The sequence below is a fragment of the Amblyomma americanum genome, chromosome 7 (genome assembly GCF_052857255.1).
Source record: "Amblyomma americanum isolate KBUSLIRL-KWMA chromosome 7, ASM5285725v1, whole genome shotgun sequence".
Taxonomy (NCBI): domain Eukaryota; kingdom Metazoa; phylum Arthropoda; class Arachnida; order Ixodida; family Ixodidae; genus Amblyomma; species Amblyomma americanum.
The window spans coordinates 9,323,047-9,465,419 of record NC_135503.1 but is presented as its reverse complement, the minus strand read 5'-3'; the positions used below and the strand labels follow the sequence as shown (position 1 = coordinate 9,465,419).

Here is a 142,373-nt window from a genome sequence, read left to right as displayed (position 1 = left end):
TTACATCCGCTTAAAATGGTCCCATACGCCTGGTGCGTCGCAAGCGAATATTAAAACACTTTTTGTGAAATTAAAGGTTCTGCATAATCTTGTCTCCCGGTCCCAAAAGGGAATTTCCGTTAGTGGCCGCGCGCGTTAGCTGCGTCGCGTCACCACCGCCGTTGCAGAAAACAAGGTTGACGTAAACGCTACGCTGGCTGCAACAACCGTCAGTCTCCTATACAAAGCTCGAATCACTCTTGTTTTTTTATGCGCGGAGCATAAAACAACGCGTGTGCCTTCTTAAAGGGGAATTTATGGCGCCCAATTAAGCTAATCGAGTTAACTGCGCTTTGTCGCAGCGCACCACTGTCTGGCAATATTTCAGCACGTGCCTGAGCGTATTTATTTTCCCGTCTACCCTCTAATCATCACCCGTTAAGCCGACATTTCTCTGCTGCTCTTTCTCAGTGTCTCTCAACTGCTACTTTTCTACGTACACGGGGGCACAAAGCCAACAAAGCCAGCATGGATTGTAGGGCTGAAGCGGCAATCTAAGGAGGCAAATAATCTGTTAAACGCAGGCGAGAGGATCTCGTTTTTTTTTTTCATATTGCCGTCTTAAGAGAAAAAAAAAGTATCGAGCAATTTCAATTCACTGGTAATGTGTCGAACGACTTGCGCGAAACTTTGAAAACAACCGCATGTATGACCATCTATAGCCTGCGAAAAGGTTTTAAAAGAAAAGTGTGAAAATTAATGAGAAAAATGATGACACAACGGTTTAATTTACTGGCTGTCACCCCCTCTTCGAGAACTTGTCAGCAAAGATCGTATCGCCTTTAATACAGGCAAAATGGCGCAGTCGGCACACATCTAATTAAGATTGTGGATCGAGACTAGAAACGCCAGGTTATCAATTATCGCAAGCCCCGAAAGCCCTCCACCTTTCGATCTATGCGCCTTCGCATCCACGCAAATGAAGACAGATATTCCAGAAGCGGGCGGCGCGAATTCTCTCTCGGGAAATTATCGGGCTGGTTTTAATCCCGTCTAGATTCTCTCGGAAAAAGAATAATGATAACTGTCATCAGTTTCAAGCTGGCAATAATGGGAATTTCTCGCGGCATTTCTACCTTAAAAATGACAAGTATAAAAAAAGAATGTAGCGAAGTATCAAAATTTCGAAAATCGAACCACGATGTCACGAAGCGTCACATCCTAACTGAATTACCACAGTTAGCTATTTGAGAGAGCGCGTTAGCAGGAAATATATACCATCTCCTATGCTTCTTTGAAATATATATATATATATATATATTCAGATGAAGGCTGCTCGCCGGCAGAAACGTCAAGAAAAGTTCCCTGTTTCTTCACCGCATCCGTTTTTTCTCAAGTGTGTATATATTATTGACGCGTTCGCAAAATTTTCGTGAGCTACTCCAAAAGAAGTGAGATGAGAGTGAAAAAGGAAGGAAAGGAAAGAAATGAAATAAAGCAAATAATCGAAGTGTTCTGAAGATGCGAAGCGAAGTCGCGCAGAAGTTCAAAAGTATAAACTGCAGCGGTGTGCGCCTGTACCTCGCGCCATCTTGCGACATTTTATCAAACTCTACTGCCGCTTGCTGCAACGCTGCACAATCTGTTTCTTGAAAAACGCCGTCACCGTCTTGGCTGTAAGCTACTTCCTCCTTATAATTTTCTGACAGCCGCATCCGTATGAAAAAAAACGGTCGGGTAGCAAATATGGCGTGTGCTGCTACGTGTAGCCGCGGCAGTATGTTAGCCTGCCCTGCACCTATTTAGGTCCTGCAGTAATTTACGCTTCTTACACGTATCATCAAAGCAAGTAACAGCACCGTGTACTTTTTTATTCTAGTGCACATACTTTAGTTACGGCTTCTTTTTTTCTAAGAAGCAGTGTTGAGCAGCGAAAGGTATTTCTTTTTCAAATCCCATCTTTTCAAATTTAAATTTCGTTTAAGCAAGCATAAGTAATTTTGACAGGGGAGAGGGAACTTTTAATAATTTGCGCTGCCGTCTATGTTATTTCTTTCATTACATGCTGACAGGAATGCGTGGGTGACTCGAGGTGAGCCGGTACTTTATTAAAATGCGTCTGTTTTAATAATAATAATAATTAGTTTTGGGGGGAAAGGAAATGGCGCACTATCTGTCTCATATATCGTTGGACACCTGAACCGCGCCGTAAGGGAAGGGTAAAGGAGGGAGTGAAAGAAGGAAGGAAGAGAGAGGTACCGTAGTGGAGGGCTCCGGAATAATTTCGACCACCTGGGGATCTTTAACGTGCACTGACATCGCACAGCACACGGGCGCCTTAGCGTTTTTATGGAGGAAAAACGCAGCCTCCGCGGTCGGGTTCGAACCCGGGAACTTCAGATCAGTAGTCGAGCGCCCTAACCACTGAGCCACCGCGGCGGGGCGCGTCTGTTTTCCCCGTTCAGATTTCAGTCGGGACTGAGTTGCGCACCTGTGAGCCGAGCGGTGTTTGCCTAGCGCACCGTTCACGACCGCAAACAGCGGAAACCGCGAGACTAGAAGGCTACGCTCAGACGGGAGGTGCTTCAGAGGCGAGGTTCGCGGTGCCTCGGAGTTTACGACCCTTGCAGAGTGTACGGGCTGTGCGGCACATCTTTTCTTTTCAATTAAATGAGTGGTAAGATATTTGACACTCAAAAAAGCGCCGGTTAAAACTACTGTTTGTCGCTTTGCGTAAATACAAGCTTCTAAAAGGGCATTTAAAACTATCTAAATTCTCACTTTGTATTTTGTGCACCACGGACGGTTCTTTTCATTTTTAATTTGTCTGCGTTTTGCGATGCTTTATAACACTCTCTACAGCCGAGAATATAGGTTCCTGAAAAAAAAAAGCTACATTGCTAAGTTCGAAGCGTTTGTGCCCTTTCCGTGGGCTTTCCACTTTTCCTTCAATCACTGCAACGCTGTATGCCCGCCAGTAATTTCCCTGGGCACGTTCGCTGAATTGGGCCTCCCAGGCACAATCAACTAAGCAGCCTCAATCAGATCTGAAAGACACAAAAGTGCAAAGAGATGAAAAAACGCTCTCCCAAGAGGCATTTTTTTAGTACTCAAAGAATGTTAGCAGTCTTTCAATACTTTTATTTCACTTTCACTTCAGTTCATTTTCACGTGAATTAATAGGTTTTGGGGGGAAGGAAATGGCGCAGTATCTGTCTCATATATCGATAGATTCGAGCGAATTCACGTTTGCTAACGCGTGTAGACAAGAGCTTCTCCAAAGATGTCTGTTCTTGCCAGTGCTTGCCCTGTCAGTTCGTTTCGCCACTTTTTGGTGTGGATTCAGCTTATGCGCAGTCGCCGTAACATTCGCACTGTGAAAAATGCGGATTCGCCCGGTGATCCTCCTGCACGAACTCAAACAACTACAATTTCTGCCCGCATGGAGTGCTCGCAAGGAAGCAGTGCATGGAGGTGAACAGCGATTGAAGCAGCGGATGTCAAGGCGTGTGCGTGCAAGGAGCCGAGCATCTTGATCCTTCGCTCGCGAAAGTTACGGGAATGTATACGAATACTCTGTACTACATGTTTCACGCTCCTTTGCGCCGAGGATTCGGCCCACTGCGAGTCGCCAGCGAAGTCCTATAAGAGTGGAAAGACGTGCTTTTCGGACTGTGGAGAAATTATGCACCACGCTGCTTCTTGATCCGTGCTTGCCGTTACTGGCACAAAAGACGCAAATAGACGCTTAAGTCTCTATTTGCGTACCGCTGTTTAGCGTGGAATTCATACCAGGTGTTTCAGGGGATTATTAAGAATGAACCAAATTTATTGGTCTTTTCATTACATATAATGGAGGAGATAAGGCAAAAAGCTGCGTACGCAGCTTGACTAAGGCCTTATCCCCTCAAAGGCAAAACAGTAGTGAACACAGACCGAACACCGATCAGAAACTAGTAACAAAGAATAATGAAGACAATAGTTACAAATGCACAATAGATCCAAGTATCTGCTCAAAAGAAAAACAAATTTCGGTTAGGAGCAAACACAAAATGCAGTGATAGGCCAAGTCGACAATGTACACAATGAAGAAATTATGGGTACGGAAGGATCATGAGTAGCACAGCATATTATGACATGAAGCAATGAAGGCACATAAAAATGTCTAGCACATCATTTGACATAGGAAAACAGAGAAAAAAACGGTTAGGTTCTTACTCGCTGAGCATTAAAAATAGCGATAAGGACACAAAACTATGGTACAGCTGCACATTGCTTAAGATATAAAACTAATAAGGACATTACAAAAATAGTGTCGTGAACTATCATGAAGGAAAAAAAAGTTGTTCTAAATGTTTGAGGTGAATGTTAAGAATGTCTATACTTTCTTGAAGAAAATTGTTGAGAAGAGTTGGTATCTGATATTTTAGAGATTGTGTTGCATAATTAGTTCGATAATGCTCTACTTTCCAGTATAAGGGATTTCGCGTATTATAACCCGATGGCTCTTTGATTTCCAACTCACCAAGGTTAATAAGATAATTATTGTGCTGTTGTTTGCCACGAATCAAACATTTACAAAGCTGGCATGTATGTATATCATTAACGCTTAACAAATTCAGGTTATGGAGCAAGGGTGCAATCGGATGATCATAGGCAGACCGGGTCATAACACGGATTGCCTTATTTTGGAGCCGGGACAGTTTTAACTTGTTGCTTAGTGTGGTAGTACCCCATACAAGAATGCAATAATTTATGTGCAACATGAAAAGAGAATTGTATAGGATTAATGCTATTTTCTGAGGAAGGTAGTCTCTATGGCGATGAAAAATACCTACCATGTTTCCTAACTTGGAAGCTATGTGGTCCACATGGGCGTCCCAAGACAAGGTTTCTGTAAATAATACGCCTAGCGTTTTAAAACTAGGTACTATCTCTACTGTGCAATTATTGAGGGTAAGTGTTGTGTTTTGCGGAACAGATCGAGACTTTGCGCGATAAATGATAGCTTTAGTTTTTGTTTCATTAATTACTAGACCATTTGCCCTTGCCCAGTTACTAACTTTATGTAGAATTAAGTTAGTTATCAAGTAATTATCAAAAATAGCCTTTTTTGGCTAAAAATATGGGTTTTGAGTCACAATGTTACCACTGTTGGGGGACACCGGCAATCCGGTCAATTCTCTTAGTTACTGAGCTGGTTAACTAATTCCTGATAATTAACTTTTAATTATCACAGATTTGTAGCCGGCCGTTAGTAACTAAACTTATCTAGAGCGTTGTTCGACATATTAGATTACATTTTCTCTGTAACGCGGTTCAATTTAAGTGGAACCTTACCTAAAGAAAAATTGCCACTCCTGCTACTGGCAGTATTGAATAAATAAATTAAATAAATAAAAAATGGCTGCCGGTTTAGCGTAGCTAAGTATGAAGTATTGTGTGAAAGCACGATTTTTTGCAGGCGGCCACCATCGTCACGTTCCTCAAAGCGCGACTGGAGTCTCCCCTGACCCGGGGAGCCAGTTATGCGCGTTTGCTTTCCTCAGAATTGAGAAAGTCTAAGCATTCTGCTGGTTTTGAGAAAATAACAGGCTCATAACAGCCTCAATTGGTAGTTGACGCCACCGCCTACTCACAGCGCGATTTAGGCGTCCACTGACCCAATGACCCAGTTACACATGGTACTCAGAGGCTTCACACTGACGGACACCACCGTAACCCGGAAAATGCGGCTAGGAGTGGTGTTTTCGCACTTTAAGTCCATCCTAAATTCCAGTCACTGTGTGGAACCTAAGTGGAACCCGTTTAAGAGTTTCGTGAGAAGGCTGGAGAGAATTCGAAGACAGCTGTGTGGAAAATGTACTTTTCCATCGTTCTAGTGGGGGATAAGCTATTGAAACTGGCGCCTCCAGGCCAGCAGCGCCATATTTGAACCAAGTATTCCTTGTATTAAGCATTATTTTCCAGCTGCTCCACCTGCGTCGTCGTTTGCTCCTAAACTCCATCTGCTCCACTCTTCGCGCGTAGCTATTTTTAGCTTTCTGCTCCGGTCGCGCTTTCGAAACGCTTCTGAGCGCCAAGAAAAACTGCGAATGATATATATGAACGCAAACACATTCATTGGAGAGACACGGGGTAAATTTCAACTAAAGTTGCGGGAATGTATTCAAGAAAATAACTGCGGTTCAACTGCTGCTAAACCTGGTTAGAGAGCAAAGGCTGTGCCGTATCGGGCAAGTAGACGCGGCTTCGCGTCTGTAACGTTGAGTGCGTTCCGCGCACTGGATATGCAGCGCGCCCACCCTGCCATCCTGGCAGGAAGCAGTTCATGGTTGATCGCGAGAGTTTGGTCACCCCATGGAGGATATTCCATGGGTCACCCAATGAATGCTGCGGCCATTTGCTGCAGTGCCTCGCGTCAGCCGCAACGTTGTGAGCGCTAATGCATGCAGCCCATATCTCTCTCTCTCTCTCTCTCTCACCACCGCCAGGTACCACAAAGCGCAATTGAGGCGCCCGTGTGCTGTGCGATGTCAGTGCACGTTAAAGATCCCCAGTTGGTCGAAATTATTCCGGAGCCCTCCATTACGGCACCTCTCTCTTCCTTTCTTCTTTCACTCCCACCTTTACCCTTCCCTTACGGCGCGGTTCAGGTGTCCAACGATATATGAGACAGATACTGCGCCATTTCCTTTCCCGCCAAAACCAATTATTATTATTACTTTGCTTCCGAATAAAATTGAAGATTGGTTTTGAAAATTGAATTTGAGGAAAGGAAATGGAACTGTCTGACATATATCGGTGGACACCCGAACCACGCCGTAAGGAAGGGATAAACGTGGTTGGTCTGAAGGTCGTTCAATGTCATTCTCCGGCCTACCCGAAGATTGCTTTACCAAGCGTAGTGAAGCTTTGTGCTTCAAAAATTAGTTGATGTGTAACTACTGCTGAACCTGGTTAGAGAGCGGAAGCTGTGGTGCATCGGGCAAGGAGATGCGGCTTGGCTTCTGTAACGCTGAGTGCGTTCCACACACTGGACAGGCAGCGCGCCCACCCTGGCAGGTGGCAGTTAAATTAATGGTTGATCGCGAGAGGTTGGTCACCCAATCACCTCAGTGGCCTATTCTACCACCCTCTGCCGGCAAATCGAAAGATCAAAGGTCAAAGGTGAAGTGGTGCGACACCAAGGTTGAACACATATGGTAAGGCCTATAGCCACACTTGACCTCTGGATCACTTGAAGGTCAACCGGCAACGCCCGGCGAAATCAGCTTTCCCTAGCATAGCAAACCTTTAGCTTCAAAAATGTCAGCTTGAAAGCAAAGCGATAAGAAAACGAGCGAAGAGGCATAAATGTCAGGAAAGTTTGCTCGAAATGAGAAGTCTATAAAATAAAATGCGGAGTGAGTGCCATATGCCCGAAGCGAATCATGAAGCTGAACTGCAAGAATGTGCGATTTCAAACTTTTATTCTGAGAACTAGAGCCAGAGGAAGCAGTCGATGCAAAAGGTTGTCTCGCATGCATAATGAGCCAAGTACTAGCGCTTTCTGAAGTTTTGTGTACAAATTAATTCTGGACTCGATTTCTATTTGTAATCAGCAGGTGTTAGGAAGAAGCTTTCTGTACTTGCGGGCAGACATTGTGAATAGGAATTGCCCTTAATGTACATTTCAGGTTTGTTTAATAAAAAACGAAATAATTTCATTTCATTCCTGCTGCAAAATGACCTTCTTAGCTCCCACGTGTGAAGAGACCTTCGTGTAATGAATTTTCATGAACAGCGGTCAGTGAAGCTTCAGTCTTCTTTAGCTTCTGCGGTGATAAGTCTTAAAACTGCTAATTTCGCACGAGGAACGTCACTCATTTCAGCATCTAATGTTTCGTCACTGTGATGTTCTTTCATACCGCGTATAGTTCGGCCTAATAAACTTCATACGCAGTACTAAAATGCACTGTAACATATGCACACCTTTAAACAGCAGAGAGAAAGAGAAAGAGAGAGACTAAACATCATTGTTTGCAGACTGCACACACACGAGAAGCATTACCACGAATTCCGGACAGCGCTCTGTCACTAATGTTCAGTCACAACGCCACGAGTATTGTCAACGAGCTACTTTTGAATATTGAAAGCGACACGCCGTGTGGTGGCAGACAAGGAAACTAGAAGCGCTTGTAACTAATTTGCAGAAATTGTCGGCTCTGAGTTTATTCCAGCAAGTATAGCGCAGCAAGGACGACACTCGAGAATCACCAGCCGGTGTGCATGCGGGCAATGCGCTCAAGGAGTCAGGAAGCATGTGGAGATAATGTGACGCACAAATGCAAAGAAAAAACTGAGGGGCACTTATACTCCGCCTTAAGGGTATGACGGGATAAGTCCATATATGCGGAATTCGTCATTCTTTACATTCATAGATCGCTGGGAGCCTTCATACACTCTTCGCGCAGTGGTGCAGCGAAGGGCGACTGTGCAGGTTCTTTAAATCGACGACCTTAGAGGAGTCGAGTGTGTGAAACGTGCAGGTAAAGCATGCGAAGTCTTTTGGGGCTAGGATTGGAAATGGTGACGTAATATCCGATAAGAATCTCGATAATCTTAAAGCTACTCTGCAGCACACAGCGCCGGGGGGGGGGGGGGGGGCATGATGACGTCATCGTAGGTACCGGTATATTTCCAACGCGTAAATGCTTGCATTGAAGGAAAAAAAAACCAACGCCACTGAAGGCAGAGCCCACCAAGATTTGTTTGGCAGCATCAAACGAGGCACAGCAGGGTGTGGTTGACGGCAGCGCTAATTTCAAATCTTACCTTCCGTGACGTCACACCGAACTTGCCCGCGCTTTTCCGCTGCTTTGAGGGGAACGCTAAACTTCAATCGTCGATTACGTCACTTTTTTTAAGGGCTAGCGCAAGAACACTTGGCATGCATTACCTACTGCCTATGCAGATTTAAATGCTTGAATATCACGGAATTCTCAAAAAGTGGTGCAGTTGCCCTTTAAACGATGCGAACTGCCCCGGCAGGTGGCTGTTTCAAACACAGTCATTTTTAGGGCTTGTGATCAACCGCCCGCGGCCAGTCATTAATTTAACTGCCACCTCCCATGGTGAGCAGGCTGTGATGACGTCACAAGGCCACGTGACTTATAGTGGCATGTGTGTCCCCTGCTTCTATGCGGATTTTTTGCTCACTCTGCCGACGGCAAACAAGACGACGCCAGGTTCATAGCTGAACGAGACTATTAACGCTGTGGCGTTAAAATGTGGACTTATAAATTCTTTATTCTCTTTCTTTATTCCTCTTGGTTGTCGCTTCCGCCACTGGGTCCTCGAGTCAGATAACTGTTCCCCGAAAGAAAAGCTTACCCGGGTAAAACGCTGCACCAGTCTGCCTCTTGACATGCAGAGCGGTGCTTGTTTCTTTCTGTCTGCACTGCCTGACCAACCTCAGCCCAAATTTTTCTTTTCGTTCAAGAAGCATTTCGCTGAATGAGTCGCAACAGATGTCGACTAAACACCACTAGAAAGGAGTGCGGAATGATAAATCACAACATTTTATGCAACTCAAGTTTTTTTATTATTTTGTGCCCAGCACAGCAGCAGGTGCACAAGAACAAGTGATTTGAGCTGAAAGGTGCCCGGCCAATAGACATCTGGACAACCTAAGCTAGGCTGGCGAGGCTACAATGGCAGAGTTAAAGAGAGCATACTAGACAACACACTCTGAACGAAGAGCAATAAAAGTTGACGCTAAGAGCGGTGTGCGCTGCCAGTCACTTATGCACGTTTCCCGTACGGTGGGTGGAACAGGCATGGCCTCCCAAAGAGGTACCTGTCAGGCCAGTGCGCTGGCGGGAGTGGCATTCGAGTGCACCTCTCTGCCCCCGGGTGGTTCGCTAGATTTTCCCCGGGAACAGTTCCCTTGACGGTATTCGCTCCTGAGAGCCCGCCGTGCTCATTGTAGCAAGATTACTTTGTGCCGGGTGGCGTTCCACTTGATCAAGAAGACGGTACGGAAAGGACGGGACGCAAACCTCACGCTACTTTTAATTGAAGTTTATTGAGGCATTAATGCCGTATACATGAGCACGTGGCACATGCATTAAAAAGCAAAGCAAGACATACAACCACACAAACAAAAAGATAAAGCATGCTTATCTAGGTTAGTAAATCCATTCATGTTAAGATACACTAGTTCCTACGGTAATAAAAGCACCGGCAGCCTGTTGACCGCCTAGTGCAGCATTTTCGGCCATAACCTGAACCAGTCAATGCGAGCGCACGATTGTCGTTGCAGAGACATTTCCTTTCGAAATAGAGCACGTCGTCACCGTACCGTCCGGGATTTTATCGCCGAAGGAATGGCTGTTTTCAGATATCTGCGCAGTCACTACTAAGCAGCAGATGCACCGAATCCACGTTGTTTTCGTGTCTCATTGAGTTGCTTTCTCTCTTTTGAAGTGATCATCTTTTTCCGTGTTACTCGGACTTCGGTGAGTTTCATTTTCAAGTAGCGGCATTTGCGTCAGTGTCTCCGTTTGTGCCCCGCCCTTTTCGTGCCAGCTAACTTGAAAAGAAAGAGTCTATCGTGCTCGAAAACTGAAGGAAAAAGTATAATATAAAGGTGAACGACGCAGTTCAGACGAGACGAGTACAAACTAGATGGTTTGGTTGATGGGGGTTTAACGTCCCAAAGCGACTCAGGCTATGAGAGACGACGTAGTGAAGGGCTCCGGGAATTTCGACCACCTGGGGTTCTTTAACGTGCACTGACAATGCAGAGCACACGGGCCTCTAGAATTTCGCCTCCATCGAAATTCGACCGCCGCGGCCGGGATCGAACCCGCGTCTTTCGGACCAGCAGCCGAGCGCCATAACCAATGAGCCACCGCGCCGGCTTAGAGTACAAACTAGAACACCGACATTTATTCCTCCGTGTTCTTTTTACCTGCATGCATTTATTTCTTACACGGATCGAAAATATAAAGCTATAAACCTGGAGTTACAGAAACCGGGGATTAATCTATAAAAATTATTCATGTTCCTTCAATAGCACAGCGCCCTTATGCAAGCAAGCAACTCTACGCAGAGACACGGCTGTAAAACATGCAGGCAGTGTCATGCATTAGAATCTGAAGACGCATACATTGTCAACGTGTATCACATCTTTAGTCGAACATAGTATGGAAAAAAATTCTTTTTTGACACCAGAATGTGGCGAAGCAACGAAGATAACACAAAGTAAACGCCTTTATTGAGTAAATAAAATTAAAGAAGTTTTAAATTTTAGTCTACTTCTCCTTAAATATTTAATAATCTTGATGGGACACGTGGATTCTGGCGGCAGTAGTGCGTATATTTCAGGAACTGGTGTTGGGGTTTCGGCTGTTGTAAACTCCAGAGGTGGCTTGTTTAGTGTTATATCTGCTGTGCTACACTGTGAAAAAGCAGGCGATCTATAGATGTGTCTCCCTCGCGCGAGTCTATTCCTCGAATTCAATTTCCGGCGCTATCGAGTATCCGCAGCCGAGAAGTGCTTTCCGAGTAGCGTGCCCGTGTTCTGGTCTGCGTGCGAGCGAGAACTGGCGAGCGACTTCGGTACTCCGTGCCGGCCGGTAGAAAAGCCAGCTGCAGGCCGAGTCGTGGGAGGCGGTAAACATCTCGCGGAATAGTTTGGCCCCCTTCCGAATCGAAAGACAAATATCCTCTTCTGTTCCAGCGCCAACAGCTGGCAGAAGGTGCGCGCGGCAGTGACTGTTTCTTCTTTTCTCATTGCTTCTTCCTCTCTGCCGCCTTGAATCCAACGGGGCTTCTGCGGCCACCACGCAAGGCAGAATAGAGCTCTTGGGAAATCTAAGAGGACTTTCTCGAGAGATTTTTGCGGGAGGCCGGCGTTGGTTTGTGTACAAAAGCCAACCAGCGTGCCCTTAGGTTTCTTTCCAGCAACCGCGACGACTAGGGCCAATCCAAATAGCGTCGAAGACGAGCTGGAGTAGGAAAAAAAAACGACGAATGGACGTACATTGAACACCAAAAGCATGGCCGAACCTGAAAAAAACATGAAACGAAAACCAGGCTGAGTCTGAGCGATAGACATGCAACGCGGCTTTGGCCTTGATGTAGTGCCCCGGTGTTACTTGTTCAGTTGCAAAGCATAGGCAGTGTGCAGTGAAGTTCGATAGCACTGTGGCAAGCTGGGTTTTCTATAATTTTTATTTGCTCTCATTACGGCTGAAGCGTCCACGCCATGATTTCTCTTTCTTTTTATTTCTTTTTATTTCATTCCATTCTGCTTATGGCTTTCCTCAAATATTAATTCGCTTCGTTCGTTTTTTGCTAGAACTGACACCAGACATAGATACAGCAGCGTGGCGTATGTTTGCTGTTTTCAAGATAGGTCCTGAAAGAACATAATTTATTATCGATCCTAGCAATGCCCAAGTGACTTTGATGTGACTTGTCTTGATGTGACTTAGGATCTTGAGTTTAAATCGGAGGACTTATTTTATCAATTCAAGTATTGGAAGACTGTCAAACGTTTAGCAAAGCAGGACGTGCTACACGCATCCAATTCTCGGCGCCGGTATTAATATGCGCTCGACAAGTAATGTTTAGCTGCCTTCATCATCCCGGTTCAATGGCCTTTTTAATACGATTGCGTTAAACGTCACGTCGCCAAATAAGCAAAAACGTGTCGTCATTCAAAAAACTTGCCCACTGGCCGCAGGGAAATGACATAACCAACCGATAGTGACCTCACCTCCGTCAAAGCATCGACAGCTTCTATTACTATCTCAACATATTAAATAATTAAATGATCCTGTGCATTTTTTAAGCAGCAACCCAAACATATATAGGGCGAATAACAGATGTACTGCAGAGACAAGGCACGGGATGGAATTATAGAAAACATAAAACAAAATTAGCAAGTGTCGGGGTGGGGGTACCATGAGTCTGCTAGCCAACATGGCAACAAGACTTCTCTTCGTCTTGCCCCGACAAAAGCAAGTCCGCTTGTAGGCACGTACGCTAGCAGACTGAGGCTCCTGACCTCCAACCCTTGGGCATTTTATCAAAAAACGAGAAGTGATCAAGTACGCCGAAAATAGCTCAGTGGTTCGCAATCCCCTCGCTTCGTAGTTCAAATGATAACAATATAAAGTGGAGAGACGTGACGGGAATAAGACTTTCTTGGCCAGTCTTGAGCATATTAAGAGCGAGAACTCCACTCCTTTTCAAAGCTAGCAAAGTGTACATTCCGCCACGCTGACACATCCGGTTTCCAATAACGTACGTCTCTACTCTATGTTTGGGGAGTTTCGTACCTGCGTACAGACTGCTTGCTGTGTGCACTCAGTATCATGGTAAGCACGTCTAGCACCATCTAGAAGAGCGTCAGGTGGCATTTTATTCTTTTTTTTTCGGTTTCCCAGTGATAAATATAGCCAACCTCGCAGTGTAAGTATGAAAGCTCTAACGAATGAAAAAGAAATTTAAAACGAAAGGTCAAAGGTAAATCTTGGTCAAACGCTTGTGCTTGCGCTCATGTTGTTGCCTCGCATTTATCGTCGCCGCAGTTTCCCTCGATCCCTCCTTTTTGCCCTTATCCTTTTCGACAGCAGCCAAGCAAACGTGACAAAGCGATGTTAACGACGACAGCTGTCCGCATAAGGGAGTTTACATTTTTTCATTCGCTGATACTGAGCCGACTTGACCATCGCACGAAATGCTCCCGAGAAGTTTTATTCAATATTATCTGGCATAGAGGTTATCCTCAATGCCAATGCGGCGGCCTTTAAAATAAGTGAAGCCTATTGTGCTGCGCGCGTACCGATCGGGAATCATGCACATTTAATATGCGGCCAAGACAGTCCACCTTTACTCAACGTAAGAATTTCAGCTCAACTTTCTTTAGGGCCTTATAGTCGGAGTTATCATGACGGGCCCTTGCAAAGCAGATGAGCAGAAACGTTGAGTTTGGGGTCGTTGCATGCGCTACAAATTAATTCATGCTTGCATAATTAAGCTGGCTATCGCTTCACTGCATCGCCGCGTCAATAGTGACTAGGAAGGGAATTTGTGGCATATTTCACTGGTCTGACAGTCATCTGCCACCACTTGCCCAAGCACCCAGAACATTCCCCAGACGCCACTGGCGACACCCCCCCCCCCCCCTTCTACAGATCATTTTAGCAACTTAAAAGTATTTTATGAGAAGTCGGGGAGCTCCCCTACAAATAGCCCTATTCCCTTGCAGGGAAACGATGCCTTGCAGAGAACTGCGTTGCACCCCTGCCCTCTTGAGAGAAGAGAGAAGGACCGCGTCCTCGCATTGCGACATGGGCAGATAGTGGTGCATATCGCCTCAAATGCTACTTGAGAAGCACGTCGGAAACAACTTCAGTCCTGTTTAATGGAACAACGCTGGAGTCCGATCAGAACCTGTGTGAATGCGGTGTAGTAGAGTGGCTTCAGCCAATGAGATGAGCACTTTGGTCATTTCAGTGTTATGTACACTGGGTAGTTACTTCTCTTAAGAATGTTTTGCAGCAGGTGGGGGTAGCAACAACATGAAGATGGCCGTTATTATGGGACATAAAAACAAAACTGATGATGAGAAGACCAATGCGGGCGCAAGAACGAATGGCTTTCATCGAATGGCCCGGGGATGAAGTGCGTGATGATAAAGCAATTTTATATTTCACTATCACATTATTTGTAGCTACCCTGCCTTCTGCCTACCTGTCTCAGTGCTTTTTGCTTGAGCCCGTTGTGACGCTATTGATCACTGGAGGGCGCCACCACGTCAGTATATAAAAAGGCACGCATGACTGGGCTAGTCAGTGCGTGATATGCCATCGACTGGCGTGTTGTCTTTTACTCGTGGCCAGGAAATGTTCCCAGCCCGGATTATCACAACTGGCGACGAGCGATAAACCACGGTCACGTCTGCGTTATCCGCCCCACTGTATCGGCCATGTCTGTTGTCCGGAAGGTGGAACCATTCGACGCGGGTACGTCGGATTGGACCGAGTATCGTGAATGGGTGGAACTGTACTTCTCAGCGAACGACACCGCTGAGACGAAGAAGACTGCTGTGTTTCTGACGTGCTGTGGATCAGAAACGTACTCGCTGCTGCGGAGACTGCTAGCCCCTACGAAGCCTGCCGGCACCACCTTGCTTCAATTTTCGACGCTCTGAACAAGCACTACTCGCCAAAGGTATCTGAAGCTGTCACTGACCACAAGCCACTACTAGTTTTGCTCGCAGCAGACAGACCTGTCCCAGAGTCCTGCTCTCCCAGAGTGCTACGGTGGGCCATGCTGTAGTCTGGGTACCGACATGCACTAAGCTACAGGTCTGGTAGCCACATAGCACATGCGGACGGACTGAGTCGCCTGCCACTTCCCACAGCAGAGTTTCCCGTGGACTGCCCTGCTGACGTCTTCATGCTGGCGGGAATATACCCGCAAACGCTGTCGTCAGCTGCTGTTGCTGACGCCAATGCCCGGGATCCAGTGGTTTCGCGAGTGAGGGAAGCCTTGTGGACTGGCCGCCAGCTGGACATGGGACCTGAGGGGAACATTATGAAACACAGTTCTCTGAGATGAGTGTGCAAGGGCACTGCGGGCTCTAGGGCAACCGTGTGTTGGTCCCTGCGTCACTCCAGGGGGACGTCTTCAGGCGGCTTCATGAGGGCCATCCAGTGATATATTCAACATGAAAGCTGTAACGCGGAGCCACGTATGGTGACCTGCAGTGGATAAGGATATCGTTGCTGCCGTCCAGGGGTGCCCCACGTGCTAGTAGCAGCAGCGAGCGTCACGACCAATGCCCGTAATGCCCTGGTTGTTCCCGGACATGGTCAAGACTTTATGTGGACTATGCTGGGCCATACCGGAACACTTATTTGTTTATTGCACTGGATGCATTTTCTAAATGGATTGAGGTGGTCCCAGTTTCTTCGCCATCTGCAGAAGCTACCATTACGTGCTTGAGAGCCATGTTCGCGAACCAGGGGTTACCCGACAATGTGACGTCTGACAATGGTCCAGCGTTTATTAGTGGCGTGTATGCAACATTCTTGAAGAAGAATGGGCTGAGACGGATGCTGGCACCGCCGTGCCATCCAGCGTCTAATGGCGCTGCAGAACGTGCTGTTCAGGCCGTAAAGCGGAAGTTGCAGAAGGCTGGTCCTGGGGACCTACGGGCACAAATTGCCCGCTTCTTGCTGACTTATCGATCGACACCACATGAAGCCACGGGATGCAGTCCCGCAGAGCTACTGCTGGGGCGAAAAATGAAGACTGCAATGGACCTGCTCCGACCGGATCCAAGGACCACCGTACAGCAAAAAAAGCTTAAGCAGAAGATCAGATGCGACCAGCGAACAAAACCGCGGTTCCAGGGACTCCCTGGGGATCAGCTATTCGCCAGAAACTTTCGGCCAGGGCCTGCATGTGTGCCGGCTGTAGTCACAGCTCATGGAGCGTTTTCATCCGACCTCCAACTGGCAGACGGACGACGTTGGACGCGCCATCATGATCATCTCCGGCAGGCAAACCCGCCACCCCAGGTTGAGCATAACCAACCGTCCAGCACAGTCACGGACCTTGACGCTCCTGGGCCCAGTCCTGACATATCCAAGCCGGCAGGGCAGGTTGTGGCACCTGACTTGTCATCTCCGAGTTCTGAAATTTCCTGTCCAGGGGTATCAACTGAGTAACCAAGGCAGCCAAGGGATGCAGAAGGTACAGCGTCCCCTCGTCAAACACCTGTCCCCACGTCTCCCCGACGGGGCACCAGGGTTCATCGGCCTGTACAGCGCTACTACCCGTAACCCAAGTGCTGCCATTGTTACACTTAATCACCTTATAATTGTTTGGGCTCTTTATTAACTTAGGGTGGGAAGTATATGACGTTATTGATCACTGGAGGGCGCCACCGCGTCGGTAAGAAGAAAGCACGCAATACTGGGCTAGTCAGTGCGTGGTATGTCCTCGACTGGCGTGTTGTCCTTGACTCGTGGCCGGGAAATGTTTCCAGCCCGGATTATCACGCCCGCTTTCTTAGGTCATGCAGTTCTGTCAACTCGTCCAGCGATGTTTCATGCCGTAATCGAAAATCCCTCAATTATACCCAAAAATTCCTATTTCAGGCGCTTTTCTCTGTAGCAGTTTGAAAGCCCTGCCTGTTTGGAAAATGTTAGTCAGCTTCGGTTTCAAAATTCTCTAAAAGTCGGTAGAAACTCCCTGTTCGCCAAATTGTACCCCTAGAACTTCCCGAAAAGAGGAGAAATTTTTCGAGTGGAACGTCCCGACCTTGACGAATTCTCTTCATCGGGAGAAAGAGGGGAAGGAAAGAAAGGCGAGACGGTCAACCAGGAGAAGGTAGCGGTTTGTTAACCTGCACTGGGGAAAGAGATGGAAGAACATAGACGGGAAGGGTAAAAATAGAGCTCATTATAAAAAATAAGCGAGGGCTTTGCCCTCTTTAAAATCTTTGACTATCCCGCAGGCGACACGCACTCGACGAGAATGTATTGGCTATTATTCTCTGCATGTTTACAAAGTGTTTCTAAGTCGTTGGATTGAGGATGCCTAGTCATAAGAATTGAGAGACACCTTATAAAAATAGCTTAAAGTATCTGATGACATCCTGCTAAGCAAGTTAGGGGATGAGAAGAACTGTATGACTGGCGGCCTCAGCAGTCAAAAAACAAGGACGGGATCAGTAACCGATTTGATGAAAACAAAAGCAATGTTCAATAACCTGGGCAGAAATCGACAGTCTAAGAGAGGCAGCTAGGTAGCAGAATAATGATGTAGCACATCTATGTTGCCCAAGTATACTGACCACGGACTCGGACCATGAGAAAGAAATCGCAAGGAGAATAACAGTGGGTTGGAGTGCATTCGAGAGCTGCTCTCAAGTTATAGAAACAGCAGCTTACCGACACTTCTAAAATGGAAGCTACAGTCTGTGTCGCAAACATACAGCCGAGGGGGTTTTCTTCTAAGCCACGCAGAGAAAAGCTCTCTAGAACACATGGAAGGTCTATTCTTTGCAGGGCTGACGACGACAGGTACTCTTGCTCTCTAGAGAATCAGAATGCTGGCGATGCAAAAGGAGCCACACTTCATGATCCGGAATCAATGCCCGCGGGCAGCACATCTCTGAAAAAAAAAAAACGATGCGCACGAGTTGTATCATGCGACTACTCGCGTGTGGCGTGAAAACTTAGAAGCTAACGAAAGGGCTTACGATTTGAATTGAGGACAACGCAGCGATATTCGGAAAGGAAAATGTCGGAGGTAACGTTACGGAACAGAAAGAGGGGGGAGCATTGTTAGAAAACAAAGTGGAAGAAAATGGCACTGCATGGGGGAAATTGACAGGAGGAAATGTACGTGGCCAGGATAAGTGACGCGAAAAAAATGATAACCGTTGATCCGTTGGGGCAACACAGGGAGTCGGACGCGAAGGGAAGCCTATAGCAGAGGTTGGCATAGCGGACGGGGCATGAATGCAAATGTGCTGTGTGACATTCCGTGTGTGCTACGAGGATCCACGTTCGACGGCGCGGCGTAGACGGAGACCCGTGACAGCGGCATCATCAATTACCCAGCCATGCTCTTTGAGTGACGACCAGAAAAACCGGACCCGCCGCCGCCCCGGGGAAACAGGCTTTATCCTCCCAATTTCCGGTTACATTCCAGGACAAGGGAGCTGGCAGCGGGCCAGAGCGCGCCGTACCACAGCCGACGCTATGCGCTACCGCGAAGACGACATTCTTTCCCTCCCCCCCCCTTTGTCGTGGGCTATCGCCGGGAAGGCACCCACAGCTTCCCAGAAGGGCCGCGACGGACACCTGTCATGGCGGACAGGCATGCAGTACTCGCCAAGAATGTGGAAAGACAGGCGCTAGGGAATTAGCTCCGAAGAGAGAGCCTGTGTATACTCTCACTTGAGAGAGAGTGGTGGCGTTTTTGTCGTTTATTTAGTTTGTATTGTTAACAGACTCTGGGTTCGAGGCTAAGCCCAACCCAAAGGGGTGGTCCCCATCTCGCATGTTATTTTGGATTGGAGAATTGATGCTTTGGGCGGGCCACTGGAAATGACCGCCCTTAGTCCTTTGTTAATCAAGTGCTTAAAAGCACATTAAACGGATGCAGTCCAGTCTGAGCTGGGGATCCATGCTTAGCATGTAATGTGATGCTACTTAGGCACTAACCTGCCCGGTCGATGAGTAAAGTAGTGCAAAGTTTGTTCTGTTGTAAAATTATGCTCTGCTGTCATCATCTACAAGCTCGCCTCCTGTTCATCTTCCAAGCCGAACGACACTAGAGGAAGGGTTTGTGAACCATCCTCGAAGAAACGGACGACTATTGAAATTCCACTGCAACGCACGCTCAGGACGACATCGTTCGCCAAGAGGGCCTTCAGCGCCGAAGCCCGACGGCGTGCAGCTTCTGCCAGCAACCGCTCGAGCCCAACTCCGGAGCCACTCCATCGCCCCCATGAAGTCGTCGGCACGTAAGCTCGGACGCCCCAGCCTCTGATGTATAATCTTCATCATGTGTAATTATTGAATATACCTGTTTGTTTAAACTGAGCCATACGGTGTCTCTTTGCCTCTCCGTCCCGTGTGGACCTGCGCATTATGGGGGTCATCACAGCTGGGATATATTCGATGTGGCTTGAACAGGACAGAGGTTACTGAAGGTCATTGGGAGATGACTCTGTACTGCACTAGGCATAACCTGAATGATGATGATGACGGCGACCACAACGACGACATCAGCCGTTCTTACTAATTACCAAATTCACGCTCGGAACCTCCGATATCTCAGCTTCGTCCCCGATAAAGTGCAATGAAAACCGAGCGTATTACATTCCGTCTTGTCCAATGCTTTCTCAACAATCTTGCCACACCGCGTTCGTTGAGTAATGTCGCAGAAGTGACGTTATGCGCTTGGTCAAGAAGGAGCAATCAGCTCCCTTGTTTCGCGTTAGGAGAGCAATCCGCTGTTTTATCTCTTATTCTATAGGTTTGTCTCCCTTTTTATAAAACTTTTTCGCGGACCCTCATTAAGTCAGGCTGTGCATTTTTTCGAGTGGCTAGTTTGGCGATTCTCTTTAAAGGAGACGCCGCGTCGCAAACTACAAAAGCATTTGCGAGCGCGGCGGCGACCGGACGAAGCGTTACGGCGATGTCGAAACGGCGCGCGCGTTTGATGACGGCAATCAAGCGCTGCTCGACTCGTACGACAGTGGAGAGTGCGCGAGGCTCTTCGGGATTTGCTCTGACGTAACAGCAGCGACGCAGGGCTCATTTGTGGACAGCGGTGAGCAGAGAAAGGGCGGACGAAAAGCCTTGTCCTTCTTGCGCCGTCTTCCTACTTTATATCTACTTGGCAAATAGTCATTGTGCTTATTCTTGATGGCGTACCGTAGCAGGTTTGATTAATTAAAAGGAACTGCCATGGATCATGATTTACGGTCATTTTCGGTCCACCTTAGGCCTTTAGGCCATCATCCCAGTTCCTTCATCCTGTCCCTAGCAGCTCCTCCCCGCACTGAAGTGCATGGCTGCCGTCGGTGCTTTTGCACCTGCAAGGCCAGCTAGTTTTGGTCGACCAAGTGCAAAATCTGATTTTTTTCTCGCGCTCCTATAAAGATGACTTTTCCTTTCTCTCTTAGCTCCGCAGACTGTTTTTTTTTTAGTGCGCCAGTACTGAGGCTTCCAATCTCGAAAAAAAACCTTGTCTGTTTGAGTGTATGAAGCCAGCTAGACCTGCAGAAATAAAATAAATATGGACGCGACTGCGCCACGCCAAGGTTTCGAACCGGCAGCTGCCTGAACAGATGAGCTTGGTTAATCACTGCACGAGAGCGTCATGCTATCGCCCCCCCCCCCCCCCACCCCAGTCTTTTCAACATGGTATTTATTAAATTGATGCAATGTGCTATATGTAGTACATGAAATATGTAGAAACCATGAGGAAAACAGTGGCAAATAAATACAATGTACAATTAAGCAACCCAGCGCTAGAATAAAGGCAATGAGGAGCACAGCACTAAGAGTGAGTACCACTCCGGTCCAAACTCGGTCTGGGCATACAATTGATGAAAACCATTCTACCGAAGTAGTCTTTTCCTGAAACAACGGATTCATAATGTCCGTCTATCGCACGTGTTTTTCAGAGGCTGTGTAGTCCAATTAGAAAGAAAATACCTCAGGGCTCATCAGCAAATGGCAGTGCAGTGAGACATGTCACAGAATGCAGTGTCAAGTTCAGACTTTTTTTTTTTCACTGCCCGTTGCAAGATGTCCCAGAATAGCATTGTATCTTTGCAACTGATGAAACATTGCTCAATCGTTTCTGGAGCATCCCAAAGGCGGCATTTTACCGTAGATGCGAAAATGCCCTTTTTCTCTAACCATGCTTTAACGAACAACGTCTCGCAATGTAGCTTATAGAGAAATGTGTGTACACTGCGACAGAGGTATTTTACGTACTCCCTTGAGTACGCCATGTCCCGGTAAGCCAAAATACGCAGAACGGTACATGGGTTGAGGAAAGAACATACAGATTAAGTCCTTGTACAACCGTTTCCTCGGCACTGAAAACAGGAGCTCACGGGAGAAAAGAAAAAGTAGGAAATAACAGCCACATACGCTTCATGCAGTTAAGCTCCACAAACACGGGCGCATAGAAACATTAGAAGACACAGTGAGGATCGGTAAAACATGAACTAAATTGACTTGCCAGAATGCACGATCTATTGGGTGTGTAGTATCACGAAAGAACACGAAACGTGAAACTATCTGCCCGACACACAGGTGGACCAAACCAAGGCCGCCAGTGCTTACAGGCCGGAAAATGTTATCACGCTTACCCCGCACCAAAGTCGCAAAAACTCTGTGAAAACGCTGGATATAAAGTCTTGTGCAACGAATAATTTTGAATAGATAGTAAATTTTAATGGCGAAAAAGAGATTACATGCGGTCGCCCAGGCAACAATTGAGAAACCGGGAGGGGGGACAGATGTCTGAGCGTAGCGCTGAAGAGTTGGCCCGCGGCCTTTCCAGTAATGTGCACTCTGTTTATAGGCACTCAAAGGGACGCCAGGGTACTTGGGTGGCCTACGTGTCCATCGCATACCTGCATATTCAGCAGGTGTCGATCGCCACATTCCAAACCAGAGAGGGCAACTCTCAGAACGATTAATCCGAGCTCCCGGCACTGAACCAAAGTCGTCCGTTAAACGAATGTCGACCACAGTCCGCTCTACTTTTTCTAACACTTACGCAAAGTGACAGGAGCGGAGACAGTGGGAAACCTTGTTCCACAGAGTACTGAATTGAAAACTAAACATTTTGACAGATTTGCCTGTCTGGTTGGGTTTGAAGACTACAGCGCAATCCAGTAGCCGAACATTCCGAGGACTCCGACCATAGAATCAACTTTGAAGAAACCCACATCCTCGGAACCGAAACAAATTACCACAAGAGGCTCCGTCTGGATTCCTGGCATATCCAAACCAGCCCGAACAATATCAACCGCACAAAAGGAAACCTGCCCCCAGTATGTGCCCAGGGACTTCGCTCTTCAACGCAACGAAAAAAAGTCGCCATTCAGCACCTCCCTGCAGTGCGCCAGCGTGACTAACAACCTAAACCCCCTCCCCCGCGCCTTTCACGACACAGCTGTCGTTCTTTTCACCCCCCCCCTCCCCTCCATACTTAAAAGACGCTAGCTACTGCCCTCAGTCACCCCTGATGAAGGAGCCGAGTCGGCTTCGAAACGTTGGGTTATAAAATTAAAGTTTTGATTGGAGATGTGCAGTTTATTATAAGGGTAGTGAATGCAGAATGGTTGTGAGAGACAGTCATTTACAATCGCTAATGCTATCGCCGCAACCGAACACCCCTCGTTTTTAACTGTTATTGTTGTTAGCCTTTCAAAAGATGGAACACACCCGCACTGGGGGATCGGCCAAGAAATAGAACTCTCACGCGCTGTGCAATCCATGTTCTCGTCTTCATCAACTTCCATCCATCCGTGCGCAATGCGTCCAGAGCACACCGCTGTCGCAGCCCAAAAATTGTATAGTGCGCTACCCCTGAGGTATTCAATCACCAATTTCACCGGTATTTGTATGAAGCCTGACGTTGAAACCTTAGTTTCCAACCGAAAGCGAAATGAAACGCCACGTGATAACGCACATCACATTTGGCCAAGTAAGCGAAATCGGCTGCAATTTTTATCTTTGTGCGCAACCGGGGCAATGCTCGGCGCGTTAAGCGTGCCTCGCGTACCCGGTGGGCTCAAAATCCAGTCAGGTTTTGCTTGTCATTATACCAAGGTGCCTCATGACGTCTACTATGACGTTCCTCTTGAAAAGGAGGGCAAAAAGAGAGAGCACAAACCAAAAGTATCTTCTTCATAATGCCGAAAAAGCTACCTAGCCTCGGCGCCTGCTTGTACAGGATGGTCGAATATCCTGTTTCCTTCCTGGAAACGATGCGCTTTCCAGGGTATCCGGTTGGAGTTGTGCAAATTACTCTTCCTTGTTAATTTCCTTGCTGTATTTTTTCTCCTCAAGCCCGTCTCGCCCTACAAAATAAACATTGAGATATTTTATCTCAAAAGCCCAAAAAGCCCAAAAAGCTGCAGTGCTTCTAAAATTGTCACCCCCGAGCCTGGTTTCGGTCAAAATAAGCAGCGATATGCTTACTGCGGACGTTGTCAATTTTTCTTTTTTCTTCTCCTCACTTTTCTTCTCAGCTACTGACGTCGATACATGCCACATTTAGGACAGCGTTTCTTGCATAGTAACAAAATTTCTTTTCCCCCAAGTTGCATCCCTATTCCCCGCCATTCCAGCACGCACTGTTCCGAAGAAACTTAACAGTCCACGAAAAAAGACACGGACGGAAGAATGGACACGGATGGAGCGCTGTAGTTTATTTGTTACATATCACCAACTTGCCCAAAACGTAAGCCCTTCAAAACTATACGAAACATGCGCCTTCGTTGCCAGTTTGAAAATCTTTCAGCAAGTCCTTTTTTTCTAGCGAGTTCTTCATTTTCATTAATCAGTGAGACACCTCGTATTTCGTTTCAAGAGTGTCTTCAGGTCTATGCAAGATGGGATTGCGGGTAGTAATTAAAACTAAGCAAGTATGTGCGTGGTGAAACAAATGAGCTTCAGATGAAATATGGACAAGGGCGAGGACGTCTTGTCTTGACTGCTCTTTCCCGTAAATGTTAATGTGAAAGATGATGTCCCCTAATTGCCGGCTACGTTTTACGAAGGATTCTACCCTCCCATTTTCAGCCACGCAGGTTTGATATTGAGCTGACATCCTCTGCGGTACAAGTACTCTTTTTGTCAGCTTTTGTTGACAGTAGAGTGAAAGCTGCAAGTACGAGGCGACGGCGTCCAAACACGAGATCTGCACACTAGCGCGTTGTGGAAGCCGTCACCTCGCGCTCGTAGATTCTACTCCGCTGCGTAAGAACCATGTCCCCGTGACGTCACCAGCCTCGTTGAGCACCATATTTTACAGCGACAGCTGTTAATGGCTCAAACGGTGAGACCTCGGTGGCGGCAATGTCCGTACCACGTGACGCTGCGAGCGGAGTCATGTACATGAGGTGGTCTGTGAGCGTAAGCCTTCCACAGCGGGACACGCGCAGACTCGCAAAGTAACCATTACAACCATCTCACTGCAGAACGTAGGCGCTTGTGAGAAAATCGGGCATTCACCTGGTGTTGCACACGAGCTTAAGTGGAGAAAGAGTTAACGAATGCGGAAACCAGCTGCGGCTGGTGTTGGAGAGTGGGGACTGGTCCCTACCCGAATTGCGCGTAGCTGAGCGTACCGCATGCTGGGCGGTGAGAGCACAACTGGCGATGAGCGACGTGCGCTGACCAGGGATTGGCACGAGCGACAACGGCAAGCTGCGCGAGCTTACCTTAGGAAGATGTTCTGAAGTACGGAAACGCGTTGTGACCATCTCACTCTGTGTGGGCACCTGAACGGCGCCGCAAAGTTCGATTAAACCGAAAATTCGCATTAACGAGCTGCCACTGTAACCTTCTCTCACCGCAATAAATACCAAAGAAGAAAAATAAAACAAGAATCCGATGACATAATTATGACGTAATACTGCCATATTCGTCTTCTCGTCCAGAGAAACTCGGGCGAACTGATTCAAAACTGTCTTCTGGCTTAACCATTTTTTTATTTAACTTGCCATTATGCAGCAACGCATTCTCATCGCGACTCCACGAACAGATGAGACTTGAAGTACAGAAGTTATCATTGTGACACTGCCTTCAGAATAAGCTGCAGTAGTTCAGGTTGCTGTTGCACACGAGCATTAGTCTTCCTTCGACATATTAGTCATGAAAGCGGGGAATGTCCGAATAATGAAGGTCAGTTTTTTACCCTTTCGTCTGAATACAGGTTGAAAGAGTTTGCATGCATGCTTGGAAATGAAGACAGTCATATGTCGCTTGGCGCAATCTCCAAAGTCCAGCCATTTCAGCGTGGTTCAACGTCTAACTCAGGCAAACGAATCAAACGCAGACGCTGCACGCGCAGAGCTGAAGATCGAAACATTGCATGCGCGAACGTCAGGAAAAGGTAAAGCGGACAAATCAGATGTTCCCAGGAGCCACGCTAGACGAATGAAGAATGCATAGCATTTTCCTATTGACTCAGTTATCTCTGCTTTCAATCGCTACTGGTCATAATTTAAAGCGAGCAACTTACTTGCGAGTGCTAGTCACAGCACACGAAGGCATTTTTGTCCCATGTTTGCCTGATGTTTGCCATGTTTGCCCCGATGGCGCAAACGGCTTTTCGAAATGATGCAAGCCCTCCCACAAAGCACACTGCACAACGTAAGGCGCCCAGTAGGCAGCTCCGACCTGTGTCATCAGGCTCCATCTATTGCGTGTCTGAGCGGCTGGGAGGCATCATCAATTTGCGCGGAAAGCATTTGGCAACGCTCGCTGTGTCCATTCAACGAGGCGGCGCATCGTGATAAGTGGTTGGCGAGATTTGTGTTGACGATGTCAGCTCTGCTGTGTTCTCCTGTAGAATCGACTCCGAAGTATTACGGTAACAGAGGGGGCCCGTGAACGCGCTTAGTTCTCTACCAACTTTAAAATGAGCACTGCTCTGGCCGGGAAAACTGGACAATTCAATTCGAGGCCCGCCAAGAAGTCCAGTTTCTTGGTGTGCATGCGAGCTTAAACGGGATATCCGTTGCCCGCACCGTCAGTGCCTCCGCCATCAAGGTCGCTGTCAACAAAACTGCAGACATGAGAGATGTGGGTCGGCATGGCCAGAAGTAGAAAAACGCAGGGGGAAAATGCGGAGACTGAATTGGCCAAGGGTCAATAAGCCTCGAAAGTGCAGGCGTCTACTAGATGCGGCAGAGACAGGCGTGGGTGGGCGGAGTCCAATAGGCTTCCGATTCTGTGATGCGGCAACGTTACAAGAGCATGCGTACTGCAGATGGCCATTTAGTGTAATTTTGCGCGTTTTTTTGTCCGCTCTGTGCAGTCTGGCAGCTGACTGCGTCGCTCTGAGCAGCAGCGAAGGCGGCTTGCAGGGCCAACTAAATGTGAAAGGCGGCCAAAGAAAAAGCTGAAATTTTCAAAGGCAGCTAATAGGCCATAGGTGAAATAGCCCGTCTTCTTCGGAAAAAGTCAAAACAACAGAAAAAGGCGCGGTTATTCTGTGGAGTTGCGTTAAATGAGTTTATTCGAAAGCGGCAGCTCTTGAGTGGGACTCGGCGTTTCTCATCAGAAAAACTTTATTTTGCCCAGAGCGTCTAAGCGAGCCTCAAGAGAATTGGATTTCTAGCTCAGAGCACCGAAGGTTATATTATTAAGGGCATGTGCGAAATTTAGGACGAATTGTCGCAGTGGTTGCAAACTGCAACATCAAAAATTGGAAGGTACACTTAAGCTTCGCCTTGAGGGTTGGCCGAGATAGCGTTTATAGACAAATGCACACATATGCGGAATCGGTCAGACCCTACGTTCATAGATCGCCAGGTGTCCACATACCACTCCTGGCGCAGTGGTGCAGCGTTTAAGCGATGCCATTGGTGAGGCTTGTGAGCCGCAGGTCGCTCTTCACGAGCACCCTCTCGCGACCAATCATTAATTTAGCTTCCACCTGCCACGGGAAACTAAACTAAACAGGAAACTAAAAGAACAGCATCGAAGAACTCTTTCCTGTATATCGTTTGCAGCGAAGTAAACACGCCCATAGTCTAATGAGGAAAAGTTCGGGCGAGGACCGTGTTAGTGTATAGAGGCGTCACCTGACGGTCGACAGGTGACATGCGGGCGCTTTTAGTGAAACCTTGATTTTAATTAGACTTCACTAGATTTGTTGGCATCCCTTGGCTGCGTTTTGGTTCTCACATAATTTTCGTTACACTCCACCGACTTATGAAGTCGCACTCATCCCGTGAAACTGTGCAGAATGAGGCTAAAAAATTCATCCTCGCAGATTTTTGAAAAACATGGCGTCAGTTATGGCCACAAAGCAAGAAAACTACAGAGGAGCTTAATTGTCATTACATGATTCCAGTGCACTAGCATAATGTCTTTCCCATGATATTAATTTTTATAAATACCTTTGAAACGTCTGATAAGTACAAAAATATGTCAGCCACCTTCTGGCCCCACCCGCCCGCTTCCCCCCTAAAATTAGAGAGGAGGATTTTCCTTACTCCACTCTGCCACCTGGAAAACGTGGTAGGCAGCTAGCTCTTCAGCGCACCATCAGGCGGCAAGTGTACACAACCCTACGGCGCCGGACGCCAGACACTTTCCAAGTTTCTGGCACAACACCGCGTAATGTACACAAAACTACGCCGGGCACACCAGGCACTTTTTCCTCACAGTGGATCTTATAATACTAACGCAATAATAAAACAACACAGCTGCAATCGTTCCGACATCCTGTCGTCATTCGCTGGCTCGTTTTTACAGTCTGATAACACTGGTACTGCGATAGAAAACTTATCGCAGGTTGAAGAACTCAACGTGGTCTAAATTAATCCGGAGCCCTCCATCGTTGGGAAGCTAAACTCCACCAATACGAATAAATTGTATTGTATTGTATTGTATTGTATTGCATTGTATTGTATTGTATTGCATTGTGTTGTATTGTATTGTATTCAGCGGCCGCATGTCCTTTGAAGATTGATGGGTTTTTTTAGGTGCCTTAGCAACGCTCAACTTCGACACTCTTACAGAGCCTCGGTTGTAAGCTGTGTATGTCAAAGCAAATTATGGAATCTTCGAGCTGATTTACTCTCTTTATTCCCCTCCATCTGAAGATTACATGATTTCCTTTCACACACACAGCAGATGTAGCTCTCTGCTCCTTTTTGCGTGGTGTCACCGCATAAGCCACACAGCAAGGGGGAAAAAAAGCGAATACGGCCCCGGTAAAGGCCGAGCTCATACACCAAACGCTGAACCGAAAATGGTTTCCTTCTATACCGGGAAACACTCATCTCAAAAGACGTTTCTTATTATACTCTTAATTTACTCGATAGCGCAATACTCGGCTGCGGGAAGATGCATTGTTTGAAAGGTCAGCCGGCATTAAACGCCCCTGGCGATAGCCATGCTTTTAAATAAAGAAAGGGGTGAGCTGGGGAAAAAAAACGGAAGGCAAGAAAGACCCGCCATTTCACGCTCGCTTGAGGCGCTGAAGAACATCACCATCGTGTCAGAGAATCGCCCGCTTATTTCGATCGACGAATCGGCAGATATGAAATGATTCGTGGCCGCTGAAAAGATCTCACCTGAAGCCCTTTTCAGCTCAATTGAGAGGCCAACAAGAAAAAAAAAATCTGGCAGGGTGGCGGTGCGACCGAGGGTGAGGAGGCTGGGAGAGGGGGGAAGGAACTATATAGGTTATTACAGCGTGTCACAATCGCGTCGACAATCCTCTCCACGCCAGAGCCAGACAGCATTGGCTTACGAGATGAAAGAACAACATGTAAACAGAGAAAACAACTAGTGAAAGTAGTTCACCCGGGATTGCAAAGGATATTTTTTTTTCCTCTCTTTTCTGTATCGACTGCCCGGCTCACCCACACACAGGACCAAACTTGTAGCGGCTCACACTCTGTCTTCTCTTCTACTGCGCCTCGTTCCTTCTTGGCTTTTTCTTGTCGTTTGTGACGTCAGCGCTTTTGTAGCACGCGGGCAGTGCAGCGAGCAGCTTTTGTGCTGGTCGCGGACGTACACTGGGCGAGACCGAGGCCTGTTTTCATTTCGCTAATGCGAGAGTCCCCCCTCAACGCGGAATGAAGAAAACGCCGAAAGCTTTTGTACTGCGCGCACCCGACAACTGTGTTTCTCATTCCCTCCCTCTCTCCTCGAATCCTCGACCCTCGCAGTGGCTGGTGCTGTGTGCACTACGTACTTTAAGCCTCCTACTTCTCTCCGCTCCATTTGCGTTTCCTTTCCCTCTCTCTCTCTCTATCTATCTATTTACTACTGCGGGCGAGAAACGAATCCAAACGAGGAAACGTGGGCGCAACGTCCGCAAATATCTCAGCTAGTTTGACGTTACATATACAGTGCGATGCTCTACTCTGACGGTGCGAGATTTGCAGCGCGGCCCACGCAGCAAGCGCACGATGATTGAGCGTCGCTGCAGCTGAGGCAGCTAAGTGTGCTTCGGCCGCCTTTCTGGGAAAGTGCATGAAACTGCGTTAGTCGCCGAAAGCTGGCCGTCGGAGGAGTCGAGTGTTTCAAAATCGTGTTTGTACCAGCGAATTTTGTCGACAGCGATGAAGACGGAATGGCAGCCCTGTTTATTTGATTGGCGTTAGAGAATGACGTCGCGCGCTTGTCGGCGGCTTCTCTTTGTCAGTACGTACAGGAGGCTTCAGTACAATCGGGTGAAAGATGCGTAGGGGATGGGGCTAACAGAATGCTTTGTTTTGTTGAATACATACTGATTAAGGCACTAAACCTACACAGCTAATTGAAGCACGTTATGCGACTAATCAGTTTCTCTAACTATGTTTGAAGGAGGTATCAGCTTGACGAGATAACCTGGCCTCAAACACACTGTGCTCTGTGACTTTTAAAGCATTTGAATTTTAAAACGTGTGTAAAACAAAATGAAACGCACTGCATATTGAACAATCCGGCGCCTCTTTCCTATTTGTATATTGAAAAATGACACATAGGCGAAGTGACGCTGTCAGTTGCCCAGATAAAGGTATCTGAAGAAATGTTTGCTTGATTAACGAAACGCTGCTTGGTATCGAAGCGCTCTATCACGCCCAGAGGCGAAACCAGCCAAATCCAGAAATCGCTGCTATGCGTTTCACTCCCTCCTTCATCCCTTCCCTTACGGCGCGGTTCAGGTGTCCAACGATATATGAGACAGATACTGCGCCATTTCCATTCCACCAAAAACCAATTATTATTATTATTATTATTATTATTATTAGCCTACTTGAAGAAAGGGCATGTACAAAAACAACACGGACAGGACCCCGATTCTGAACCCTTTAACCACCGACCCCGAGCTGTACTTGTCTTTGGAGATTGTACCAATGTCACCAATGACGAGCCTCACTCGTCTGCCCCGATGTTGCGCGGCTCCCACCGCCAAAGACGAGTTACGGTCGGCAGTTGCGTTGGTTGCAATTTTCGGCACTATATTGTGGGAGCTGACCATGAAAATCGTTTGCGCCTTTAGCGAGTGCTTTAAACCTGACGACAGTCATTATTGGCAATAATGGCCAAAAAAAAACTGACAATTTTGGTAAGTTTATCTGGAATTAATTTCTCGGACAAAGGATTAATGTAGGAGGTTAACTCGAGCGAAATATCGTAAAGAAATCTAAAATTATTGCATTGCGTTATTTAAATACTAAATTACTAAATATTTTTTTCAAAACTTGAAAGAAATAGCGAGATGAGGTGCTCGTAGGTAGCTGATGCCGGTGGTCATTGCAATCAAAGAAAGCAGAAAGCGAAGGAAAGTTCCCTTTTCGCTATAACTTAAAACGTAAAGCAGATTTCCTTATACAGTTTACATTACATTTAGCAACGCAGAAGGCAACGCACTAGTGACTATGTCCAAACCAACGACATTCATGTGCCGCTTGCGACGCTTTCCCAAATAAACTGCGGCTGGGAGTGTCCGCCCACATATTTATATGGGTGTGCAGTCGTGCTGTCACGGTGTGCGGCGCACTAGCGACAGTGGGACCTCATTTCGTGAGGCCATGTGCCTTGGCAGGTGCATTCATCAGGCTGGAAGTTGAAGAGAGAGTTTTCGGCCTGTTTGGCCCCGCCTTGCGCCGAGCATTTGATGACTACAAACGGAACGCGCTTTGCGGCTACTTTCGCGTGTTGGAGGTAATACTGAGTGCTAGTGCATGGGCGTGAATGTGCGCAACCCTGTATTAAAGTATTAAAGCTCTTGACCAGTCGCCACGCATAGCAGCCATCCGCAAAGCTTAGCCAGAAAAGAAAGCGATCAACGCGAAAATTGGCTGCCCTACCGTGGAAATAATGGTAAATATCTTTCCTTTCACAATCCGTCAAAATTTTCATTCATCGGATTATGACAGATGGAAATGTTGATGCGCGAGTTTTTTTTTTCTTCTTTTCCAAAAGTATGGATATGTGCATTTTACGCCGTGGTCAGCGAGGACATTCTTAGGACAAGAGTCTAAATTGGGAGCTGGAGCTATGAGACCGGAAAGGAGTTTTTGTAGTTGGGGTTCAACCCAGCCCTTATCCAGATGCCAGTGCACTTCGCAAATCGCGTTCCAAGTGCTTCGAATGTTGAAAGGGGAAAAAATATATTTTTTGGTGGTTCTGGAAACTGTCTGCCTGACCGTTTGAGGTCAATCGTCGTCAGAGACATCTTCTCTCTGGAAATATTAATTCAAATGTCGAACCAGAATGAATGAATGAATGAAAAACTTTATTGTATTAGGGTTATTTTTCGCAGCGTAGGTGGAGCCCTCAGTCCAGGGCCCCAGCGGCCTTTGCAGTCTTGCGAGCCCTGTCGATCAGCTTGAGCTGCTCTTCAGGCTTCGAGCTGGACAGCGCAGCCTCCCACTGCTCCGGTGTAGGTGTGTTGTTTATCGGCGCTGCCTGCATTTTCTGACAGGCCCATGTAACGTGGTAAAGCGTTGCGTGTTCACCGCATAGCGGGCATTTGTTGTCATAAGTGGATGGATAGATTTTGCTGAGTAAACTCAGATTGGGGTATGTATTAGTCTGTAGTTGTCTCCAGGCAACCGACTGCTGTTTACTAAGGTCTTTGTGGGGAGGCGGGTAGGTCCTCCGGAGGGCTCGTTGGTGTTCTAAGATGGCTCCATACCGTCTAGTGACTGCGTCCAGTTCCCCTTCGGTGCGCGCCTCCCGGTTGGCGTATGCTCGGGCATTGGCGTCCGCACATTGGTTCCCTTTGACAGCCTCATGGCCTGGTGTCCACGTGATGAAGCATCTCGTAAAAGTGATTGTCCTCGCCTTGAGTATGTGAATGGCTGCAGTGGATATGCGTCCACTGCTGTATCTTCTGCACGCCTCTTGCGAGTCTGTAATGATGTGTGCATGGGGCTCGTCACTCTGCTGGGTGATGGCGAGTGCAATTGCTGCTTCCTCAGCCTCGAGTATGTTGTTGGTTTTTATCGAAGCGCAGTTGATTTCCCTGAGCTGGTGATCCACCACGCTGGCTACCGAGCCATATCGGTGTCTGTATGTTGTTGCGTCAACATATAATACGTCTTTTGACCCGGCGAAGCGTCTTGCATGGAATTCAGATCTTGCCTTTCTTCTCGCCTTATGTATATCTGGATGCATGTTTTTTGGAATCGGACTGATCTCAATGATCCTCCTGATTTCATTTGGAACGCTCGCTGTGCTATTGATTTCTTTCAAAGCGTCCCTCATGTCCAGCAACCGCAGCGTGTTTCTGCCTGTTGCGGACAGCATCAGTCTTGTTTTCTGCGCGATAAGGTGGGCCTCGATATGTTCTTGTACTGTGTTGTTTATGCCCAGTTTAAGGAATTTCTCCGTCGAAGTGCTGACCGGCAGTCCGAGAGCACATTTGTATGCTTTTCTAAGAATTGCCTCCAACTGCTCCTTTTCTTGCTCGAGCGGTGTTTGGTAGGGGACGCCGTATAAGATCCTACTGACCACGAGGGCCTGTACTAGCCTACATGTGTCTTCCTCCTTCATACCTCTTCTTCTGTTGGAAATTCTTGCAATCATCCTGGTGATCTGTGCTGTGGTATTTGCTAGCTGTCTGATCGTGTGATCAATACGACGGTTGCTTTGGACCCACATGCCGAGGATCCTAACTTTCGATACTTCTGGAACCTTCGTTGCCCCTATGTAGATATCTATGGAGTTTTGCAGGTCATACCCTTTTCTGTAGACTCTGAGCACCTCGGATTTTTCAGGGGAGCATGCAAGTCCACAGTGTCGGGCGTATGCGTTGACCGTGTCTGCCGCTCGCTGAAGAAGCTCTTGTTTTTCGCCTAAGGATCCCCTTGTCACCCAGATTGTGATATCATCTGCGTAGATGGCATGCCTGATTCCTTCAATTTCTTCGAGCGCCCTTGCTAAACCAATCATTGCAATATTAAAAAGCATAGGTGATAGCACAGAGCCTTGTGGTGTTCCTTTTTCTGGGGTGTTGAAGGTGTCAGTCCTGATGCCTCCTATTCCAATGGTAGCGGTTCGGTTAGTCAGAAAGGCTTTCACATAGTTGAATATTCTCTGCCCACAACCCAGTTTGCTGAGCCCCTCCAGCACAGCCCTGTGACTGACGTTGTCGAAGGCCGCTTGAAGATCGAGAGCGAGCAGGATGTTTTCTCCATATTTTGGAACGGAAGTAAGCACCTCCTCCTTGATCTGCAGGAGAACGTCCTGTGTCGATAGGTATTTTCGAAATCCAAACATAGTGTGCGGCATGAGTTCGTTGTCCTCAAGGTGGGTCTGCAACCTGTGATGCACAACTCTCTCGTACACTTTTCCCAAGCATGATGTTAAGGAAATGGGTCTAAGATTGTCCAGGTGTGGAGTCTTTCCGGACTTTGGAATCATTACTATTTCCGCGTGTCTCCAGTCGTCCGGGAGGGTCCCCTGTTCCCAGTGTTTATTGATGAACTCCGTGAATCTTTTGATTGAATTGTCATCCAGATTCCTTATCATGGCATTGGTGATGCCATCCCTCCCTGGTGTTGTGTTCTTTGTGGCGGACATCACAGCGTGTCTGACTTCTTCTATCGTAAGGGGTTCGTCCAGAGCGGGATTCGTTTCGCCCGTGTATGCCAAGCTGCTGTCGGCGTATGTTGCATTGCCGATGTAACGCTGCTTGATGTACTGTAGCATTTCCTCGTCAGTGCCTTGGAACTGGTGCGCGATCCTTTGGGTCGTCTTACGGGTTTCGGATTTTGTGGTGGTTGAGTCTATGAGAGCCCTTAGCAAGGCCCATGTCTTGGCCCAACCTAGAGTCCCCTGAAGTTCGTTGCACTTTTGGTTCCAGTCGCGCCTCGAGAGCTCCGTCGCATATTCTTCAGCTTGTCTGGTGACCTCAGCGATCTTACGCTTGAGCCGCCTATTATGCTTTTGCCTTTTCCACCTTTTTAGTAGGCCCCGTCTGGCGTCCCAAAGGTGTAAGAGATGTTTGTCCACCTCGGGTGTGTTGGTAGTGAGGGCGACCTTTCGGGTTAGTTTTCGCCAGTCTGTCTTGATTCTTGCGACCCAGCCTTCTATGTCGGTGATCTCAGCGTCTTCATGCTGTGCCCTGGATTTCCTATAGGCTTCCCAGTTTGTCAGTCTAGCCTGGCCAAGTTGTCGCCTGATCGGGAGGGTTTCTATATGGATGCGCAGGATGCAGTGGTCACTGCCTAGAGTTTCGCCGTCGTTTTCCCATCTTGCGTGCCTGACCCCTTTGACAAATGATAAGTCTGGGCACGAATCTCGGTTGATGCTGTTCCCCACTCGCGTGGGTTGGGTGTGGTCAGTGATGAGGGTGAGCCTTCTACGATCAGCTTCCCTGGCTAGATCCCTGCCTTTCGGGGTTTCCCGAACGTAGCCCCAACTTTTATGCCAGGCATTAAAGTCCCCCAGAATAACGATACCGTTCTTGCCTGCTGCTTCTTCTGCTTTGCCTAGCAGGTAGCTGAAATTGGCTTTCCTCTGGCTTGGCGGGCTGTACACGTTAAGTAGGAAGGTGCTTTCTTGGCTTCTCTTTTGGGTAATGATTTCTATAAGGACGTGGTCAATGTCCGTTCCGTCAATGTCGTGTCTGATTGCGGTGACTGCTTTTGCAACCAGCGTGGCGACTTTGCTTTGCCCCTGCCCCTCGTAGATGGAGTACCCCGCGAGAGTGAGTGAGCAGCCGGTTTCCTGTAGGGCGATTATGTCTGGCGGAGAGGTGCAATTTGTGATGTGTTGTTTAAGAAGACCCTGCTTTCGGCGGATCCCACGGCAGTTCCACTGCCATATTTCAAGGGTTTCCAACTTGACCGAGCGTTTACGGTTGCTCGCCATACTGGGACGGCCTGTTATAGGGTTTTCCTCTGGATTTCATGGCTGTGAATTGTACTAGACGCTCTCTATCCCTGCGCGTCTCGTCTTGGATGTTTGAGATGAGGTTGCTAAGATTTGTCAGTGCATTGTTAACAGCAACCATGGCAGTTGTAAATTCCTGGCGCCCTATAGTTGTCGCCTGAGCTTCGTCTGTTTGCGGGTTAGTGCTGTTCTGCCTTGTTCTTTGGGCCTTTAGTTCGTCTATCAGATCGTTTAGTTTCTGTCTCAGCTCGGCGTTTTCTGCCCTGAGCGTCTGAATTATTTGTCTTAGCTCTTGAACGTCCTCGTTAGCTTCCCCATTAGCGGTGTTACCTATCACTGTTTTCTGTGTGTTTGTGTTTTTTGGAGCAGTGGGAGAGGTGGGGAAAAGATGCTCTTTCCAGCTCACCCTGGTTGCTTCCTCCTTTTTTGGTGGGGTCTTCTTCTGCTCCTGCTTCTTTTTGGTTTCTGGATCCTCCCGGGTCCTGGACGCCGATCTCGACTTTGATCCTGATCTCGATGCCGATCTGGACTTGGATCTCGAACTGGAGTCCTCGCTGAACCAGCGTTTCCGGGCCCGGCCGCGTCCGCCGTTGTCTCCGCCGCCTGGTTCCTCTTTTTTTCTCGTCCGTGGTCTCGGTTTCCTGAGGCGTTCCTTGCACTCCTTTGCCCCCGTAGGATGCGCTTCCGTGCATAGCACACACCTGGGCTCGCAGGAGTGTCCGTCCTCGATCACTGGCTCGGTGCATTTAGAGCAGACAACAACGTCAGGTGTCGGGCATACGTCCGCCCTATGTCCGGCCTTTAAGCATGTATAACACACTTGCCGCGATGATCGATAGAGGTAGCAACGTATCTCGCCGCCGTAGTAATAGACGTAGCGCGGAACGATCTTTCCCTCGAAGGTAATGACCGCGCTTTGGGATTTGCCAAGCATTCTTGCATAAAGTATTTTGACTCCTTGGGTACGTACCCGGAGATGCGATAGTAGTTCAGTTGGCGTGGTCCCGGCGTCCACTCCATGAATGACACCTTTGCACGAATTGTCCGGCGCGGCCACGTAAGCTGTCACTGCATAGTTCTTTGCAGCAAAGCGTAGACTTGAAATACACTGCACAGAACTGGCAGTCTCCATGCTTGGCGTGCTGAGTATAGCGATGTTGGATCCGTTGTGCAGCCGTATAAGGAAGCTGCCTTCGTTGCAGATGTCTGGTTTTCCGCATGCTTTGGTTATAGCTCGGGCCATCTGATGCGTGCTCAGTTCGCTGATGTTGAGTCCATTCTTCGGTCTAAGGATGACTTTGAAGTCGTTTTTTGGCAAAGGAGGTAGCTTCTCTCGCCGAACGGGATTCCACTTGAGTTTGGGTTGGCTCAGCGCTGAATTGTCCGCCGCGTCTGTCCCGGCCTCTGGAACGGCAATCAGTCTCGAGTTCTGGTATTTGGCAGTGAACCATCCCCCGTTGTCGATTGTTCTCTTCTGCGAGAGGTCCGTAGCGTTGTCGGTAGCGTGGTCGGTAGCGTTATCGGTAGCGTTGTTGGTAGCGTTGTCGTCGCTGTGAAGATTCTCTTCGAGCGGTGTCGTGGCTCCAGCCGACGCCGCCGCGTCAGCGTCCGCCATCCTCACGGGTGCGGCGTGAGCTGTAGCAGCGTTCCTTCAGGCCGACGGCCCGACGCCGCCTAGGCTTAGCGCGGCGTTCGCTGCCTTGGATTTTCCGACGGGCAGAAAATGGCGAAATCTGGACTCACGGATGTAAATCGGGTATCCACGGATTCCGCTTGATCAGTAGAAAGCGATGGAGTACTCCATTTTCTACTGCGTTGATGTTTGCCGGGTGTAAGGAGGCGTCGAGGCAGGAGCACTTGCGAAGGGCGTTCTCTTCGTCTGGCCCCCTAGCGGCCTTTTCTCGAACCAGAAGAAGATCGCGGAGGTGCAAGGTGCGGTGAATGCGCAAGGTTGTTGCGAAGTTCGAACCGACATTCTTGTGCACCGTCTCGCGCAAAATGACTCGTGCGTGCTGAGACGCGTGTGTGAAAAAACTAATATATTTGCGCTTTTTCTTGGCCCCAATTTTTGATGGATTCATACAACTTAATCCATACTCAGGCGCCCGTGTGCTGTGCGATGTCAGTGCATGTTAAAAATCCCCAGGTGGCCGACATTATTTCGAAGACCTTCACTACGGCTCTTCTTTCTTCTTTCACTCCCATCTTCCTCCCTTCTCTTGCGTCGCAGTTCGGGTGCCCACCGAGATGCGATGCAGTTACTGCGCCATTTTCTTTCCTCAAAAATCAATTTTTCATATTCATTTAATAGACCCTGCTATCGTAGTTTTGAACGTATGTTACTAATCATCAGAAAAACACACCCAAGCCCCCAAAAATGTGCCATGATCTCTCCTGCAGAGACAGACTTGAAACCGAGAAAATTTCCTGTACTTCAATGCCACGCTTTTTTCCTCGGCGTTCAGCTACTGACCCCAAGATTACCTTCAGGTGATCATCTTCGGGTGATCTTGGGATCAAATCCTTGCCGCGGCGTCAGGATTTCGATAGAGACGAGCCCCAACAACGCCTACGTGCTGTGCAAATCAATGCACGTCAAAGAACCCCAGGTGGTAAAGATTAATCTGGTGTTTTCCACTACGGCGTCTCTCGCAGCCTACGAGCAGCTTCGAGACGTTTAACTTCACTTACCACAACTCCCACCACCAAAACCGCCACCACTATCAAGTTGGCTGTCAAAGTTTCACTGGTATATCCTGAAATCATGTCCGGACCCAGACCGTCCCTAAAAAGCAGCTCTTATTATGACGGTAAAATTCCGCTCAATATTTCTTTCTCTGAGGTGCCACGGTTTGAGCACCGAACATGGACAGACCTTGGACAAATGGGGTAGCGTTTTGCATGTACATTTGCACGGCTCATCATTAGCGCCTGATCCCACAGTAACCCAAAGAACCCTCACACAATTATCAGTCCCAAATGCGTCTTCCACTGTGCAGCGCATTTCTTCAGTGGCGATTTCATCACCAGGACAGGCGCATGGGTCGTCTTAAAAAAAAAGAAAAACGTGTCTTACCGTGGCATAGCTGTTAACCTTTTGACTGTCGCATATGATAGCGTACTGCCCAATCATGCCCCTACGAAAGGCTCTCGCTGCTGTTCCCTCTTTGGCCGGAAATTTGATCAGCTACTGCCACCTGGCGTCATTCAGCAGCGGCCAACACGATATCAAATGGATACGGACATAATAATGTTGCTGTGGCCAGGCTTCACGTGGCCAACGAAGAACAAAAATTACGGGACGATCAGACAACTTATGCGGCAATTATTCTGCGAGAGCAGTTTGATTTACCGTTGTAATTACATTGATGTTTTTTTTAATCACATACTTTGTGTTTTTGCTCTAAGCCGAAGCTTCACGCACGCGACAGAATTTTAATGTGTGAACATTAGAGCGGACACGCGAACGAAAACCCAGCGTCCGTCTGTACGTGTACAGTGGAGTGGAGAGAGGAGGAGGTTTCGTGACGTCACGGAAGAGGTAGCGCAGAGAGCATAGGACCGTCGCGACTCGTGGCGCTGATATAGGAAGAGCCAACGAACCGCCAAAGAAGTGAAAAAATTTTAATTCTAATTAGAATTGGAATTAAAATTTCGTGTGAAAAAATTTGAATTCGAACTAAAATTGAAATCTGTAATTGTATACAGAATCGGAAGAATTAGAATTGCACTCATAAAATTGGAAATCATGCACACAGATAATCTGTCAACACGAAGCTTGAATTGGGGTTGGTGTGAATAAGTTAAGCTCTACACAAATCGCTCACGAAATCGGAGCCCACATGCAAACGCATTCCCCTCGGCGTCAATGGCATTGATCGCCTGTGAATTTTTTTGTAAAGGATGGAAATGGGTGAAGGTGGGTGGATCATCTGGAGGGTGGAGGCTTCCCTCTCTCCGAGTCTATAGAGACAGAAAGACGCCTGCATATTCCCATTGTGACACTGGTACTGCTTTTGCAGTTAAAGGGCGCGGGACGTTCAACAACAAGTGGCCCACAAAGAAAAAAGCGGCTAAACGAAACTGAGTAGCAACAGTGACCTTTATACACGGTCTTCATGCATGTCTTCGACGCTCAATAACATGGGGAACCCAACGCGTTGTCACAGCAAACCAGCATTCTGTCAGCCGACGCTACTGTACGCTGGAGGCGGAAAAATAACATTACACAGGACTGAAGAAGGAGACCGAGAACAGCCAGGCGCTGCAAAAAGGAACGAAAAAAGAAGAACAGCGTCGTAGCGTAGGAATAGAACTACAACAAAAAAAACAAGAAACGCCATGGTGACGACAAATATTGCTTTCTCTGAACTCCTCACTCTGGGAAAAAGAAAAAGCGAGAGAGCGGATGATTCGACGTCCGTTAAACAATTCATGCACTTTCTGTTGCGCGCTGACGCCCGTATAAATACAAACAGCGCGCGACACATTAGCATACTTGATGGCGCACCTATGGAGAGATAGATCAATGAAAAGTGCATGTCGCGGCCTCGAGCTGCGCCACCGTCGCCTCCCGGCGCGCCTATATTTCCCGCTGAGCGCTCATGGGTTATTCAACGTGAAAACGTCATTTCCGCTCGCACGCGTTGTACAGAGGCAGCTTTGTCGAAGACCTCGCATACCCTTCCCCCTCACGCTTTCCACCCGCTAACGCAACACCAGCGCCCGGCGTCTAACGTTGGGGGCGCATGCATATGTATGGGCGCAAAGCACATAAAGGCCCCCTCTCTATAGCAACCCCTCAATCCCGTTCGGTTCTTTGTCTCCGCATCGCCCACACCTGTTGTTATGACCCCCTTCGATCTAACGTCAGCGCGTGTTATCCCCAAATGCGATGAAACTTGGTGCAACTTGCCTTTGAATTCAGCTGGGCCTTTCTGGGCTAAGCTGCTTCCGCTTCGTCCCTCTCGAGAACCGTGGTTGTAGCGGACACTTCTTCCGACAGATCCGATCAAGTGCATTCGCGCTTCACGACGAACGCTTGTCGCCGCGGAGATGTTTGGTTTGCTCGTTTGTGATTGAGCGCCGCAGAAAGAAGTGTTTACTGCGAACTGGTGAACGATTCCGCCGAGGCAGAGGGTATACTGGTCAATACCATTGTTCGATGACAGCCGCGAGAAAAACTCGACCAAATATAAAGAAAGAAATATGAATGAATGAATTAATGAATGAATGAATGAATGAATGAATTAATGAATGAATGAATGAATTAAAACGTTTATTGACTCGACTTAAGCCTTCTCTGGTGATTGGGTGATGTCTCTAGTCAAGGGCTCCTACGGAGACTGCAGCAGCTCTCGCCCGGTCCACCAGGCGTCGCTGGTCTTCAAAGTCTGAGGGAAAATATTTAGAGTAAGACGACGCTGTAAACTACATTGCATCAGTTATAGCTGAGTAATTTAGGAGTAACGATAGGGTAATCTCCCCAAATGAGGGAGCAACACGGGATAGCTTTATAGAAAGCCGCCTAAATATGCCAATCTTAACTGGAAAAAGGCGGATGCAAATATTCCTAACGGCGCATCAGCAAGGATAGACGAAATTGCAATGAAGCTGATTAATGAACTTCGTCCAAGAAGCAAGGAAAAGTTGCTAAAAGGGTTGAAAACATTCATAAAAAATAATCAAGTTCCGCACAGCTGACGGCAGAGTATAGCGAATTTGATTTGTAAAGGGAAAGGAGATAGGATGCACATAAAATCCTTCAGACCGATTACGATAGCATCTGTTAGATACAGACTGGCAATGCATGCGGTGAAATTAAAAATTCAGTCATGGGTAGAAAGTAAAATATACTCGCAGAACTTCAGAACGGGTTCAAAAGGGCTAGGCGCTTAGATTATAGCCTGTTCGTGCTAAGGCGGAAAACAGAATTCTGTATTTAGCCTTGACCCGCCGCGGTGGCTCAGTGGTTAGGGCGCTCGACTACTGATCCGGAGTTCCCGGGTTCGAACCCGACCGCGGCGGCTGCGTTTTTACGGAGGAAAAACGCTAAGGCGCCCGTGTGCTGTGCGATGTCAGTGCACGTTAAAGATCCCCAGGTGGTCGAAATTATTCCGGAGCCCTCCACTACGGCACCTCTTCCTTCCTTCTTTCACTCCCTCCTTTATCCCTTCCCATACGGCTCGGTCAGGTGTCCGCCAATATATGAAACAGATACTGCGCCATTTCCTTTCCCCAAAAAAAAGAATTATTATTATTATTTAGCCTTCCTGGACATAAGCGGTGCATACGACAATGTGAATACGCAACTCATGTGGAACATATTAAAAGATGAAGGTGCTGGTCATGAGAGAATTGATTTCTTACAGGAAATATGCCGAGATAATTAAATTGGCATTACATGGAAAGGAATAAGACGTACAACAACTGTCAAGGCACGCAAAAGATTAAGGCAAGGTTGTCTTCTATCACCGCTGCTGTTCATACTTTATGTGATAAACATGGAAAGAAGGCTACAAGGAAGCAATCTCGGTTATAATATGTCGTAAAGATTATGCGGAAAGGTCGTTGAGCAACGGCTCCCCGTTTTAATGTATGCGCACGACATTGTACTGCTAGCAGATAGCCAGGAAGATTTGCAAACTCTGGTTAATTGTTCTGGAGACAAAGGAGATGCCCTAGGCTTCAGGTTTAGCGCAGTAAAGTCAGGTCTGATGATTTTCAACGATTCAGCTGATCAGGTGCCTACAATACAAGGCCGTGGAATACTCAAAGTGGCTGAATGCTAATATATCGGGGTATGGGTAAACGAAGGACAGATCTACACGGAGAAGCGCGGACAGCTTGTTAGGGCAAAAGAGCGAAGAGATGCCGTGATAGTGAAACATAGGATAGTATGGGGGTACAAGTGAGTACTGAGAGATATTTGGAAAGGAATAATGGTGCCAGAGCTTACTTTCGGGTATGGGATTTTGTGCATAAGGGCAGAACAGTCGAGATTAGAAATAAATCGGAGAGCTGTTGGAAGATTAGCACTAGGTTCCCACGGCAAAACCACAAACGAGGCAGTACACGGGTATGTGGGCTGGGCGTTCGAAGCGCTGTGCGTTTGAAGCACGGGAAGCTCAGAGTAAAATATTAAATGAAGAACGCCTGAGGGAATCGGACGGTAACAGGTGGACAGCTAAGGTGTTTAAATACTTATACAGAAAGAGTTGTGACTCATAATGGCGGAAAAGGACTAGGAAAATAACCAGTAAGTATGCAGGACACAAGGACGGAGACGTAAAGAACTTTAAACGACTGGTAAAAAATGTAGAAGGTAAAAATTGGATAAATTCAATGTAAAATAAGCAGAGTGTAGAACTATACCTTAATTGGAAAAGGCAGATCAAGAAGGAATCGTTTTATGATAACTCAAGAGGCAGTGCCCTATTCTTTGAAGCTCGATCAGGGCGTCTTAGAACGCGCAGCTACAAAAAGAAATATAACCAAGAAGATGACAAATGTGCAGTGTATGATAAATCTGTAGGAACAATTAAATATTTTATTCTCGAAGGTGATGGTGTCCACCCGGTTGTCGATGCAGGCACACTCACTCTCACTGAGGCCCGAGGCTTTAGAAATCACTATGGTCATGTGAATGAATCTGCAGTGGAAGTTACGAAAAAGCGATTGAAAGATTGGTAGCTCAAATGTATTTAAAGAAAATGGCGAATATATAGAACGATTTATAGCAGCGATAAAGAAATATGAAGAAACAATGAATGAAAAAAAAGCCCTGCATAATGATAACTGCCACCACTCCGTTTTCAAAGCAGACGCTCCTATCTTCCATCCGTTCATCCATGAGGTACTTATACCGATGTAGTATCGATACTGCATGGGGGTGAAGAACTAGATGGCTTGCTAATCAATACAAATGTCAATGGGAAGAAACCGGTTGTAAGACAACCTCGAAACAAAAATGTAAGATCTTCAGAAAATACTCGCTGGCGAAAGAAAATGCTGGATATGCCGCAGTTGCAGCTTATAGGATGGCTAAACCGAAGATTAAAAGGTAAAATTTTTCTCATAATTTCAAAGGGAGCGGTTTACTTTTCGAGGCCAGGGCTTGTTGCATGTGGACGAAATATTAGCGGCAAAAATTTATCACCACCGATGAAGTTTGCTGTTACTGCACGCAAGAGAGGGAAACGATATAATATATTCTTATCTGTTGTAAGACCATCCACCCTTAGCGCACGATGCCGCCGCAGGAATCCGTGAAGCACTAGGGTCTAGGAATAGCCATGAAATGCTCATACGCTCGCGCGCACGGCCTAGCCTGCTCCCCTTCAAAATCAGAACTCTTTTTCTACCGCCCAAGACCGCACGACCCTACCAACCCTCCCATCTCACTCACTCTAGGGAACCACCCCATTCCCCTGGTCTCCAAGATTCGCATCCTGGGCCTCGTCCTTCACTTCCACGGCGCGCATGGCAACGCCATCAAACTCTCCAGACCCATGCCGAGCAAGCCACCCCTCTCATTCGGCGCGTGGCGAACCGGCGTGCGGGTCTGCGGGAGCGGAACACTCTCCGCCTCACCCAAGCCTACATCACGAGCCGCACGGCGCACTCATTCCCCCACCTCCCCCTAAAGCAGAAGGAGCGGGACCGCATCAACGCGCTCCTCAGGAGCTGCACGAAGGTCGCCCTCCGCGTACCCCCCAGCACCTCTACTACCCGGCTCCTCAACCTCGGTACCCACAATACGTTTGAGGAGCTGGAAGCAGCCACCCTGACAGCACAGCTGACTCGCCTATCGAGTACCGCGGCAGGCGGCACTCTACTCTGTCAGCTAGACATCATCCCAATCACCCATCCTACCGAGGGGGTTCCCATACCTCCAGACCTACGCCCCCATCTCATCATTCCTCCAATCCCTAAGAACGTGCACGACAGAGAACGCATGGCAGCCCGCGCCAAAGCCCTGCACAAGCTCTACGGCAACACTTCCGAGGTAGCTCACATGGACGCTGCAGCGTACTCGTCGGGCTCCCGCCTGGTTCTCGGTGTCGCTAATAATCAGGTCCGACTAATCGCATCAGGATCCGTCACCACAGGCTCATCGGAAATTGCAGAGGAAGCGGCCATTGCACTCGCTCTCATCTCCCCCTCTGCAACCAAAATTCTCTCCGACTCAAAATCCGCCCTATCCAATTTCGCCAAAGGCCTGATAACCCGCACCGCGGCTCGGCTTCTGCGCTTCTGGCACCCCACCCACACCCGCCCCGTAACCCTTATTGGACCCCCGCACACGCAGGCCACCGGGGTAATGAGGAGGTCTCCTTCGCCCGAGGTCTCACTTTCCGGGCTGCAGTTGGACCTCCTCCACCATCCGCGTCTGCTTACGTTCAAAGATATTCTTACCTACTACCGAGTTACCATGCGCGTTTACGCACCGCCGGCTCCCTCCCTAACCTTAGCCCAGGCCTCCCACTGTCGCCGGCTCCAGACCCGAACTGCTCCCTACCTATTCTTCTTCATACCCGCTACCCCGATAAATTCCTCTCTTCCTGTAAGCTCTGCGGGAAACCGGGAGACTTCCTTCATGTCCTCCTCACATGTCCTACCTTCCCACACCCTCCATCCCCAACCACGGCGGAGTCATACTGGGAGACTCTCCTGGCCACCTCCGCTGCTGCTGACCAGCGCCGGATAATTACCGACGCCCTGAAGCGGATAGCCCTCCAAGGGCTGTCCTTTGCCCTGTAAGGGCAGCCCCCTAAGGGTTGTCTCTTGCTTAGTTAGGGTGTTTGCCCCCTCTGTATTGCTTGGCAATAAATGTTTCCACCACCACCACCACCACCACCAACGGAGTTGTATAGGTACTACACTGGGTACGACTACACTGTTTGGTTTTTTTAATCATTATACATATTTATTTTAAAAACAGGCAGAGATACGTAGCTGCGTTCAGTGCATGTTGATTTTTGCAAAACATCTGGCATTATGTAGGTGATAGAGCGCAAATAGAAGATAATTAACTTAAAATAACTAGACTTATTTAATTCTTTTGGTTTTAGGGCACAAGATTATATAGAGAAATTGAAAGCCGTCAACTTGAAGGCGAGCACAGCTTTGAAATGTTCTGAATTACCATTATGCTCCCTTCAGTATAATTCCCATGAAACCATGTTTTTGAAACCTACAGATGAATCGTAAGTGTGTCACATGGTTTTGTGCCTTAAGAATAGTAAAGGCGTCGATATTGACAGTATTCAGATTAGATCTATAAAGCATGCCTTGGATCCCATACGTCCATATTTGGTGCATGTGTTCAACCTCCCGCTTGCATCCGGCAGTTTTCAAAATGGTATGAAACGTGGAAGCGTTTCTGACAGACACCAGGTGTTTCAGGGAAGGTGATGACTAAATAAAAAAACTGATTTTTGAGGTAAAGAGAAGCTTCTTGTGGCCTAGTAATAGCAGTGCTGAACTAAATTCTAATAATTAACTTTTTAACTATTACCGATAGCACCTGATTACAAAAAGACATTTGTGGTCGGCCGTTAGTAATAGCCATATCAGTTTTTATAGTTTCGAAAATGCGATTACCCTCGGCGCTGTGGCTCGACAAAGTTTGGTTATTTCGACTAGCTACGTGCACTGGAGGGGTTGCTTTGCCTGCGTGCTTCTCGAAAGCGCTTGTATTTTGGCACGATGTAGACAAATTTTGTTCCATCCAATCGCTTCCACCAATTATTCATGACACCGCGGTTAATAAGATTAAATTATGGCTAATCCCCTTTCTTCTGCTACCCTCTGCGATGTCACACTAGCAGGTGCAAGAAATTAATCGCGACGTCATGAGAATCGGTCGACTCCATTGGCTGGAGGGCCACCTTTGAGGGGAATTTGCCGCTTCGTTCCTGAGTTGTATCCTATTATAGTAGTAGCAATAGTAGCAATAGACTTCAGTAGCAATAGTAATAGCGGCAGTATTAGAAGTAGTGGTAGCGGTAGCTGTAGTAGTATTAGCTGTAGTTGATCGGCTTTCAGATGACAAAGCACCACAGTGGGCTAAAAGCCCTAGGGCACGACGCTTTGAAGGACTCCGGATTAATTTCTACCACTTCGGTTTTGACGCACACCGAGATATGGCTACATAGTAGTGGTATAGTAGTGGCTGAAGTGATAGCAGTAGTATTAGGAGTAGTTGTAGTAATAGTAGTAGTAGTAGTAGCAGTAGTCGTAGTAGTAGTAGTAGTAGTAGTAGTAGAAGTAGTAGTGGTGGTAGCGGTAGGGGTAATATTAACGGCAATGGGAGTAGTAGTAGTAGTAGTAGTAGTAGTAGTAGTAGTAGTAGTTGTAGTAGTGGTGGTGGTGATGGTACCAGTATAGTAGTAGTAATGGTGGCGGTACCAGCATAGTAGTAGTTGTAGTAGTAGTAGTAGTAGTAGTAGTAGTAGTAGTAGTAGTAGTAGTAGTAGTAGTAGTAGTAGTAGTAGTAGTAGTAGTAGTAGAAGGAGGAGGAGGAGGAGGAGGAGGAGGAGGAGGAGGAGGAGGAGGATATAGCAGCGGTAGTAGGAGTAACAGCAGAAGTAATCACAGAAGGAGTGGGAGTTGTGCGGGCAGCAGTAAATATATAGTCGTGTTAGTCGCCGCAATTCTCCTGGCCAATTTCGGCGCCATGGCATTGCGTCACTGGAACTGCCATCTGAACATAAGGTCATGCCGCCTCTCTGTCGCCCACCGGCGTTAAGAGTTGCTATAAGCGTCTGGCCCGAAATTAAGTTAATATCTTGTTTTTCCTACACATCCTCAGAACCCTGCTGCATGTCTGCCCACGGCACTAGAAGGCGTTATTACAACATCGTGGGAGCGACGATCTATGAATGCCGTTTAGAGTGCACAGAAGCAGGGCTAGGCAAATTTATTTTCGTACTTGTCCAACTGCATACTATCAGTGTTCGCCATTGCAGCAGCTTTGTTTACGCAGACCAACTCTTGCACAACATGTGTTGATTGGCCAAGCGAAGCGTTCAGCTGTTTATATGTTCTGGTCTGTTTCATAGGCTTAAATTCAATAGATGGTCAGCAGCGGCTATTTTATTTTCATCGTCTTTAAGCTGCAGACGACGCTGTCCTCACTTCAGTAGTAAAGACTTGACTAGAGTAATAACTATCAGGCCTAATCCCATGCCGACTCGATTCATTGTGCGTTTGTTCGTTCGTGCGTGCGTGCGTCACATTGACGCAGCACTGCCCGGTCGTTTCTGGTAAAGAGCACAACAGCTTCGCGCTGCTTAACATTGCCGATCTATAAAGTTTACGACGAAAAAAAAAAGTTGAAAGGCTTTATCAACCAAGTCCAGCTTTCTCGGAAAAAACATTTGAAAATTTGAAGATTGTACGACACTGCATGGAAATATTGAAGGTAATGGTTCATTATTCTTACATATAGCAAAATCTTTCTTTCAAAGTGTTTCCTGCGATCACATCGAACAGTTAAGACTGCCATACAAAACCGATGGGGAACACTTTTGACGATAACGAAAACGTGATTAGACAAAAAGATTACAAGACCGCCATCGGGTTCTGAGGATATAATGGTTGTTATAGTGCTATCTTACATTATATGAAAAAATTGTGTTCATAAACGGTTTCCCGCTCAAAAAAGCTTTTGTCCAGAATTGCTGGGTATCTGGCGGTGTTGAACTGCCAAAAAAAAAATCGCCAGAAAGTGCCTGCAAGCTTCTCGTGTCTAAACGTAAGAAGATATGACCCAAGGTGGCTGTAATGGCGCCACTTTCTCGGGCTCTAAGGACGAAATCTCCGCGCACTCTAAACAGCAATTGCTTCTCTAAGGCATCGTTGGCCCCCGACCTTCAAGACAAAAATGATTATTTTCATTAAACCCTAAAATGGGGTCTTTCTTGCTTTCCATCATTCTTTGCTACTTTTATTCCCTCCATTCTAGCTTTATTTCAGGCATTTTTAAATTTGGACCGAAAAAAGAAGAGAAAACCTTATTTGGTTATTGTGGAGGAAGAAGCATTTTTTTTCTAGTGAGATGCGTAAAATATAGAAATCTGAAAACCTCTCAAGGTCGGAACAAATTTCGAAGCCGCTGTTCGTGCAGCTGAGGGTTTCCAGCTTGCCTATTTTCTTTTTTACCTCCAACGTCGCGGCTTGCAAAACTCGACGCGCTTGCACCCAAGAGCCCCCGTTGTCTCTTACATTTTATTTTTTCTGTGTGTATGTGTCCGTGATGTCATTACACGGTCCTAGCTTCAAGGAACATAGAATTCTGCATGTCGGCAGGCATTCTCGACAGTGTCACATACATCTGGAGACGCTTTGAATAACAACTGTTTTCAGTCCCCCCGCTTCTATGTGTGCGTGAAGTTTTCTTCTTTGGGATTTCTTTTCCTCTTCAAAACAGCGCGCCGAAATTCCATCGCTTCTCGTGAAGGAGCACAAGTTTGCAGGCACTTCGCTTTCGAGGTCGAAAATATGAAACCTGACTGCACTGCTCGCTTAAAAAATATATAGAAGATCTCCGCTATATAGGAAGAAACTGTAGCAGAACAGGAACCAGAGAATTTGTTTTAAAGCCATCATTTCATACTGAAGCGAACGCAGGGCGTAGGTTGGTCGGTCGGTTGCGTTCAGGAGCAGGCGGGGTTAGTATTACATGACTTATTGGTAATGTCTACACCTGTGACGCATAGTCGAGGAAAAAAAATTAAAAGGGAGACGAAATTACATCATGTGTTGGCAGTATGAGTGCATTAGAAGCTTTTGATACCCTCACTAGAAGTGACGCCACTTCCTTCCAGCTAGCGGCATTATTTTATGACCGATGGCGCATTTTCGCGCCGTGAGGCATTTAATGTTGCCTCATTAAAAAGGGAAAAAAACGCCTACCACTGCCTCAGGTAACTTGCTTCCTCTAACAAAGGCAAAATCGGCTTTTTTATCGCACGCCTCTTAGTTCGTCGACCTTCAGGAAATACCACTTTAGTGACGTAGCTGAGAGGCACGAGCCGCCGCGGTGGCTCAGTGGTTATAGCGCTGGCCTGCTGGCCCGAAAGACGCGGGTTCGATCCCGGCCGCGGCGGTCGAATTTCGATGGAGGCGAAATTCTAAAGGCCCGTGCACTGTGCGGTGTCGGTGCACGTTAAGAACCCTTGGTGGTCGAAATTTCCGGAGCCCTTCACTACGGCGTCTCTCATAGCCCGAGTCGCTTTGGGACGTTAAGCCCTCATAAACCATAAACGTCCCATATCTTCAGGCTGCGCACAAAAGTCTGCAGCTCAAGCGGAAAACACGAGCACACTGGCGCAGAATGTTCGTTCATCACAAGCAAATTCACAGCTCGAGCAGATAGACGACGCCAGCCGACGAATTTTGCGCAGCCACGCCGACGTGTAGGCAGACTTAGTGCGCAGGCGATGCAGAAGATTGGCTTTTTCTCGTGAGAGAACCCGTGTCTCACAAGGGAGGCGTAGATCGGGCCTGAACAAAACAAAGTGTTGTGCCACACGCTCCTTTGCAAGCGCATACCTTTTGGACATCTCACGGGTGGTACAGGTTACTGTCCTTGAGCCGTATGCATGTTGCGCTTGGGTGGCTGCCAGTCAGTAATTAATCCCTCATTACAAATCGACTCCACTTTGGGGGGGATTCCGCTAAAACATTTGAACAGTGCCCGCCATAATTTATTTTTTTGGCGCAGCCCTTACCCAAGCAACACAGGTCATCGGCCCAATATTGCAACAGGATGGCCCCATCCTGGTCCTTTGTAGGGCCAGCTTTGCCAATACAGTTCCAATGTTGGGTCAATTACTTGTGCTGCTTGGGTAGGCGCTCGTTCCTGCGTTGAGCGGCGTACCTCAGCGCCGGCCTCGGCGTAACCGAGCCAACGAGCGCATCGGAGGACCAAAGAGGGAGAACGGGAGGAGGAAAGCGGTAGCGACCCGCGGGAAAAAAAAAAGGGAAAATTTCTGAAGCAGGTTCGAAGGCCCAGGCTCCCGCCATAGTGCATCTGAGCTAGAGGCCCTGGTCCTCCTCTCCCGGCGACCTTGGCAAAGCGTCGTGCGCGAATCTACGGTTAGAGATGGTTCGAGCCCTCTCGAGAAATCGGGGGGAGGGAGAAACAGCGTGACGCAAGCTGCGGCCCCTACTCCGTTTCTCTGTGATGCCGCCCGCTTTCAGAAGTTTCGTGCTAGGCTTTTCGGCAGCGCTATACGAATCGTACACATGTGCACGCGCCGACGGCTTGATTATTATGCTAATGCCTCGAGCGGAAATAGGAACGCTGCCTACGATCCATAAGCAAACACCCAAGGAACATTAGCGCGACAGTGGCGGGTTTTATTTGGAGCATCTACCAACTCCGTGCAACTGCAGTGGAGGTCAGAAGCTGCGACACAAGTCCGGATCGGTACGAAAGCAGTGAGGCGGTATTAACGGTCGCATATGTCGCTAAACATTGGAACCTTATGTCTTACGTCATCAAAAGGTAGGGAAGTGGGTCACCCAAAAGTTAAAGGCGTTCTGCAAAACTTGCGCGGTGAAGTTCTACGTTAAAACGACAGCGGGCGCAATTTTTGCGGGTGTCGAAGCGCTGCCCTCCCTTAGTACTCCGTTAAGCTAGTCACTGCAAAAGAAGCGTGCGCGGAATTTTGCTTATATGATGACTGAGCTCAAGGTCGAATGTGTATTAATCGAAGTGTATTTTAAAACATCGTTTATTGAGATATACGGGAGAAAGGAGCTAGCGAACTATTGTCTAATCATAGCGCTCTTGTGCCAAAAATGGACAGCTGCCGCCGTAGCTCAGTTGCTAGAGCCCCTTACGCAGCATGGGGAGGTAATGAGTTCGGATACCAACGGCGGCATGTGGCTGTCTTTTCTTCTAATTTTTAATTAGTTACCTTTCAGGTAAAAAATTATTACACTGCTAATTTCTGACTGGTCAGCACCACAACTATGTATAAAGCATTCACCTACGCTTTCCTTGCTTTTAGTGACACTTGGCATCTTCATATTTTCAAAACTTACTGTCCAGTCTAGCAGAAATTCGTTTTATTTGCGTACATAGAGGCCTATGAACGTCGCTATAGATACCAATTGTAGATATCATAACTCTGGCTTAAAAGACAAGCCATTTATACTGGCACCGCATTGTGCAGCGTAAGAACGTCGCCTCTGCACGCTTCTTAGCTTCGGCAGCGCTGCAGGGAACTCCTGAAATGGTTGATAAATGTCATGACACGCGTTTTTCTTTTTCAAACTCCTTCTAGAATATTGCGCGGTTTCCATCTGACGTCATACCGCACTGAATGTGACGTAATTACTAAGACAACGGCCAAACGCTTCAGTTGACGAGCGCAAAGTCGCCCCAAAGGAGCTCGAAGAAAATAATCACTACGGAGTAAGAAAAGCGCCGAAACGAAAACTATATAGCGAATAATATTAGGCTTTTTTCTTATTTTTCTATTTTGCTTTGCTCAAGGCACTTTTTTCCTTGGCTAATGAACCTCGATAAAAGTCTCTCTGCTGTAATCAAGAGTGCCGCGGGGCACCTGCCATCTTAATTGACCCGAACTACAGGAACACGCCGCGTAGCCTAATTCATTTGCATCTCTCGACGGATTCTTAGCGCTAAGTGGGCCTCGTGAGAGCGGAATGAGTTATGACAGGACGGAAAGTACTAGATCGGCACGAACACAGGGTGGCTATACGCGATGCTGAAGCGAGATGCCATAGTGACAAGGCCAGGAGCGCAGCTAATGAGACAGACAGCTCTTTTGGAGATGACTTACGACCTTTTCGTTTTAATTCTAGTTTTTTTTTGCACTTGCACGGAGGAGTGCAAAAGAGTGTGCGAAACGTGTGCAAGAAAAAATATGAATATAATGGGAACAAACGCTATATAGACCAAAGATACATTGTAACCATCATCAGCTGAATTATGACCGCTGCGAAGAGAAAATATTGTTTTTGTTCAGCAGAAACAAAAGAAGTGTAGGACCGCGTGAGAGCTCAAAATGACCGCCACATGCCCCTGACGACGAATTGATTAAATCTACAGTCTCAAAACTTGTTCGCAGTGGAGTGGAAACAAGAGCCAACAGGCTTCCACACAAAAGATGTTTAATTTTTTTATACATAATTTCTATTAACTCTTGCTTCCATCACGGCTCATGGGCACTTGAAGTTGTGGAAATTAAAAAATAAAGATTGGTTTTTGGGGAATGGAAACGGCGCTATATCTGTCTCATATATCGGCGGGTACCTGAACCGCGCCGTATAGGGGGGAAGGGATAAAGGAGGGACTAAGAGAAGAAAGAGGTGCCATAGTGGTGGGCTCCGGCATGATTTCGGCCACCTGGGGATCTTTAACGTGCACTCACATCGCACAGCACACGGGCGCCTTGGCGTTTACCCTCCCCCGAAACGCGGCCGCCGCGGCTGGGTTCGAACCCGGGAACTCCGGCTCAGTAGCCGAGCGCCCTGACCACTGAGCCACCGCGGCGGAGAGCGTCCGTTTTCCAGCGCACGTTTCGCGTTGCACGATTGCCAATCGCACCGAATTTTGCCGACTCGTCACGTCTTTATGTAAGGAGTTCCTAGTCACGACTTGTCGCAGAAAATTGCTGCTTGCCTATGCTTTAAGTTCGCGCGCAGCAAAATAACTTTAAAACTGCTGTACATGCTGCTTCTTCGGTAATAAAGAGTAGTTCTGTTTATCATATATTTTTGTTCCAACGAGAATGCTTTTTCATGAGAAGACGCGATGAAACGCGGTTCTGGGCTTGGAGTAAATGTTGAGACAATGGTTTGCGAAAGCATTACATTAATGGTGTCGGCTTTCTAATTCTGAGTAATTCTCGCTCCATTTCGAAGGGACAGAGACGATGTGTTCTTTTGTTCAGGAAGAAAAGTCGGCGCACCAAGGGACGCCGCAATTTCGCAAATGCCTCCCTGCTTCGCGCACAATATCGGATTTAGATCGTTGATGCTGTGTTGTGCTGTTGTATAGCGGTGTTGTAAAACGCCTTTGAATAATAATGATAAATATCAACAATAACAGGTACATAACTGTTTCCTGGGTTTTTATGAACAACTCGGCATGTTATGGTCACCAAATCCGACAAAATACCTTGCCGTGCTCTAAGTGTAAATAACAGTTCCTTTATTTTCAGCGCGAACTTCAAGTTACACATAGCAGGAAACCTGCAGAAAACGTTGGCACACGTAAGGCCAGCCTCACGGCTGTAAACATAAAAAATGAAAAATAAACGTAAAAATGCTCGCACGGTGCCCGGTCACTGCGGCATCGCCGGCAACGAAGAAGCTGACGACCTCGCGACCGCTGCACACCAACTAACCGCCTGCGTCTAGGCCACTCCCCCGTAGTGGGTATGTGCCAGCAACGTCTGAGGCCTTCCTTCCTTCCTTCCTTCATTCCTACCTGCCAGCGATCTGCCCCTTGCGCTGTAGGACGTGCGTGCGCCCATCCACGACCATCTCCGAAAGCAGCACCCTGACCCACGCATCGCAGGAGGTGAGCGCATCGACAGTATCACCGGCTGTCGCGCACTTACACGGTCACAACGTGCAATGATCCTCCGCGCGCGCATTGGCTGCGTGTGGCCCGGAAAACGACGGGTGCGTCACGGAATTGCGACGAGTGATGTGTTTGATGGATGCGGTGTAGTGGAAACACTAGAACACCTGCTCCTTCGCTGTGCCGCGTTCGCCGGTGCTCGTCGCGATATGCTCGCGGCCTATAGGGCGCAGGGCATACTACCAGACTCCATCATGACGCTATTGTGGCCCCAGGGCAGTGCGCGCACTCGTGAGCGAACTTTGGTGAGCCTCTGTGCATTCCTCGAACACACGGGCTTGACGTCCCGTCTGTTCTCCGTCAGGTAGATCTGGGGCTCTCACGGGAGCGCATGCATTCCTTTAGTGAACTGACGCAGGCCTGCAAAGCCGAACGTCGGCTGTACCCCCACCCCATTCCTCCCTCGACAATTATCATCAGGCACTTTGGAGGCGGCTCCAAACACGCACCTTACCCTCCTCTTATATACGCTCGCGCTATCACCAAGTCCACACAAACCCCTCCTGTTCCCTCTGCCACCACCCCAAAGCCACTCTCGATCATATCCTTTTCCTCTGCCCGGCGGATCCTACCCCGCGGGGCCTGGAGCACCTTACCACTTAGGAGGCTTGGGAGACCCTACTGCGATCCGAGGAGCCGGCCAAGCTAGCCATCGCCACAGGCCGGGCTGCCAGCGTCATGAGCCTCCGGGACATGAACGTTTGAATGCAGTGGGGCCGTGCGGAGGACCTGTGCGTCCTAAACTCCCCTGTTTGTAATAAAGTTTACACCACCACCACACGCAGTGACCGAACGCTCCGCGAGTTCTACCTTGAACGATTAATAACTGGACGCCCCACTCCATTTGTAGCCAACACAGTGCTGTGCGCGTGTGATTTAATTCCTCTAAAATGAACTAATCACGCGCACAACCTGGACACATTTCATATTGTGTAAATAGTTTGTGCATATTACTTCTCCCCCTATCCTCTCTTTCTGTCCCCTCACCTCTTTCATTTCATTTCTTCATTCTGTCTGCTATCCTTTATTTCCGCTTCCCAAGCTCAGGTGCTTCAGTATCGATGGCAGATGCCGGGGCTAGCAAAAATCTTTTCCTTCCTTTTTAATATTACTTTAATAAAAAAACCACTACCAATGGCAGCAGTTGTATCTGTACTGTCGTATTTTTCGTCCTTTCGCGTATTCTTCTTCTTCACTTATTGCCAGGAAAAATAAAAAGGAAAGTGCACAGGCCTGCCCACTGGCTCAAGCTCAGCCACAGTATTCGCTGCCCTCCCGGTGCAAATGGAGCACGCGCTCTGCAAGTTGCAAGCGACAACTGTAAACTTTCGTTAAAATGCAGTTGTGCGTCGTCGTTCTAATTACCTAGTTGCATGTCTCAAAGCAACATAGCTTTTAGCGAAATTTCTTTTAATCAATACAAAGCACTGCTCGTCTATTAAATTTTTCCCAGGCCAAAGATCTGCTGATTTTCGCTCGTGCCAATCGAAACTTCTCGCAGCTGTCTTGCGAAGAGCTATGTAGGCTCTCCCGCCGATAAGTTGTCGTTGTAGGGCGCCCAGGTTGTTGTTGTTGTTAATGAGGAAGAGGATCATGATTGCGGCAGTGGCGTTGGTAGTGGCCCGTGTGGCCATGCCATTTTAACGGGCTCTATACGAATTTACCTCGTACGTACAATGGGCTGTAAAGGTTCCTAAACCACTTTGCATACGGCTAGGGCAATCGCCTAACCACGCACTAGACCTTGTGTCACACATTTTGCGCTCTGTATGCTAGCAATATAGCTGGTACTGCGTGGTAATTTGAATGCGCTTAGTAGGAACAAGAGCAAAAGCAGAAACGGACATATACACGAATGATCATTGTCTCCGCACACAGGACAGTCATATGCCTTGCTGTTTGCACCGCTTTTTGTTCTATTGCATTGCGCAAAAACTCGCACCGGCCAAAGGTCAAGTTGCCCGAGCGCTTATACGATCAGCACAGACTGTGCCCTCACCGTCCTTCCGGCAACGTAAGCAAGCTCGGTGGTGGTCTGATCGCGGAGCGCCGAGTCGGTCCAAGACACGGGCCTGTCCCCAAGCGGGACTCGTATCGGCGCGTGATGCTTCTTGGGTAAGCGAGTACCAGCGCTCCCATCTGATCATGGTGGATGGTCCCAGTTCGGGTGTTCCCAAGGGATGGAGGCGGCGACCACGGACCGACACGCTTGCTATATCTGTGTCACTGGCTGTAGCGCGACCTTACACACCACCGCTCGGACGAGGCCCCGCGCGGTCTGGTCGCACGAATGAGGTTGGTGCGAGCCGCATTACGGCTCCGTCTCTACCAAGTTGCGCGCAGCACAGGCGCAAGCCTGGTTTTGAGATGGAATCCCTTCTGCCGTAGCGGCTGCATTTCTATGGAGGCGGCATGCAAAAAGGGCCATGTGTTGTGCGATGCCAGTGACATTAAAGCACCACACACTCTCGAAAGCTTGCCACAACAGCGCCTCTTTCTCGCTGCCTCACCGGTGGCGATGGATGTATGGTTACGGGGTTCGGCTACTGAACTGGAGGACTCGAGTTCAAACCCAACCACGGCGGCCGCGTTTCAATGCAGGTGAAAAGCCTAAAGAGCCCGTGCACTGTGCGATGACTGTGCGCATTGAAGATGCACAGGTTATGTAATGAACTATAGTTCACTATAGCCAGGTGGCAGGAATTTGTCCGGAGATTATTTTGTTTGGCGCAGTATTTAACTGCCTCACTTCTTGGTGGACGCCTGAACCGCGCCTTGAGGGAAGGGCGGAAGGTGGGACCAAAAGAAAGAGAGGAACTACGAGCCGTAGTGGAGGGCTCCGGAGTAATTCAGACCACCTGGGGATCTTTAACGTGTACTGACTTCTCACAGCACACGGGCACCTTTTCCGTTTCGGATCCATCGAAACGCGGCCGCCGCGGTCGGGTTCGAACCCGGGTAATCCTGCTCAGTAATCGAGCGCCCTAACCACTGATCCGCCGCGGCGGGTAGTCCGGGACTCTTTCACTGCGTCTTTCATTTCCCAAAAGCCAATTTTCAGGCGTCCATCGTGCAACCCGCCCCGGTGGCTCAGTGGTTGGAGCGCTCGGCTACTGAACCGGAGTTCCCAGGTATGAACCCGACCGCGGCGGCCGCGTTTCGATGGAGGCGAAACGCAAAAGGCGCCCGTGTGCTGCGCGATGTCAGCTGTGCACGTTAAAGATCCCCAGGTGGTCGAAATTATTCCGGTGCCCTCCACTACGGCACCTCTTTCTTCCTTTCTTCTTTCACTCCCTCCATTATCCCTTCCTTTATGGTGCGGTTCAGGTGTCCATGGAGATTCGAGACAGATACTGCGCCATTTCCTTACCTAAAAAAATTGGTTTTTGAGGCAAGGAAATGGCACAGTATCTGTCTGCGATCTCACGCTATAGCGGGCCCTATAGGGAATAGGTCAAGGGGGCCGGAAAAGAAGGAATCGTTCGACGCTATTGGCCGAAGGGGCTCCTTTGAGAGGAATTTGCTGCCTCGTTCTTGAGTTGTACCCGACTGAAGTGGCTATAGCAGGGATTCCTAGTTTAGTAGGCTTATTTAAACATTAATTTATTGAATGTTATTTTAGGAGGCAAGTGGGACATGATTTCTTTGAGTAACTGCGTGTTGAACGAGATTTAAGCGCTGACGACACCACTGTGCAATGAAAGCTTTGTATACAAAAAAGAAAGCCGTCGCCCAGCATTGTCACCCTTTTTTAGAGCGAAAGCACGATTTACTAGCAGTGCTGAAAAATCCGAGGGTGTCTATGAAACCCCGACATTTGACCTCTGAGATGAAATGACTTGGGTACGGTGTGGCTATGGGGGAGAGAGATAACGTTTATTGCCACCAGTCAAAACCGCACTGCAGAAGTCCTCCTCCGCAGTATGTCTATCCGTCGGCGGGGGTCCCGAAGGTAACGGCAGCAGACAAAGCTTGACCGATGACTTCACTTTGCACTTTACTGTCGGCGCTGGGTAGTGAGGCCTTCCAAGTTTCTATCGCATGTGTGCCGGCCGTCATACAAGGCATCGCAAGTTCATTCCAAGCGTACCGTATGCGCTACCTTATTGCAAAAACAACACCGCGGCTTCCGGGTGTAACCTATTGAAGAGAGCTGGGTTAGGAAAAACCCCTGCCTGCAATTTCCTTCACGAAACTACCCTTTTTTTACTGAACGTGCGGGCCGCCGCCGGGGAATTGCATTCTACCCAGCGTGCAATGCTCTGTGATTTCTCGATAGGTTCTGAGAAGTTTTGTTCTTACTATCCCCCCCTAAAGATGTGTGAGACCCGAGGGTCGACCGGAAAGTAAGACCCCGGGCGTCCTTATGGGTCTCCTCATTCCTTGTGAGGCCCTGATGCGCGGGTGCCCGCATAAGGCTCCTGAGGTCCCCGTGCTAATAATAATAATAATTGGTTTTGGGGGAAAGGAAATGACGCAGTATCTGTCTCATATATCGTTGGACACCTGAACCGCGCCGTAAGGGAAGGGATAAGTGAGGGAGTGAAAGAAGAAACGAAGAAGGAGGTGCCGTAGTGGAGGGCTCCGGTATAATTTCGACCACCTGGGGTTCTTTAACGTGCACTGACATCGCACAGCACACGGGCCTTAGCGTTTTTCCTCCATAAAAGCGCAGCCGCCGCTCCCTTTATCAGATCTGCGGCAGCTGCCGTAACCCTTCCTGGAGAATAATGCTCTTAAGACGAAAGCCTTACTAGCCCCATAGACGAAATTCCGCCGGCGACCATTGTCTCCCCCCCCCCCCACACTCGCGCATTCAAAACAACCTTCCTTACATTCATGTTTAAAAAATTGTTAGATATGAAGATGATTATTTTATCATTTTAAGCAGGACTGATGTAAGACAGCCTGTTGGCCTTCAAGGAAGTAACTGGGTATTTCCTGTGTTGAACACGGTGCCAGGTTAAAGTTCACCTTGTAATTACCTACAGATGGCCGCACCCAGTTTGTTAGACATTGAACTGAAATTCGCGTTTACAAGATTATGAACTGCATGTGCCATCCACGAAGCAGAACGCGTTTATTCCCCTTTGACGGCGCTCACTCCAAGATTGTTAAGGAATCGTGTCTTCTTGTTTGCACGGAGCCCTAACAAAATTCTGCGAAGTGATATTAGCTGTTTTTGAAAGCCTTTTACAAAAAATGAGAGATTTAAATGATCAGCGTAAGAAGCAGGAAACCGAAGAAAACAAAGGGGAGACACCTGTCCAGGTCATGCCATACTTCCACAGGATTTCACGTAAATTTAAAAAGGTGGCGGCGAAGTATGATGTTAAAGTTCTTTTCCCGGTCCCATGCAAACTCTCAAAAATCATCGCTGTGAAAAACGAAAACAAGTAGATTTCTTCAATAAAAATGGGAAGCAGTTCACTGCATGGAATGCAAACGTATAGTGCGCAAGATGCCTATCAGCTGCGGTCTTCGACACTAGGCAGACAAGACGTTGCTTCAACGAGAAGGGGAGGGAGCGCAGACAATGCTTGCAAAACATATCAGGAAGCAACCTTGCCGACCATTGCCAAGCATGTGAAACAAAGCGAAATAAAATGATCTATTCAAAGCGTGCGTGTGTGTAGTGGTTTATTAAAACAATAATAAAAAGGAAGGATAAGATTTTTGCTAGCCCCGGCATCTGCCACCGATACTGAAGCACCTGAGCTGGGGCAGCGGAAATAAAGGATAGCAAACAGAATGAAGAAATAAAATGAAAAAGGTGAGGGGAATGGAAGAGAGGATAGGGGGAGAGGTAATATACACAAACTATAAGACAAAGATGGATGGATGGAAAAAACTTTAGTGCTCTATTTACAGCTTTCGCGGCTAACAGAGGTCTTCATGTTTTATTGAAGTCTCCGTCGTCTTGAGTGGTCGGCGCCCCTATTCCAGAGCACCGCTGAACCTGGCCACTTCGAGATAAACCGAGCGCGGAGTCATTGAGGCATATTTTGTTAGAAGGATCGGGCAGTGTGTTCCAGCACACTTTCCATTAATTTACACGACAGCCAGTTTGAATTTCTGGACGGCCATCTGTAAGAATGTTCATAACAATAATAATAATAATTGGTTTTTGGGAAAAGAAAATGGCGCAGTATCTGTCTCATATGTCGTTGGACATCTGAACCGCGCCGTAAGGGAAGGGTTAAAGAAGGGAGTGAAAGAAGAAAGAGGTGCTGTAGTGAAGGGCTGCGGAATAATTTCGACCACCTAGGGATCTTTAACGTGCACTGACATCGCACAGCACGCGGGTGTCTTCTCCAGCGAAACGCACCCGCCGCGGTCGGGTTCGAACCCGGGGAACTCCGGATCTGTAGCCGAGTGCGCTAACCACTGAGCCACCGCGGCGGGTGGAATGTTTAACGCTGTTGCAAGTTTTGTTTCACTTGCGCCATCCAGTTCTGTCTATCCTAAATTTCCGGAATAACTTTACATTTGGTTCAGTTTATGGGGTTTTTCAGTTATTTTTGCCCAACAGAAGAATAGATGAAGCGCGGTGACATAATCGAGCAAACTCAGCTAAAGCAGAGAAGGTGAGAGATGTGTTCCATTCCCAACACGGTGCACAGTCCATCCGTACAGATACGACGCCGAGCTGGGGTGGGGTGCTGTCGCGGATGTACCCGTCCGGTCGCCCGCTCCCTTATCTTCCGCCGCGCTGAACCGAACTACGTGCGCTCTGTCACGGAGCGCTCGCACGTGGAACGCGCCCCCCCTCACTCTCCCCGGCCACCGCCCCCTTAGCTGATTAGGGACCGCGCGCGCTCCGATTAGCGCCACGGCGCTGCCATCGCCGCGAGCCGGCCCGATTCTCGCCTGCAGCGTCCCTGATTGCCTCCGCCCGAGAGACACCACCGCTGAGGCATTTAGCCTCGCCGAGCCAGAATGACAGTCGCCGAACGAGGCCGAAGATCGCGGCCACTTGACTGCACGCTGCCTTCTGGGGGCGAGCCCCCAATAGGGCAGGAATAACGTCCGGCCGCGCCTTGTTTACGCACGCGATGTCAGCCAGCCTCTGACGTCGTCCGCGCTGCCCGATTTAGACGCTGCGAGACGCGTGCCCGACCCGATACCGACTCGGTATACTATGCAGGTTTAAATTTCTGCGTACACCCGCAACAAATGCTGTTGCCTCCACTCGAGGTGCTCACCCCTGACTGACACCGTGTTATTGAACTATAGCTATGAGTTAGAGCCGTATTAAGGCGCCATTTATCGTTATACAGAAATAGCGTATTTATTGAGGACGAAGAAACAATGGAACACGTTGTGAAACTATGATGACAGGTTCGCACTCAGACACCGCAGAAACACAGTTCTTCTTGACATTCTGATTTATGACTAACCTGGTTCACAGATTGGACAGGGTTCTGGACATTTTAAAGGCCTGGACAAAGCACACACACACTGCCAATAGCAATACCAATTAAAAAAAATTGAAATTGGTTGTTGGGGAAAGGAAATGGCACGGTACCTGTCTCACAACTCGGCGGACACCTGAACCGCGCCTTAAGGGAAGGGATAAAGGAGGGAGCGAAAGAAGAAAGAGCTGCTGTAGTGGAGGGCTCTGGAATAATTTAGAACACCTCGGTATCTTCAACGCACTGACGTAGCACAGCACATGGGCGTCTTTGCGTTTCGCCTCCACCGAAACGCGGCCGCCGCGGTCGGGTTCTGGAGTACCCGGGTTAGAACCCGACCGCGGTGGCAGCGTTTGGTGGAGGCGAAACGCAAAGGCGCCCGTGTGCTGTGCGATGTCAGTGCACGTTAAAGATCCCGAGGTGTTCGAAATTATTCCGGAGCCCTTCACTACGGCACCTCTTTCTTCTTTTCTTCTCTCAGTCCCTCCTTAATTCCTTCTCTTACGGCGCGGTTCAGGTGTCCGCCCAGATATAACAGATGCTGCGCCATTTCCTTTCCCCATATACTTACCTGGTGCTGGGACTTCGGTGATCATTCAGGCCGAGTCCCCGGGTGGATGCCGGCCATTGCACTGCGGTCGGCTAGTAGTAGTTCGCCTTCCGTATAGGAAGGACTAGCGATTGTCCGGACCCGTGGAGTATCTGTTGCGGGTCCAAGTTTGGACTTATTTTTGGAAATGTGGCGGAGAGTTTGAAGGATGCTTCACTCCCGCCACCGGTTGGCCCGGTATTGCACTACCTCCGGGATCGGCCTTGTCTGTAGCGCGTCTTTACTATCCTGTCTTTCTATACCATCTTTCAACTCTCCTTCTATCTGCACGTGGTAGCGATTGTGGCTCGGCTTGAGCCAGTGAGCAGACCTGTGCACTTCCTTTCTTTCTTCCTGACAGTAACAGACAGACAGACAGGCAGACCTTTCCCCAACAACCAATTTTTCTTAATTGGTATTGCTGTTGGCAGCATGTCTGTTTCCTTTGACCAGGCATTTAATGAAAATGAAAATTGTTTTTTGGGAAAAGGAAATGGCACAGTATCTGTCTCAGATATCGGCTGAAACCTGTACCGCGCCGTAAGGTAAGGGATAAAGGAGGGACTGAGAGAAGAAAGGAAGAAAGAGGTGCCGTATTGGAGGGCTCAGGAATAATTACTACCACCTGGGGATCTTTAACGTGCACTGTCATCGCACAGCACACGGGCGCCTTTGCGCGTTTCGCCCCCATCGAAACACGGCCGCCGCAGTCCGGTTCGGAATGATTCTGGCTACTGCAGATCCCTTTCGGCTCTGATTAATACTAAAATTTTAATACCGAATTGTTTTTATGAACTTGGCGAACATAATTATGTTACAATACACTGTAGCGCAGCAAAAGACGAGGACACAAGAGACGAGAGACGAACACCACGAGCGCTAAGTTCCGCTTGTCCGTAACAAAGACGTTGTACGCTCATGGCTGTTTTCCCAGCGATTTTCGCAAGCACATTTGATTTATGAGGAATTAGTTCATTGAAATTGTCTTATGAAATTTCTATTCCAACCGAGACACGAGATTTCGCCGTGATTTGGTACGGCCCGTGCAAATTGTTTTTTTTTTTTTTGAAGGCTTAATTTCGAATAGGTAGCCCTCCTTCCAAGCGTAAACCGTTTTCTTGCGCTGAGCGCAATGCATGTTCAATGCTCACATTTCATTTACCACTTTGCGCTGTGGGGGCCGCTGAGGCCGCAGCTGCGGTTGTATTACCAGCTAATTAAGAATGTGCCCTCGCGGCCGTTAATATGACTAATATCAAGGACCTTCTTAAGCAAGTGCTCTTTCCCGGATATCGAGGTGCGTACGTGCGTGCGTATAGTACGCCGTTACTAGCTGTTAACGCACGTCGAGTTCATAAAAATTTCAGGAACCACCGGAACTAATCACATGGTAATAGTACTCTTAATTGCTAGTGGCGGTTGCTGCCAACCTTATGCGTTACTTTCGCCATCGCAAATGACGTACCGGTTTTCTGTTTCGTTCAGCGCTGGCTTAACCTTACCAACTGGTACGGCCATATAAGACGTGTCGAAAGACGAGGAAGTTACTCGGCGCAGGTCAAGCGGCTCCTTCGGCTCGCCACCCTTACCTCGTGCATAAACTACATTTTGTGATTGCTAAACGAGCGGCACGCGCCATTATTGTTTTATGCGAAAGAAAGTGTCAAGCGACTAGGCTGGTTAGCCATGGTGTCTTATGTAATGTGATGCAAACGATTAAAAACTAGAATATGGGACACGTTGAGACCTTGAAACTCAGGCAGCAATAGTATGCACGGAGAACGGCAAGTAACGTGGTCCGGCCAGACTAGCATATTCGACATTCTTGACGTGTCCTCAGCTCAAACAAAACACAAAAGAACTAAAAATGAGACACACCAAGGTAGCACCGGGAAGGTAGTAACAATCCTACTTCTTTTTATTTGGTCAAAGATTATTAGATTGTTGCCTATGTCATTTTTATAACATTTATGAAACGCCACAAATAACTTTTTTCTAACCTTAAAAAATCCGCTGTGCGATGTCAGTGCACGTTAAAGATCCCCAGGTGGTCGAAATTATTCCGCAGCCCTCCACTATGGAACCTCTTTCTTCCTTTCTTCTTTCACTCCCTCCTTTATCCGTTTTCTTACGGCGCAGTTCAGGTGTCCGCCGATATAAGACAGACACTGCGCCATTTCCTTTCCCCAAAAACCAATTATTGACCTTAAAAAAGTAGTAACCCGCCGCAATGGCTCAATGGTTAGGGCGCTCGGCTACTGGTCCGCAGTTCCCGGGTTCGAACGCGACCGAATAAATAATAATTGGTTTTTGGGGAAAGCAAATGGCGCAGTATCTGTCTCATATATCGTTGGACACCTGAACCGCGCCCTAAGGGAAGGCATAAAGGAGGGAGTGAAAGAAGAAAGGAAGAGGTGCCGTAGTGGAGGGCTCCGGAATAATTTCGACCACCTGGGGATCTTTAATGTGCACTGACATCGCACAGCACTCTGGCGCCTTAGCGTTTTTCCTCCATAAAAACGCAGCTGTTGCGGTCGGGTTCGAACCCGGGAACTCCGGATCAGTAGTCGAGCACCCTAACCACTGAGCCACCGCGGCGGGTCAAAAAAATGGCCAGGCTTAGCTTGGTTAAGCCAAGAATGCGTTGCATATCTCGATGGAGTTCCGTGATGCTCCGTTGACTCGATAGGCTATTGACTCGATCGCCATTGAAACTGCCCGTGTAGCAGCGCTCGATCGCCTTTGAGTCGATAGACTATCGGTTCGAGGGCCCTCGAAATGCCCGTGTGACAGGGGTATAAGTCTGTCCCGGCGAAGGAGCGCAGCTCTTTTATACATATGCCGTGACGTCAATCATAGCGCAGCGCCCCTAGCGGGAGGAGCGGGAATCAGGTGGTGGCTGCGGCCGCGCGCGACCGCGCCAGTTGGGGCCCAGCTTTTCCTCCGTGACGTCACGCGCCGGCGCAGCGCCCCTAGCGGGAGGAGCGGGTGTCAGGTGGTGGCTGCGGCCGCGCGCGTGACCGCGCGAGTTGGGGCCCAGCTTTTCCTCCGGCTGTCGTGACGTCACGTGGTTGCGCTAAAGGTCAATGGTGGCTGCCCGGCCGCACCCAAGGGCTGAACTGAGTGATTGCAATATGCAACGCATAAAACCCAACCGTGGCGGCTGCGTTTTTATGGAGGCAAACGCTAAGGCGCCCGTGTGCTGTGCGATGTCAGTGCACGTTAAAGATCCCCAGGTGGCCGAAACTATTCCGGAGCCCTCCACTACGGCACGTCTCTCTTCCTTTCTTCTTTCACTCCCTCCTTTATCCCTTCCCTTATGGCGTGGTTCAGGTGTCCAACGATATATGAGACAGATACTACGGCACAGATATGAGGCAGATACTGCGCCATTTCCTTTCCCAAAAAAAAAACAATTAAAAAGTAGTGCGTTTTTTTAGAGAGAGACAGAAAACAAGATTATAATTTTGAAGGTCGGGGCCGATCTGCCAGGGATAGGGGATTACCAGTCCTCGCTCAGGAAAGGAAATGTCGCAGTAACTGTCCCATTTCTCGGCTCTCGGTTGAGGCGAAGCGCAAAAGGCGCCCGTGTGCTGTGCGATGTCAGTGCACGTCAGTGCGCCTCGATATCCTCAGGTGGTCGAAATTATTCCCTAGCCCTTCATACGGCATTCTCTCCTCTTTCACTCCCACTTTCCTCCCTTCCCTTGCGGTGAGGTTGAGGTGTCCACTGTTAAGTGACACAGTTACTGCGCCATTTCCTTTCCTCAAAAGCCACCAAATTCTCGGTAGACACCTCAATCGCGACACGAGGGCACGGAGGAAGGTGGGAGTGAATGGAGACAAATCGCACATCACACTGCTGCCTTTTGCGTTTCGCCTCCATCGAAACGTGATCCGGAGTGCCCGGGTTTGAACCCGACCGCTGCGGCCGCGTTTCGATGGAGGCGAAACGCTAAGGCGCCTGTGTGTTGTGCGATGTAAGTGCACGTCAGTGTGCCTCGATATCTTCAGGTGGTCGAAATTATTCCGGGGCCCTCCATACCGCACCTCTTTCTTACTTTCTTCTCTTAGTAACTCCTTTATCCCTTACGGCGCGGTTAAGGTGTATGGCTTCTTGTAGGGGTTCTTTTGGGGCTGAGCAGCGCTTTGTAGTTCATAAGGATCATCGGCATAAACCATGTAGCCTATGTCGGGCAGAGTTTCGAGCTTTCTTGCTGATTTTAACATGGCAACATTGAAGGAGAGGGGCGATATTATTGCGTTATTGCCCCTTTTATGCGTCGCATATTGCAATCACTCAGTTCAGCCCTTGGGCGCGGCCGGGCAGCCACCATTGACCTTTAGCGCAACCACATGACGTGACGTCACGACAGCCGGAGGAAAAGCTGGGCCCCAACTCGCGCGGTCGCGCGCGGCCGCAGCCACCACCTGACTCCCGCTAGGGGCGCTGCGCCGGCGCGTGACGTCACGGAGGAAAAGCTGGGCCCCAACTGGCGCGGTCGCGCGCGGCCGCAGCCACCACCTGACTCCCGCTCCTCCCGCTAGGGGCGCTGCGCTATGATCCCAAGAGTTGGTGGGATGAGGAGGTCAAGAGGGCAATAGAAAAGCGCAAGGAAGCATCCAGGGAACACAGATATTCCAAGAAGAGGGGGGAACCAAAACCCGAAGTAGACAGAAAATGGGATACCTTCATAAAGTGTAGAAGGGACGCATCCTATTTGATTAATGAGAAAATTAGAAGAAAGGGTGCCCAATGGATGTCAAAAGTAAATAAAAAGGATAGAAAAGCAGCCCAAAAATTCTGGAAACATCTAAATGCAATGAGTAATAAAACTAGGCTAGAACAAAGGTTTATTGTTACAGATGAGGGTATTCGACTAAAAGGGGATGAAGCAATAAAACACATAGGAACAAGGATGACGGAAAAATTTTCAGCAAAGCACGTGGTACATAATTTATCGAAGGAGGATAGACCGGTTACAGCAATAGCTTCACTTGAGCAAGGAGAGTGGGAAAGGGCAGAGAAGAAGGTTCCTAGTGGCACATCAACAGGACCAGATGGTATCCCGATTATGTTGATAAAGAAGTTAGGACCAAAATCCAAGCAAACATTAATACAGGTAGTGAACAAAATGATAGTGGATGAGAAAGTCCCCGCTGATGGCCGCTTAAGTAGATCATGTTCTGATATATAAGGGAAAGGGGGACAAAGCAGACGTAAGTAACTATCGCCCCATAACAGTGACGTCTGTGGTTTACAGGGTGGTGATGCAAATTATAAAGGATAGACTGCAGGCTTGGGTGGAGAACGAGGGGGTGCTAGGGGAACTACAGAATGGGTTCCGGAAACAAAGGAGGTTGGAGGACAATCTATTTTCATTGACACAGTGTATAGAAATTGCGGAAAAGGAACATAGGCCCTTATTGCTAGCATTTCTGGATATTAGGGGAGCCTATGACAACGTTACTCAGGAGCATTTGTGGGACATATTGGGCACATTGGATGTGGAAAATGGAGTAATTAATCTTTTAAAAGATATATATAGAGGTAACAGAGTGCTCATAAAATGGGAAAAAAATGTATCAGGGCCTGTAGAGATACAGCGGGGGCTTAGACAAGGATGTCCTCTGTCCCCTTTGTTGTTCATGTTGTACCTGCAAGGTTTGGAGGCCAAGCTAGAGGGGAGCGGACTAGGTTTCAACCTATCTTTTTTCAAGCAAGGGGAATTGATTAAACAGACATTACCGGGACTAATATATGCGGACGATATAGTGATAATGGCTGACAACAAGGAAGACCTGCAGAAGTTGTTAGATATATGCAGTACAGAGGGAGATAGATTAGGCTTCAAGTATAGTAAGGAAAAATCTGCAGTCATGACATTTAATGAAGAGGGCGGCGAGCATAGAATACAGGAGTTCGTGCTAAAGGTAGTGAATGAGTACAAGTATCTTGGGGTGTGGATAAATAACAGTGTTGAGTATCTGACAGAGCATGAAAAATATGTAATGAATAAAGCTAGTAGGAATGCAGCTGTCATGAAAAATAGGGCACTGTGGAATTACAATAGGTATGAGGTGGTAAGAGGGATCTGGAAAGGGGTGATGGTCCCTAGCCTGACCTTCGGGAATGCGGTCCTGTGTATGAGGCCAGATGTTCAAGCAAGGCTGGAAATTAGGCAACGGGGAGTAGGGAGGTTAGCTTTGGGAGCACATGGCAATACACCAAATCAGGGGGTACAGGGTGATATGGGATGGGCGTCTTTCGAGAGCAGAGAGGCTAGCAGTAAGATAGCATTTGAGGAACGATTGAGAAGGATGGAGGAAAAGCGGTGGGCTAGGAAAGTTTTCAGATACCTGTATATAAAGAATGTTGACACGAAATGGAGAAAGCGAACTAGAAAATTGACAAGCAAATATCTGGACAGCAGTAAGGGGGCAAATCAGCAATTATCGGTTAAGAAAAAGGTTAAAGGAACAGAGAGAGCTTTGTGGAAAACAGGGATGCTGACGAAATCGGCACTAGAAACATACCGGACCTTTAAACAGGAAATTGTCAAAGAAAATATCTATGATAATTGTAGGGGAAGTTCTTTGTTGTTTGAGGCCAGGACTGGAGTTTTGCGGACTAAGAAGTATAGAGTCAGGTACCAGGAGATAGACACTTTGTGCATTGCATGCGGAGAGGAGGAGGAAACGGCTGAACACTTGATACTTTTCTGTAAAGGGCTTCACCCTACAGTGGAAGGCAGCGGGGCTGACTTACCCAAGGCATTGGGGTTTAGGGATAGTGAAGGGAAAGTGGATTTTAAGAGGTTAGAAGTAACCAAGCGAAGGTTATCTGATTGGTGGCTAAAAGCAAGACAGGAGTAAAATTTCGCAAGACATGGCTAGGTGGCTTGAGCCACCGCCCGATGTAAAGGGTTCAGCCGTATCCATCCATCCATCCGTCACGGCATATGTATAAAAGAGCTGCGCTCCTTCGCCGGGACAGTCTTATACCCCTGTCACACGGGCATTTCGAGGGCCCTCGAACCGATAGTCTATCGACTCAAAGGCGATCGAGCGCTGCTACACGGGCAGTTTCAATGGCGATCGAGTCAATAGCCTATCGAGTCAACGGAGCAGCACGGAACTCCATCGAGATATGCAACGCATTCTTGGCTTAGCCAAGCTAAGCCTGGCCATTTTTTGTTCAGTGGAGTGAAATCTAGCATGGGGAAGGAGCGTAGTGGACCATATCAGAATAGGAACCGGTTACAGTGTTGAGGAAGCTGTGACACGTGCAGATTCTGTCTCCTGTTACGAACAATTTGGCAGTGCACTAAAGCCGTAGCGTTGTTTCACACGTCAAGTTGAGACACTTGCGGAGGTAAAATGAACTCAAAGTTCCTATACAGATTGGGATGAACTGATATCGAAGCTTCCCTGCTCGAGCTTAGAATGGCACTGGAAAGATTGTGAAAAGGCGCACAAACCTGTGAATATTCGCTTACGTTGGATCAAGCAGGTATGGGCTCGCACAGTGCCTCCTCACCGGCTCACTACAGCAATAGTTCGGCACTTGTTCCCACTCTATTGGAGATAAGTGGTTGTTCCGTTTTCAAATCCTGCGCAACGACATCGACATCACGCCACTGCTGACGTTGGCGCCATCTGCCAGATCTTGTGTTGTGCATTTGTTCCCGGGTGAGTTGCGCTGCGTGCAGGTGCTCTGGCATTCAGCGCATGATTCGGCTTTCAGTTGCTTCACGGTACGCTATATCAGACAAGGTCAAGGACAGACAGTTTAGGTGTCGATGCTTATAGTTTAAACCGCGCTTCCATAAAACTCTATTGGCTTGCGTAACTAGTCACCAACCACAATGCCGGTTGCGGGACAGTCGCGTAAAAATTATATCTTGATGTCGATCTGACACTGCCCACCTGTCTTGTTATTCTATGTGGCCCAGTTTTTCTTAGCTCTCTAGTCAGGGCCACTACAGCGAGGCTGTGGACATGCCTCTAATTTTGCTTGTCATTTTGTGTTCAACTACGTGGCCGGCTTCGCACATCGTTAAGACAATATTACGTCAAACAGCGTTGTGTTGCGAACTAACTTTGCACCGGTAATTTGGTTTGTAGGATTTTAAAAAAAAATGTAGCAGGCTTGCGCTTCTGTTATGCTAGTCGTATGTTGCGCACTCGTTGTGGGCGTGGACCTCGCCGAAAGTAGGTTAAATTTCCGCTGTCTGCATCTCGCAGTTTTTCCTGCACACTGATCAGAAGCTGTTCTCCGATTCTGCTACTGCGCGCAAGGCAGTGAGTTGAGTTCTAAATGCGGCGTGTTTTAACTTGCAGACCTGTGCTGCTGTGAAGTCACGGAAGACAAGGCATGCCTGATTACAGGGTCATCGGGGTCATGAGCGGCAGTTCGCTCGACGGCCTCGACATCATCTATGTAACTTTTCAAGTCGCGGGTGACACGTGGAAGTACAAAATAGAACACACCATTTGCCAGCCTTACGGTAAATACTGGGTAAACAAGCTCCAGCATGCCGTCTCCATGAACGCTCTGGAGTATCAGCTGTTCCACACAGAGTACGGCCGTTACCTCGGGGACTGCATCAACATCTTCATTCGTGACAAGCAGCTTCAGGGTAAGGTTGACTTGGTGGCCTGCCATGGTCACACTGTGTTCCACCTGCCTGGACAGCTGACAACTACGCAAGTTGGGGATGGTGCTGCTGTCGCCGCTGTGACTGGGCTGCCCACTGTCAGCGACTTCAGGTCGGTTGACGTCGCTCTGGAGGGTCAAGGCTCCCCATTCTCTCTGGCTGCGGAGAGGAAGCTTTTTGGCAGTGAATACCAGTATTTCCTCAACATAGGTGGCATGGCGTGCCTGACGTATGTCGGCAAAGGCAACGAAGACAGCTTTGCAGTCGACGTCTGCCCTGCCAACCAACTTTTGAACCTCCTCGCTGAGCAGGAAGGTAAAACTTATGATGACGAAGGAAAGATAGCAGCCTCGGGAACTGTTAATGCCAGACTACTTAAGGATCTTGACGGTTTCACCTATTACAAGAAACCACTGCCGAAATCTCTTGGTGTCGACTTTGGCCCAGAAATCCTGTACCCACTGATATCTGCCCGTGACCTGCCAGCACCCGATGCCTTGCGGACATTCACTGCACACATCTGTAACCAAGTAGTGGCGACAGTGTGTACTGTGAAGAACAAGGTTGGTTCCAAGTATCCAGGGCACTGCAAGATGTTAGTGACGGGTGGTGGTGCACGTAACCTGTTGCTCGTTGCCGAACTGACCAATATGCTCAAAGGTCAAGACATAACTGTCACTGTGCCAGAAGATCAACTCGTCAAGTTTAAGGAGGCCCTCATGACGGCTGTCCTCGGTGTACTGCGGGTGAGGGAGGAGGTTAGCTTCTTCAGCAAAGTGTCCGGAGCCAAGCACGATTCTGTGGGCGGTGCACTGTGGTGTGGAGCAACTGCACAAGCCTAGCTCAGATGGCTCAGCTGTCGTGAAACAGGCCTCATGTCATTCCCCATTGAGAAGACATCATTTTATTCTGATGCAATGCCATCTATTACTCGAGCAATTACTCAACTTCGAATCATGGGAGACTTTAGAAAGAACCGTCAAAAACTATTGGCGATGATGCCTGACATATAAGTGCCTTATGCACTTGTGCCAGCTCTGTTTGTTCCTGGTGAAATTGTATTTAGCACGTCTTATGGTGATTTACAGGGCTGGTGGTTATTGTCACAAAAATTCCAAGTACCTGCCTTGTACCTCCACTTGTTGTAGTGCTGGTGGAACTGAGCTATGCAATTGCTGATACCGTACAATATTTTTTACAATGCTGAAGATGGGTTGTCTTGTCTTGCAGTTTTGTACTTTAGTGTGCACAAGTTATACCATAGTAAAAGATTTTTCAATAGCTGTTTTTGTTTTCTCTCTAATTACAATGCCTGCCTCATCTTTTGACACTTTCGGGCAATATGCCCTTGAATTTTGATCAGTAAGTTGCCTAGAGTGGTGGCTTTTCCTATAGCAATTTGTTGCTTTTAATTATGCTTTATTAAGTGGTTTTGTCTGGTGAAATACATTTCGTTACTGGTATGTACGTGTGTTTAAATCATTTATAAGGCAATTTGCATGCATGTCTATATGCATACAGATGGTAAAATTGCACTCTGACTCACTCTTAAAAAATTTAATGAAACCACATTCAAGCCGTTTTGGCCGCTTGTTTTGTAGAAAAAGAAGTACACAGCTGTACCAATTACTTCGTAAAATGTCCTCAAATGCAATGCGTATTTGAGATTCATCTTTCCAACATATAAGAAAACTTGCGTTAGAAATGAAAATCGCATCTAGAAGTATTATGATGCCCTTGTCTGACGGAAAGGCTTAAAAGCTCAAAACAACTTTCGGATTTTATATTTCCTGCCAAAATGAAATGCGTTTCCGCGCTTTTAAAACCGCACGGAACACCAAGAGTGCCTATTAGCTAAAGATAAAAACGCGCTTTGTTTGCTTGACAGTTCAGTATTCTCCATGCAAAATTGAGGTACCTAGATGGATACTGACTGTCTATGTGCACTTACAGTAGGACAGCTTGCATTCCGCTGTCTTGCAAAGAGTTAATTACATACTATGGACCTCTGGGTATTAGCAGAGTGGCATTACAAAATGTTCAAACAATAATAAACAATTTGGAAACATGTAAGCAAGTTCAAATTTTTAGTGACAGTGTGAAGCTGCTTGTATTAAACTTTATTCCAGTAAAATACTGTGTGTGGAAAAATGAAAAATTTAAATGTCAGTTCAAGCATAGTAGAGGCAGTGAATTGGTCTGGTAGTGTCTTTTTAGAGATGCTACTTCTTGAGGCATGGACTATTATCCAAAGAGAAGAAATATTAACATTTTCAGATTTTTTGGAGCATGCCAAGACTGCACAGAGGAATACCATCCTCCCAGATGCTTAACTAGGCAGTTTCTGTGGCAACCACATTTTATCAACACCATGCCTCCATATTGTTTTTAGGGTATCAATTACACTGCTTCCGACTTATTCCTATCGTAAGAATTCATCATGTAAACACATCGGCACACTTTAAGTGTTTAACCCTTTGCGGTCCTAAGTCTGGCCCCTCCCGACAACGCAGCACAGCTGTTCCAGACTGCTGTTGGGCACCGCCAGAAAAGGTTTTCAAAGGTTGGATTGCACACCTTTTCCTATCTACACATCATGCACTATCTGTTAAACCACATGCTGCCTATATGTGGTTTGGTTTGTTTTATGGGGCTTAACGCCCCAAAGCGACTCGGGCTATGAGGGACGCTGTAGTGGTGGTGTCCGGTCAGTTTTGACCACCTGGAGTTCCTTAACGTGCACCGACATCGCACAGTACTTGGGTTTGTAGCTTTTTGACGCAGGTGAAATGCGACCGCTGCAGTCGGGATCAAGCCTGCATCTTTCAGGTCAGCAGCCAAGCACCACAACTACTGAACCACCATGGCAGCTATCATTGAGACTTGGGCACATAAACGACAAAAATAGATTCCATGAGTTGTTCTTGCACAGTTGTTTTCTTTCATTGCGCCCGAAACAGGTGAAATAGTTTCGGACCAGAACGGCTGCAAAGTGGACAAAAACTTTGGACCACAAAGGGCTAACCCATTCACTTCTGCGGGCCATCTGCGACGGCACAGCACAACCAGAGTTGCTGGAAAAAAATTGCCAATAACTCGTGCTGAAAAGGTTGCATATGAGAAGATTTGATTTCATTTCGCTGTCATGACAATTGCAAATCTAGAGCAAGAAAAATTTTTGTTTGTGAAAAATCTTGAAGCAGTCGGGTGTGTGAACTGTGAAGCAGCACTCCTCTCACTCCCAGAAGCTTTTGCCGTTTTTTCCTGGGCTTTACACATTAAACATTTGCCTGATGTTTTCTGCTATACAGTCATTTGAATGTATTTGGCAACCGAAATGGTGCCATTGATAAGCCTCTGGACTATTTGGTGTGGAGCTAGAGCTGGTTTCCTGTGCTCTTGTATCGGGGCAATGCAGCCATGTGAATGATCTTTTCGATGAGACAATTTTTTCTCGGTGTAGCAAATTCTTTTTCAGTCGCTTTTGGTAGAATATATAGCTAATGTAAACAACCAAATCATCACATTGACAAATATTTCCTTGTACACTTTCGAGTTTCCAAGCTGGGGCTCAAGCTACGTCTGAAGTGCCAGGCTCTGAGTCCGAGTAATAACCCTCACCTTGCGGATCAAGCCACACTCACTGCTGTCGCCATGATCTAAAAGCTTTAGGTATTTGCAGTCTGCATCCCCCTCACTGCCAAAAAGCAGCGCATGAATTTCAGCATCCCTGAAAGTTCAGTCTTCCTGAGACGCCATGTTCAAAAGAAGCGGCAAGAAAATAATTTTTTTCCTGCAAAAGTATATTTTCGAAACTAGTGAGCAATTAGTGTCATCTGGTGTTAAAACAGAGATCCAGAAATTAGCGGCCAAGCATCTGGCACCATTTGTTGTTCTGCATTTAAAGGGAGGATGGCAAACCGCGGACTACTGTGAATGGGTTAAAACACTCATTCTTGCAAAATGAACAAAAAAAAATGCGCACAGACCGAGGCCATGCCAGAGCTACCACAAAATGCACAATCCATGCCTGGATTGAAATGCTTCTACAGACAATATTGCACATGTTGGCACTTTATTATAGTGCTCACATTACTGTCCACATCGGAACTTCATTACTATTGCAATTGAGGCGGCTTCACGAAAGCTACGGTCTTGTCTGGCTCAACCTGTTGTGATCCTGACGAATTCAATATCTGCCCTTCAAAGGTTAGAGCCCGGGTTCCCTACCGATTCTTTGTCTCTTACCTCTCTACGCATGGTGCACAATCTGCACAGCAGAGGCTTCTCCATACGACTCCAATGGGTGCCCTCACATGCAGGTGTCATAGGCAACAAGGTGGCCGACAGTGTCGTCCATAAAGTGCTGTAGGGTAATCTATCAAGAAAAGTTTCTCAAGATACCAAGAGACTCTTCAGAGAAACGGTGCTCAGCCATTTCAGTACCCAGTGGAGTTCACCCAACAAGCCATGTGTGGGCAAGGGACTAAAATGGTCCCAGACCACATTACTGCATCGCATTCGCACGGGCTCTGCTCGTACCCCTCCGTGGATGTTTAAGACAGGTATGGCATCATCTCCGCTGTGTTCCACATGTGGTGTGCGCGGTGATATAGAATATAGAACATTATCTTATGTGCTGTCCAGTGTACAATGCGGAAAGGTGTATATTGTTCGCTTCCCCCAAGAATACAGGAGCCCGTCACAGATCCCTTCAGGAAACCCGCGCAGAAAGGTCCTGTAGAAAGGAGGCTTCATGACTTCTTCTAAACTTCCTCCAAGACTCAGATTTGGACTCCAGATGGTGACAGCAGCAGTTGACTATTGTCTGTCATAGGTGATTGTTTTTAGACCTATGTAGATTAGTCAGATCTCAGGTATGTGCTTGATTTGTGGACTTTATTTAGCATTTAAATGTTGCTATGGTGGAACAAATGTTCCAGAATCCACAAGGCTAATCTCACCTGTAGCTTGCAACAACCTCAACCTCCTCAAGCCTGGCGCATTTATTAAATATAAACCTCACCTTATTTCTTTCGATTTTTCAGGGATGCATAATACAGTATAGAATCTCGGTGATACGAACCCTGTTGATATCAATTTCACGATGATACGAGTTCACGAAATTCCCCGGCCAGTGTGCATCGTATATGATGTGTGGAATTTCGGATGTTCCGAACTCTCTCCCTCGCCTCTACGGATGATAGGAACGCGCAAGCCGCGACCGCACCCTCGAGCACTAAGTGCGGCCCGCACATCGCCGACGTCGCGATTGCCCATCGCCAGTGCGGGGGTGCACGGCCCGCACATCGCCAAAGTTGCGATCGCTAATCGTGCAGGGATGCACCGCACGTAGTAAGCGGCGGTGCGCGGGTCCGCACATCGCCAGAGTCGCAATCGGTAATCGCGCGGTACGCACCACGAGTAGCGAGCTGTGGCCGCACAGCAGTGAATAAACCTCGTCAGCCGTAAACAGATCTGTGTGAATGCATTTTTCATGCTTCTGCATACGAATTTTGTTCGTTTGGATGATACAAAATTTCAGATGATACGAATTTTTTCGCGACCCCGTGAGGTTCGTCTCACCGAGACACTACTGTATTTAGTGCAGGGGTTTTACATGCATGCCCTCACTTTGGTCTAACAAATGAAAAATCGCACACAAATTTCACCTCAGGAGGGGTGCTTTTAAATTTGTGTCTCAGGAAGTAGGGTTTGCAGAAAGGAGGACAACACTCCAACCTAAATGCTTGCAGGCAGTCCTTGCAGGCAGATCTTTGTGAACTGCTGCCATATGCTCTGCCAAATCTCCTACGCCTAAAAATTTTATGCCTTGCATTACTGCTACTAGTAATGCCATTCCAAAACTCGTCACTGTCCAGGCTCAAGTGAGAGCCTGGCAAAGCAGCGAAAACTGACTGTCCACGCTAAGATTGCCACAGCAGCCGCAGGGGCCCTGGACTAAGGGCTCCACCCATCCGTGGCCAAAATTTCCGAGCCAAATCAAATTTTTTCTCTCTCTCTCTCAAGTCATTGTGTTGGCTTCATAGGCAACTTGGAGAAATCCAAGCAGTTTAAATTTATGAGATTATTTCTTGGTCAGCACTGAGTACTTGGAGTTTGGTGAATGACTGTATGTATTGAAAACAGAGAGCTATCATTAACTTGAAGTGACATTTAAATTGTAGAAACTCGTCTCGTGACCTTCATACCTTTGCAAAAGTGCATTTATTTTGATGCCATGTCTTTGTCAAACGCATCTTCATCACTCAGAAACCTGCGTTTCTTGGCAGTGTTCATGTATGGCCGCAGGCTCCATTCGACATCCAGTGCAGCCGTAGCATCGAGAGTTCCCAGCTTGATCTCGTACACTGCACGAAAAAGAATAAGAAAGTGAACAAGATTTGCCGAAAGGTTTTCGCGTACTGTATTTACACGATTGTAAGTCGACCTATTTTTCAAAATTTTAAAATCCGAAGTGGGGTGTCGACTTAAAATCGAAACCAAAGCATTGCGCCATAAATAAAGGCGAGACAAACGAGATATCAGGCATGCTACAGCGTAGTTGCATTCTTGCTGCGCGGCTCCGTCGCATCAATTTTGGTCCTGGCCTTGAGCAGCTGCTATGTCAATGTGCAGAACCGGCATCCCCATCCTGCGCAGCGGCCGATGGTGGCTGTCAATAAGTAGCTAACGGGCACCAGCCCACTCTCCACACGTGGCCGCAGATCACGGCTGCTGATCAAGCGGCGGCGCCCATTAACGCATTCGCGTTCTGCTCTTAATAAGCGTCATCCAATTTTTTTGTTTACTTTCAACTGCGCACTCTGCGCCGGGGAGTGTCGGTAGCCAACGGAAGAGCCGACGGCACTCACACGCAGTTTCTCTTTGGCTCTGATGCATTTGACTACTGCCAACTGCGATTCACAAGTTTTTAATGTAGTGCTCCGTCATTTGTGCTTCGGGTCCGGTAAGCGATCGGCGCTCGTTCACGGCTACATTCAAGATGGCTGTCATTCTTTACGCCGAATAAACGAACAACTGCGCGCCGGGCCGCAAGTTCGACATTCGTAATGGGTGACACAGGTGTGGCAGCTTCAGCAAGGCAAAATTTTCAGCTGTTCCATACGATGTTGTGATGTGGCTGTTTGCGAAGTCCGGGATATCGCTGCATGACGATGTTAGAACGATGGGCTGTGGGACCACAGCAGCGATCATGACGACAGCGGTAGTGAGGACGATGGTGCAAGTGTGGACGAGTAGTCCAATGACTAATACATTTTCATTTTCGAATGTGCCCATGGGCACACGTCCATGGCGCGGCAGCCGGTACCAGCTGGCGATAAGCGGAGCCCGCAGGATAGTGCTATCGTGTTCTATTATAGGCCAAGCGCAAACGACCTCCAAGTTTTTTTGTTTTTTTTTTTTCAGAAATGTGATGTGGGAAGGGGGTGGGGGGTGGACTTACAATTGTGCAAATACAGTACTTGCAAGACAAAAAAAAATGCGTAGAATGCATGTCTTGCACTCAATAATGCACCTGGTATATTTGGCAACACAGTAGGACCTTTCTCATTTGAATGTTTGGGTCTCGTCAACACCAGGTGCATTGAAAATGCTCCCCTTAATTTAGAAAATGATCACACAGAATTATCTCCGTCTTCAACGTGGCGCTAAAGAGCTGGTTCTTACCCGAGCAAAATCGTCAGTCTCTTTGAGTTTGTACCATTGAGAGTTGACTGTAATGGCTAAATTTTTCATGTGCATCACAATATTTGTTTTAAAGTACTCACAGTGCAGTGGCAGCACATTCTGAATTGGAGGGATAAAATTTTAAAATAAAATCTTAATGTTAGTAGGGGTGGTGGTGGTGGTAACAGTGTTTATCACGGAAATAGAAGGAGGAGGTGCTAGTCGCTGCAACAATTTTGTTCATGGCTAGCACCTGAACAATAGCCGGCACTCAGGTGAGTGTTAGAAGAAAAGGAGTAAGGGGAAAGACAGAGTGAGTGAAAGACAGAAGCCTATTTATAGGCTATATACCACACCCACCTAACGGAAGAATCACTCAGTAATTTAGCAGAGTAAAACAAAGCCTGCATGCATACTGAAAAGCTGAGATCATATTGAATGCAGTGAAATATGTCTGGATGAATGTGTACCAAGGCCAGGGTGCGAAAGACAAATTAGTGTCGTACAGAAACTGTGCATCTACTCAGCACAGAAATGCAATAAAAAAAACCTCCCATACATGTCAAATGACAATCAAATAGCAGTTATTACAGTGACAGCTATACAGATGAATTATTCCAGTGTAAGCAGCCTCAACGTCGTAGTACGTCATCATTGGAAACTCCAAATTTCACCTACTGGACTACGTGCATGCTGTTTAGGAAAGCCCAGAAGTAGCCACTATCAAGAAATGCACTGTGTGGCCATTAGATTCGAGGGAGCCAAGTGGGCCTTGACACTGGTGCTTTCAGAGGGTGAAGTGGGAGATATTGCTATCCAGGCACTTTGCGCCTTAACCCCCTCGCAGACTCAGATGAGCCAGGCTCGTCATAAGCCGACTGGTTCCTGATGAGTCTAGCTTGTCATGTGTTTTCTGGCAATCTGTGTCCAGTTAAGGCGAGTAGGGCACGTCCAAAGCATTTTTATTTTTATTTGCTAACAAACGGCAACATGGATACTAAGTAACTATTTCTTTATTCTATATTCAGACACTGCCCAGCAGCTGCCGTGGCGCCTGAGGGTGTTATAGCAGGGGGTTACAATATCGAAAAAAATACATCTTTGTTCACACAGAACACTTGTGTTACCGTTAACCGATTCGACTCCCCAAATGATTTAACAAAAAAGGAATTTGCGCAGGTGCCAGTCGTCGCGCGATATTTGTGAATTTTAAGACAGTGGTTTATGCGCCTGGAGACATAGTGTGGCTCTTTGAGAAAGGTGTCTTTGTTAGGCAGGAGGTTTGAAGACGCTTTCTCAGCTACTTTATCAATGATCACAAAAAACTCAGTTTGACCAAAGCTTCACTGAATTGCAAGTCTTTCATGAAAAAGTGTCTGAAAACTTCCAGCAAAACACTCCCTCCCAACCCACCTCCTTTGCTGAATCTCCATGGCCGACAAACAGATGGTATCACCGGTGCAATCATTGAGATAACAGCTTGTTTTGTTTTGCAGTCGCTGGGGACGAAACGAATATCTGACTTTTTTTTGATCGATTCAGGCAAGTACCCCAAACAAATGTAACATAAAACAATTTTGCTGACCAAGTGCCATTTCTGTGCGAAATAAGAGCTCGAACAATTCACCAGTTAGGCAAGAGAAGCATTCTACGCATTTAATTGCGGATCACGCTGTATGCATACACTGGCGCTGCCGGGTGCATAGCAGTGCGCCATGCAATATCCACCATCGCCAGTGCTCTTGTCAAGAGCGCACAGCGGCAAGTTCACCGAGTGCGCCACCCCCACAGAAGCTCTCATCAAAAGATGTTATCGGAGCAGCGTGATGCAGCATCTTGGCATGCTGCCAAGATCTGCTCTGAGAACAGCACGAAACTGAGGAACACGCCAAGAAAAGCAAATGCTTAAAGAAAGTGAGAGATGGGTTTAGCAAGTAAATACAGTATTCAGGAACATTTTCTCCCACACTCACGCTTGAGCTCGAACCGTGGTCCGACTTCTTCAAGCTTGTAGTCCTTGCCGTCCTTCTTGAAGGTATGGTGCCTGTTTAGGAGAATTAAGTAGGATGCTGTACCATCATAGAAATGTGGAAGGCCTGCCACTCTGAAATGAAAGTCTCCAGCTACTTTTTTTTTTCCCTTGCTGCAATACCATGTACAGAGTTTAGGCATTTCAGAGAAGCAAGTACTCAGGAGAAGAATTTGCCTCAAAAATGCTGCATATTGCTTTGAGCTTGCCTTATACTTCACTGTATAGGGAGAAAAGCCAACTGAAATTTCAAGACATTATGCACCAGTCATTGGTCAGCTTAGAGAGACACACTAAGCCACTTGCTGACACTGTGAACAGTATTCAGTAAGTTCTACGCTGTGGCATTAATGCTGCCAGTTATTTTTCGACTGATTATGAGGCGATTCAAGACACATTCTTTTAATAAATACCTCTAAGGGAACATATATTCTGCCATCCTCATTGGTGCTGGTCTCAGCACCTTCAACTGCTTCCTGAATTACTAATCAAGGCGAGAAGTGTCACTCTTCATTTCGGCGATGCATTTAGAATGTAAACAAATGCCCAGGGTGATATCTCAAACCATGCTAAACACAAATGTGGCTTGGCCATTCCGGTAATGACAGAATCACATGCTCGGATTTTGGCTATATCCACCACTTCTAGGCGAATCAAGAGGGTGTGCTCTGTTACAGAGCAGGCTGCTATGAAATGGGCAGTGGAATTGGCATTCCCCACCGTGGAGCAAGATATACTGCTTCGGATCACCAGTGGTACTCGCCTTTAGCAACAGGCATAATCCAGTTTCTCAGTCTCACAATTAGCAAAGTGGTAGCGCTTGTCAGTAAAATGAGGAGTGCCGTCACACACAATCTGCATTCAAATCCCCTTCAGTCATAATTAATATTATCCAGTGAAGGGTAATTTTCAGATCACTGTAAGGAGCACAGCTGCACAAAAAAATTTCCACCCTCTCAGATGATTTACTTGTGCATTTTCTGTTGGGTTCTTATATGCCCACATTGTGACTGAACACAGCTTTGTCAAGTCTCAGTTGTACCTACTTCTTTTGACTCATTCTCTCATTAGCTGTTATGTTAAGATATCAAAACACTTTAGACATTTTATAAACCTCATGCTTGCAAAGCAAGCTAAGTAAAATATACTTCACTGAAGCCATACAATAGCCATCGTCGTAAAACATGGATGTTCCCTCTCAAATGCATTTTCAGCACCCATTCTGCATGCCAAGTTTGAGATGGTTCCATGCAAGATTTTTCAGTTTTCAGCACATTCCTGCTGCATCTAAATTAATGGACACTGCACATTTGAGGATTTGACGATGTCCAGGTCGCATCCACAAATGTGGACACAGCAGTGCCTGGAGGGGGAATTGGTACCGAGACCACTGGCTCAATATGGCCTTTTCGGTTTTTCCCTCCTAATGCTTAGCACATCCTAGAAGGCAGAGTTCAATAAACATAATAAAGCCCACCTAAATGAGATGTAGTCATCCTGGTTAGCAAATGTGATTACACGATGGGAGTCCTCCTTTGGGACAGGGAACAGGTACTTGAGGATGTTCATTACCTGTAGCAATAGCAGAGGCACAATATCCATTAAATTGCACAGGGGAACATTTAAAGGTGCAAACGAAAGCAACACCAACTGAAAACTAAAAGCACAGTAACATTATTGTCAGATAAACTGAAACCATAAATAAATACCATACTCCCTCATCCAACAAAAATGCAGGTGCTTAAAGAGAAAGTCTTTCAGAAATAACAGCAGTCATTTTGCAACAAGTTCTTAAGTACAGACTTTTGGTAGTGTGTGAACTAAACTGAAACACTGACTAGACAGATGAAAAACTGCATGTGCATGTGATCAATAAGACTGCCGTAATTCATTTATCTTTGAAACGATTAAATGAACTCAGATTTTGCCCCAACCTCAGTCCATGCAGCGTGTGCACAAGGGACTAGCTCACCCTTTTCCCTAGCCTAGTCTTGAAGTTGTGGAAAATCAGGTGGGGATAGGCTTCAGACATGGTACCAATGTTTGGAATGTCATGCCTCATGACTGTGTTAAGTATGGTGAAGTATGCTGTGGGACCATAGGGCAGGTGGCAGATGACCAAGCCATCTGAAAAGACCATGAATAGTTTTTGTCCATTGTTTCTGTTTTAGGTTAGTTTTAATACACCGGCGCTTATATGTTTCAGCAAAAGCCACTGCGAGTACTCACCAGGATTTCCTCTGGTCTCGTGAACAACAATGAAGTCTGTAACCTCATTTGCGCGGCATGCTTCAATAAGCTGCTTCATTTCATAGCCACCACGGTTCATCCTCTGAGCATTAGGAAAGATAAGTCGTATTTCCTGAGCAGAGAAAAAAAGAGATCCAACATTTATGATCATGTGAAAAGCTCGAGATGCAATCATATTCTGCTGGACGCTAACGAAGGAGGCTACAATGCACCATGAGTTGAGCTCTAATGACAGCTACCATAGTGCAACATGAGATGCATGCTTAGAGCTTCCAATGACAGTGAAATTTGTAGTGTTAGAAGTTGTTAGAAGCAAAACATCAAAGTGACATAACTGGCAGAAATTATGCAGTTGGAAGCCGAAGCTTACCAGCTTTCCTTTTTACAAGGAGAGCTGTAATACTAGCTTAGAGAGCCAAACATAGGTGTAGAGTAGAGGAGTCAATGCCACAGTTAGGTGCAATGCACTTTACCTGTGGAAAGCAGTCTAAACCCTCCACTGGTTTTGAGAAAAGGAAACGCACATAACTACCTCACTTAGCAGGTGAACACCACCTCGACCTCACAGCAGGACTGAGGGGTCCTTTGACCCAATGAGCCAGTTATGCACCTTTCCTTTCCTGAAACCCATCCCAGGGTTTAGACTGCGAATAACACAACAATGGGAACTAGACGGTATATCTCCTTGCAAGCAGGCCTTGGGGTCCGTGAAGTGTGCCGGAATGCGATCAAACCGAAGACCGCAAATGGAAGAAGGCTGAGTATGCATGTGAGCGTAAAGATGCCAAAATGGACCTGTGAGACGCCCAATCCGGCAGTCGCCCATGAAACGTCAAGTCGGGCCTGCCACTCCGACCTCTGGCTGCCAATGCCAATCAGCTTTTGCTGCTAAGCTGGTAATCTTAGGTCTGCTACTTTTTTTTTTTTGCTAAAAAAGAAATAATTTCCTGCTTGTAAGCTTTATTACTTCAAGAAATTGGCATAACAACTGTGCACACTACTGTCTGGACATTGATACCACGGCACAAAAGAAGAAATCAAGAGAATGATGGGTGACTGCGAGTCTTTGTAGAAGAGAATTCAACCTTCAAATGCGATTACCTTGGCAAACTGCTTTAACTTAGAACTGGGATCCCTAGACGTGGTGACGACGATCTTGGGGTCGCGCACTCCAGCCCACCGGTACTCATCGTCTTCTTGGTTGACCACACCTGCAAAGCGGCCAGGAACGCCGTTTACACCGTGTGAAATGGAGCTTTCGGCACTGGCGCTCAAAACTAAAAACCATGTCAATACGTATTACACAAAGCAATAGTACTTGAGAGCCTTCGACACACGTTAAAACATCTGTGATAAAATAAGATACACCCGAAACGATGAAGAATTGAATACAAGATGTTCACGTTAGTGTTCAAGTAGCAACTGGTCTCAACCGTGGTCTCAACAGTATGCACGCAAACATGTCGCCTAGAACAGGTGTCAAGCACTGACCAAGTGCTCCAACATACCTTCACCTCCAGGATCATCCCAGTCCAAGGCACGCTGCAGATTCAAGGCTTCCTCTCGAAGTTCATACGGAATAGGCCGATTTTCTGAACAAGAGACATCAATAAACTCAACACATCGACGGCAACAAACCGAGCACTACAGCAGTGTACCAAAGGACTACGGAAAGACGAACCTTCAAGTGCTTGCTTCAGCCGCTCTTTCTTCTCTTCGATGGTTTTCCTTTTGTCCTCGATCGACTTTCTGTACAAGTACTCTCGCCTTTCGCGAGCAAGCCGTCGCAACTATGAAGTGACAACAAGGCAGGAACGAAAAATAGATGAATTCGGAACAGGAATTTTCAAAAGTTAATTTCAAGCAATGAATCTACCAATTAATCGACTTACTCACCATGTTGTCGTTAACTATTCGCAGGACCAACAATCCTCAATACCATCCAGAGAGGAAGAAACACTTATTTCTTACCAGCAATGGCAAAACATGCGTGCAACAGCGAGGTACCAATTACAGAGCGCATCACACGCGCATACACACGCCGCACGCTGCGAATAATCGGTATAGTTGCGGTTACTGCTCTGGATTGGCTTGTCTTCCAATGACCGACGTTTGTTTAACTTGTACAAACTAAAATGATGCAAAATATGATTTTATAATTGTAAATATTGCTTAACTACACAAAAAATGCAACATAATTTAAATATGATTGCTATTTTTTTTGCAAAAATGTTTCTTGAAAACTTTGGCTGTTACTGGCTTGTTTATGATTTCGAAACGTACTCGAAACGCAAGCACCCGTGGTTCTCAAGATGGCAGCTGTCGTCTCAGCTGAGAAAGGTAGTCTCAGCTTTAAATTCACCAAAAAAGTCGAGAACAAAGTACTAAGTAGTGACAAAAGTAAAATAGAAGGTGGCTCATGCGAAGACAAGGACTACGTTGTTTCTGTAGATGACAGCGGTGTAAAAAGGTAACAAACACTGTGACATTTGGTTGCCTGTTTTTACGATTGAACGGTCGCAGCTTGTCGGAAAAAAGGTTAATATTCCGACAGTGACATGAACAGGCGGCCTGACTCGCCACTAATCATTTCGTGTATGATTACATGATTCACACCCTTAAGTAATTAGTCACAATTTTTCTGTTCAGCTCTCAACCGAAAGCAGAAAAGAAGGAGTTGGTAATTCCCCTCATAAAGAACAATGTTTGGAGAATCCCCAAGGAGCAGAAATCGGAGATCAAGGAGACCTCTGAAGAGACGGACAAACCAAATAAAGGCGATGTGGAGCTCACTTTGGAGCAGCAAGCGATCAAAGAGATACTTGCTGGTATGTGGCCCCTTAAATTTCTTGCACGCATTTTATCAACACTGCGCTTGGAAATAGTCGGATATAGTTGATTTTGCATGTTCATAATAATCGAGCATTTAGTGGATAACAAGCCACTAAAGGCAGCAGCATGGAGACCTCTCTGTCTGTCTGCCCTTGTGCTCTGGTCATCAACATATGTTGCTTGCAGCCGACGGGCGAGCGACTGATGAAAACTAATGTCTGTCTTTCCCAAGAGTTAAAAAAGAAAAAAACAAACTAACTTGTATGGGCAATTTTTCAGCTGTCGCTTGTTCAATAATTGCCATATAGATTTGAGTCGAGAGCCAAGTAACCTGAAGAATAAACTGAAAATCATTGATTCTGTTTGACCTGGGTGCACATCATTTTCAGATGAAACTGAGCAAATTTTCCAAAAATTTAGTTTCGCTTGATTTACATATGCAAAAAAACCTTCGGCTTGGTAGTTTAGTCTGCCAGTGGAAGCAACTGAATGTACCATTTGAAAACTAAGTGATATCATGTACCATTTCAGGATGGTCTGCTTATCTAATTCAAGGTGATTGCATATCTCACTTAGCACTCTCCAGCACAAAACATTAGTTTACTTGAAAAAATGACGGTTGATTTTCGTAGTTAGGCCAAATCAAAATTAGGCGTGCTAGCAGTGTGTGGCCATTGTTTTGCATTTTTTTATCTTCCACCTGCCACCTAAGTCACGTCACCTTGTGACGTCATCATAATCTGCCAGAGATGTGTGTGTCTCTGTACACACACCAAAGCAGGTTGCCCACAACCCAGTAGGCAGTGCCAGATGTGTTTGTGTGTACACATACGCATCTGGGCAAGTTGCCCACAACTTGGTGGGCAGACCAATGGGCAGGCTTTGTGGACAGCATCGTCATCCAGGGCTGCCCTAGTATGGTCATTTTTCAGTCCCTTGTCCTTTCATTTTAATGCCACAGCATTAGAGTTGTCACACCATAACCACACTGGTATCTGAGATGAAATTTGCTGATAGGTCGAGAGGTATGGTGACCTTGTAATGTCGTCACAACCTGCTCTGATGGACCATCCTGAGTAGTTGAGAGCGGGTATGTGACCTTGTGACATCATCACAACCTGCCGACTGGGTTTTGAGCAACCTAGTTTCTGGACAACAACCTAGACAGAGAGTTGTAATCAAAAAATTAGAAAAAACGTGATGTGCAAATTTCGGCACTGTCACAGCATAGCAGATACTTGCTACGGCAGCTAGTGGTCCAAATATGGTGGTCGATGGACTGAAAATTGCAAAGAAACTGACACAGACGGATACAGAAGTTTCAGCAGAAGCTGCAACAAATGTGAAATCTAATGCTATTGCGCTCCACTCTTAATGTGACTTGAGCATCCCCATAGTTTCTCAACTTTACATTTGGCTGTGCATTAAACTGTTTCTCAGAATTTGGCTGTGCATTGAACTGTTTTCTCAGAAACTTTTGCATGCTGGTACATGCAAAGCAGGAATGATTGGCATGGAGACAAAAATGGTGAATTGTTTTCCAGATGCATCAGGAAGTGGGGACAGCAAAGGAACCACCCAAGATATGAGCATACCCCTGCTGATGCAAAACAAGGTTCCCGAGGGTTATGAAACAGACGAGAAGGTTGACGTCTCTCTTCGAGCTGAGGAGCCAACAATGGACGATTATGATAATGTTCCCATTGAAGAATATGGCCTGGCCATGCTCAGGGGCATGGGCTGGAACCCCGGGAAACCCATTGGAGCTCGTTGCACTCAGTATGTTTGTCCTTTTGATGGTTACATTTAGCGTAAAATTTATGTCTGATGGAATGACCCCTAATTCTTAAGTGGCCCAACCTGGTGCGAGCAGAAGTGAAAGAGGGATGCAGTAATATAGAACTGTGGCTATGTCAGAGCGGAGAACGAGGAAGTAGATGAAAATGGGAGAGCACGTGTTGGTGTTTTCTTGGACTAGCAACTCTCAGGCAGCCGCTGTCTGGCTCTCTCTGCACTGACTGATACTAATACTATGGGTGTTACTGTATGTTTTTATCAGCAAGCCAGCTCTGTGAATGAAAGAAACACTACTAAAAGCCTATAGACACTGAATTCTTGCTTGCATGTTTTTTTCTTTGAAATGATGTGTTAGAGAGTAGTATATATGCATCACCATGTGGTATTCCTCTGTGACCGCTAAATAATTTGTAATTGATTGAATTTCTTGTTGATGCTGTTTCAGCTTTTTTTTTTCAACAACCAAATGATGGGTGTGATTCATAAGGAGTGTTAGGTCACGTGAGGCATGAAAAAAGTGTATTATAATTGCTGATAAGCAGTTTTAATTAACTACAACATTTATGCCAGCCTGCTTAAAGGGCTGTAATAGCAAAAGACAACATATCACTGATTATATCATAGTTTTTTTTTTCATGCCTCACGTGACCTAACCACTTATGCATCACAGCCATCATTCGGTTTATGAAAACGAAAGAAACAGCATGTGAGGTCAAATGCAATCATAAATTATTTAGCGGTTGTAGGCAAGTACTATGTGGTGGCCCATCTGTTCTAATGTTATATGCATCATTACAAAGAGGACAACATTCAACAAAAATGGGGTGTATAAATAGGGCAGGTTCTTGCACAAACAGTTGTTCGTTTGAGCATCCGCCTCACATGTAGAAGATGCAGGGTTCGACCCCAGTGCCTCCGGGTACCCACAGGTGATACAATGGGTGAAGTGCTTGGGAAATGGGTCTTTGACCGCACCTTGAGTAAAAGAAAAACCTTTTGACATGACATACTTTGGCCACAGATGCCCTTGCGCCATGAAAATTCATCATCATCATCATCATGCACAAGCAGTTGTAACTATATACATGCTAACTTAATGTGCAATTGCTTCAGACAGTACTAAAATCAGCTAATAGCGCAGCACCTTCTGATAGTTACTTCTGGTAATTTAAAAAAAGTTCAAAAATATGTGTCCTTAGAAATCAAGATTAGTAGCTGCCATTGGTTGCATGGGTAGTTTATCCATTCCTGATTTTTTTGGGACTTGGCAAACAGAGAAATGTTTAATGCATGTTCATTATGCTTTTTATAAATTATAAAAGTAGTTGAACCAACTTACTCTGATTAAAGCTAGATGATGTGTGCGAAAGTGCTCTTGACTTTTCTCATTTGAGATTGAAAGAATTTTTAAAAGTTGTTTTGCCTAAGACTATAGTTATTCAATGGTATATTTACCATGATCTGTTTTCTGAACTTAATAGTTCAAGAGCTGGGTTTATTTGTGCCAAGCCAACCCTCTGTACATGTTTCATTCACCATTTTAGGTATTCCTTTTTTTTTTATTGCATCTCCGGCTATTTAACAGTGAGGAAATACTCATAATCAGCATTCTTTTGAGTGTCTTTCGCATTGGTTGTACTTGCTACTGGCTGAAGAGGTCACATGACAGCTTCTACTTAGCTTTGGTGCTTCAGCAGAATGACATCTTGGGATTAGTGGCGTGGGCCGCTGCTGCAGTCTTGTTGACTTCCTATTGCTCATAGCTATTGCTATTTGTAAAGTTGCAGCAAGACATAGTCTGGCTAAGAATGCCAGAACTGGAACCTAAAAGAACGCCTCTTTTTTTCTTAGTCTGCTGGGTGTAAGCGAAAGTCAGTGTTACTTTTTTTAGTAAGCTTTATTTCACGGCTGTAAGTTTGAATGACTGCTTCTTTATGTAATGTGTTCTTACTGAAGCTATTAGTATGCTTGAACAAGGCTGCCGAGTAATATTAGCCATTTTATTACAAGGACAGCACAAGTGAACACATTTCATCACTCTTTATTTAGAGGATGTAAACTCTTTCTAAGACCATTAACCATGGACAATTCTGAAGAAATGCCCGTTGCCTTATATATGTGCCATGTTGCTCCTCTGCAGAGAAAGCTTTCATCACCATACTATCCTGCACTACGTGGTTTACATGATCTCGCTTCTTGTTTTCTCGGTAGTGTTATTTTGGCTAACATTACTGGTAATAATTGGCTTTGCAGCATTGCATCAGTGTCCTCTGTTTACTTGGGAATTTGGGAAATAAATGCAGCAGTGATCTGTAGCATCTATTAGTGGTGGTGTATCATGCAGAACCATCATGCCTTAACATTGCCCACCGCCTTTACTATCTAGAGTAATTTCTCGTGTTCTCTAATGAGTCCTGTTCCTGATGAAGCCAATATGGTAACTAAATGCATCAATTCTTAACCATTTTATCCCCATAAAATAGTCAGGGGAAAGAGGGAAAAAACCTTAGTTGCCTTATTGTGCAGGCTAGCATGTCCATATTAGCAAAATAAAGGTAATAAATATTTTAGTTCTGATGCGATTTCAGAAATTTGTGAGCCGTGAATTTGTGATGCTGGGCATTCGGCCTATTTTGCGTAACTAGCATAAGTTTGAAACAACAGTTCACAGGGTTCTGTTATCGATGAAAATCTTCTTAAAAGCTTATGTTTCTTGCTCAGACAAAGATACACATTGCATTTATAGGGATAGAAAAACTACTTGCCGTGTACCTTCGTACCAATGTGGTTTTTTTTTTCTCTGAAGACACTATTATCGTCCACTTCACATATCCCTTCCTAACGTTGCAAAGCCCAAACTCAGACTGTCAATGTCTTCCTTGTCCCCACTGCTACTACCACTGCCTCTTCTCATTGAATAAGACCATTTGCCGAATGAAGTTGCAGCCTGAAAACTAAACATGAGAGATTTGCTTGTCTGGTTGGATTTGAAGACATAATAAACTCTGACGCATCTCCAGCCAAAAACTTTAATTGAATCCTGGCACATGAACCACCCCGAACAACATCAACCCCACAAAGGGAAATCTGCCTGCCGTGTATGCGCATGGACTTCGCTCTGCAGCTCAACGGAGAAAAGTTGCCATTGATCACCTCCCTACAGTCTGGCAACATGACTCACAGCCTTGACCTCCCCCCCCCCCACACCTTTCACATCACCGCTTTCCTTCTTTCAACCTCTTACTCCCCTCCATGCATACTTAAAGATGCCAGCTACTACCTCCAGTCACCCCTGAAGAGCCGAGCCGGCTCTGAAATGTTGGGTTTTTTAAATTCAAGTTTTAGTTGGGCATTTGTCAGAGTTTATCATAAGTTGCAGTCTGGCTTGTTACTTATTTAGGCAACTGTTGTCACCCCGTCTTCTGGTGAAACAGGTATCTTCAGCGGGCTGTACCTACCATACATTGTGGCACGCATTATCAGTCAGGGGAAGCTCAAAAATTGCTGAGCAAAAATGAGTTTCATTCCATTTTTTTTTTTAATGTACAAGTATTCGTGCTATCGTAAGTTCACAGCAGACTGGAAATAAATGCAGTGTTCAACAAAAACACGCTTTTTAAACATCTGGAAAATTTAAAAGGCACTGTGAATAAAAGCGTAGGTTTATTGGGCACATTTTGTCTCATTGTTCCTGAGACAACCACTGTACAAAACAAAAAACAGCAAGCCCCAGACAGTGGATAGGAGTTTTTTATTTGCAATCATTCTTGTTTCACAGAGGTCTCTAAGAGTGGTGCCCCGGCTTTTGTATTTGAAAGCACTGCCTCCTAGGAGCATGTTTACACCACATCGTGAACTTAGACATCAAATATTAACAAGAGTGCAGCGTATGTTTCATGTTTTGCAAATTCACGATGTTGGGTCACAAAGCTGGTGACAGTGTCTTCAGACTCCTAACTTTGATAATGGAGTATAGTTGCTCTAACCAGGCTTTACTGCAGTTTCATGCCTTTGTGCTTGGCATGTAAGAATGCTAGTGGTCTGAGCAGTGTTTTTTGTGCAGGATTGCAAAGCCCATAGAAGCTGTCATGAGACCAAAGGGGCTGGGCCTGGGGGCTGAGCGGAAGATGGGCAAGCCTCCGCCCATTGTAGCTAAGGAGGAAGGGGAGCTTGTCCTCAAGACTGGGGCCTATGTTCGCATAGAGCAAGGTCCAAACAAGGATCTTTATGGGCAGGTAAGACTGGTATTTGCTGTGTGCAGTTGCAAGCATGCTGGTGTGCTCTTTTTGTAGAGTCTGCTACAAGGTTATTAGCACATGATGTAAGCAAAATTGAGACCTTAAATTACCCCAGAAACTTGGATCTTGCTGAATGTAACTCAAGCAACACAATCTAAAGACACGTTATTTCGAGCTAAAAACCGCAATTGCATTTTCACACGTTGCTCATGAGTTGGGTATGGTATGTCATATGAATTAGCCATGCACTAGTGCAGAGGTTCTTGAACAGTATCCCACAGAGCTCTTGAGTTCATTTGAGTGCTGTGTGGGTTCCCGAAGCACACAAATCTGTGCATCTCTCAGCCTTTACTTTTCCTTTACCTATTATGTGTTAGTTTAGAGCAGTCTGTTCCACTATTATTGATTTAACTTGGGCTATTTTTGAAGGGCTCAGTGTCTACATGCTGTTTTTTGCACCTTTGAAAGTTATCGGGGCTCTCTGAGGCTAAAAAAGATTGAGAACACCTGCATTGGTGACATGTGATAGTGAGTTCTGTAACTATTAGTGCTTGCCATAAGAGCACATCATGTTTTCCACATTTTCTGCCTGGATTTTATAAACATTGATGTCACAAGGAGAAGTGGTCGGGCCACATTTGCTTGATGGCATTTTTAGAACAGTTTACATTTGGCATTTTTGAAATAATGTTGTAGCTGGCTCTGTTATAACATGATTAAGCATTGTTATGAGAGTCCACATGTGAGAGTCTGTTATCAGAAATCAAGCTTCCCATGGATGCACGACACAGGGTGTAACCCTAGTGAAGCTTTCTTTGGATATCTGTGCTTTGTTATAGAGGCCACATTGAGGAAAGGAGCCCAAGCCGAGGCACAATTAGAGCTTTCTATTTCGTTTCATTAATAAAGGAACGTAGAAAATGTACACTTGGGTTTTTCGGCTGCATAAATCAACAACTACCTACCGATACAATTAGCTTTTTTATTTATCCTTAATCGATTAAAGCACCATTTTGAACCTGCGACAAAATCACACCTTTACTTTAATCTGACCTTTCATTCCTTCTGCGATGGCAGAGCATGCAAGTGTCCTTGATGCTAGGGAAGTGGATTCACTAGGGGTGAATAATTTCTTGCAGGTGGAAGGCCTGGACGACGACAATGCTCGTGTTTATGTGAAACTGGCTCTTGGTGGGAAAACCGTGTCTGTCAGCGAACTGTTCATTGCCCTTGTCAGCAAGAAAGATTACCAAAGGGATGGCAAGCTTTTAAGTAAGTGTTGACTGGAACCTTGCAGTTTTTCCATTGTAATGTAGCAGTTTGCTGTAAATTGTATCTGTGGGAAGCCTTCCAAGTCATCTCTAACAGGAACTTTACAGTTCCTGCCTTTTTTGATGTACCATTTTGCTATCGGTTGCTGTGGGAAAAAAAGATAGCTTGATGGATGCGTGAAAGCTAGTTTGTGCATTTTAAAAAAAATTCAAGTCATAATACTGAAGCAGCAAAAAATTTTTACTGCAGGTATAGCAGCTCCCTTCATAAATCTGCTGTTTAAGTTCAAGCTAGTAAGTGTGAAAAGTGAAGTTTTGTTCAAGCTAGTAAGTGTGAAAAGTTAAGTTTTCCAACCTGGAAAAAGATTCCTCGTACCTTTAATAGCTTTTCTGTAACTGTAAGTATAGTACGTTTGTGTGACAGCCATGTGACTTGTTTAACATGATTGCATCACCTTAGTGCTCTTTGTTTCTCTCTTATTAGACAAAGAAAAATACGACGACTACAAGAGGAAGCATGAGCCCAAGGAGGAAGAAGTCGTGGACAGGAAACGAGACAAAGATGAGAAACACTCATCACACAAGAAGTCCAGGGTTGAAAAGGAGCGAGATTCGTCCAAGTCAAGCAGCAAACGAGAGCGATCAAGGTAGGAGCTAGCATAATGTGTGTAAACATCAAACAAAATTAATTTTCTGATTTGAATGAAAGTAGAGGAGTGACAGTGCTGTGTACACATGGCCACACCTGTGTATGGGCGGCACCCCATTTTGGACTAGATAATCGGGAAGAAAAAATATGCTTATACGTACATTTTTTTAAAAATTTGTATATGGTCCACATCTTCAGAATTCACATCCAGATTAAAAAAAGAAAGAAAGTGGGCACCTACAAAATGGAACCCTTCACTACAGCACCTCTTTATTCCTTTCTTCTCTCAGTCCCTCGTTTATCCCTTCTCTTAGGTCAAAGTTCAGGTGTGGGCAGAGATGCGAGAGAGATACTGTGCCATTTCCTTTTTCCAAAAACCAATTTTCATTTTCACCTACACAAATTTATATCGCACTTGGCAAATTACTGCATTTTGGCCATCTTTAATACTGAAGAACATCAGGGATTAAGAAAAAATGTCATAAAATAGCACAAAATAACAAAGGGAAAAAATGCACAAATTTTGCAAAATACGACAGGGAAAAAGTGCCAAAAATGGGGATTTTTTGGGCCTGTATAAGAAAATCTTTGTTTACTGCATGATGCTCCATGCCTTGACATCTGTTATACTACTTGCTACTGATTCTAGAAGCTCCTGGTGTTTTACAGTGCTTTACAGGTTGGAGTACATATCGCCTGTTGTTGGATGATGTTTATTTTAGCGTAAAGTTTGGATACTAGAAGGCAGATTACTAGGGCCATTACGTAAGTTCCATATCTCCTAGTGCTTTTAGCATGTATGACTTGCTTTTCAGCATCACGACCCTTCACTGTGGTAATGCCAGTGCTACCTTATCGCTCTGACCTTGGCCACTACTCATTTGTTACACGTTTTCCTGTTTCCTCAAAGTTAGTGCCTGTGTTTTCAGTCAAACTGTACATTTTCTTCATCCTCAATAGGTCACCTAAGCGGAAAGAAGAGTTCTGGCTTCGGCCCCAGATTAGAGTTCGTTTCATCGATCGGAGGTACAAGAATGGGAGGTACTACAACACAAAGGTCAGCAGCTCTTTGCCATAACTTCTGCCTTACGGTATTTCCCCAGCATTAACCATTGCTTGAATCTCATAACGAAGATGCAAATAGCACTGGGGGCCTAGTAGTCTTTGCACATCATTGCAGTGTCATGTTTTTCACTGTGCCACAGTTGTTGAAATTTATATTCTGACATTTTATTTATTACAGATGACAGTGGAAGATGTCACCTCGAGAACCACCTGCATGTGTAACACAGAAGATGGAAAGATCTTGGAAGGTGTGTGTTGTTTGTAAATGAAATCATGATTGGTATGCAGTCTAAGTACTGGTCTGAAAATTCCTCTTTGCGTGTTCTTCGAATTCGTCTTTGCACATTGCTTTGCATGCTTGTGCGAGTGTTTGTTGCCTGCTCACCTCCATAATTAGTGCTGCCATCAAACAGGTTAGAGTACTACCACTAATGCGGTATTTTTTATATTATGCCATGACCTTGCTTTAAGGAGGGACCCTGGTCTTAGACCTATTTTGCTTATTTTTTGTCCAATCCTAATGAGTAAGTTCTTTATATAATTAATATTAATTTGTCATTAATTAGTAGTGTAGTGAAAAAATACAACGGTTCAATAAAAATAATTTTCAACCAACGGCAACACAGTGTGGCGAGTAATGAGCGCAGTAATCAAAGCTGTTTTTCCATTTTTTCTTCATTAGTAATTTTACAGCTCTTGAAATTACAACATTCAAGGTGTGGATAACATGCATCAATAAACATTGCAAAATTGCTATAAATTTTTGAAGCGTAATTGAACAATTGTGCTTTGATTATTCCACACACTGTGCCTTCAGCTTCCCCTAGCAAACAATATGACATTTTTATCTGTCCTAGCTGTTGAGGTATTGACATAAGAAGACAGCCATGTGCCCATTTTCATGCCATTAAGTCTGCTCCTGCACTAATTCATCCTGCACGATGATCTGAATTTAATATTATGGTCAAAATACTGATTTCTGGAAGGAAGAAATTGATAGAGTTGGAGAACAATAGCTGTAGATTCCCGAAATGTCATTTTTATAAAATCAATTTTTGGGTCATTTTCTGGTCCCAAAGACCAGTCCCCCTTCCTCAACATCTGCTATATTTCTCCAGCAGTAGCTGTGCTATGAATTTAAGTAAACTACCCTTAAATTAAAGGGCACGTGAAGGTTATTATAATTTACTCAAATGTAGGTGTACCTTTATTTTATAACAGACAGATGAAACTATGGACGTAACTAGCATTTGATGTTAAAGGAAGGGAAGCTTGACGTTAGTCAGGAGAGGAGAAAAGTTGCAGTCGCAGCAAGCATCCATCTGCATCCTTCAACATTTGTGACCAATTGGCCTCAAGTTCTACCCTCCTGAACTAGCCTTTGCTTTGGTATGCATTCAGCAGTATGTCAGCAATTGATGTCACAGGCAGCTCTGTAACATGGACTTGGCACTGTGCTGTTATTGTACACTTAGTTGGTGTCTTTATCTTGCCAAATGCGGTGTTCCGGCATGGTGTCCATTGTGTTGTAAATGCAGCACTTCTTGGTGCTCCTTTGATGGGTGTCTGATGCCATGTTAACACAGGTGACCCAATGTAGGGACAGCTTAAAAATGGCCAGTATTGGCGGAGGAGCGTCGAGATTTGTTCATCTGCCAGGTGATGTTGTGTCAAAAAATGGGTGCTTTCCTAATTGAATATAGCTCAGTGTTCCTAATTGTGGTCGATGTTTCAAGACGAAAACAAACATTGACCTAAAATTCACACTAGTATGAAGACTGTGGAGGCGACGCCAGCATTCTGCTCTATATATCTTGGCTACGGAAAGTGCATGCAGTAACGTCTGTGATGAATAAAAGGTGTCAGCAACGTGCTGTGTTTATCTTGCATCATCATAGTTGTTCACATCACCATAGTTGCGAATCATTAATAGTGGCTGTTCGACAGTCTGCTGGTGCAATCGCACCATGCATGTTACTGTCAAAGTGTAGGATTAGATAAAATGAGCATCTATGTAGGTCCTGGAGTACTAAAGATGCGATAAGGTTTTTTTTTCCCCGTGAGTGCTCTAGACCGATAGTCTTCTTTACTAAGCACATCACCTATTGTCATCAACTGTTGTGAGGTAACCACATGAACAGTATGCTGGAAAAAATTGTTTTCATTCTGAAGCCTTCATTCTCTTTATACATTTACCCAAATAGGCTTTTTGCATCAAACGAGGGGAGTTTCGTCAGCTTTAATGCAGAAAGCGTTGTTCTCCATCCACAGTGGTTGCTCAAGAAGAGGTTGTTTGCTTGGAGCGTTTGTGTGATGAATTTAATGACTGCTATGCCCAATAGAGCTTGTGCTACGAATCACGTATACATATATGCTGCGCAAGATTCTTTCTGATCATCGTTGTCTGATTCCTCACAGATGTCAAGGCCTCCATGTTGGAAACTGTGATTCCACGGAAGCCGCAGGCACATGTGCTTGTGCTGTTGGGAAGCCATTGTGGCCAAGTAAGTAGAGCTGGCAAGGAAAGTCACCTTCATCATATTTCGTGCTAGAACAAGTGTGGTAAGCCAGAAAGTTGTATGAAGGAAAAAAGAAGAGGCAGAAAGCAGCATGTTTCTTATGGTTTCCTGCTCGCTTTTATAGAAAACCTTAGGCTAGCTTTTCAATGTTTGCTAGCATTTCGAGGTAGCCTTTTAGGCTAGATTTTCTGCAAGCATTCAACACCATGGTTTTGCCACTCACACATTCACAAACCTCAAAAATGCTTCTATGCTGGCATTGTGCGCAGAGATGTGATGGGCGCTTTGCTTGTACACTTGGCTCCAAACGTTTTCAAAACACATTGGCCATGAGAAAGACCACAAACCTGATACTGGGAACCGTGTTACATTGCTCTTGCAAGCGAATGCAGACTTTGCCTTTCCTTTGCGTCTTGCATGTGTTGGTGGCTGGGAGTTTTTTTTGTGGGTCTTGCTTTTTGTAAATTTTCGTAGCATAGTATGCCAAGCTCCCTTTACTGAACTTCGCCACCACTTTTTACTTGCTATGCACATAGGTGTGTTCAGGCCTCGTCAGCACACAGAATAAATGCGTTGCCATAGAGTAGCACCCAGATTATGAGAGTTGCATCACATCACTGCTATCACAAGGGTTGAAATGGGGGCATGGAGAGAGCTTACATACCTGTCTTTCAACTGAAGCTGGCTCTAGGTGGCACAGTCTGTCAGCATTTATCTTTCTGCCAGTTCAAAAATGCTCTTTGTGGCGAGGTCTGTCATGGTTTCTTTTCACCAGTTTGTGAGCAACAGAACGTCATTGAGAGAGGGGTGCTCTTGAGCTGACGAACAGGTTTTTTTGTTTGGCATGGCTTCGCCCACTTAGGACCAGTGCAAAAGATGGGATGGCCGATAAACAATACATGCACTGACTGCTGTATTGTCCTTTGTGCTGTTCGAAAATGCTGCATTCCAAACCATCAGCTTCACATACTGAGCCTAGGCTTATTGGCACTGCATTCTCATATCTCTCTCAAAACAGCGTAGGTATTTGATTTTTTGGGGAGCAGTCTCGCATGCCCTAGGCGAGACACTGTTGTAATAATGTTTATACAGCGTTTGTGAAAAATATACAGCCCAGCAAGTTTCCTTTTGGGTCGTGCAGTGTGGCTTGCTTTGTATCATTGCTATTCTAAATCTCTCTCAGGCGAGATGTCCTCTTGTCTTCATCCCACTGATGCTTAGGAATTTTCAGGGTGTGTTGCGAGCCCCGGCGCACTGATTAGAAGCAGATACCTTGGGCTGCGTGACTTTGATAAAGACTGTAACTTCGATCGCTCTGCAGTTGCATTAAGAGGAGTAAACACCATACTGTAGACTTCCTTTTAGATGAACCTGACACGACTTTGAAAGCCAGTGTTTGATTTTAGGGAACCTGAACTTAACAGAAATGCTTGGTATACAAGAACTTCAACGTGCCCTTATAAGAACGTGGCCACTTAAAATCACTAAATCATGAAGACAAACGCAAATGAAATTTTGCAAGGAAATATTTTCAAACTGCATGGAAGAAAATAGCTCTAGAAATTGTACTTGGCACCTGCATTTGACCATTTAGTAGTGGCTTTCTTGTGCCACGTATTCCTGGCCTAGTTGGTTTAACATAGCATACTTGTGAACAGGAGCACACATAAAGACATACAGATTCACTAGCGTCTTGAAGCAGTGCTATAATATTCCTTTAGATTAACTGTCATGCTGCTTTGGCTTAGCTGAGCAACCACATTTGGCAGAGACCAGTGGTAATTGAGAGCTTCTGGCTTCTTGGATTGCTGTGTAAATTTTCCTGTCGTGTTTATTTTATGCTATCACTTCACTTATTAAAGACCCCCTGCAGGGGGTATTACACAAGGGGGGGGTTAACATATTCATCAACAAGTACAAGTCGTTGCTTTCCTGACTAGCTTTCTTTTGCATTTTACAGGTTGGTGTGCTGTTGAAGAGGGACAAGGAGCGATGCAGAGCCACCGTGCAGATGCTTTATGATAAAGCTGTGTTGGATTTTGACTACGACAGCATATCAGAGTACACAGGAGATACTTCCCACCATTACTGATGCATTAAGATGTGGATAAACAACATCTGTACATAGCTCATAAGTTTGATGGTGTGAACATTTATTCAGCAATTGTTTGCAGTTGCTGTCTACGTGTGCATTAGAAAAAAGAAAAGAAATGAATAAAAGTCACTGCTTCTTATGTGCCGTCTTGAAATTGTTTCGAGAGAATTGCACTGTCAAAGCCATCTGGCTTTTCAGTGACACTGCTCGTAAAGGCTAGTGTCCGAAGTACGGGGTATTCATCAACGGATAACCGAAAAAAAAAAAGTGTGTTTACGGCATACTGTTGCCACGCGTGCATTTCCTTTTGTACACCGTTACGTTCCGGCCACACCCTCTCAACGCATAAAGTGTCGCTGCGCTCCTGCTTGGTTTTATTGGAATCCGCTTCCAAAAAACTAGGTAGCTGTAACGCGTCGGCAGACATTAGACGTTTTTAGCATACCGGAGATGCATACCGGTTTAACGCAGCACATTGTTGGGGTGAGGGGAAGCCTCTGCGCGTGCGCAGCCGGCGTCCGGTAAACCGGTATACGTCTCCGGTATGCTAAAAACGCCTATTTTCTGATCGAGGCTACGGTTGGTTCATCCCACCATTTCGCCGGTTCCTCAGACTTAAACTAATGAGTGTGGAGTAAACATAATGTGCTCACAACATCCTCGCACACAGCTTTGTCATCACAGGAACCAGCTTTGGTTGGTAGCTGCACCCTCAGAAGTAGCTGACATCATATACGCGATCTCTATCGCTTGGCAGCGAGAGTTCGAGCGCAGTCATCTTCGCCTTAACTTCATCACAGGGTGTAGCACACAGCAAGGAGCACCTCAGATTGAAAACTTTATCGCATCATCCCAAGCCATATGAATGAATGAACATGGGATTCATTCAACGGTGATGTCTTCAATGGTGCTGTCGCAAGCCGTGCAGTGAACTCGGTGCTTTGTTCTGCGGTGGCAGAGCTCCGTGAAAAAAGTACACTAGTGTTACCTGCACATTACACTGTTACAAAATATGTCACCTAAATTTTGCACTAAGAGAACAGTAAGGAAATATAAATATAACTAGGCTCAGGTTTGCTCACCGACCACCCGCATTACACAAAGCAGCGAGCTCGAAAATGAATTTGTCTTGGCATGACTTGCTTCGAGCAATGTCTTCTACTGGCTAAATTCACATTAATTCCTTCAACACAATTGCAACTCTAAAAACTGACTCTTTTTATAATAACTAAATTAAAATAATTTATACTTTCCTAAAAATTCAATAATTTTAATCAAACACGTTACTGACGACTTGAGTTGTGAGTGCCGAAGGTTTTGGAACGCAGGTGGCGCGGTCTCTCCCACGAGCTTGCAGAGCGTTGTGTGCCGGTTGTGTTTTGGAGCCTATTCGTGCTTTACGAAGCGTCTGCAAACGTAAGCAAGGAACTTTTCACAGAAGAAAAGAATCTTTAAACTCTATTGATCACATCGTACTCACAGTTACGGGCTACTAATTGATTGTAAACGGGTTAACGAGCTCCGTTTCAGTCGACACCAAGAGTTGCATGTCATCCCTGCTGTTGCTTGAATGTGACTTTTGAGTGTAGAGTGTTGTTCAAGGAAACAATGAGCCATTGTAATGGCCTGTTTTGCTACATGCATTCACAAACGTCATGTAGCGCCTCGCTTGCAAGTGGTGGTCCTTTACAGGGCTTGTTTCACCGTGACTGACGCTGTGTTTCCTCGTCCCTAGATGTTCATGACACGTTCGGAATACGACCGGGGGGTCAACACGTTCTCCCCAGAAGGAAGGTTATTTCAGGTCGAATACGCAATCGAAGCCATCAAGGTGAGCGAAGCGCCACACGGCCGAGCGCCGAAGCCTTCAGAGCGCGTCGAAGGAGCGTCTAATGTGCTGCTCGTTTTCAGCTCGGCTCCACAGCCATTGGCATACAAACCACGGAAGGCGTGGTTTTGGCCGTCGAGAAGAGGGTGACGTCTCCGCTCATGGAGCCTACCACAATTGAGAAAATCGTCGAGATCGATACCCACATCGGTATGCACAACTGTCGCTCGCTATGTTACCCTTAAAATGGTATTGGATAGTTCATCGCGCCCCTGATACACATACGAAGCCGATACAGTTTCGACATCATATGTTCTTGTGCACAAATACTTCCCTTGCGTTGGTGGGCCGTTAGTGGCCACAAGTGAGCAGAGTTCGCAAATGAGCTGCAGGCATGCTACAGGCTTGCTGAGCAACTGCAGAAGTTGTATGGCTGAAGTGAAAACCACAATGCGTGTACCACCTCTTTGAACAATTCAATATGGAAAAAAATAGAAAAACCAACTTAAAATGCATTCAGTACTTCCCCAAATGAAGTTAGCTGTCTGCAAGCCAAAGAGTATTAAAGTTGAGCTTCTAAGAGATGCTGAAGAATGACGGGTACAGTCATGAAATTTATGAGTGCGAACACTGGAGCGCATGGCAGGTAGCCCTGAGCCCTACTTGTGGTGATATGCGGCGGCTGCTTTCCGCAGCGTGGTGGAAAGGGTTACGCTGCTTTACCTGATTTCAGCAAGGGGAAGAACACGCCTCCCTTTCCACTTTGTTTATGAAAGCCGCTGCTACATATTGTCACGAGGAGGGTTCGAGACTATCGGGCGCACGCTCCGGTGTTCACGGTCTTAAATTTCATGACTACTTAAATTAGCTGAAAAACTGAAGCTTCCACTGTTGCCAATTTACTCCCTGGAAGTTCGGAACTCCTGTGGTGATGCATTTTTTTTTGGCATACAGTAAGATATTGAAATTTAGCCTTCTTTCGTACAGTTGGTGGTTCAGGTGGGGATAACTGAGCAGCGGTGGGGCACAGGAGAACAAATAGGTACGAAAAGTGTGAAGTTTTACTGATAGCTTAGTTCTTTGGACTTTTGTTTCATAACGCAACTTGAAATCCAAAAGCTGCGGAAATATCAAAGGAAGTACATGAGATACGAAAACTTCATAAATGCTGCTTACTGTTTAATGTTTTGTCCATTGCACACATTTTTGTAGTCTAAACAGTCTAAAATGCAGCAGCAAGCCCGCTGGAAAGTGTTGCTTGTGTAAGGTGAAGTTCATTTGGGGATGGATGAAACTGCCATACAGGCTCTGCGTACACTAGTCGTGCATAAATGGTATTCCTTACTCTACTAAATTTGTGTCCATTGTTATAAGTTAATAATGCACATGTTTGTTCACTGTAGATCACTCCTATAAGCTGAAAAGAAAATTCAGGGATGTCATTTGGTTTAAATTATGATTGCGTGGCAAAAATATTGTTCAGTGTTATGAGGTAGCCTTAGCTCTTTTCATGATAGACAACATACACAACAGAAACTAAATGTAATTTAATCATTAATGAGCAGCAAATTGTGATGCCAACGTGCTTACAGACTTTTTCTTTTGTTTCCTCCTTAGGGTGCGCAGTGAGTGGCTTGATGGCCGATTCCAGGACCATGGTTGACAGGGCCAGAGTAGAAGCCCAGGTAAGGATCGGAACTCAAACTGTCATGTGAACTGCCACAAGGTGAAGTGAGCGCCTGTTACTATGAGATGAAAGAAAGCAGTATTCATTCGAATAGAAAATTCATGTCTTTGGATATTTATCACGATCCCATCAGATAATGGTAGATTGGAGAGTACCATGAGCAGAAGTAATGTTATGGAAGTGTTGTGTGCAGTGGGTAGAGGTCTGATTGGCTTTAGTTTCTCACTTCTTAGACCTCCTTTCTGCTGCTGAACGTAGTGGTGCCACAGTTTAGTCACAATTTTTGGATGATTGTTTCTTTTCATCTGCACCATTGACTGGCCAAATGATGTTTCTTCTGGTCATGATGATTCGTGGCAAAAATCTTATAATTTCACTGCTTCAACGTTGCTGCCGACCTCTTGGGGGACTTGAATTTCTTGTCATGTTATGAGGTATCAAGAAATATGTGCCTGTAAAAAAAAAACATATTTACAAAATTATAACTCTCATCTTCCCCCGAGCTCTCGTGAAACTTAAAAAGGAAACTCTTTTATTTTCTCAGTAGCTGTTCTGTTGTACCATTGATTCATTTTACTGCACTAGATTGGATTTTTGTCTTGGCCTTTTCTGGCTCAGAATTCCTATTACCAAAAACAGTCATTTGATAAGCACAGTGTCTTATGATGAAAAAAAAAAAATGGCGGAGTTTTAACATAGTTGCACCTAGTAGGACGTGTGAGAGCACTTGAGGCACCACCGCCTCAAAGGCAACCGCATGCAAGAGCTTATCATCAGCCGCTATTGGCAGCTGTGCACGATGATTTTATGGGTGTGCTGGTTCCATGTGTTGATGGGGGAGCAGCAGCAGCATGAGGCCTCCGCCGCTGGCGCTCCATCAAAGGTTGAGGCTTCACACATTCCTCAGGTTTTTCACCTTCGCTAGTGAAGTAGTGCTTTCGTGCTAAATAAAATGGGCCATTTCATCGCTGTCCCATTGATTTGGTACGAGTAGTCCCCTCCAATCGGACTCATCAACCATCTGCCCCACTGGCTTTCAACTGAAGTAGCACACTTTCTTGGCTCTCATTTGTATACTTCTGCATCTTTGTCATTTATTTTTTTGTACCAGAACCATTGGTTTCTCTACAACGAGAAGATGCAAGTGGAGAGTGTGGCCCAGGCTGTTTCTAACCTGGCCATCCAATTTGGGGACAGCGATGATGATGGGAATGCCATGAGCAGGCCGTTTGGTGTGGCCATCCTCTTCGCCGGCATCGATGCCAAGGGTCCACAGCTGTGAGTGGCCTGTCTGCCTGCTGCGGCTGCTTGTGTTGTGTCTATGCGCATTAAATGATTATTGTTACTAGTCCTAAATGATGTGCACTTCATGCTTCTTTTAGACTGAGAGTGGGGAGCAAAACAAGTACAGTAAAATTTTGAATGCATGCTTATCCACATTTAAGGGTGCTGCATCTATTTTATGAAAAACAGTTGCATTGCTCAGCTCTCCGAAAAAATTTCCATGTTTGATACTTTGAGGTGCTTCCTAGAGAAGCTGCAGTTGTCATTAATGTGTTGGGGACATTCCTGAGCTGTAGTGGTGGTGACTTAGGGCTCATAAATCCAAGTTGCATTGGTGATAACTGCAGGCACAGTGCAAGGATAGAGGGAAGCCACACGTCATATGGACTGCTTGTGCTTTTATAAGTGTGTTCTCAGTGCCTGCTTGTATTTTTCCTATAGCTCCTGGCAGACCTGAGAACCAAGGTTAAAAATATTAAGGCAGGCTTTTTTCATGGATATCCGCAGTGTAGCAATAAAGGTACATTAGAATCTTGATAATGCAAATCTTGGGTTTCACGAAAAATATTCGTGTCATACGAAATTCATATAATCCAAAGTGAGCAAAACCCATATGCAGAAGCACAAGGAACGCATTCATGCAGATCTGTTCATGGATGACTGAATTTACGCGCTCACTACTCGTGGTGTGTACCACGCGACTGGCAATTACGACGTCAGCGCTATACGGGCCACGGGCCAGCTCTCACTCACGACATCGGCGGTGTATGGGCTGTGTGCCACCGCTCACTGCTCACAGTGTGTATCGCACAACTGGCTACCGCGGCATTGCAAATGTGCAAGCTGTGTGCCACCATTCACTGCTCACAGTGTGTACCGCATAACTGGTAATTCCGATGTTGACAATGTGCTGGTTGAGTTTAGCGCTTGAGGGTGCGGTCGCGGCTCGTGCATTTGTATCATCCGTAGTGGTGCAGGAGTGTGTTTGGAGGAGGAGGAGAAGAACAAGAAGGAAAAGCTTTTATTGAATATGAAGTGTTGATGTCTTACTTTGTGACTGGGACATACGAAATTCTGCACATTGTGTGTAGCAAAACGCACTCTGGCCATGGAATTTCACAAATTCGTGTCATCCCAAAATTTGTATCAACCATTGTCATATCACCGAGATTCGTCTGCAGTACCTGCACCAGCTCATATTGCTAGCTCAATCACGCGGTATGCCAGTGCATTGCTACACTGTACTTTTTAAGGCATCAGCTCTTGAAATATACAGGTTCCTAAATACTAATCATGATTTAACTCATATACTGTACTTGAAAGAGCATGCATGCCTTTGATGGTCTTGCAACTAAACAAAAGTCTGGAGGGCATTTCTTGAACGATAAAAGCTGCAGAAACCCTAGGAGTGTCAAGAACCACGAAGCGCCTATAGTATATACTCCGTTCCATACATGAGGTGCAATGCTGCCAAAGCTAGCGCTCTTGTTTGCGCTGCCTGTATCCACGACCAAAAAGTAGTGTGTTCCCTGTGGTGACCAAAACATAGTACATGCTTTGCCTGTAGGCTTACAACATGACACATTTGTCATGAGCTTGATTAAACGCTCTGTTATTACTGACAACACACTGTCACTTTCTCGTGCCATAGACCACTTGGGCTCAGAACAAGCGCAGTGTAACACACCTTCCTTTATTTTCTCGTCTGGACTACTTCCGTACCTTTCACAGCGTTGCACCTGATGTATAAAAGACAAAGAAACAGTCTGGAGGTGTCCAGCAGGGAGACAGTAGTGGGACCTGAAGCTTGTGAAAGCTTGAGTGATGAAATGCTGAACCAGTTTTTGTCTGCTGGTAATCTTCGGATTTTTACTGTGGACAGGTGATGTGTAATGAATTCATGCATAGCTCTGACCTTTCAGCTGCTGTTGTAATTCTTCCAGTTCTGGTGTAACCCAAAAGATTGCAGCTTTGTAGTTTTTACTTTATATTCTGTCATTTTAATTTAGTGAATTTCTTAAGTTGAATTTTGATACTGCTGTGCGTAATTCTCGAACTCTGATATACTACTTCCTGCTATTAATTGTCATTTGTGATTTGAAGGGCTATCGACCAGGTTTAGTCTTCATTCATAATTTTGTGGTGCATTCACAAAGTTAAATTTAACTGTTTCCTTCATGTGTTCACAGGTACCACATGGATCCCTCGGGTACTTACGTCCAGTATGATGCAAAGGCCATTGGCTCAGGTTCTGAAGGTGCCCAGCAGGCACTGCAGGAGAAATATCACAAGGTAGGCCACATATTTAATTTAGAATTGATTGGATGACTGATGATCTTCACCAGGTATGCTTAACCTTTTCGGGTGCTACGTACACCATTGTGTATGTAACAAATTGTAATCTTTTTGGGGGGGGATTGTGCTGCAGCCAGCAGTGGTTTTTTTTGTGTCATACAAATTTAGTAGGCCTATGCAACTGGTCGTTGCTTGGTTCAAAGCGGATAGTAATTTTCTTCAGATAGCTTTCAAGTGAATATTTCGAATACTTGTGGTACACAAAAAAGGTTAAATGTCATGCAAGGCCATTACATGGGCATTGGCGGGCACCGCACCGGCATTCGAATTACTTGCGTTTTCGAATTAACAGGGTTTGAATTAATGAGCTTTTATCGTACATAAAAAAAAAACCAAGAGTGCATTGCAGCTTTGTCAAACTCATTGGAGTTGTGTTTACTTTCTGCAAAAATGGCCATAGGAAATTGGGGGAGTCGACCTACATGTGGAGCTGACGTATTTGTGGGGTGTGAATGCCTACTAGGCTTACACCCCGTGTGCCCAGTGCCGCACTGTGCCACCCTGCGCCAGGCTTATTGAAAGGGGCACCCATGTCTATGTGCATCATACTAGCTCCCTCTCATGTTCGCACTGTTGCGCTTGATTACCAAATTTCACATGGAGAAGAGTAGCTGCGGCAGCTAGAGTCATTTCATACTCATCCTGCAGAAGTTAAGGGTGGCACACGTTCTCCACTTAATGCATGCCACTGTTCCAGTTCTGGCGCATGTGTGCTGTGGGTAGTGCAGGTGCTTACACCTAGCACATAAAGAGCTGGGTGCCACATTCACGACTGCTCTTGTGTGCTGCCTCACATGTGCGCAGACTGCAGACTGGCTGTGGCATGTGAGTGGGCACACAGGCATGCAGTGTGTATGCCCAGGAACTGTCCATGAGGTCTGTGCTTTGGCTGCGTGCACCACGGTGCAATTCTGGACGAAGTACGTTGAACCAATACCACACGAAGCAACTGTTCCATAAACGCTACTCACTTGAGACAAGTACTTCGAGATTTCAAATACCAAACATTTGGATAGAGTGAGATAACAGTTACTTTACTATTTAACCAAATATTTTAAATTAATTGAATATTCACACAGGCTGAGAATATAGCACTCTGCAAATGGGGTGTTTTATCTTGTTCGCTAGACAATGTAGTGAGTATTACCGTATAAGCGCGTGTAAGGGCCGCACTTTTTTTTTCCAGATTTGAGGGCCAATTTTCAAGGTGTGGTCGGTACACGCGATGTGCAAAAAAAAAAAAGTTTTAAGTAAGAACACACCAATCAGGAAATGGCCATAGGAAATTGGGGGAGTCGATCTACACGCGGAGCCAACGTACTTGTGGGGTGTGAATGCCTGCTAGGCTTACACCTCATGTGCCCGGTGCCACACTGCGCAACCCTGCGCCAGGCTTTTGAAAAGGGCACCCATTTCTATGTGCATCATACTAGCTCCCTCTCATGTTCGCACTGTTGCACTTGATTACCAAGTTTCACATGGAGAAGAGTTCAATCGTCACTCGAGGAGTACTCCGACTCCGAGCTGGTGCTGTGCTCTGGTGCACGCGTATCCCACAAAAAGTCGTGCAGCATGTCCGTTGTCGATGTGTAGCCGTTGTTCCGCACTTCCCGCCACTTAGCAGAGCAGCTCTTCTTCCAGTTTGGGAAGCTTGCACGGCTTGCCTCGTAAAGCGCTCTTTTTGCAGCTTGTGTTCCTCAGCACATCCTTTTGGTTGCGTCATTGTCGAATGCACTTCTCAGTCACGTCGAATTTCCTTCCCGCCATGTTTGGGAGCAAACTCCCAGCCGTGTAGCTATTAAAGGTGCTCTAAAGAGGAATCTGAACTCATCTTCTTACAGCAGGAACTCGATCTACTCATTCCAAGCGTGCAGGAAAATTGAATATGAAAGGTACTCTAGCTGTAGATCAAGAACTTGTATCAAAAGACCAAGCTGCACCGAATATTCGTCTTTTTTGGAGCCTGCAGGTGGTCTCCCTAAGGATACTGAGGCTAAAAGTGCCATTAGCAACCTTGTTTGCATTGAACAGCCTGGGAGAAAAAGGGTGAGATGGTGCTCATAAAAACGAAATCTGAGGCAAGCTCCCAAACGTTTCTAGTTTAAATAATCTCTAATCTGTGTTGTGAAATAGAGACTTTTTTTTCCCCTCCTTGCTTGTTGCTTCGTTGCATCCTTGAAATCCTGGAATTAGGTCAAATATTCGCACAAATTATGCCAGTTAGACCATACTCTTGCTTTGTGCATAGCGTTTCCATGAGGTTTGACTTAATGAGGTTTCACTGTATTTCAGTGTTAAAATTTTTAACCATTGTGACACTTAGTATGAAGTTTTGTACATGCCTGGAAAAGAAATAACCGTTTGGTGTTTTTCAATTTTAAATAGAGGAATGGTAAGAGGAGCCCAAAAGGGCTAAACTGTGAACACACAATGTGCCTGGATTGTTGTAGTTGTGCTGCTTTATACATCGATTGCAGATTTGTTGATTAAGCACAGTTGTCTTAGTTTTTTTTTGTCTTAGTTCCACGAATATAGTTTGTTGCATTGAATTTTGCAGGTTTCCATTTTTTCAAGAAGCTACCTTCATTTGTGTATAGAATTAAAGCAGAATTTTAACTATGGCTTCTGTAGTAAAAGCCTAGGATGTTATGTCTTTAACTGGATAAAGAGACGCTTGGATTTTTTAAAGTGCATATAAGCGTGTACAGTTAAACCTGGATATAATGAAGTTGAAAAAAATTCAGAATTTTGCGTTACATGCAGTTTTCACGAGAGGGCCCCCAAGGGCAATGCAGAACGGAAACCAAAATAAGAAATAAATGTAGGTGAAATCACCGTGAAAACGTTTACAGAAAGCCCCATTACTCGAAATCATATAAACACTGCGATATCTTGCGCGATCGCGCTGATAGCGCGACTACCGCAGCAGCCGCCGCCACCTCCGCCTTGGCTCGTGCAACGCCACTACGAGTGGGAGACGCGCTGCCACTGCGGGTGCTGCAACTGAGCTATACTCCGTTTCATACATCAGGTGCAACGCTGTCAAAGCTAGCGCTGTTGTTTGCGCTGCCTGCATCCGCGACCAAAAAGTAGTGTGCCCCTTGGGGCGAGTGACACACGTTAAAGGCTTTGCCTGCAGGCTTAATACATGGCACATTTGTCATCAGCTTGAATAAATGCAGTCTTACTGCTGACGACAAGCCGTCGCTGTCTCGTGCCTTAAACCACTCGGCGACAGAACAAGCGCAGAGTAACACGCCTCCCTTTCTTTTTCCGTATGGACTACTTTCTTTTTCCGTATGGACTACTTCCGTACCTTTCACAGCATTGTACCTGATGTATGAAACGGGAGTATAGAGGAGAGCGCGCGCGATCGCGCCACTGCCGTAGACTGGCCACGGAGGCGCATGCTTCCCGCATGTTCCTTCTCTCAGTCTGCCTGCCGCTATTGCCCCCGGAAACGCACTCTTCACTTTGTGTTGCTGGCGCTCTCCGCTGTCCCCACTCCGGATGCGCGTGAGCTACCGGCGCTGGAATCATGCAAGCAACTCCAAGGTGGCGATGGGCGCACACTGCTCATGCTGTTTCATTTTTGTTATGCCCGATGATTTTTCGCTCCTTCTGAGCATGAACTGTTGTAATGCCATGAGGTATCGCGTTCCAAAAGCAAAAGCAATGGAGATGCACCGACGGCGCTGGAGCACGACGCGTTGTCTAAACTGCGGTCTCTTCACGTTCCTCTCACGTCAGTTGGTGCTCTATCATCGTGAAACTCTTCTGTCAAATTTCGTACCTGAGCACAGCTAACCGATAGTCTGCTTAGCGAGTTCATTATATCAAGGTCAGCCTCCGCAACATAATCGTTGCATGGAGGTCTCAAATACAGTCAAACCTGGATATAACGAAATTTGAAGTTTGCAATTTTTCGTTATATTCAGGTTTTTGTTACATGCAGTTTTTGGTTAAGACTGGTAAAGATCATGCCAAAACGAAGTAAAAATGCGACAGATATCAGTTCAAGTGAACTCGCCATTCAAAGAATTTATTTAAGAGAAAAACTGCGTAATTTTCGCTTTCTGTTTTTGCCCGATCGAAGCCACTACTCGGCGCTCCAAGGAAACTAAGGCATCCAGGGCTGCTTCATCGTCCTGCAAGCCAATGAAACAGCGCAGAATGTCCACCGCGTCCGTCAGTTCCCTCGCGGGGGGCACAGCACAAAATGTATCAGGCTCTGACGAACCGTCACCTTCAAGGCTATCTTTAATGGTTTCCACAAGTGCCGCATCAGTCATCTCTTCCGTAACCACGGCGCCGTTGTCCACGAACAAAAAGTAGCACAGCTCGACACCGTCGGGCACCCCACCGTTCATGCGTAGTTCATCCCACGCTTCTGCGACCTCGGGTGGGCTTGAAGGTTCGTCTTCAGTGACCGTAGCTTGAATGGCCTTATTTACCTGAGCCTTGGCGAAGCAATTGGCGATCACTTGTGATCCGACCTCTTGCCACGACGCAGCAAGCATTTCGATTGCTTGGTAGATATCCACTTTCGTCGGCCATTCAAGGTGGATGTCCAGGAGCTTCTTTTGTATCATTCGACGGTGGTAACAGCATTTAAAGCTGTTCATAACTCCTTTTTCTAAGGGTTGTACCAGAGAAGTGCAGTTAGGTGGCAAATACTGCAGCTCGACGTTCGAAAGCTGTAGGCCTTCCACATGGTGCGCGGAGCAGTTGTCAAGCAGCAAACAAATGCTGCGACCTTGTCGCTTGACATCTTGGCTGAGCTCCTTCAGCCAGTCGGAAAAAATTGCCCGCGACATCCAAGCTTTGGAGTTTGCCACATATTTTACTGGCATCCGCCTTGTTCCTTTAAAACATCTGGGCCGGGCATTGCGGCCAATAACCAATGGGATTCGTTTGTCGCTGCCATCAGTGTTGGCGCAAAGCAAAACCGTCACGCGGAGTTTACTTTGCTTTCCACCGCGGCAGTCTTCTCCTTTTAGTGACAACGTGCAGCTCGGTAACATTTTATAAAACAGGGCCATCTCATCAGCATTATAAATGTCGGCAGCTTCATAGCAGCTGAAAATTCCGGGAAGCTTCTCGGCCACCCATGAGGCAGCAGCATCGCTGTCTGCGGAGGCAGACTCGCCAGACGCCACTTTTCCGACGACACTGTGCCGGCTTTTAATCCTTGTATCCAGCCATTACTCTCTTTGAAGTCGTCGTGGCCGAGGATGCAAGGAAAATCTATGGCTTTCTGCTGCAAAATCGTGCCACTTATGGGCACATTTTGTGCTCGTCTGTCCAAAAACCATGCAAACACGGCGTTGTCCACATCAGCATACGTCGACGTCTTCAGTCTTTTCTTCTGGGCACTTGTGCCCGACTCCATCGCACTGCGGATGCTTTGTTCTGCAGCAAGAATGGTTGACAGGGAGCTGGCTGGTGTATTGAAGCGGGCAGCGACATCCTTCTTTTTTTCGCCGGCGGTAACTGTATTCAAAATCGAGAGCTTATCTTCAAGCGACAGAACTTTGCGTTTCCTCACAGCGGAACTCAGCGTAACGAACCGACACCATAAACACACACCAGCACATGCACGTCAACACGCTGACGAAGAAGGCTTACCGTGAATGCGCTGCAACACCACGAAGAATTTGTTATAGTAGTGCCACCTAGTGTCAAGCTACAAAATGAAAGCTTAAAAGTTGCTATGCTTGCCATGGAGTGGCGATAGCGGTGCTCAACATCATCATCATCACCAAGGTCTGTTTGTTTGCTGCAATTGCAAGCGTTCTGCTTGTGGTCCACTTTACCTTTTAATATAAAAACTTACTTAAACAATATTCATTAAAGTTGCGCACTGTTCGGTCATATTTTGGGCAGAACATTACAAGATACAGCTCGATGGCAGCGCCGCGAATTCGTTACATCAAGGTCAACTGCCGCAACGAGTTCGTTACATGAAGGTCGCCTATACATGGGCTTCAATGGGAGATGTGTTGGGGAATTGAAAAATTTCGCAAAATCTAGGAATTCGTTACATAGAGGTTCGTTACATAGAGGTTCAACTGTACACGCGGTTCATTGGGGCGGTGTTGGGGAATTAAAAAGCTTCGTTACATTGAGGAATTCGCTATATGGAGGTTCGTTACAACCAGGTTTAACTGTAGCAAGTTTTGCTCCTGGTGATATTCTCTACTTATGTGTGCTTCAATTAGGGTCGGAATATTTTCTTTTTTTTGTATTTTTGTGCTTGTAAAATATCTAGGGATATGGGGTGGAAAGATAAGGTTGGTGCACTTTTCTTCTTGCATTGTGTGATAGGCTTGTTAACAAGAATGCTTTTTGGTCTCTAGGCAATGACATTGAACGAGGCAACTACTAATGCACTTACCATACTCAAGCAGGTGATGGAGGAGAAACTGAACTCCACAAATGTAGAGGTAAGTTTTTGTTTTTCATTTTGTCTGTGGTGTGGCTTTTTCCCACTTGTTGTAGTGAGAGGATAACGATGATGAGTCAGAGTTTTCAGTATTATGTCAAGATCTCACTACAGTGGCATGTTTTCTGGTGCTGAGTAATCATCCTTTGTTCTTTTTTTTCATGGAACTTGCTTGCTTGGAGCTAATAAATTAATCAAGAAATGGAATCTTCAGTCTTTTCTATTCCTAGAGTTGCTTGCAATGTTGCAGGGTTTATTGAAAACTATTGTGCACTCTGTGATAAAAAAAATTAAAGGTAGCACAGCTCCATCTGTTTCTTTTGAAATATGTTTACAGAAATGGCAGATTTCAGTTGCACACTGTGTGGTAATGACATGCTTAGTTGGCACCATTAGGATGTTGTTCAAGAAGTCAGGAAAAGTAAAAGTGGAAGCTAGAGTAATTGTGATGGCGAATGTTGACCAACGTTGAGGCTTCGAATCTGCTGAGAACTTCATTAAGGTTTGGTAATGTCATCATATTGCAGCAACATATGGTGTTTTGCATTTTGTTGTAATTTTGCATATATATATCTTGCTTTGCAGGATGTTGTATTGGCACTTGATAGTTTCATTTCCATGTTTCCATCTGAATCTCACGTTCAGCATGGTCATTCAGTTCTGCCATGTACACAGATTCTTAAGGTGTTGCCAGGAAGTCTTTTTTTTTTTTTTGGCCATTACTGCAAGTTAACTTGGTAGGAAAATTCAAGGTTCCACATACACTTACCCTTTTGTTGGCCATACCTAGTAATCCTTGTTCAAGGCCAGTTTCTTTCTTTGTTTTGGTTTACATTGGCTCATGAACTAAAATGTGATCACTAAATAAATCTGGCTACTTGCTGTCTTTCAGGTTGCTAATGTTACAAAGGAGAAAGGGTACCACATGTTTGCTAAAGAAGAGGTTGAGGCAGTCATCAACACCATTTGAAAGAGATTCCTTGTGCCTCGTTTTTTTTTTTTTGATGATGCTGTTGGCTGCTTGAAATAAAACTTTTTTTACACTCAGAGTGACATAATTAAATGCCCTATTGTCCTCATCATTTTTGGAAAGCTCATGCACTGAAGCATAAAATTGCTTGCTCAAATGAAAGAACTATTCAGAAATACTGTGGTATGCTGCAGCACAAGACAGTAACTATTTATAAAACATGTACAGTTTGTTGACAAGAGTTGCTGCCACATTTCATAGTTTATAAACAATGGTTGTGTGTGTTGCAGTGGGAGTGGCAACAGCAGTGGATTGTTGTACTATGTGTTGAGCAGCTCATGTAAAGGTTCTTGGGAGCGTCTCCTGATGTCTTCAAAAGACTGGTCCACAAGGAGATGGCCATTTCTAAACACCTGCACAAGGCAGTCCTGGAAGAAAGGAATTTGCACAGTTAGTCTGGTCATGCGGCAGTACTTGCAGTGATCAGTAAATAAATATGTGCTAGTTGTGAAAGTGCTGGACCATAACTTTTAAGCACAGCTGTGGCCTGTAAAAACCTTGCAGCGCAGAATTTTTTAACTAAAAAAAGTACCCATCTGATATGGATGAAACCTTGCGAGCATCAAGTTGTAACAACTACTGCACACACATTCCTTGATGAGCACCGCATGTGAGCTCCATTAGAGCTCCAAAGTTGAACAATTATAAATTTTATAGTGCTGTTGCGGAAGTACATATTGTTGTCAACCTGCTTGCAATGAACTAAAACACAGTAGAATCTCGGATGACACAAATTTCAGGATAATGCGCATTCACAAAATCCCTGGCTGGAGTGTGTTGTGCGCAACGTTCAGAATTTTCTATGCCACTGCGGATGATGCGAATGTGCAAGCCGCGAATGCACCCTCAAGCACTAAGTGCTACCCGCACATACGCCGATGCCGGAATCGCCAATCATGCGGCCCGTGCATCGCTGACGTCGCTCTAATGAAATGACAGCACCATGTTCAGCATCCACAACTATCCTAGCATAGGATAAACTTTGCTGTGTATTGTTGATGCCTTTATGGTGGCCTTCACCAGTGTCTCATGCCTGTCCCTGTTATCAAGTGCAAGTCATGCGATCTTACACGTTTGTGGTAATTGTGGAGATGTGGAACCTTGTTTATTTGGTCTTTATGGGGATTGCTCAAACATCCAAAAAAATCGCTCAAACTTCCGAAACACAACTTCTCCCGAAGTTCAAATTTCCAAGCTGCTGGAGGAAGCAGTCGATGGTCTTATGCACTCTGCAACACTCTTACATGATCGCCCCGCTTTGGATGTCGGTGTGCATCACAGACGACAGCACAGCGGCTGCGTACACAAACTCTGCCTTCGAGGTCTGCTCTGTTTGGCAGGTTGCCGACGAGTACATGTGATGGGCAGAGCCCAGACTTGAAAGCGAATACGCTGCGGTGGGAACTGTGCTGTGCCTGCCCGAGGCAAGCACTCCATCAACATTGGTTTTCATAGTTGCGATGTTGCAAGAAACCAACCTCTAAGTCAGCGATAAGCTTTTGTTTGCACCTTTCAACAACCCAGGTTTGGGACTGGCAAAATGTTTAAATATTTAAAGACATTACGACTGCGAAGCATTTTGATGCAGTTACGCAGTGTGCACCGAAGAGCACCGTTACTTTCTTGCGCTTATGGTCTCGGCGTTGGGGTACACCTTTCACGCGCTTCGCTGCAACCTTTTTCTGTTAGGACCTTTGCAACCTTATCGGCGTTATAAGTTGAACAATCATTTGTGATGCATCCGAAACCTCATCCACAGTTCTGTATATTGACCCTGTGGGATACGTGATTTGGTGCCATTCAAGTCTAAAATTATTGATAGTGTCAGAAATTTCATTGTTAAATTTCATCATAAAAGCCGGCACCCCTCTGTCCGGACCACAAAAAGCGGGTGGCCCACCTTCCACGGTAGGGAGGTGGCAGCCTGCCCACCATGATGGGTAGCAATGAAATTAATTAAAATAAATTCAGTACAATTGCCACCTGCCCACCATGGCACTGCGCATCAGCTCATCAGCTGAAAGATAGACAGGCTTCTGAAGAACATCTGTGCAAAAATGAGCCTTACGGGAGCTCGGGAAGAGCAACCTGGGTCCTGCAAGTCCCACTGGTGGCTGTATTTGAAATAGCCACCTTAATGTGAGTACTTCCTGCGATCTATGAATCTGTGAAACAGAAGGAGTACTTGCGCAGAACGGATCCCTAATGCTATCGCATTTTACCCTTAAAGGTAGGTTACATGTTGTCCCAAGTTTTGTGAATTAGTATAGTCAAATGGAGAATCCCTTGAGAGTATGCCGTTTAGTGCACTTTGGCTTGTTGCTGATTGAACACTGCTGAACACCAGTTTAAAAGCATTTATTTGTATTTGACTTTATTTTATTCAGTTGCCTTTGGAAGTTTAAGCAAACCATGTCATTCAACGTACGCCTCTGAGCTTTAATGAGCAGCCTCTTATTCCACTGGTACTTTCGGAATAGCAAAAAACTTGCTCAGATTCGAAGCTATTAGTTTCGCTTCAAAGTTATTCAAACAAAATTATTCGCTTTGTACTGGCTTCAATCTGAAAATTCGGTATTCCCACAAGTGTAATTAGTATAGGCCTATAGTAAAACCCCGTTGGTACGTTTTAAAAAAATAATGCGGAAAAATGTATCCGGGATAACATATGATCCGAACCGCCCAAATTTGAAGAATGTAACTGTTGAATGAGGTACAGTCTTTTTCATCATTTTTCCTCCTTAAAAGTTTCTGTTAGCATTCCTAGGCATAAGGTCTGAGCAGCTCCTTTTCAGCGCTTACAGAATACAGACGGCATTTCTGTTGTTCTTGGTGGGGAAGAATCTTCGCAATACATTTGGTCCATTTATGGCAATGGCCAAATTAGCTGTTTCTTCTTTGTTTACACATGCTTCACACTCTTGCATGAATGCCCTTTGAGGAAGCCACCAAGTGGCTGATTGTAGCAGCGTTCTTACTCTGCGCTTCGCAGACCCGCCTCGCTCGTATGTGGGTGCATCCGTGTAGTTCTTAGATGCTTCATCCCGTTGCTCTAAGGCTCTACGAAGAAGCTGCTGCGCTTCTCCTCTTCTTGTCATGTCCTCGCGCGGAATGGTCCGCTTGTATGTAAACGCGCAATTTTTTTTTATGATTCATCCATTTGCACCATGGAACTGCGGAGAGACCACCATGGCGGGGTGGCTGTTGCTGCATTCCAATTGTTCCATGTTGCGTCCCCCTGGGTTCGGCCCACTGGTTTGTTTGCACATTTGCAGTTGGTCACTGTAAGTATTGGAGACCTTTTCACGATCCTCGGGAAAACCGGTTTTCTGGGCTAAGGGGAGAACGAGGGGGGGAGCTAAATCCTCAACTCTTCCTCTACTACAATCACAGTCCAGTGCCCATTATGAGAACGCCTGTGGACCTGTTTGTGGAGAAATCTGTATGACCAGGATTTGCCCACATTTTTAACGCAGTGACCGGGAAATCATGTTACCCGGGAAAATATTAGCCAAGAACGTATCAAGAAGGTTTTACTCTATTTGCAAGCTCCACACTGAAAACTATGAGACAGTTAAGTTTCACGTTCGGGAGTAACATTATCAAAGACTGTACCTCATCAGGGTTTCCTTGGCCTTGCTCCACTGTGATGTAGCTACTGCCAGATCTCTGCAGAGTGAGCTTGCCTTTCTTGGAGCTCAATGCGGTGTCCGTTGCAGGATCCCTGTGTACTTCCCTCTGTTTGAATGAAAAATGTGAAAAATATTGCAGGTATTGTTTTACAATAAATCATTCTATCACTCAGTCTCGGTACCTGCACAATACAAAGAATGGCATTTAAATTGGTAATGTTGAAAATCAAGCATAGTGAAAAGTTGTGCTATGACACTGGACCACGGTTTGTCCCATTTACAGTGCAATTCGAGGCATTTGAGAAATTAAGATATGCTGCCACTTCGCTTCAAAGGGCAACAGAAAGTTGGGGTTTCTTTTCTCAGTATTCTGAGAGAGTTGCTACCTTTGTCTTCAAGAGAGGCTACCTTTATAGAAACGTTTGTTAACCTTATTTAAAGGGCGCTGCTATTTGCCATCCTGCATCTGTAAAACAATAGCGCTACAAAGCGCAGTAGCCTTTCCTTGCACTGCAAAGTGCTAGAATTAAAGACTGGTTGCAGGTGTGTTTTGAATTTCTTGTGCCATGACTTCAGTACTACCTTCTAATACCTGTGGCAACCAGCAAATTCTTTTACTGGCCTTGACATTATAATGCATGCCTTCGATCTTGAGGTCTGCGTTTATACCCAACCTTCGCTTGTTGCAATTCAAGCGCCTGCTCATGATTCAACCTTTGGTCCAAGACATCATTCGATGAGACGTGGAGAGGTTGCGCTCACCGACTCATTTTTCACACGCAAGTTGTGACCACATGCAGATTGCTTGAGTTACAGACCTCGAAACATAGAACAGCAGGCAAGCGTAGCAGGGGGCAGCAAGAAGAAGAATTTTGCGGGGATACGATGGCCGCAGCTGGCTAAGCGCAGAGGAGAGGCCTTTGATGAAATCGTAGAGAGGGAGTGCATATCCAGCACCCAGTCCTACCTTTACCTCTTTCACCAACTCGTGTCCCTATCGCGGGCCAGAACGAAGCATGAACAGTGCCTGCCGCAAAGGGCGTCTGCCCTGCACGAAATGCTACACAAGCATGTAAGAATGGATGGCTTTTGAGGTGCATTGGAGGTGGCACATTAGAAGATAGAAGTAAAATTGGGCTCGGTCGCCAGTGACGGAGGCCCCCTAATTTACGTCCAGTGGTAATGGTGTGAAAGCTGGGTCCTGAGAGGCGCGTAATCTCAGCGCAGTTCTTTGAGCGCCAAGAAGCTGGATGGAGTTCTGTTTGCCCTAGTGTCGTACCCAGTATCACTTGGCTAACTGCATTGGTTGTAACTTGAACACCTTGAGAGATTGTACCGGCTTTCGTTGGCACACGTTTTCGTTAAGATAGGCAAAGTATGCAGGTCCCGTGCGCGGTCACCTCTTTTCCGTCGACGACCGCTGCGCTGCACTGGAAGGAGAAGCGGTGCGCGGGCCCCCGTTGCTCTCGCATGAGCGAGCCGTCGCTAGCCAGCAGCACGTTGTGCGCGCTCCAGCGGTGTGCCTTGGCATTGGCCAGCACGGCCTCGGCCATTTCCAGCGTCACGCCGTCGCTGTGCATCAGGCGCACATACGGGGGAAGCTCGCGGAAGCCCAGTGAGTTCACAGCCACTGAGTAGTGCCGGCCGAGCGTTTCCAAGACCTTTGAGCAGAGGAGACAACGGCGAAAAATCTCAGTAGCCGAGAAACAGCATGTGTGAACGGTATAAAGTTTTTTTGCGTAGCGCGATCCATTCCCGCCAGAAGCCGCCGTCTGCGCATGCGTGGTTCAATAAGCGCATGTGCAGATGGCTCTGTAGGTGAATAATATGCAGACTATGATCGACCTCGGCGCAGGTGATATTGAAATACGGGGCCAATGAAACATAACTACAAACTACGTTTGCAGACTGCCGATTATGAGGAAGTAAGCGCAGCTATATACGGCTACCCCGGACCAGGACGAACTTTTCTTTAACTACGAAGTTTGTGAGAAAGCTGCTAGCTTTCCTCTGTAGCCGTATGGCTGTGCTTGCGCGGATGCCAATGAGTAATTGCTCCCTTATTACAAATCTACTTCTCCCCGCCGTGGTGGCTCAGTGGTTACGTAGCTTGGCTGCTGACCCGAAAGACACGGTTTCGATCCCGGCCGCGGCGGTTGAATTTCGATGGAGGCGAAATTCCAGAGGCCCGAGTACTGTGAGATGTCAGTGCACGTTAAAGGACCCTATGTGGTCGAAATTTCCGCAACCCTTCACTACGGCGTCCCTCGTAGCCTGAGTCGCTTTGGGACGTTAAAACCCCATAAACCAAACAAATCTTCTCCGCCTTGGGGGATTCGCCTAAATATTTGACCAAGTAAGCATTTTCTCGGACATTTCATCAAAATGATATAATTCAATCGCCAAAATACGTACCGTTCCTAAGAGGTCTTTAATGCGGCATCCGGCAACATTTTCCCTGGCTTCCACTGCACGATATTCGAGCGGAATGAACACCCATGTTTTCTGAATAGCTTAGAGGGGAGAGTCTTGCCTCTACGGCGATCTCTGGCGGGTCTCCGGACTGCAGCCTGACGATAAGCATGCCTCCATGGAGCTCAGCGCGGGCCTCGACGAGATGCCGCAGGTCCTGGCCCCAGACGTGCTCGCAGCAGTTCGCCACGTGGTAAGCGTCACTGGCCACAGAGGCGGGTCCGCTGGGGAAGGCGTGCATCGCCTGACGGCACGCCACGTACTGTCCCGCAGGACCCCACGCGGTCATGGTGCTACATGCGCAAGCCATGGATGGGGATCTTCGTGTTGCCGTTGCCAACATGGATCCACTGAGCGAAATGGTCACAGGCTACGACGAAGCGGAAACGCGAAGTTTTCACTGTGCGCACGCCCCCCCCCCCCCCCCCCCCCCCCATCCCCAGGCAGTCACGAAGGCGCAAAGCATGACTTGTAGTATTGTCTACAGAATGAGCAACATAGCGTATAAAAAAGCACAGCCAGCAGTAATGTGTCGTGTTTCTGTCCTCTGTGTTGTAATTCTCTACGCTGTGGTCATACACAAAGGAGTCCATGAAAACTCACACACTTTAGTCTTCTGTGAACCGTTATTGAGTTTTGGGACGTTAAACCCGATAAAACAAACAAAAACTTCTAACCCAACGTCTAGTAGCGTTCCTCACCTATGATCTGTTGATGGGTAGGAATATCCCGCCATGGGATGGCCATAGTAGCGGTGGACGAGCTGAACGCCAGCTATGTTGTCGGTGCTCAGGAAGTTGACCAGATGCGCCGCTCCTCCTAAGGCCGCCGACTACATATATAAATACGTTATATTAATTTCGTTATGAGAAATGGAAAGGAAGGTACAGTAGCTTTCTTACAATCGATGTAAGTACGCCCCAAGCGCGCCGGGGAAATATATAGGGTAAGAGAGAGTGAAAGAAGGAAGAAAGAAATACGGGCTTATTGGAGGGCTCCAGATAAATTTGGACCATCCCGGGGTTCTTTAAGATGCAGTAACATCGTAAAGCGCATGAAAAATGAAAATTGTTTTTTTAGGAAAGGAATTAGCACAGTAATTGTCTCACATATGTCGGTGGACACCGGAACCGCGCCGTAAGGAAAGGGATAAAGGATGGAGGGAAAGAAGAAAGATGGGCCGTAGTGGAGGACTCTGGATATTTCGATCACCTGGGGATCTTTAACGTGCACTGACATTGCACACCACACGGGCGCCTCTTTGCGTTTCGCCTCCATCGAAACGCGGCCGCTGCGGTCGGGTTGGAACCCAGGTACTCCGGCTCAGTAGACTGAGCCTCCGCGGCGGGTAGAAATTGCATGCGCGGCTTTTAAGAGCGTTAGGTGTAATAGACACAGTGGAGTTTAATAGACACAGGGAAGTTTAGGACACGCAGGTGCTTGGGGCCCCGCACGGCCCCACTGCACTCAAACGTTCATGTCCCGGAGGCTCATGACGCTGGCAGCCCGGCCTGTGGCGATGGCTTGCTTGGCCGGCTCCTCGGAGCGCAATAGGGCCTCCCAAGTGGTAAGGTTCTCCAGGCCCCGCGGGGGAAGATCCGCCGGGCAGAGGAAAAGGATATGATCGAGAGTGCCTTTGGGGTGGTGGCAGAGGGCACAGGAGGGGTTTGTGTGGACTTGGTGATAGCGCGAACGGATATCCCTTGGAGGGTTAGGTGCGTGTTTGGAGCCGCCTCCAAAATGTCTGGTGATAATTGACGAGAGAGGGATGGGGTGGGGGGTAGAGCTGACGCTCGGCTTTGCAGGCCTGCGTCAGTTCACTGAATGAATACATGCGCTCCCATGAGAACCCTAGATCGGAGGCCGCCGGTGCCCGGTAGAGAGAACCTCGGGCTAAAGCGTTGGCAGCCTCGTTTCCGGGATTCCCGGAGTGGGCAGGCACCCATATGAGCACCATGTGGCGGGGCGGGTGTGCGGCGAGGAAGTTCAGTATGCGAAATGCAAGGACGTGAACTCTCCTGCGAGCAAAATTTAGTATGGCAGTTTTAGAGTCCGATAGTATATACCGGGCCTCCGTGCGCGTGATGGCTAGGGCAATGGCGGCCTCTTCAGCCACCTCCGAAGTGGCTGTGGGGGATATGTGTAGGGTGGAAATCGGTTGTAAGGAGGAGTTCGTGATGGCTACAACCGCGTCCTCGCCCGTGCTTGCGGCATCCACCCACACGGCATCCGGTTCCGTGCCATAGTGTTTGTAGAGCGCCCGTGCGCGAGCTCTGCGGCGTGGTTCGTGGTAGGTGGGGTGCATGTTCTTGGGTAGAGGTTTAATAGGAAGTTCGCAGTGAATGTGGTGGGGGACCTGGAGCTGTGTGGGATCCGTGGCTGGTATCCTGATACCGAGGGTGTGTAGGATGTGTCTGCCGGTGGTGGTTCTCGCGAGACGTATGTATTGTGTCTGTCGGTGGGCCTCGATAAGCTCACCTGTCGTGTTGTGTAGGCCTAGCTGGAGGAGTTTTTCGGTTGAGGTGTTTAGGGGTAGGTATAGTGCTTTCTTAAATGCTGTTCGGATCATGGCATCCAGGGTGGAGATTTCTCTGCCCTACAATTCCAGGTAGTGTTAGCTCTTATCACGTTTCTCGATTTCTTGGGGTCTGCTACCACCTCTATTCGGCATGAAATTTTCTGTCCCAGGAATTCAAGATGGCGGCCCCCATAGTAAATATATATAGCAACCCAATCGGTGATTGATTGGCGACGTCATTAGTATATTGAATTAGGGATTGATTCGTGACATCACTGATATATCTGCCAAGTGATGACGTCACCGATAAATCCAATATGGCGCCCGTCATAGGAAATCAATAGAAACCCAATTGGTGATTTATTGGTGACGTCACATATCAAACAGCTAACGCTCGTTACTTCGTCTTCCAGACGGTGGCGGCATCCTTTTTTAGCATTTCGCGTTATGGTAACTGTGATTAACACCTCTTTTTGGGCTAGTTGGTGCATACTTGATTTAGAGAAAACCTAGCGCAAAAACATGCAACCACAAAGACAGAACAGACGAGACACAAGCGCTTGTGTCTCGTCTGTTCTGTCTTTGTGGTTGCATGTTTTTGCGCTAGGTTTTCTCTAAATCAGGTAACTGTGAGCCCGTTCCTAGGCTGTTCTGGAGGAGCACGATATGATAAAAGACATGGTATCTGTCTCACTCTAAATAAGGACCTGAACTGAGCTCTGAGGGAAGAAGTTGGAGAAGGGGAAAGGCAGAGAGAGGAGAATTACTGTGCATAGTTTTTGGGAACACGATGCGTGGCTAATTGGTGACATCTGGTGCGACTGAATGCACGTGCTGCTCTGCACGTTTGAAACGCCGCAAAAATTTGTTTTGAGATAAGCACTTTGAATGATGTTATGTATCCCGAAGCTGGAAGCAATGGTGAGTGAGTGTGACTGCGATTTCAGGCCAGCAAAAATGAGAAATGTGAGAGAAAGTACGGCGTATGTGCTATAAAATAACGCGCGTTTGTACACTTTTTCAGGATGTGTGCACACAAAAGAACTGACGCGCGCCGGGGTCCTGGTCGAAATTTCCGGAGCCCTTCACTACGGCGTCCCTCATAGCCTAAGTCGCTTTGGGGCGTTAAACCCCATAAACCATAAGCCGAAGCATGTGCTGTGTGGGCTGCCGCTGTTCGCCGTTCCGTTCATCAACGCTAAGGCCGCACCGCTTTCTACGCAAGATTCCGCACTGAAGGGGATGTAACGGTAACAAAATAGAGCAGACACTCTGTTGACTAAGAAAGCACGATACATTTTGAGATAGCTGCGTCATGGATACAGATTCGTGGTAGTCTGATGGTATGTGCCGACAGTACTAAAATTTTACCGCAGATCGTTTTACCGGTTTTACTGCTTCTAGTTTTGCGCGAATGCCTGAGCCGATACAAAATTTGAATTGCTCGCTTAAACGGTAACGTAATGCGTTTTATCAAGATAAGACGAAAATTGTTGTTTTGCACAACTTCTCAGGTCGACTGTCGGTCCTGACGTCAGCACATATAGGCTTACTTCGACGGAGGAAGCACCGCCGAAGCCGAAGTCGTGCAGCTGATACGGGATGCTAGCGGCCGAGCCGCAGGTATCCACCAGGTACTTCGCCATGAGCTCCTTGTGGTGCCACGCGTTTGTCGCCACCGCGGTCGGGTACCACGTCTGCGTCAGCAGCGCCTGCACATACAGAGGACTTATGTTCGCCATAGCCATCGCAGTCGACATCATCGTGAGCTACCGGATTGAGTCCTTGGAGGTCAAACGCGCCTCGTGGTGACCTCCAATAGTATATGTTTCGTGCCATCAGCGGCCATGTCATTACCTCGAACCTGCAAAGCTCACCACTCCATTTGATTTCCGATTGCTCGTGATTACATTTTTATTCACTTGGAATCCACTCTAACAGGCCGCTAGCTACCAGTTCTGCTGTATTTTCTGTCCGTGGTCACTTTCCTAAGTGTTGCTGACCAGCAGTGACGAGAAAATGGGGTGGAGCACATATGGCAGGTTCTCTCAGATCATGGATGGTTTACCAATATCCTTCAAAAGAAAAGTATACAACAGTTGTATCTTACTGGTACTTACCTTTGGGGCAGAAACATGGAGGCTAACGAAAAGGTTTCAGCTTAAGTTAAGGACAACGCGAAGAAATTGACTTGGGTATACATGTAATGAGAAGGCAAGATAACCGGTGGTCCTTAAGGGTACCTGAGTGGATTCCAAGAAAAGACAAGCGTAGCAAGCGGCGGCGGAATATTTAGGTGGGCGGATGAGGTTAAGAAGTTTGCGGGGATAAGGTGGCTGCAGCTGGCACAGGATAGGGTTAATTGCAGAGACACGAGAGAGGCCTTTGTCCTGCAGTAGACGTGGTCAGGGCGATGATGACGATACAAAATGACTGAAGAAGCCGGAGCCCACCTGACACCAGTCGGTGAGCCAGGGTACTTCCGGATCCGTGTTCTCGACCGTGAAGAGGACGTTGCGCCTAGGAATGAGGCTTCCTTCGGGCACCGCCTTGATCGAGAGCGGCAGGCATCCGTCGTGCTGCTGCTGTCCCAGACACGTGGTGGGGAGAAAGCTCGCGTGGCTATCACGACACAGCGACATGCCACGTACACACCAACGTATACGATTAACCTAAAAAAAGAAAGAACGGCTAAGACTACAAGGTTGGTCGCGTATGCGCCTCGTAAGCAAATTGACTTCGTGATTGGCAGGTACAGTCTTTGCCAAAAGCTTAAAGCCCAGAGAGATTGCTTCTGAGCCAACCCGTCTGGCTCGTAATGCTTCCTCAGCGTTGTTACAAATGTCCTGAAGGTAAGACGAGCTCAGGTCCTGCCTTCTTGAATGAATACGACTTCCACGAATGTTAAAGGAGCCCCCCCCCCCCCCCCTTACACGGCCTAGAAGCAAACTCACTGGGCTCTAAACTTTTGACAAAGGTTGTACGTCGTCTGCCTTCCTGTTGGCAGATATGAAGGAAGTTAACAATCACCGAAATCAAAGAGCATAAGGGAGTATTGCTTTTTTATCTGTGATGTAGATCAGTGGGAGATCAGTAGTGTGATTATTTGATGGTTGGAAGGTAATTGATTAGAAAGTAAAATAAAATCGACCACATGCCGCTGGTGGTATCCGAACCCACGATCTCCTCATTTCGCGTCCGGTGCTCTACTCGTACTGCTGCCAGCTTTGATTTGCTAACTCGCAGAGCAACCGCGATAGTCGTACTAGCTATCTTTTCGATGGGTTTCGCTGGATGTCTCTAATCTTCCCTTGAAATTATGAAACTGCGGATCAAGACACTGCCATGACCTGCAGCCTATAATAAGGAGAATCACTGAATGGTGAAAGTGTTTCCTTTGAAACGGGGCGAACGCGGGCTGCACCAGCCTCAGCAGTTTTTCTCTTCTGTTTACAAGAAGATTTATGTTTTGCAGTTGTCCTGAAATGCAGCATTCTTTAATAAAGAATTGTAAAATTTAGACAGCGGAAAATTTGGCTCCTCTAATCGTGTCTTTACACTGCTTTCCTTCACATTTGCCCCCAGTCCAGTAACCGCTTTTTAGTGATGTCCACCGTGGACACATTCAATTTACCTGAACCTTATAGGGCTTCGGGAATGCCGTTTGTGCTGGCTTCGTCAATTGGATGGTTACTGGGACATTCTAAAAACCCATGACTATCTCTTCAGATTTATTACACAAAAAGCACCCCCCACCCCCCTTTCTTCTTATCTCGGGCGTATTTCTCTTTACAACCGCGCGTTGTATAAAGCCCCGCGATTTTGGTTCAAACGACAGGGCTCCACCTCTTGAATTAGTATGAAAAATATCTTTATTGTTTAACTTTTGTCGACTCTAAACTGGCCCACGAGCAGCTTCTTTACCATTGAATTTATCTTCTTCCTATCCTCTCTCCTTCTGAATTTACCTTCAATGCCCTTTGTTACGGCGTTATGGCTTTCCGCACACTTACTATTTAAATTGCTACTTCCTCCACTATGAGTCAACGCTTCATCTGTACAAGTATTAAGAACCGTGGCGGCCCATCAATTTTCTTCGATATTCACCAGCTTGTCTCGTATTGGTGCGCTACCAATAAGCATGCCCTCAGCCATTCTTTATATCAGACTTTGCTCTGCCCTTCCTGCATGCTCTGCCGTTCCCCTGCATGGCATCATTTATTGTCTTGCCGTGAGCGCCGAATGGTGATGTGCCCTCAGCTGTCTTCTAACTTCTTACCTCGATGCATTTTTGACTACGCGCAACACCTCACACCCCAAAGTAAGCCCTCGTGCCACTGTTCATTTCAAGATACCTCTTAGCACCTCATGTGCAATGTGCCTTTGCTGCGTTTCTCTAAACATCAAAGCCTTGAAAACTATTGCAGTAGTTGAGTCCTGGAACCCCCTTCTCGAATGAGGTCGTATTTGCTTAAATATACATTCTATACTTCACAAAACTGCAGGCCGCGGCGCTGCTTAGGCAGGAGAGGTTACATCGAGAGCGTCGTTACTGATTTTTCGAGCACACAGACGTCAGCGCTTTCAGCGACGGGTGTAGGCAAACAGCTCCATCGCTCGACGGTATTCAGAAAGAAGGATTACTGGAACAGATTGGCCCTTGCAAGATACGGGCGCCCTCCTTTTGAATGGTTGATACGCGAATACAACTAGAAAGACAAGCATGTTTTACAGTGGCTAGCTCCCAACGACTTAAATCCATGTAAAAAAATATTTAAGAAGGAAACCAGCGCAAAAGACGAAGACACAAGGTTTCCTTCTTCAATCATGTACCGACTCGCCCAGCTCTCCACTCTACTAAATCATGTTTCTTGTTCCATGGGCAACTTTCTTCCCAGCGACGTCCTGTGTTCCTTGTTCCTGTGTCTTCGTCTTTTGCGCTGGTTTCCTTCTTCAATCATGTACCGACTCGCCCAGCTCTCCACTCTAGTAAAAAATATTCTTTAGGTACCTCGACGATATGCATCCAACCGGACTCGTTGAAGAGCTCCTGATTAAAGTGCATCCTGAAGAATTCTTTGGCTTCGTTGATCTTCTTCACGGTAACCACCGGTCCCACCATCCACTTCTTCAGGATGTACTGGAGCCCGAAGAACAGGGTTTTGTCGAACTTTCCACCTATGCACTCGAAGTACGAATACAGGTGCGTAGTCTGTTCGGGATACAGCAAGTAATGGCAGACCTGAGTATGGAATAAAACGCATTCATGTGAGCCATTGACGTCCAGTACAATCTGTCGAAAGAGCAAGGATAAACAACGCCCCGCTGTTTGTCCCAGACCATTAGCAACGGTGCAATGCAAATATATTTTATTGCGCACCACCTTCTCAAAGATGAAAGTGCAGCACACGTTAGCTTTACTTACAGTAGTATGTAATCTCCTATTTTGTTCCCAGAACGGTAAGAGACGATGATCATCGCTCGAGGTTAACCAGTGTAGAAAGCTAAATCACAAATAAAGATTATTTTGAATGTTTTGTTTCGCTGCTTAGTTCTGAAAACATACTGGCGCTAATTCGCTTCGAACAGACACTGCATTTGATTTTGCATGCCTGTTCAGGCGTTATATTTATAAGATTTTTTTTTATTCGACCCGCATTGATGCAAACACAGAAGCTTTAGCTTTGACGAGTATAGCAGAGCGAACGCCTTGAATACGTTTTCGTAAAGGTGAAAGGAAGATCAGAGATGAGAATATTAAGCTTTGTCTTCACTTTTCTGCATTGTGTGTGTACCTTGCATTTACCAAAAAAATGTGCGTCAGAGCTTCGCTGCTGGCGCGGAGTGCGTGACTCGTACCCTCGAGGAATCGGTGCAGAGGATGATATTGTCTGTATGGCCAGCTGCATCTTCGGACTTGGGAAGTCCAATGTCGCTGCCGATGCTGATGACATCCGCCCCTGAGAATGGGTTCTATGTAAAGATGAAAGGCGGTTACAAAAATAATCAAACGGGATAGACTTGGTTGGCCGCCCTGTAGTGAAAAACGAACGTGCTTCGGAATGCATACACATGGTTGGTCGCCTCTTGTAAGCGATTGGCATTCTTTTAGTAATCCAGGCATTTTCATCTCTTTAGTCACGTCGACTTTCAATTTTGTTGTATTACTACAAACAGCACCTTCGTTGAATTCTTCAAAAGAACAGAAAGTGCGTGCGTGTGTGTGTGTGTGTGCGCGTGCGCGCGCGTGCGTGCGTGCGTGCGTGTGTGTGTGTGTGTGTGTGTGTGTGTGTGTGTGTGTGTGTGTGTGTGTGTGTGTGTGTGTGTGTGTGTGTGTGTGTGTGTGTGTGTGTGTGTGTGTGTGTGTGTGTGTGTGTGTGTGTGTGTGTGTGTGTGTGTGTGTGTGTGTGTGTGTGTGTGTGTGTGTGTGTGTGTGTGTGTGTGTGTGTGTGTGTGTGCGCCGCGCGCGCGCGCGCATTGTGGAAAACCGGTGAAAACCCATCAGTCCTGACGCAACCACGACGTATGTTATCGCATTTGAAGATAGAGCGCTGGAATTCTGAGAAAACGTTTACGCGTTTGTGGTCGACAGCATACTGCCCAGAGACGCGTGCTGGCTGAGTACCCTCCGGCTTTCTGCATTAATGATTAGTCACAGCCGCGTTTCTTGCTTTCAGCTGAATATTCAATATAAAAGCTGGGAAGCCGGTTCCTTTGACATTTATCGGTAAACGCAGAAAACGCTAATTCAAAATCACTGAAAACAAATTTAATTTATTGGTATACTCAGTACGACTAGACGTACTGCGTGCCTCTAAACTGTCTTCTTTAAATGGTGAGTTTGGGTTACCGACAAAGAAAAAACGAGATCTGGATCGGCGGCAACAGTTTTCGCGCTGAGAATGCTTACTGGTTGTAAACAGACCGTGAGAGTTGCCTTTAGATGGGAGCCTATGAGCCCGCTATACGGACGTGCACTGTATCGAATGCTCACCGTTGTCGCGCTATTGCAGTCTTCCTTCGTAGGCTGAGCCTGTGCGATAGCGGGTGCCTCGCGCCTGAACACGTTTCCGCAGCCCATATCCGCTTCCGGGACCCCGGCTCCTCAGGCTGGCGGCAAATGAGCGGACTTCAGGGGCCGCTACCACGGCGCACGGGGAGATCGAACGCGGCTCGATACCAGCACCGATCAGAGCTCGGCCGACGGTCGAAGTGGCCAGCGCCGTGTTGCTGCGCCTTTGGTTGGTGGGTCCACCATGAGTCCAAGGCTGCAGCGCTCAGTGCGCTTGCTTCTTGGGATTGCACCTTTTTTTATTTATTCTATTCCCCACTCGCAAGGAAGCGGATAGGTTCGATAAGAGTCCGCCTTTTGCTTGGTGAGGTGAAAGCCTTTATAGGCGATTGATTTTTGCAACACTGGAAGTGAGAAGCGACGTAGCAGGGAATTAATTTTTTTTTCTTCCAAGAGTCTTTAACCTGCATCGAAACTTGATTTCATTGGCAGGCTCGTATTTCGCCTCCCTGGAAGCTCAGTGGCCAGGACCGCGATTCGAACCCGCGACTTCGTGACCAGCAGCTGAATGCCTGAATCACCTGGGGAGCGTTTCAGCGTTCGTGCGCTGTGAGGTTACGAAGATGAAGTGTTTTTTTTAGCTTTTTAGTGTGCGCTTACAAGTTGTGAGAGAACTAAGGGTATATGGAGAGGGGGTGGGGAATAGCGATCCCAGTTTTGCTCACGATGGCTGTTTGAACACGTGTCGATCAGATACTGCGAAGGAGAGCTCAATACCTGAATCCGTTGTTTTTATTTTTTTTTTTGAACGTGTTTATCCATTAGTTTGCCAGCAAGCGGTACCGTCAGCTATCTGATGTCGCTCGAACTATAATGACAGGCGAGTCGACGAATCAAAAATAAAACTCGGGCTAAAGCTGTTATGAAATAAATAGATGCTCTTCGCGGCTTGGTCATCTGTAAACTAGTCCGCGTACGGGATAAGCCAAGACGAACGCTTTTTTTTAGAAATACTGTGACAGAATTAAAAGGAGCAGTACAACGCGGTGCCTTGTAGGGAATATTTAGCTTTGCTTTTTAGCTTGCTATATAATTGTTAAACGGTGTGCCGTATCACAGCCCCGGATTTTTTGTTTTTGTTGTTGTTCTCCTCTTTCCCTCGGAAAGTGCAGCGATGCTGACACGGATCTGTTTACTTGTGCATTAACAAGCGTGCGCATTTGTTACTGTTGTAGCTGTGGACATCGGGACAAGTGGAACTGTCAATCGTCTCGGTGTTTGCTACAAGAGGTTATGAAGGAGGTCAATTAACTGCATCGATTATCTCAAGGCCACCGCTTCACGAGACCAAGCGCGCTGGTAGAACATTCGATCTCGCATCGTGGTCGATATCGCGTCGTGGCGACGGATAGCCCGTTTTGGCACCTGCTCTGAGCCCATATAGACCCCAAATCGAAATGTGGCACTGGCTCCTCGCGAAATATTTGTAATGGCGGTGTCTTTTCGCTGTCGTATGTCTTCTGATTATATTTAAAATACGGTACCGTGGTTATTCGCTTGACGCGTTCAGCAGAAACAGGCATATTTAAGCAGTGTTTAAGGAGATGTACTTATTTGAGGAAACGTACGTGTAAAATTTGTCTGGTAAGCGTTGGGCTCGCGTAAGGGCTTGCTCAACTTGAGCACTCAGAAGACTTTTCTTTCAAAGCAAAAATAAGCATGAGCTCACTGCCTGAAATCTGTGAGTCTATTGAGCCTTCGATGAAAGACAAAAATCAGAGAAAGGCTCGAGCCTATGTTCTTGTGCACGTTTGCAAAAGTGCATGCGCTATTATTACCAAGCATTCAATGCAGTGCAGTTGGCTAGTCTCTGTACATGGAAGCGCTTCCGCTGCCACAGGGCTCAAACAATGTTGTATTTATTCGGCTTAGGGGCTCAAGAAGCTGCAAGTGCCCTTTTTATCGACCGGATTCCATTAGCGCTCATCTGAGAGAGTTCTTCGCTCCATACACTTCTTTAATGTTTTGTTGTAGAAACCTCAGTAGTAATTCACGCATTACCGAATCAGGCTCTATGTGAGCCTTAAGTGAAAATACAGGAATATATCTATAGCGGCTGGACAGCCGCCATAGTCCTTCATAAAGTAAGCAATAAAGTTTCAATAAGAAGGGGTGTCAGGCAAGGAAACACTATCTGGCCAGTTCTGTGTCACCGCCTCTTCGCAGGAGGTATTCAGAGGCCTGGATTCGGAACAGTTGGGGTATAGAAACAATGGAGAATACCGTAATAATCTGCGATTCGCTGATTACATTGCCTTTTATAAGTCACTCAGGAGGTGAATTGCAAAGCATGATCAATAAGTCAGGCAGAGCAGAATGATGGGTCTAAAAATTAATATGCAGAAAACCAAAGCAATCTTCAACTCTCCCGGGAGGGAATAGCAGTTTAGAATTAGTAGCGAAGTGCTAGAATTGGTAAGGGAATACGTCTACTTAGGGCAGGTAGTGACCACAGATCCGGATCACGAAAGGGGAATGACTAGAAGAATAAGAATGGGGTGGAACGCATTTGGCAGGTTCTCTCTGATCAAGAATGGCATGTAGTTTACCAATATCTCTCAAGAGAAAATTATGTCACAGCTGTATCTTAGCGGTACTCACCTATGGGCAGAACCATGGAGGCTAATGGTAAGGGTTCAACTTATATTGAAGGCAACGTAGCTAGCGAGAAAGTAAACTGATAGGTGTAACGTTAAGGGACGGGAAGAGAGAGATGAGGTCAGGGAACTAATGCGGGCTTATCCCAATTGAAATCAAGAGGGAGCAATGGGCTTGGGCAGGGCATGTAATGCGAAGGCAAAATAAGCGATGGTCGTTAACGGTAACGGATTTCCAAGAGAAGGCAAGCGTAGCAAGGGGCGGAGGAAAATTTAGGTGGGCGGATGAGATAAAGAAGTTTGCGGGGATAAGTTGGCCATAGCTGGCACAGACAGCGTTAACTGATGAGATATGAAAGAGGTCTTTGTCCTGCAGTGGACGTAGCCAGGCTGATGATGATCATCAGCACCATTTTCTAAGCAACAAATGCAGAAATGCGACACAATGGAGCTCATCTGATTGTTTTTATTATTTGGAGAAGAAAAGAAACAAAAGATGTGTTATGACAATTATTACACGGTCAAGTTTTTCTTCTCGATCATTTGTTGTTTAGTACACTGTGAAAGGCGCCTGCAGGTTCACAATGAAGCCTTATCTGAAAACAGGACTTGTAGCAAAGCTTGTCCTAAGTTGCCATACATCCAAACTTCCGTCCCTGAGTAAATGAGAGCAAAGTGTAGACGTTATTTCAAGAAGCCGCTGCAAAATGTGCTTAGTGCAATGGATGATTTAAACGGCTCTGCATTGCTGCTAAATATTTTTTTCTATTACGTGTCTTTGTTTTCGGAGGTTTCTCTACTTAAAGAACCCCGTCTACGCATAGAACTGTTCGCAAAAACAACGTGTGACGAATTGACCATCATTTGTGTTAACAAAGGCTAAATATACCTTATTATAGATACAAGAACGAATTGATGGTGTAGAAGGTTGCAGATAATTTCGGAACCTTGTGAAGTGTATTGGTTGGTTTAATAATTGTTTTTTGGGGGGGGAAAGGAAATGGCGCAGTATCTGTCTCATATATCTTTGGACACCTGAACCGCGCCGTAAGGGAAGGGATAAAGGAGGGAGTGAAAGAAGAAAGGAAGAATAGGTGCCGTAGTGGAGGGCTCCGGCATAATTTAGACCACCTGGGTATCTTTAACGTGCACTGACATCGCACAGCACACGGGCGCCTTAGCGTTTTTCCTCCATAAAAACGCAGCCGCCGCGGTCGGATTCGAACCCGGGAACTCCGGATCAGTATGAAGTGTATTACATGACCTAGATTCCAACGAGACGCAAGGCAGTGTACGCGGGACGAGCGACGCAAGAAGCATTCGTACTGCGCATGCGCCAAACTCTGTTCTGCGTGCCGTTGAAATGGGCTTACAAGACGCGTTCAAGCTGCAGCGAGCAAGTGGCCCATTTTTCTTCATTAACAATTGTATTTATTGATTGCCTGCACTATTTTAATTTCTAAAATAAAATCTGATATTTAGACGATGCAAAATTTGCTATTCTTTCACAGTGCGTTGAAATGTTCAGTTTCAGACGGGATTACTTTTCACTTGTGGAAAAGAAATAAAAATGGGTGCTTCGCATCCGCGGCATCGCTTCGCATTTTCTTGAATTTCCGAGCTTCAACACCCCGAAAATATAAATTTACCTGCGGAAGCCCCAAAGTTGCGGTTGCTTATACATATTAAATAAATTTTATTCTTGTTTAATTATAATAGTTATTATTTCTTAGAATCATTTTGTCTTCCAACAAGTATGCTCAACATTTCTAACGCCTAGCATCTGTAGACAAGTGTTCATCAGAAGCTGTTCAAAATGAAATTCGGAGCTTTTGCACTGACAGCCTTAAAAACAAAACCACATTTGTATTCCAGAATAAAAGACATGCTACGCTGGGTAATTCGCAGTTTATTATACAAATATAATGCAGTCTAGTGTATTTATAAACTTTGCTCTAGAAGTAGGAACTCAGTATAGGGCTTCTCAAGGTAGGCTAGTGGGCAGAAATTCCGAATCTTTGTTCATCTTTAAGATGAAACCAGCGAGGACACATTGGTGAAGTGACCTTTAAAAACAGTTTGGCTGCAGCCGATAGCTTTACTTTACTGCACTATAAAGCGGGGACGTGAACTGTGGAACTGTTCTAATAATTTTCAGCATCATGAATATGCAGTGAAAAGAAACGCCAGCTTAGCGAAAAAGTGCTCGCGTGCTGCAGGAACTTTTTGATGCACGAGTTGATCGGAGTTAGTTAACGGACCGCTTGCCACTTATACTTCGATGCTGTTCTGGACCTCATTTTAGCCAGGCACTGTCTGTCATTCGCTCACTGTAATGTTGAAATCACAGGCCTGGAAACGGCCTCGGCAGTACGACGATTTGTATCGTCTTGCGCGATGATCCCGATGGTGAACTAGCCAATATGGAATAGAAGCCAGAATCTGCCAGCGTAACATTAGTCAGCGTCAACCTGTGAGGGTCGGTGACTTCCATATGCGCCGCGTCTTTGACCAGCTTCGCGTACGGCGCTCCGTTCCTATCGAAGTAGCTACCGTTGACGTGGTAGTGCTTGATCCATCGCACGAACGCCGTCAGGTGACTGTAGACGTCGCAGTCGATGCTCACGTCTTCGCCTTCTGTCGCGGTGGCGTTGACGAACGGGCACACGATGGTGGGCATCGGATTAAAGCGTTCGTGGACCTCCACGGTGTACGTCCACTGTATGGAGCCGAGCCGGTTGGAGGCCACGCACGTGTACTCGCCACTGTCGTTGCGGACGAGGTTGGTGAGGTGCAGGGTGTGCATCCGACCGCTGCCGCCGCTTTCCCGGTTGGGGGTGGCGAAGGTCAACGGCTGACCGTTCTTGAACCATACAACCCGAGGTTCGGGCACGCCTTTGGCACGGCAGTTGAGTCTCACGCTTCCGCCGGTGGGCTCGACCTTGATGGCGTTCTCCATTTTCGAAGGGTTGAGGAATCTAGGAGCGGATGCTCGCTGGCTTTGGTAGAGGGACTCGATCAAGTTGTCCTCCGTGCCGCTAGCGAAGCCGGTGGCCAATAGGGTCGTAACAAGAACGATGCGAAGCTGCTTCATGGTCGCTTGTACAGGACGCCGACACGGCCACTTAGAGACGAAGCCCGGAGAAAGCAGTGCCGGAAGTTAAGAAGTCGCAGGGCGCACGAGGCAAGCAGAAAAGGCTCACGTTATTGTCTCGCTGCTTCGCTGGTGTCTGAACCGACTTGTGCTGCTCGGCGAAGACCGATATATAGAGGGGGTCCAGTGACTCCTCGGTGGCCGCCTGTGCGCGTCAGCGCCTATCAAAAAAGGAGTGACGAAATTCAGCCAAGGTCGGGAATTAAAGACTCGCCGTATCTTGTTGGCCGCCAAGTGCGTCAGTGAACTCTTGCGCAAGAAGAGGAGGGAGATCTCGTTATGTCGCATCCGGAGTTGAGGCTAGGAAAGGGAAGAGAACCTCGATGTGCCTAGCGTGGTGGACTTAGTTGCGCCGGGCCTATATAGAAATATATTGAGGCTTATGGGCATACATTTAGTAAACCACATGCGCCACCACTGTGTTTCAATGTAGGACGACACCCACTTCACGGAATATGTCGGGTGATGCGGTTCGTAGTTGTGTCCAGGATTTAGCGGGAAGTCTTCGTGTGCGAAGTGATGACACGTAAAGTTACGTGCAGTAGGGAAACAGATGAAACGCTTCTAAGAGGGAGCAAGTAGAACCACCTAGTCATGCTTTTTTCCCCTTTGCACAACGGTGGTGTAAGCACGAATGGAAATCATGTTAAACAACACGCGCGTGAACGCCTGTTATAATAACCCAAGTACTACACTAAGCATACATACTGGCCGCTCTCGTCCTTCTGGGCATTTAATTATGTTCATAACGTTGCCTATGATTTCACCGCTGTCTCTCTTGGACGATGTATTGTGGTTACCAACGTCATAATTTTCCACAACAGGAGATTCGACCCATTTGATTAAAGGAGTCAAGCCTTCGCACAGCAGTGTTACATTGTCACCTGCAGTAACAGTAATATTCGCTGTAATATACATGATAAGTGGTAGGAATCGGTCTCGCAAAACCACAGATACGGTCATATTTTTTCTATAGATCTTCACTATTCGATTCAATGCACAGAAAGTCATCGTTGTCGCTCGGTTGGACTTTTCTGATGCGCAATATAGGAATCGACGCTGCTTTGGCGCCTCCTTTCATCGTTTGCTTACATACTTGGACGAACTTTCAGGTGGGAGTTCGGTTCCGTTCATTTTCCACATGACGGTTGTGGAGGGATTTCGGGTAGCAGTACAGTAAAGACATACGCATGATTTCTCCGACAGCGCCAGCCACAAACGCCAAAGTCTCCTGTTTATATATGGTATCCTTTTTTTTTGACAAACCGGAGTCCTGAGCTTGGGTCACTTCTCGGCTCACTGCTGGCGCCGATGTAGAAAATCGAGCACAAGAAAAAACACATGCACGTGTAAGCAGTGCATTCCATTGGGAGCACACGAGGCTTTTCTTTGTGGGTTTTCGACATAGTGAAAAAAGACTCGCATCAGAAGCTATGAAGGTTTGTTGTATACATATGACCTTTCTGCTAGGCAGAAACTCCAGGAACACTACCAGCCAAAAACAGCACCACTCGTTTGCGACAGGTGCAGTGCACTTGTTCTTCATTGTTCGTGTCACGAGCAGTCGCTATGGGCCCGCCGGTCATGAAGATGAACGCCTGACCTTTTGAAGTGACGCGTTACTGAGCTTGACGAATCCGACATGTTGAGATATCGCTATCGCAGTTGGTCGTTTTTTAAGAAGCTTTTGTGCTCGCTTTCGAAACAGGTGTTTGCAAAGCTGCTAGCGCTTGTAGAACTGAAGGATAATCTGTAGTTTATATTTTCAATAAAGTCTCTCAGATGTTGAACATACTTCACGCAGCAGGGTTCAATTTTTTCGTCCACTCCCTTTGTATGAACAAATGGGAATCAATAAAAGAGAGAAATGAAAAGAAGAAAAGCAAATTTGAAGCAGACGTCGTTGTGTGTGGAATTCTTGTGCTTGTTTCTGCCCCTCGAATTATGAAGCTCCACTTCTGTCGTGGCTTCAGTCGTGTCACTGAACCGCACACCAGTACGTAGGTACTGTTCCAAAATTTGGAGCCTCCCGGCTTCACGATTTTCTATGCAAGGATGATCGCAAGCGGAAACCCGCTGTAATCACTTTTCAAGGCTGCATCGCGTTTAACACCGTCCTCCATTGCCGTGTCATTAAGAGCTGCACTCATCACGTTACAAACGCACTGTAATGACCCATCTTCCTACGACCTGGGCACCGCTCTGATGTGTGATAACACGCTTATGATGAGCAACACTGCACGCAACCGCTTGCCGAGCTCCTCTCGTCGCATACGGCCCCACTATAGTCGATCACTTCTTCACTAACCAAACTACGCCAAACGCTTGAACTTCTTCCGCTTTAGGTTACACCTGCCAGCTTTCCGCCTCTGAGACATTGGCCGCTGGCCAACTTTGGATTGTTAACTGGCTGGGGCCGTTGCTTTTATCTCTGGGACATCCACATGGAGGTTGCGGGTTTTCAGCACGAGCTGTTCTCGTTAATAGACGCATATTCCTCCTCCTGCTCTATTCCTCGCATAACTATAGAACTGTTTCGATGGAGGCGAAACGCATAGGCGCCCTTGTGCTGTGCGATGTCAGTGCACGTTAAAGATCTCCAGGTGGTCAAAATTATTCCGGAGCCCTCCACTACGGCACCTCTTCTTTGTTCTTTCATTCCCGCGTTTCGGGTGTCCACCGAGATATATGAGACAGTTACTGCATCATTTCCTTTCCTCAAAAACCCATTTTAAATTCTCAATGTTTACCCGTTGTGACCTGCTTCCTTGTTGGAATAGTTCTGTTCAGCGCTGGTATCTGCTATCCGCAGGCGTCCGCACTCACATCAGTGTCATGTATGTTTCGCCACAAGGGGAAGCTTCATTAGACGACGACACTGTCACAGAAACCTGCTGAGGTGACCAGCCATTACAGCCTGTGAATGGAGGGCGCAGCTGTCGCCAGTGTTCGGAGGTCCGAGAACAGAGCTTTCCGCGTGGCGAGACGTAGTGGCTCAGCTTGGTTCCTGGGTTAATGATTGGCGGAGAGCTTCTTTCATTGAGGTTGTTAGAGTGAACCTGCAAAACCGAAATTTAAAATTATAGCTTGAGTGAAAGATGGAAGAAACTTTAGTTTAGTTAGTTTAGATTATGGGGTTTAACGTCCCAAAGCGACTCAGGCTATATGAGAGACGCCGTAGTGAAGGGCTCCGGAAATTTCGTCCACCTGGGGTTCTTTAACGTGCACTGACATAGCACAGCACACGGGCCTCAAGAATTTCGCCTCCATCGAAATTGTACCGCCGCGGTCGGGATCGAACCCGCGTCTTTCGGGCCAGCAGCCGAGTGCCATAACCACTCAGCCACCACGACGGCTGGAAGAAGCTTCCTAAGTCTAGGTCACTGGGTGTGGTGGGTCGGTGGGAAGCTATAGAGTTAATCAGTTGTTTGTGGCTTGGTTTACAGGTACAGGCCACTTAGCGCATCCGCCTTTCCAAGACGCATGGGGATGTTGCTGTGACATGGCAAGTGGCGCGTCGATTGGGCAGTGCCCTTTAATCGGCAGAACACTCAACACAGAGATTAGAAACCCAAGTTACGTAGACTTCCGAAAATTCGATTTGCCAAAGCACTAAGAGCTGCATTTTTGGCCCCATGGCCGAATTAGGCAGAACAGCTCATTCTGAGCATATAAAAGTTCCCTCGATTACCGTATGAGTGACATCTCGTCATAGAAGTGTTAAACTACTCCTGTGTTCCGCCCTCTTCATGTCTACCGTAAATTATTGATTATGAGGTCGCGCATGCCATAAACTCTGTCTAAGAGAACTCTGCCACTGACCAACTTTGAATAGCGTACGGGCTGAATTTGGTGGTTTGTGCGCTAATATGAGAACATATGAGAACAAAGGAGCCACGCAAAAGGTTACAGGTAGCATATGACTTTGCTGTAGCACAATCGAAGGACCCGCTATAGTGCGCACTACTGTCGCAGACTCACCGTAGAAATTTTCGCTCATCTCTTCGAATGCCGATGTCTTTGAGGCTCTGTGCTTGCCGCAGAATGATGGAGTGGCGAGGGGCTCTCAGCTTTTACATCGCACAGCATATTGAATATCTGAGGAGTGTCCCGTAAGGCACGTACTCCTTCACCGTTCGGCTGTTATTTTTCGAATTCTTTTTAGGTAGCCCCAACCTATCGATTGTCGAGCACGAGTTCGCGATCTCGATTCGGCCGCGGCGCCAGCTTTTCGGAGAAGGTGAAATTCGAAAAGACCCGCGCACTGGTACATCGGTGCACTTTAGAGAACTGCAGGTGGTTGACATCAGTCTGGAGTTTTTCCCTAGGCCATAGTTCATAGCCAAAAGATTTCCTTTTCCAGGCGCATAAAATTTCAGTACTAATTAATTTCAAAAACACTGAGGCGAAGATTCATGGTTGTTTTCGTCGCAAGTTTTATCACTGATAGGTGTATCTTCTTTTTTTTTCATTGAGGAAATTCATCATGCTTAATAATGAGGGAAAAGTGCACAACCCCGTATAATTTGTTCTAATTGAGCGTGCTGTGAGGAATAATTGTCTAATTTAAAATTACAAGAAGCCTTCTTGACCCCGGAGTTGTATAAATAAAAAGACTAACTTGCAATGATCGCATTGGGCTAGTATAACATCATTTTAAAACATTTATGGTATTTTGGGAATTCAGCGACCCGCCGCGGTGGCTCAGTGGTCAGGGCGCTCGACTACTGAGCCGGAGTTCCCGGGTTCGAACCCGACCGCGGCGGCTGCGTTTTTATGGAGGAAAAATGCTATGGCGCCCGTGTGCTGTGCGATGTCAGTGCACGTTTAAGATCCCCAGGTGGTCTAAATAAATCCGGAGCCCTCCACTACGGCACCTATTTCTTCCTTTCTTCTTTCACTCTCTCCCTTATCCCTTCCCATACGGCGCGGTTCAGGTGTCCAACGATATATGAGACAGATACTGCGCCATTTCCTTTCCCCCCAAAAACCAATTATTATTATTGTTATTATTATTATTAATTCAGCGCTTTGCTGCCCCGGACTGATTTCCGACCACACCGTGATGCCGACGAAATGCAAAACACCCGCTGGGTGAGATTACGGGCCAAGTTGAAGTGCCCCAACTGGCCAGTATAAACTGGAGTGCCCACTTCGGCGTGTCTCATATCCCGGTTGGAGCTGAATTGATTTATTCAATGATTTCGAAATAATTATTTATTTTCAATTTAGGAACATTAACAGACCAAAATATTTTAAACTCCTGTATCAAACGGCATTTTGACGCCAGAAGAAAAAAAAAACGTCCTTGATGACAAAGAAAAGCCAGTATACTTGGGTGGTGGCCGCCTCGCAATACAACGTTCACCAAGAGCAGCGTCCTTAAGGTTGTTGAGTTTTTCTGTTCAACAAAATTCTGTCACCATGACGACGAACATCAACCCGAACTAGGAAGATCTCTCATGCACGTCTTTTGGACATTCTGTCACATACACCCACGTACTTCTATTAGCCGAGCCCAAATCAGTCGCAACTGTGCACATGTACTCGCCGCTGTCTGACTTCTGGACATTTTCAATATATTTAATATTGCTTGCTCGATGAATACTGTCATTTGTCGTAGCTTCGTTCAATTCTTTCGCAGAATTTATTCCGTCCACAGAACACACTTTTGTCCATTGAAAGAAGGGTGTCAAGTCACTTTCGGCCCTACATACGAGCGTCACATTGTCCCCTTCTGCAACAGTCACATTCTCTGTAATGTAGGTAATGACTGGCGGGGCTCTGCTTCGCACGACTACGATCACTGTGAAGTTTCGTTGTATCCAGCCATAAACATTGGAAACGTTGCACTGGTAGTAACCACTGTCGCTGGGCTGGGCGTTCTTCAGGCGCCATATGAATCCACGCTGCGTCGATCTTTTCTTTGACTTCTGTTTTTGTGACTTCGGCAACATCACGTCCGGAAGCTGAGTCCCGTTTCTGGTCCATACGACGCCGGGTTCGGGATATCCAGTAGCACTGCAGTCAAGGCGTTCTTTTCCTCCTTGAGGGAGAGCCACAATTATCGGAGTGTCTCGCTTTTTAGGCATGAATCGGGGTGCACATTCCCCGTCACCTGCTTCGACATCGCTGATGGCTGAGCAAATACATAAATAGGAGAAAAAGGCAAAGCTTACTCGTATTATCAGCGTCATGAAGTGAATGCCGTTTGGATCAAACTCATCGGGACATTCGGAAAAGTATGGCCACGTACAGAGCCGGTTCATTATGTAGACCTACCCCCTCCCACGTGTGGAGAGGCAGCCTTACTTAAGCGCAGGTGGTGGCAAGATGGAGTTAAGCCAACTGCTGTTTGTCATTTTACTGCATTGCTATTTATTTTTGTCGTGAGCTCTTTTCAAAACAGTGCGTGTCAGTGTGCGGGTGTGACATTTGACGATATGCATCACCGAACTTGAACAATCCAACAAGTTGATGCACATGAAAAAGCAGCCTATTGTCACCATTTTCTTATTTTGGTTCCTTTATTTTTTTCCTGAGAAGCTGTTGGGGAGCTTTTAAATAAAAATGAAGCTGTAAGCATTTAAGGTTAGATTGCTTAGTAGTAGATTTTGTTACTCTCAGAATGCTTATCATCTGTCGAGTGCTGCTGTCGGGACAATACAGGAAGTGACCGTGTTTATTGAGAGCCGCGAGCCACGCAACGACGTGTGGTATAAGCCCTTATCTGTCCAGTACGCAAATATAGTTCCAGATAAAGCCGTGGTGAGTCTTGTAGAGTTGCACCTTGAATGTTAGTCGACTACACGGTGCCACCCATGCTGCTGCTAAAATCTTCAGAGACGGCAAGATCACTTTGTTAAAACCGTGATATTTTCTTATATTAGCTGCGTTTTTACGTGTCTCGGCATTTCAATTAGAAATAAGTAAAATAGCAAGACACCTCGTTATG

General features: G+C 46.6%; 6 protein-coding genes and 1 pseudogene across 7 annotated transcripts; 4 read left to right on the top strand and 3 right to left on the bottom strand.

Moving 5' to 3' along the window:
- The first annotated feature begins 62,311 nt into the window (after window positions 1–62,311).
- LOC144099612 (U2 spliceosomal RNA) lies at window positions 62,312–62,479 on the top strand (annotated as a pseudogene).
- Window positions 62,480–69,916: 7,437 nt separating this feature from the next.
- Window positions 69,917–72,370, top strand: LOC144098417 (anhydro-N-acetylmuramic acid kinase-like). Of its 2 annotated transcripts, none has more exons than XM_077631027.1 (2): window positions 69,917–69,939; window positions 70,591–72,370. In XM_077631027.1, exon 2 carries the CDS (start codon window positions 70,625–70,627, stop codon window positions 71,747–71,749), a length of 1,125 nt encoding a protein of 374 aa, XP_077487153.1. In that variant the 5' UTR covers window positions 69,917–69,939; window positions 70,591–70,624; the 3' UTR covers window positions 71,750–72,370. The 2 variants fall into 2 exon arrangements, with proteins under 2 accessions (XP_077487153.1, XP_077487152.1); XM_077631026.1 differs by having other exon boundaries at window positions 69,920–70,004.
- A 4,746-nt stretch (window positions 72,371–77,116) lies between these two features.
- LOC144098415 (U3 small nucleolar ribonucleoprotein IMP4) lies at window positions 77,117–84,959 on the bottom strand. The gene is made up of 9 exons (XM_077631023.1): window positions 84,775–84,959; window positions 84,560–84,668; window positions 84,387–84,470; window positions 83,980–84,089; window positions 82,858–82,990; window positions 82,601–82,755; window positions 82,106–82,200; window positions 80,573–80,643; window positions 77,117–77,278 (listed from the first exon to the last, which is right to left on the bottom strand). Exons 1-9 carry the CDS (start codon window positions 84,775–84,777, stop codon window positions 77,136–77,138), a joined length of 903 nt encoding a protein of 300 aa, XP_077487149.1. The 5' UTR covers window positions 84,778–84,959; the 3' UTR covers window positions 77,117–77,135.
- A 207-nt stretch (window positions 84,960–85,166) lies between these two features.
- On the top strand, window positions 85,167–99,483 carry LOC144098414 (G-patch domain and KOW motifs-containing protein-like). The gene is made up of 10 exons (XM_077631022.1): window positions 85,167–85,348; window positions 85,528–85,706; window positions 87,255–87,489; window positions 91,571–91,742; window positions 92,885–93,017; window positions 93,501–93,663; window positions 94,626–94,722; window positions 94,909–94,978; window positions 97,149–97,234; window positions 99,210–99,483. Exons 1-10 carry the CDS (start codon window positions 85,191–85,193, stop codon window positions 99,339–99,341), a joined length of 1,425 nt encoding a protein of 474 aa, XP_077487148.1. The 5' UTR covers window positions 85,167–85,190; the 3' UTR covers window positions 99,342–99,483.
- Window positions 99,484–100,667: 1,184 nt separating this feature from the next.
- Prosalpha5 (proteasome alpha5 subunit) lies at window positions 100,668–113,992 on the top strand. Its single transcript, XM_077631021.1, has 8 exons — window positions 100,668–100,760; window positions 101,080–101,175; window positions 101,256–101,382; window positions 102,790–102,857; window positions 103,971–104,137; window positions 106,333–106,435; window positions 112,858–112,944; window positions 113,836–113,992. Exons 2-8 carry the CDS (start codon window positions 101,080–101,082, stop codon window positions 113,911–113,913), a joined length of 726 nt encoding a protein of 241 aa, XP_077487147.1. The 5' UTR covers window positions 100,668–100,760; the 3' UTR covers window positions 113,914–113,992.
- A 93-nt stretch (window positions 113,993–114,085) lies between these two features.
- Window positions 114,086–129,681, bottom strand: LOC144096936 (nicotinamide phosphoribosyltransferase-like). Its single transcript, XM_077629744.1, has 10 exons — window positions 129,590–129,681; window positions 128,455–128,568; window positions 127,607–127,837; window positions 125,049–125,177; window positions 124,149–124,307; window positions 120,779–120,909; window positions 120,046–120,370; window positions 119,006–119,377; window positions 117,589–117,711; window positions 114,086–114,341 (listed from the first exon to the last, which is right to left on the bottom strand). Exons 1-10 carry the CDS (start codon window positions 129,674–129,676, stop codon window positions 114,234–114,236), a joined length of 1,779 nt encoding a protein of 592 aa, XP_077485870.1. The 5' UTR covers window positions 129,677–129,681; the 3' UTR covers window positions 114,086–114,233.
- A 3,029-nt stretch (window positions 129,682–132,710) lies between these two features.
- On the bottom strand, window positions 132,711–135,657 carry LOC144098411 (fibroblast growth factor receptor 4-like). The gene has a single exon (XM_077631020.1). The coding sequence runs from the start codon at window positions 135,356–135,358 to the stop codon at window positions 134,609–134,611; it is 750 nt and encodes a 249-aa protein (XP_077487146.1). The 5' UTR covers window positions 135,359–135,657; the 3' UTR covers window positions 132,711–134,608.
- Window positions 135,658–142,373: the final 6,716 nt, after the last annotated feature.

What these genes read in the sequence shown, in the direction of transcription:
- LOC144098417 (XM_077631027.1), top strand. Translation starts at nt 70,625, where the DNA reads ATGCCTGATTACAGGGTCATCGGGGTCATGAGCGGCAGTTCGCTCGAC.
- LOC144098415 (XM_077631023.1), bottom strand. An exon ending in GCTGAAGCAAGCACTTGAAG is followed by an intron (nt 84,471 to 84,559) that starts GTTCGTCTTTCC and finishes TCTCTTGTTCAG; the next exon opens with AAAATCGGCCTATTCCGTAT. An exon ending in AGACTAGGCTAGGGAAAAGG is followed by an intron (nt 82,201 to 82,600) that starts GTGAGCTAGTCC and finishes CTATTGCTACAG; the next exon opens with GTAATGAACATCCTCAAGTA.
- LOC144098414 (XM_077631022.1), top strand. Translation starts at nt 85,191, where the DNA reads ATGGCAGCTGTCGTCTCAGCTGAGAAAGGTAGTCTCAGCTTTAAATTC. An exon ending in ATTGGAGCTCGTTGCACTCA is followed by an intron (nt 87,490 to 91,570) that starts GTATGTTTGTCC and finishes TTTTTTGTGCAG; the next exon opens with GATTGCAAAGCCCATAGAAG. An exon ending in AAGGGATGGCAAGCTTTTAA is followed by an intron (nt 93,018 to 93,500) that starts GTAAGTGTTGAC and finishes CTCTCTTATTAG; the next exon opens with ACAAAGAAAAATACGACGAC.
- Prosalpha5 (XM_077631021.1), top strand. Translation starts at nt 101,080, where the DNA reads ATGTTCATGACACGTTCGGAATACGACCGGGGGGTCAACACGTTCTCC. An exon ending in ACGCAATCGAAGCCATCAAG is followed by an intron (nt 101,176 to 101,255) that starts GTGAGCGAAGCG and finishes GCTCGTTTTCAG; the next exon opens with CTCGGCTCCACAGCCATTGG. An exon ending in CGAGATCGATACCCACATCG is followed by an intron (nt 101,383 to 102,789) that starts GTATGCACAACT and finishes TTTCCTCCTTAG; the next exon opens with GGTGCGCAGTGAGTGGCTTG.
- LOC144096936 (XM_077629744.1), bottom strand. Translation starts at nt 129,676, where the DNA reads ATGGGCTGCGGAAACGTGTTCAGGCGCGAGGCACCCGCTATCGCACAG. An exon ending in GGCTCACCGACTGGTGTCAG is followed by an intron (nt 124,308 to 125,048) that starts GTGGGCTCCGGC and finishes CTGTATGTGCAG; the next exon opens with GCGCTGCTGACGCAGACGTG. An exon ending in GCGGTGCTTCCTCCGTCGAA is followed by an intron (nt 120,910 to 124,148) that starts GTAAGCCTATAT and finishes TTATATATGTAG; the next exon opens with TCGGCGGCCTTAGGAGGAGC.
- LOC144098411 (XM_077631020.1), bottom strand. Translation starts at nt 135,358, where the DNA reads ATGAAGCAGCTTCGCATCGTTCTTGTTACGACCCTATTGGCCACCGGC.